This window comes from Periophthalmus magnuspinnatus, chromosome 9 (genome assembly GCF_009829125.3).
Source record: "Periophthalmus magnuspinnatus isolate fPerMag1 chromosome 9, fPerMag1.2.pri, whole genome shotgun sequence".
In the NCBI taxonomy this organism is placed as follows: domain Eukaryota; kingdom Metazoa; phylum Chordata; class Actinopteri; order Gobiiformes; family Gobiidae; genus Periophthalmus; species Periophthalmus magnuspinnatus.
In genome coordinates this window covers 26,195,636-26,339,814 of record NC_047134.1, presented here as the reverse complement: position 1 = coordinate 26,339,814, position 144,179 = coordinate 26,195,636, and the positions used below count along the sequence as shown (strand labels likewise).

General features: G+C 39.0%; 3 protein-coding genes across 3 annotated transcripts in view; 1 reads left to right on the top strand and 2 right to left on the bottom strand.

The window, feature by feature from the left end:
• Positions 1-29,525: 29,525 nt before the first annotated feature.
• On the bottom strand, positions 29,526-120,833 carry commd10 (COMM domain containing 10). The gene is made up of 7 exons (XM_033972813.2): positions 120,716-120,833; positions 120,232-120,322; positions 119,497-119,607; positions 118,743-118,898; positions 115,697-115,807; positions 32,168-32,227; positions 29,526-31,056 (listed from the first exon to the last, which is right to left on the bottom strand). The coding sequence occupies exons 1-7, from the start codon at positions 120,742-120,744 to the stop codon at positions 31,018-31,020; spliced, it is 597 nt and encodes a 198-aa protein (XP_033828704.1). The 5' UTR covers positions 120,745-120,833; the 3' UTR covers positions 29,526-31,017.
• Positions 120,834-122,019: 1,186 nt separating this feature from the next.
• ap3s1 (adaptor related protein complex 3 subunit sigma 1) lies at positions 122,020-137,492 on the bottom strand. The gene is made up of 6 exons (XM_033973053.2): positions 137,160-137,492; positions 132,933-133,024; positions 130,317-130,428; positions 129,597-129,668; positions 128,283-128,390; positions 122,020-123,829 (listed from the first exon to the last, which is right to left on the bottom strand). Exons 1-6 carry the CDS (start codon positions 137,226-137,228, stop codon positions 123,701-123,703), a joined length of 582 nt encoding a protein of 193 aa, XP_033828944.1. The 5' UTR covers positions 137,229-137,492; the 3' UTR covers positions 122,020-123,700.
• Positions 137,493-141,607: 4,115 nt separating this feature from the next.
• Positions 141,608-144,179, top strand: part of cdo1 (cysteine dioxygenase, type I) — a 4,076-nt gene continuing 1,504 nt past the window's right edge. Inside the window, exons 1-4 of the mRNA XM_033973011.2 lie at positions 141,608-141,856; positions 142,681-142,758; positions 142,981-143,135; positions 143,721-143,890. Coding sequence (XP_033828902.1) covers positions 141,687-141,856; positions 142,681-142,758; positions 142,981-143,135; positions 143,721-143,890 — 573 coding nt within the window. The 5' untranslated portion in view covers positions 141,608-141,686. The remainder of the gene's footprint in view (positions 141,857-142,680; positions 142,759-142,980; positions 143,136-143,720; positions 143,891-144,179) is intronic.

The window sequence follows — 144,179 nt, the reverse complement described above, 5'->3', positions numbered from 1 at the left end:
AAGGAGGGAGGAGGAGAACAGGAGAGAGATAGAGAGAGGAGGAGAGAGGGCGAGAAAGAGGAAGGAGGAGAGAGAGGGAGGGAGGAGGAAAGAGGTGAGAGGAGAGAGGGAGAGAGAGAGAAAAAGAGGAAGGAGAAGAGAGAGGGGAGAGAGAGAGAGAGAGAGAGAGAGGTGGAGAGGGAAGGAGGGAGGAGGAGAACAGGAGAGAGATAGAGAGAGGAGGAGAGAGGGCGAGAAAGAGGAAGGAGGAGAGAGAGGGAGGGAGGAGGAAAGAGGTGAGAGGAGAGAGGGAGAGAGGAGAGAGAAAAAGAGGAAGGAGAAGAGAGAGGGGGGAGAGAGAGAGAGGAAGGTGGAGAGGGAAGGAGGGAGGAGGAGAACAGGAGAGAGATAGAGGGAGGAGGAGAGAGGGCGAGAAAGAAGAAGGAGGAGAGAGAGGGAGGGAGGAGGAGAACAGGAGAGAGGGGGCGAGGGAGGGGGAGAGAGATAGAGGAGACAGGACAAGAGGAGAGAAGAGAGGGAGGGAGGAGGGGAAAGGGAGAGGGAGACGAGGAGACGAGGAGACAGTGAGAGGGAGAGAAGCAGTGAGAAAGAGAAGAGGAGGAGAAAGAGAGAGAGGAGCAGTGAAAAAGAGGAGAGGAGGAGACAGAGAGAGGAGGAGAAAGGGGGCAGAGAAGAGGTGGAGAACCTTTATTACCAGATCTCATGATTGTCTGTGTCTAAAAACTGGCCACACTAGAACTGAAATCATCAAAGTTGCAAACTGAAAATCATCAAAGTTGCAAGCTGGGGTAGGCAAAATTGATATAGTGTCTTGCTAGAGGACACAACAACACTACACAGATGGGCCAGGTTGTTTCAGTGACCAAAAGTGTGCTGACCCAATTACTAAATGCATTTATATATATAACACAAAATCTTTCAGTTTAAGTAATCCAGCCTACCTGCTCTTCCACCTTCTAACCTTCTTACTCTATCACTCATCTCATCCTCACTGTTAATCCTCTTTTCAAAATACCAGGATTTTCTTTACATCCACGGAGAAATAAATTGATTAAACGCGCTGCCCTCTAGAGTGTCTTTTGTTGTAAACGCAGTCGTCCATCGTGCGTGTTTTCTTCTGTAAATCCCTTTGCCTCTAACTGTTTCAAGTTACATGCACCATTGCCCCGAGTATCGTTTGGACACAAAAACATCCCGACAAAGGGGACATCCGAGCGCCAGATTCAGGTTGTAAGCAGTCGTGGTTTATTTAATTCTCTTTGTTCATTGCTGAAGTGGTGTGTTCAGGTGTGGGGGAAAAGCTCGGATTAAAGATGACCTTCTGTCTCATTCAAAGTGAAGGGCAAAGAAAAAGGGAAGTCAACCTTTTAATTTATTCTCACGGGGTTTGGTTCATATTCTGGACTTTGATGATGTCATAATTTCACATGGAGGTCAGGGGTTTAGAAATATTTGAATTTATCTTCAAATGTTTAACCTCAGTTTTTATTTGTAGAGATTAGCTACAAAATTTACCATGTTAATCTGTGCCGTGTTGCCATGTTAAAATGTTGTTACGTCTTCAAAAACCTACCTGGAGTTGTGTTTTGTTTCATTCACACATGTTTGAGTTACACTTTATTATTAGTCTGTCTACATCTCCAACGCTCAAAATGCTCCGTTCCACCTTGTGATGTCATGAAGTGGTAGTTTTCAAGTTAACAGCGACCTTTTACGTTTTGTTCAGTCGAGATTGGCAATTCCAGGGCTGAAATCATCCAAATGATTCTAGTGAAGGTGTGTGGAGTTTAAAAACACAGTGGAGCACTTCCTGTATCACCGCATGACATCACAAGGTGGAACAGAGTGTCCAGGTATGTTTGTGATGAGGAAACGACATTATAACGTAGATCAGAAAAGTGCATTAGTGGACCATTTTTAAGTCCATTTTTGGGAAGCAAAATAACCAAAAGCTTTTTTTCCCCGTTTCATGTCTAGCGCAGACAGTTTTTAGACATAGACAATCATGAGATGTTGTATTAAAAGCTCAGCAAATAAGTGAGATATTCAAGACAGTCTATGAAGTAGTCGCTTATAAATACATTTTCTGCAATGATGTTCTCTTCTGACAGATAGCGACGGCCGATCTGCTTTTTCAGACTGTACAGTGATGGGTTTTAAATTCATCTGCTGTTATGAAATGAAGGACTGAGTGAAAGAGTGAATCTAGTCTGGAGTCTGCATATGTTATTATAACTCCATTATCCAGTACAGAAAGAAACATTTTCTTTTCTGTAATTCAATGAGATATAAGATTTGTTCACAATTATGGCACAATTTACTGAAGCTATAGCAAAAAAGTAATTCCACTCTTTTCGTTTATTTCTTTTGTCTGAAAAAGATGTTTTGTGTCATTTTTGGGGTTGCAAAAAGATGCCCAAAATCTTAAACATTACTGGTTTATTTCTGCTTAAAGTCATTGTGTTCTTGGGCAAGACACTTCACACACTTTTCTTACATTCACCTTCGCCCTCGCATCAACGCGGTCCCACTTGCGCTCTATTGTCTTCTTCTGTCTGAGCTGTGTCACTGGGTGTTGTCTGGATCCCCCCCTTGCTCTCCGCTGCCCCCATTAGCCCACAGTCTGGAGGAGGCATTTCACCCGGTTACATGACACCTTTCTGCAATTAAGGCCCTGGCTCATTGTTCATCGCCGCTGTTCTCACTGAAGGCACAAACTCTCACACCTCACGGATTTATAGTGCAATATGTGGTTAGAAAACAGACACAAACAACACAATGCAGTACTTTTTTATAATGGGACGGAGCGTGACTTCTTGCCCGAGATCGTGATTGACAGGTGTGTCTGATTGGCGTCTCAACCGGGGTAGCCAATCTGTGCCAACATCAGCTTACCCATTCACAGAACACGTAATATAAACACAGCAGCTGAAGTGACTGGCTCAAGGGCACACCAGCAGAACGTACTCGCTGCAGCTGAGATTAAACCACCTCTCCAAGCATAAGCTGAGCACTCTACTACCTGAGCCACTGCTCCAATATCTTTCCAATATGTGCTCAGCCGCTGACATTTCATTCAAGTGGTATAAATTGGTATTGCACATCCTCGCCATAGGGATCTGAAGAAGTACTATGTCACTTTTCTGGTCTCCATGGAGATGTTGTAGCTTTACCTGCAATGTTATCTATCGCCATGGAGATAAGCTTGTTGAGTTACTGGCCAACTATATGGAGAGGCGTTTCTAGCAATAACACTCCAAGGAAACAACTGTAATGCAAGTTTAATGCCATTCTGTGGGATATTCTCTCTGGCGACAACCATGGGAGCATACCTCACTAGAAAAGTTGCATAATAAACCTTTAAAGGACTCAACGAAAATGGCTTCAAAGTCAGTTTAAAGGTTGTAAATAGATGGAATAATGAGTCTTGATACCTCTGGGGCAAGTTTGATTTTAGTCATTAGTGCTGTATTTGAATATGAGGGGGGCACTTCATGAAGCAAAATGAGCCAAAAACACTGAAGAAACAAGACAATTTTCAGAGTTCCGGTTTGACACACACCGAACGAATGATGAAGTTACTTATTAACAAATAATTACTTTGAGAGCCGCAGCCGTCGCTAATGGAAATGGTGCACGCTGTGAGGGGAAATGGTAATCAAAAATCTAGTGTAACTCGATATTGGAAAAACAAATTAAACTTTCATCAACATCATTAAGTGACAAAAATACTGATAGTGGCTCTAAGTGTCACCTTCAGATCAAATTAAAGGTGCACTATGGAACTTTTCGAGTTCCATAGTGCGAGTGAGGGATCGGCTACCGGTTTCGCCTTGAATGCTCCGCGGTATGGTATTCAGCAGGTGACTCAACGTGGACAAATTACAGGTCAGATCTGTGGACAGGCGAGCCCATTCAAGGTACCAAAGCATGTTTTCCAAGGCAATAAAACACCTATAATTTGATTCCGTTTTGTAGCAATGCCCAGATTATGGAACAGCGCCCTCTGCCTGTCAGATCCTCTCCGTCTTTAATGCCGTTTAAGACTAGACTGAAAACTCACCTCTTCTCCCTGGCATTTAATACTAGCTTGACAGAATATCTTGGTGTTTTATTGTTCTATTCCTGTGTATCGTGTTATGTTTATATTGTTTTTTGTTGATGCACTTTGGTTCAGCTGAAGTTGTTTTGAATGAACTTGGCTTGAAAGATACACTGCCCAGCCAAAAAAAAAAAAGAGTCGCCACCTGGATTTAACTAAGCAAACAGATACGGGCTTCCTGCAGTTGGTCAGGTTTAGGTTCAGCAACAGTCTGAGGTCAGCTGACACCTGAATATACTGAATGACCAGGATGTGCTGGAGAAGGCGTTGTGCAGCCGTCAGACTCGACCATCATCAATGCAACATCTCGGTGAAAAATTTATGCAACACTGGATGGAAATAAATCTTGTGACGTTGCAGAAGCGAAATCGAAACAAAGCCAGATGCGTAATCAAAGGTAAAGGCGGTCCAACGAAATATTAGCGTGTGTGACCTTTTTTTTTTTTTTTGGGTGGCAACTTTTTTTTTTTGGCCAGGCAGTTTTAATTTCATACCTCGGCACACTCCTGGTGAAACACTAACATCTTCATAGAGACACCAGGTGGCTCATCCTCCACAAGAAAAGTTACATACTGCGCCTTTCATATTCAAGACTTGTTCAGCATGATATAGTTTTCTTCTGACCTTTCCCCACACGTCCCTGTATATAATGGAACTACAGCACATGACTAGAATCATAATGCTGTCCTTTCGATCTTATTTACAGTTTGAGACCTGGTATATTAAAATGAGCCCCTTAGATGCTCCCGGCTCAGGCTTCTAGAAAACAACAATACAATATAGTTTTGACAAATAACTTCTTGGAGTGTGCCTATAGGAGTTGTCTTTTATTACTGTAGCGCTGGCTGTGTCGACCTGCTGTATATAGATCTGTTTTGACAGCTCAGGAAGTGCGACTCTGTGACCCGAGCCTCTGTGTCACCTCAGATTTCGAGCGAGTCCAGACCTGCCCCAGCTAGACACCTTTATATTAGAAACCCACAAATATGATCTATAGTTGTCATAGTAACGGTAATAAAGTTGACTCAAATTTCACATCGGTCCACGTACTGTAGCTTTGCATGCACAGTTAATATAAAGGATTTTCTAGGAGTTTTGCAACTTAAAAAATAAAAAATGGTACAATTAAGGGTGTAAATAGTTCCGATCTATGTTATAATGTTGTTTTCTCATCACAAACGTACCTGGAGTTGTGTTTTGTTCTTCTCTCAAACAGAAAACACTCTGTTCCACCTTGTGATGTCATGTGGTGATACAGGAAGTGCTCCACTGTGTTTTTAAACTCCACACACCTTCAATAGTATCATTTGGATTATTTCAGCCCTGGAGTTGCTGATCTCTATCAAACTAAAGGTAAAAGGAGCTGTTAACTTGAAAACTACCACTTCATGACATCACAAGGTGGAACGAAGCATTTTGAGCTTTTTAGATGTAGACAGACTAATAATAAAGTGTTACTCAAACATGTGTGAATGAAACAAAACATAACTCTGGGTCAATTTTGCACAATTTAGAACCTTTAAAGTCTCTCTAAGTTAGACCACAGTGTAACATTAAAAACTGAAACATTCTTTGTTGATCTAATGTGGATGAAGCTAGGTATGGGTTTCAACATCTTGAGTACTTTTTTCTGTTCAAAACATATGGAGCTAGTGTAAATTTAGCCTGGAAGACCTAACTGCGTTTCCATCTACCTCATTGCTTCGGTTTGTGCCGCGCCCCAGCTCCTTACGAGCGTCCCTTTGGCTTCTCGTGGACCCCTTTACTCCCCTGACCTCACCTCTACCACCTTCAGTGTCCCAACTCCAGACCCTAGCCCGTCCTCTATCACCTCCAGTGTCCAGACCCCGGGGTTGAGGGCATCTCCTAAACATCATCTAACTGACCACGCCCTTCATCGCAATGTCTTTATCCACAGTATGAGCTCCAATGATACTTTTCTTCTAATACTTTTTTCTTTGTGCCTGTCTGAGTGTCTCCAGGTTTAACTAATATTTCGTTTTTAAATTGTTAATCGCTATGGCAACACTTTTTATCATTGTGAAACCCATGGATAGTGTAACTAACCTATAATTCACTGGTGTCTAAGCAACACTCAGGAAACAAGGAGGTCTCAAAAAGGAGGATTTTCTAAGACCAATATTGTCATTTCCTGAACTATTGTAATTTGAATTTTTAGCTTAATCATTTGGGCTAAAGTATCTTTCAAATGACATAAATAAACTGAATTTTCGACCACTGGCCCAGCAGTTATCCCAATTTGAGTGTTTTTTGTATAACGACATTACACCAAGTGAGTAATCGCCTCATCATTTTCACTGATTTGTCACAACAAGATCTGGAGATTGACAGGAACTATGTGGCCGAGATTGTGCTATTTTAATTTCATTTTTATTTTGTAAAGAAATGCATCACAGAAAATAATAATTTCATTGGCTTCCAAACATTAGTCATCTGACCCCATGCCAGCTCTCCAGGCAATAATACTGAATATGAAATTTAGCCTGGTACAAATGAGGTAATTTATCTTTTAACAGCAGCTGAAAAATGCTAACACAAACATTTAGCGTGAATTAATTGCATAACCTGAGACAACATCCCCAATGGAAGTCAACAGCTCTCCAGTGGGGGCGGAGAGCTGTTGACCTCGACTGGGAACGTTGTCGGACAATGGAAGGAACATTTTGAGGATTTCTTGTCACCGTCAGCAGTGACTGAGGAGTCATTGAGGGGGTTGGCAATATTCTTAGGGGCAAGGATCCGGGGATGAGTATCTCAGGGGCTATTCTGAGGATCATAAGTCTCTGGATGTGTGGTGGTCCCTCTGTTTGGGAAGGGAGACCAGAGGATGTGTTCCAACTACAGGGGAATCACACTCCTCATCCTTCCCAGTACGGTCTATTCCAGGGACTGGAGAGGAGAATCCAACCGATAGTCGAACCTCGGATTCCCTGTGGCAGAAGACTGGACCTGCTCTGTACTCTCCATCAGGTGCTCAAGGGGTCATGGAAGGTTGCCCAACCAGTCCACCTGCACTTTGTGGATCTGGAAAAGGCATTCAACCGTGTCCGCCTCCTTAGGGGGCTGCTTCAGGAGTATGGGATCTAGGGCCCTTTGCTAAGGGCTGTCCGGTCCTGGTATGACTGGAGCAGGAGCTGTGCTCGTATTGGCGGCAGTAAGTCAGACCTGTTCCTGGTGCATGTTGGCCTCTGCCAGGGCTGCTCTTTGTTCATTGTTTTTATGGACAGAATTTCTAGGCGCAGCCAGGGGCTGGAGGGGGTCTGGTTCAGGGACCACAGGATTACAGCTCTACTGTTTGCAGATGATGTTGCCCCGATGGCGTCATCGAACCAAGACCTGCAACATGCACTAGGCCGGTTTGCTGGGTTGAAAATCAGTTCCTTCAAATCTGAGGCCAAGGTTCTCAACCAGAAAAAGGTGGCTTGCTCTCTCCAGGTGGGTGTAGAGTCCATGCCTCAAATGAAGGAGTTAAAGTATCTCAGGGTCCTGTTCGCAAGTGAGGGAAGGATGTAGCGTGGGATTGACAGGCAGTTGAAAGGCAAAACTCTCAATTTTTTTTTCCTCCACAGGTTGACTGGGCACTCCTCTACAGATAGGGTGAGGAGCTCAGTCAGACGGGAGGAGCTTGGAGTAGAGCCGCTTCTCCTCTATGTTGAGAGGAGTCAGCTGAGGTGTCTCAGGGGGAGACCCAGGAAACACTGGGGGGCCATGTATCTCATCTGGCCTGTGAACCTCTTGGCAGGAAGTCTGGGAGCCCCTGCTTAGCCTGATGCCCCCATGACCCGGCTCCAGATAAGCAGGAGAAAATATTATGGATGGATAATTACACACATTAAACACATTTGAAATCTCAGGCTAACTAAGCAAATGGAGATTGTAATCTGCTAAATGTTAAACTAACATTCACTCAAACATTATTCTGGCACTATGTAGTTTGCAAATGTTGCCAATAACTTAAAGTTCATTTTTTTGTTCAATCTTGATCTCTATAAAATTATGGCCTTAGTTCATCGTGTTTAATGCTCTGGTTGTATTGATCAGCAGAGGCACTAAAGGTTATGACTGTACAGCTCTTTATGGAAGAAAACTGAGCCCCATCCAAAGAAGACATCACTCTGACAGCATGATGTCACTGCTGGCAACTGGAGCGGAGAGATGTTTGGAGGTGTGGAGGGGTGGAGAGGGAGAGGAGAGGAAGAGATGGAGGAGAGAGACAGAGGGGGGGAGAGAGAGGGAGGGAGACAGAAAGGAGAAAGAGTAAAGAGAGAGAGAGAGAGAGAGGGAGGAAAGACAGAAAGGAGAGAGAGGAGAGAGAGGGAGGAAAGAGACAGAAAGGAAAGAGAGGAGAGAGAGGGGGAGGAAAGAGACAGAAAGGAAAGAGAGAGGAGAGAGAGAGGGAGGAAAGAGACAGAAAGGAAAGAGAGGGAGGAAAGAGACAGAGAAGGCAGAGAGAGGAGAGAGAGACAGAGAGGGGGGAGAGATGGAGGAAAGAGACAGAAAGGAGAGAGGAGAGAGAGAGGGAGGAAAGAGATAGAAAGGAGAGAGAGGAGTGAGAGGGAAGAATGAGACAGAAAAGAGAGAGAGGAGAGAGAGGGAGGAAAGAGACAGAGAGGGGAGAGAGAGGGGAGAGAGAGAGGGAGGAAAGAGACAGAAAGAGGAGAGAGAGGGAGGAAAGAGACAGAAAAGAGAGACAGGAGTGAGAGGGAGGAATGAAACAGAAAAGAGAGAGAGGAGAGAGAGGGAGGAAAGAGACAGAGAGGGGAGAGAGAGGGGAGAGAGAGGGAGGAAAGAGACAGAAAGAAGAGAGAGGAGAGAGAGGGAGGAAAGAGACAGAAAAGAGAGAGAGAGGGGGGGGAGAGAGAGGGAGGAAAGAGACAGAATGGAGAGAGAGGAGAAAGAGAGGGAGGAAAGAGACAAAAAAGAGAGAGAGAAAAAGGAGAGAGAGAGGGAGGAAAGAGACAGAAAGGAGAGAGAGGAGAGAAAGATAGAGGAGGAAAGGGATGGGAGGCATAGTGAGAGATAAAAGTAGAGAGAAAGAGAGGAAAGAGACAGAGAAAGGAGAGAGTGAAAAGAGATCGATAGAGATGGAGGATAGGGAATGAAAGACAGAGAGAGGGAGAGGAGATAGGGTGGGGAGAGAGAAGAGAGAGATGGGGGAAGAGAGACAGAAAGAAAAGAGAGAGATGGAGAGAGGGGAGAGAGATAGATCAAAAATCCTTCGACCACAAAAAGCTGAAATGTATTCCCTGTGCATATTCCTCTGCCAGTAGCACTGAACCTGCAGAAATTGCTTCCTTACCCACAATCCTTGGCAGTCAGTCATCTGCCTGTCTTTTCTCTCTTGTTATCCTCTCCATCTCAATCTCGCCCTTGTTTTAAAACACCATTACTGATAAATAAAAATTTGGCTGGATTTTGGACATTTACAGGCACGTTTTGGCTTTGACTGTTCACAAACACAGTGTTACATGCTGGTTATAAAAAAGAAATTAATTAATTCAAAAAAAAATTGTGAATTGGTGAAAAAAATATTGACGATTACTATTTTATTTTTGTGTTTGTCTAGAACGCAGACACCATGGGACAGATTTAGATCATGATGAAATCTGATCTAGCAAATGCTTTTTAATGAGACCAATTTGTCGTTTTGATTGTGTTCAAATTTGCATTGCACCACAGAGCTCACTACTACCTCTGTGAAAATCCAACGCACCGAAACCATAACCGAATTCAACTTTATAATCTAAATATATATCGCCAACTTGACTTTGTGTATTATTGAAATCGGTAATAAAACAGATGAGCACTTCCGCTACCAAACTGTTAATAAAAATGTGTTGTTATTATTACGAAACCAAAGCGTTCGACCATTTGACGCTGAAAATAAAACATCCCCAAGACTCGTTTTAACTTCCTGACTGGCGGCTTCATTTGGTTCAGTTTCTCTAATAGTCCTGAAGTGGCCCACGCTGCAGCCAAAACACCAGGATGTGCCGAATGAATGCCCATTCACACCCATTAAACCACAGGCCTTTGTTCATTAAGGCCATAGACAAACACAATGGGATTTCGAGTCTTTTTCCTGAGCAATTAATCCCATCTAGAATTAAACAGTATGAATAAAATCGGTTTGTTCAGTGGCACATTATGCGAGGCGTTAACTACACAAAAGAATAGAAAAACAAATTATTTTTAAAACAGGCTTGCGAAACATGTTCATTTTCTGCTAGTTTTCTTATGGTCTGTAATTTTGTGGGTTTTAGTAAAGATAACAATTTGGTTTTGAAAAGACAGACCCAAATAGATTTTTACCCTAATATTATGGTGCGTTCATGGCAACTGGTTATTGGGATATTTCTCACATCTGTCGTGAAAAAAGGCCCTGGAACGCCGCTTGGACTTTTAATCCCTGTTCTTGGGAAATGGGAGATGATCAGGTCAAATCAATATTAAACAAAACAATGTAATGTTACTTAGACGTTAGAAATGTTTGTATTAACTTTTAGCTCATCAGCACTGGTGGAAAGTAACAAAGTACAAGTAGTAAAGTACTGTACTTGTACTGCATTTGAGAGCAGTATCTGTACTTTCTACTCCACTACATTTTTAAACTGGACTGAAAAGTAAAAAGTACTTTTCATCTGATTTGAGGGGTTATTTTTACTGTTCGTGGTAACATCCTGACTAAAGCTTCATCTTTGAGAAAACAAAGATAAAAACCCAAAAGTCATAAGAAAAATTAAGAAATTGATTGGTTTTCTTATTGTTGACCAAAAAATTAATCATTTTAAAAAATCAATACATTTACACTTTAACAACTTAACAACACTTCTGTCAAATACTTTTACTTTTTACTCTTAAAGTACATTTTTAAACATGTGCATGAGTACATTCTTTCAAGTGACACTTTTACTTTTACTAACTGTGTGCCTCTGTATCTTTACTTTTACTTAAGTAACAAAATTGACTACTTCATCGACCCCTGCTCATCAGACCAGGCCAACAAATAGAAACTATAAACAATAGGTGTTTTTAGTTTCAGTGTAGTTCGCTCCTCCCTTTAGACAGATATAAGGCAGTGTCCAGCAGTAATCTGACCAGAACTGAAGAAGCAGTTTGGATGAGCAGCAAAACGTCTTCACTCCTACAACTTTTTGTCCAATTGACAGATTTGATTTTTCTTTTACCATTAGCCATGTAACTTACCTATGATTCAGCTAGAACACGCTGAGTGGGAGAAATACCTGCCCTCCGAGTTGCCTGGGACTATGCATTAAACAGTTACATTGACATTAAACCAGTGCTTCTCAATTATTTTCTATCATGCCCCCCCTATAAAGAAGAAAAAATTACAGTACTACAGTGTCATACGCGGAGTCATAAAGTTGCATATAAGAAAATGCTTGTATTTTAGACAGTGTTACAAGCCAACCTTTGAATGACAGACAGGAGAGACGGCGACTGAAACGAGGAGGTCGAGGGTGTAATTCCCAAGACTTGCTTGTGCTATGTGGAGTTACCATCTGTGCATAAGTCTGATTTGAGAAGAAGACACACCCCAGCACCTCCTCTCCACATCACCACCTCATAACACGGACATGCATCAGAGCCCGCGCTCGCCAAAACAGCAACCGACAAACAACCGGTCGGCACGGCAACCAAACACAATGAGACAGGCAGCATTGGACAACTGAGAAAGTAAACAATACGAGACACAATGGAGATGATGGGTGTATAATTAATCAACTCGAAATCATGATTACATTTACAGAACATTTACGTAAACAAAATTAATAAATCTAACTTATTCCCATAGACTGGATAAAGAAGTGGACTACGCGCTTCACTATCAATTTGGACACACCCTCTCATTCAATGTTTTTTTGTTTGTTTGGTTGGTTTTTAACCACTTTCTACATTTTATACATATGGAAGGCATCAAATATATGAAGTAAGATATATGGAATTATGTAGCAAAGAAAAATGTTAAATAAATTATTATTATTATTATTATTATTATTAATAATAATAATAATAATAATAATAATAATAATAATAATAATAATAATAATAATAATAATAATAAATAAATTTTTTTCAACAAAGCAAAGTGTGGCTACTTTTTTAATATAAGATACATATATACAAAATCTTACTTCATATATTTGATGTCTTCTGTATGTATATAAAATGTACAAAGTAGTTAAAATAAAGACAAAAATAAAAATGAGATTGAGTGTGTCCAAACTTTTGCTCCATAGTGCATGCCTTTTATAACTTGAATCACAAAACATCACAAACATAATTGCAGTTGTAATTCTTCAATTTTAAATTTTTTAGAGTAAAAAAATGACCCCAACTTGTCACGATTTTGATTTTGTCCAATTTCGAGCATCTCCAGTACAGATTTATTCAACAGGACGAGTCTAGAAGTAAACACAAAATAGAACAATCAGACGTTTAATGGCCAAACTTCAAGACATAGAAACTTCTTCCAAAATTCAGTACAATAGAAAGTATATACAAACATAAAAATAGCAGATGATGTCATGCGAGGACAGGGGAGAGACGGGGCTGTTGTGTCTTGGTGCCACTCTGGAGACGTCTTCTGCAGACACTGGCACAAAGTCAAGTCTCTGTTTGGGACAAATAAGGAAAAAGTGTCAAGATGATGTGGTCAGATGAGGTCGGATGGAGCCGGAGAGTACACATGATCTCAATGAGCCAGAGCCGGACAAGAACAGCCAATCAATCATTCTGATTTAAAGTCAAGTATTGGCAATAATAAGCCAATTTATTTATTTGTTTGTTTGTTTACTCATTCATGTTTTAGGGGCAGTGCATAAATATGAGAGAACAATATTGGGAAGGTGAGCTTCAGTAGCTCAGTCGGTGGAGTGGTTGGTTGTTTGAATCACGCTCTCAACATAAAAAACAAACAAACAAAAAACATCATCGGTAAAGCGTCAGATTCACCGATCCACAGGTTGGAAGTCAATTCCAGTTCCCACAGATGAATGTTGTCGTTGTGTTCTTGGGCAAGACACTTAACACTTAACCCGCCTCGTCTCTACTGTCTGCATACACTCGAGTATAAATGTGTGTGTGAATGGGTGAGTGGTTTCTTGATGTAAAGCGCTTTGAGTGCCTTGAAGGTGGAAAAGCGATATATAAAAATGCGACCGTTCACCATTTAACTGCTCAAAACTGTAGAGCTGATTCTTAACTGGTGGCCCCTTCTCTCTCTCTATATATATATTTTTTACCATTCCAAGCAGCGGATTTTCATCTGTGTTTTATTGTTGAAAAAAAAAGGCTTTGTAAAATGGTGAACGGTCACATTTTTATATAGCGTCTTTGCACCTTCTAGACACTCAAAGCACTTTACATCAAGGAACCACTCATCCATTCACAGATACATTCACACACCAGAGTACGCAGACACTGGGGTCAAGGTGGGTTAAGTGTCTTGCCCAAGGACACAATGACATTATTCAGTTATGGGAGTTGGAATTGCACCACCAACCTGTGGATCAGTGGATCTGACTGATCTACCAATGATTCGAACTGCCAACATTTGGATAGGAAGACAAACGCAGACATTTTTCAACCCTACATGTATAAACTGGTGTTTTGTTGTTGTTTTTTTAAATAACTACAAGGACAGAGCAGTGGGTGGACATAGGGGGTAGGTGAAAACAGCACTTTTCCGAGCTCTCAAACCTCAAACCTCAAACCTCACAAAAACAGGATTACTCAAACATGCATGAATCAAATGAAATACAACTTTGGGTAAGGTAATGATGAGGGAACATTGTGCTTAATATGGTCAAATAGTAAATGGTTGGGGAGGTGTGTTAAGTGTTTCGCCTAAGGACAAAACGACAGTATTCATTTGTGGGAGCTGGAATCGCACCGCCAACCTGTGGGTTAGTGTCTGACCGCTCAACCAATGATGTTTATGTTGAGAGCGGGATTCGAAATATCAACCTTCGGGTCAATGGACAAACACTTAACTGAGCTATAGTGCCCCCGTGATACGAGCACTTTAAACTGTTGCAAATCCAGACAAATAAATCTAATTGGATCTGTAATTTGTCACAAAACAGTTGAAAACCACTGATACAAACAGCTCCAAAATCCCCATGTTTTTGTGCATCGCGGTGGAGCATATGTTCTTCTTGTGGGACAGGAGCCACGAGCCAAACCCGGCTCTGTAATATCATCACTCCAGATCAAAACCACTACTTGTTTATTGGAAAAACTGCCCATCTGGCCCCACGTCTCTCCTGGCAGTGACATGAAAAGGTGACTCACAAAATGATTTCGGCGACGGAGGTGGAGACGAGCCAATCGTGACTCAGGTCTGCGGGCTAAAACCGAACCAAACCATTCGCCCGGGTGTAGAGCCAGCGAAGGCAGAGATAGACCAAAGGAAATAGACAATAGGGACGACCAGAAGACTTTAAAAGAGCGAGAGTTTACCAGATGAAAGCTGCGAAAACTTGGATAGAAAAATATAATGATGCTCCGGTTGTGGTAGAAACATCTGAACATGACCCAAGGAGTGGCGGCTAGCAATGACACAGTTTGTTAGAAAACTTTAGATTCTCGATTCTGCAGCTAATTGGTGCCAAAAATACTCAAGTATTTTTGTCATAAGTTGCGCTGCTATGCTAATAAGGTGCATCAGTGAAAGTGTGTGATCCGATTCTCGAAATAAAGCCAAAATGAGTCGTAGAAAGTCAGATTGAACCCAGTGCCAGCTGCAAAGTCATTGTAATAATTTATGAATGAAAGTTAATGGTGACTCCGAGGTACAAATTAGCGCAGGGAGAGAGGAACACAACATCTGGTCAACGGGTTACGTAATATACAAATAGTAAAAACTCCCTAAAGCTGCAGTATGTAACTTTTGAGCAAGAAAATAGACACTTTTTTGTTTGTTTATTGCACTAAAAACATATAAATGCTTTAAATGAGCATCATAGACTGTATAAAGAAGTGGATTAAGCTAAAGCAAAACTCTTCTTTGGTCTCTTTCTTCTGGTTTCCATAGAAATATTGTTCCTTTTGGTATAATATTCCAAGGTATGACATAAAACATGTTCCCATGATTTTTAAGTTGATTTCCATAGAATCATGCAGTTTGCTTTCCACCCACAGAAACACAGACGCCCCAGAAAATTACAGTTTTTCAGTATATAAATGATCGTGCTTTGGTGAAATAGTGATTATCTAACCCTTAGTTTGATTTGATTGACATTTGATTGAATAGAAGCTTAATTTTATGTCACCAAAGCCACACGTTTGTGTCAGTTCCAAGCCTGGATAAAAGACTATTTCTCCGTAGACCGACTATCTAACTTAAAACATGAAGGCAGCAGCTGAAGCAAAATGTGCTGAGAGCCAAACATATAAAATCTTGCGTAATTGTTCCCTTGTTTAGAGCGGTGCAGTTGTTTGTGTCCCTGAGCAAGACACTTCTGTAACCTTGACCAGTTCAGGAAGCGGTTGGTTCTGACAGGGGGGACGTCTGATGCAAACTTGTCAAATTAGAGTGTGACTAATTTGATGCAGTCTGTAAGTTGAGTGCCACCGGATTCAGTTCAGGGTTATTGCGCTAAAAAAACACAGGAAATGCATTTGACGCTCTGCTGAAGTCGAGGTAAATGCCAGCGTTATATAGTACTTATATAGCAGCTCTCTACAGGCTCTCGAGGCACTTATCTGCATTTGTTCCTCTCTTCACTTACAACACGACCGGCCACTTAAAACCCCGCTGTAAAGCACTGAGAGAGAAAGTGTTGCTATACAAAAAATGTTAATGGAATACAAAATTATCATCGAAAGCAATTAGGATGTTTTTTCTATAATGATATGCAAGTTACAAATCTTTATTGCTGAGATTTAGACATAGACTGTTTGTATAAATGGACGCAGCTAATCTGTTAGCCGTCGCGTTTCAAGTAGGAAGTGACCATGGAGATGCTTCCGGTTCCATCGAGAGGAGAGGAAGAGAGAGGAGAGGAAAAGAGGGGGAGGGAGGGTAGAGGAGGAGAGAGAGAAAGGGAGAGGAGCAGTGAGAAAGAGGAAAGGAGGAGAGAGAAAGAGGAGAGGAGGAGGCACAGAGAGAAGGAGAGGAGCAGTGAGAAAGAGGAAGAGAAAGGAAGAGGGAGAGGAGGAGACAGAGAGAGGGAGAGGAGCAGTGAGAAAGAGGAGAGGAAGAGACAGAGAGAAGGAGAGGAGGAGCGAGAAAGAGGAGAGGAAGAGACAGGAAGAGGGAGAGGAGGATGCAGAGAGAGTGAGAGGAGCAGCGAGAAAGAGGAGAGGAAGAGACAGGAAGAGGGAGAGGAGGACGCAGAGAGAGGGAGAGGAGCAGCGAGAAAGAGGAGAGGAAGAGACAGGAAGAGGGAGAGGAGGACGCAGAGAGAGGGAGAGGAGGAGACAGAGAGAGGGAGAGGAGCAGCGAGAAAGAGGAGAGGAAGAGACAGAGAGAAGGAGAGGAGCAGCGAGAAAGAGGAGAGGAAGAGACAGGAAGAGGGAGAGGAGGAGACAGAGAGAAGGAGAGGAGCAGAGAGAAAGAGGAGAGGAAGAGACAGAGAGAAGGAGAGGAGGATGCAGAGAGAGGGAGAGGAGGAGACAGAGAGAGGGAGAGGAGCAGTGAGAAAGAGGAGAGGAAGAGACAGAGAGAAGGAGAGGAGCAGCGAGAAAGAGGAGAGGAGGAGAGAGAAAGAGGAGAGGAGGAGGCACAGAGAGAAGGAGAGGAGCAGTGAGAAAGAGGAGAGGAGGAGACAGAGAGAAGGAGAGGAGCAGTGAGAAAGAGGAGAGGAAGAGACAGGAAGAGGGAGAGGAGGATGCAGAGAGAGGGAGAGGAAGAGACAGAGAGAAGGAGAGAAGCAGAGAGAAAGAGGAGAGGAAGAGACAGAGAGAAGGAGAGGAGGATGCAGAGAGAGAGGGAGAGGAGGAGACAGAGAGAGGGAGAGGAGCAGCGAGAAAGAGGAGAGGAAGAGACAGAGAGAAGGAGAGGAGGAGCGAGAAAGAGGAGAGGAAGAGACAGGAAGAGGGAGAGGAGGATGCAGAGAGAGGGAGAGGAAGAGACAGAGAGAAGGAGAGAAGCAGAGAGAAAGAGGAGAGGAAGAGACAGAGAGAAGGAGAGGAGGATGCAGAGAGAGAGGGAGAGGAGGAGACAGAGAGAGGGAGAGGAGCAGCGAGAAAGAGGAGAGGAAGAGACAGAGAGAAGGAGAGGAGGATGCAGAGAGAGGGAGAGGAGGAGACAGAGAGAGGGAGAGGAGCAGCGAGAAAGAGGAGAGGAGGAGAGTGGGGGAAGAGCAGAGGTGGATAACTTTTATTACCAGATCTCATGATTGTGTCAAGGACATGTACAACTGGACACACAGATGCCACTAATGCACTTTAATGATCTGGTGACAAACATTTATAATCACACCTGCTCCTGTTTTTAATGTTTTAAATGAACCTATGTGGGGGGTTTTTTCTTCTTTTGTTTGTTTTAGCTTGTATTGTTTTGTGTTTGAACGTGGCACTCATGAGTCTGAGTGCTCTCATTGGGCTCTCCCTGTAGAAGTAAAGATAAATTAATGAAATGAAAAGTCAAAGCTTTAAAGGTTTATGCAACACTTTTCTATAAATTAAAACAAATAAAAAAACTATGCAACAATCAGAGCTTAACCTGGGATACCATCCTGTTGAGAACACAGCTGCGCTCTGTGCCAATCTAAAGCAAGGAGCTCATTCTGCGTCCACTGATCTAAAGGTTGGCGGTTCAAATCCCGTTTTCGACATAAACATCATTGGTTAAGTGATCAGATCCACAGGTTGGCAGTGCAATTCCAAAAAGAGCCCAAACCTTTTGCAAAGTTCTGTAAATAGATCGACATCAGAGCTAATGCAAATATGGAATTACACTATAACTTTTCTATAACACCTGCTTGTTTCCATGGAGATGATATAGCTTTTCCTGGATTGTTCAAAAGTATGACGTTAAACCTTTATCTTTATCCATCCAAACAAGCAAGTGACAAGTTACAGGTCAGATCTGTGGAAAGGTGACCCCACTACAAGGTATTATTTAGCAGTAAAAACACCTGTAGTAGTGTAGTAGTATAAATGTCAGATATTAAATCTAATGGCATACTGTGAAACATTCCAGACAAGGCTGTGGTATCTCCATGGAGACCAGAAAAGTTACATAGTGCACATTTAAATGGAATGGGAAAAGTAAATACAAAATAAGAAGATAAAATAACATAACATAACATACTTTTTTAACTTTTAACTTTATATAATTTCTTAAGTGGAGACTGAGCACCGCGGGAGAACATCTTGTCCGTTGCCGTGGGTGCAGACGATACCAAAGAGAAAAGGAGCTTTATCTGCACACAGTCCACAGGCCCAGGGATCAAGTCCTGCCTCTGGTCAGTGCAGATAGGAACGAGTCTGGAAGTTTAGTACGAGCGAAGTGTCCGAAATGACCGCATACTATCGTTTGACTTCAGCCACAACGAAGACTCCGGGGTTTGGGTGCTATCAGTTTAAAAGCACCCGAGTCAGAAATGTGCTGCTCTAGTTAGGATTATACTGTATATGAAGAATGAGAACTTACAAAATCTACTCGCCAAGGAAAATGGTCACAATAACGAGGCTTCCATCTGCAATAAAACATTAGAACAGAGTAGACCAACTATAAACTCTATATAGTTTTTAATGATTGTGGTTGAAGTTGCACTAAGTAACTTTTCTGGTGGAGGATCGCCATCTTAATTTCTCATGTAGATATCATTGCTTTGCTTCGAGTGTTCCACAGCGATGCATTAATGTTATGGTAAATGGTAATTTGTCAGATTTTTATATAGGGCTTTTCACCTTCAAGACACTCAAAGCGCTTTACAACAAGGAACCGCTCACCCATTCACCCACACACATTCACACCGCCAACCTTCAGATCAGTGGGCAAACGCTCTACCAACTGAGCCGCTGTCGTCCAAACTTATTCATCTCCATGGAGACACACCAGTGATAAGATATTCTGTTTGTGGGATTTCACTCGAGGACCTCTCAACATTGAAAGATTTAGTATTTTGTTTTAAATTGTTAATTGTTATGGCAACATTCCTAATTTTTCCTCATTCTGAAACTAGGGAATCAACTCAAATTGAATAAATAAATAATAAACAAGTTTTATACGATACTGTGGAATCTTCTACGAAAAACATTTACATCTACGTGACACAAGCAGGTAATGGACCGAAAAGTTTAACCTCTGACAAAGATGCGTTTCTGTCTTTGTTGGGACCATAGACTGTACATATAAATGGACATAGCTAACCTGCTAGCTGTCATGTTTCAAATAGGAAGTGAGCAGGGACGCACTTCCGGCTCCATCAACTCTGAGTCCAATTCACTTTCTATTGAAAATCTGTCTCCCCTCTCTCTGTAACTGCTGCTGTCAGACTCGTCATTTTGATCTTAAAATGTTCATATTAACCTGCTCTACACGATCCTGGTGTTCTCCCTATAACTGGAGCCGAGTGCTATGGCTGACGTCACACTCACTTAGTCCACTTCTTTATACAGTCTATGTTTGGGATGGACAATACGAAATACAATATACCCTAACCAGCTCACGTTGCAAAGTGCTGAAATCCAGGTGAAATTTAGCTTAAGGATCAAAGGTTGAATTTGCAATGGCATTTGTACTGTTGAAACGTCGTCTATGTGCAGTGTGTGTAACCAGGAGTCAGAGGGGGGAGTGTGACACGGTAACACCGCGGCAGAGTTAACAAAGCACAAAGCAGTGACAGGAAGTTCAAAGAGAAATCTGAATATATGTCGTACCAGCATGCACCTCAACAGAACCAGTGTTTGAAGTCAAAACGCAGAGCTCTAATTACATTACCGTGCCATGGCAAAAGTAGGTTACATACATTGATAGTGTGTATAGTAAACAGCCTACAGTTACTACTATAGGTGTGGCATGGCAAGTTGTTGAATGCGACATGGACGAATTCAGAAAGTGTAAGTTCATAGATAAAAATATGATTATGATTTTGAGTTTTTACCATCAAGACTGAATTGCATTGAGCTGTAAGAAATAAATTTAATATAATCATGTTTTCTATGTAACTGCAACTGTTTATGAAAAGTATCTGCAGCAGTGGAAAAAGTCAAACATTCTCTAAATAAGTGCGAAGAGCTGCCTGAGATCCAGAACACACATTTCTCCAATACTAATAACGAAGATGTGAGTCTGATCACTGGTGAATCTCCTCGTTTTCAAATGGTCATGATTGACAGGTGGATTAGCGCAGGGACACGCATGGTTTGTCTGTATTGGAAAAAATAAAGGAAAAAAGTATCACAGAGGGCTGAAAAACATGGTGGATTTCTGCAGAATCTATGAGCGAAGCGTTGAAGTCTGTTAATCTGAGATGAGATAAATTTGATTTTATTTGTAAACCAGAGGTGACTCCTTCGTTTCACGTGCGTCACTGAAATAGATGGATCTGATTGGACGATCACGTTTGACTGGGCATGAAACACAACAGACTAATCCATCTGTATATTAAAATACAGAGAAATACTATTTTTGATTTACCAGGCAATGGAAAGAGGGGCAGAATTGTAAATGGCTTGGAATAGATGGCAGAGTAAGAGCATTTCGTATCATTTCCTTGGTAGTGGTGAAGAAGAGAAGTTGAAGAGGCTGATGGTTTGGCTGCTGTAGCGGAGTAGAAAAGGGATGTTGCTCTAAAGCCCAATTAGCATAAAGGAGAGAGTGTGTCTATATGAAGGACTTAAGATATGATTACCGGTAGTTGAGAGGCGAAGCGGCGCAAACTCTGATTGGGTGAGCTCCAATTCATTTTCATTTTGTTCCGTTTTTTTTGGATGTTCTTCTTAAACATTGATTAAAGTTTGTATGAAGTGGGTCACACCAACTACTTCTTCTCCTCTACTTTTAATCCCAGGACTTCTAAAAAGTTTATGTGTATTAATAATAAATGGCTTCAGAGCATTTGGCTTTTTTCCCCAAATGTGAAAAACATGAAAAGTAAGTCACAGGTGCAGAAGTTCCAAAGTAGAAGTATCCCAAACCCACAGACAGTAAAACTAACTCAAAACCCTATAGTGAAAGCTCCTGTAACAGCTGTTCATCTGTAATATCTCTTTAACATGGTATATGGACTTTTAAATTGATTTCTGTATAGTTTCAAAGCTAAATAGGCCACTCATAATTCATTAAAGTAAAACCCAATTACATTTTTGATTTCATAAACATATTTCAGTTCATTCATTCTCTTTTTAAATGACTCTCTTCAATGTGTTTATTTCTTTAGGCTAGGTTGAGGTTGTAAAAAAGTATGGACATTTGCAGTGTTTCTCAGAAGCTGTGACCACGGGTACCGTTTGTAGTTGCTCATCTGGAGATGGACAAACCCTTTTCTTTACTGGGATAGGTTAGCTTGCGCAGGGGTTGGCTGACCTCTTCTCGTAATATCCAGCTTTTCATGAAATGACGTCTTGAAAATGGCGTGGAAAGTAAATCTCCAGCTAGATCAATCTCTTCTCCTCCTTCAGCCATTATGGGTTAAAAATACAGCAATACCTGTTGGATCTCCGGGTTTAGTTTGACATTCTGCAAACTGTCGCCTTTCAGGCTGTAGCAAGTGCATATCCAATCACAGGACACGTACATGTCCAGTTCAGCGTAGGACCTTCTAGCTGGCCCTGGTATGCAGATTTGAGATCTGATTGGCTATTGAAACTGACTGTGTCTGTGTTTACTTACAGTGGACAGGGCCTGCTCTGTTTACTCTGAAGGCCCCAGGAAAATGAAATTTGCCTGACAACACAAGCCAGCTGAAATATAATTGGATAAAAACTCTACCACAATAAACAACATTGGAAGTCACTCAGCTAAGTGGATATAATATGACATAAAGAGAGAATAGAGAATAGTTTTGTTTACATATTTATGAAAATCAAATCAAATAAATTCACTTTTCTGAGCATGTTTAGACCAGCAGAGAAGGCCTCGCTGGCTCTGATGTCTAATTCTCTAATATCATGAGAATGAATCTTGCTGGAATGTTATTGAGTACTAAGACTCAACTAGCTCATGAGATACACATTAACACCACAAAGAAAAATATTTATTCTCATTAATCATTATTGCATTTATTCTACATAAACGAGTACAAAAAACATAATACTTTTTAATGCTTTATTTGCAATGCTTAAGTTCATCAGCCACAAAAAAATTAGCTCACAGCTGCACACAGCCGAGACAGTCCCTTCTTCTTTGGTCCAAACACAAAGTGGTTGAGATGATTGTTCAGGTGTTCATGGCCTCCTGGAAGGCCTCGTCCTCTGTGCTCAGCTGCGCCTCCTGGAGTTTAAGGTCATTCAGGAGGTCTTTGGCTGCAGCTTTGCCCATGGCCCTCATGTTTTTGATGGACATTGTGACGTCCAGGTTAAGAATCTTCTCTTTGGTCTCCTCCAGCAGTAACCTGACAACCCCTCCCTGGTCTTCTGGTTTGAAGATGGACTTTTGAACCAGTTTTCGGACCAGAACTCTGATGATTTACATGTTCAGCAATATAACTCAGTCAACAGCCGTCACAGTTCCTAGGTGACGTAATTTAAGCTACGTAATGTAAACGCACAGACAGCGGTTGAAGTACGCTCCATGGTGTAGGACTGTCCCATTTGTAACCTTCGTCGCACTGGTACTTTAAACAGTACTTCGTAGTGTGCAACTGCCGAATTGGGACATGGCCCCTGTGTTTTCTGTGCTGTCTCCCCCTCTCTTCTGTGTTGGGTGGAGATTCTGGCACCACCCACTACTCACCCACAGCTGATCAGCAATCAAGCCAGATCGTCAAGTGATCCTCCAATGTATCCCCCCAGTGGTATTTCACTGCTTGGCTTAGCCTGCTTCATTGTGCAAGTCATAGTACTTAGTTTGTTTTTCTTGTTTTCATCAGATCCCATTTTTGGACCCACCAATCATCCCAGCCTCTGACCCGGCTTCCTACGACCAGCTCTCGCAATTTTTGTTCATTAAAAGGAAAATTGCTTGTTAATGTTTTTGAATCCTGAGTCTGCATCTTTGATCCACCAGTCATTATGACACGACTACTCCAGTTTATACCCGTTACATGTACTTTTACTTAAGTAACAAAATCAATTACTTAGCTGTTAGCATTTATCCAGTAGTAGCCCAACTGAGCTGGACACTTTAAACCCAACCATCCCCTGCTCTTGCTACAATGTATTATAAATGAAAAAGTCCTCCACTCCTTTGCCAAATGTACCAAAACATCCCCAAAGCAGAACTGTGCCAAACAAAGTGTGCTCCGATTGCAACTCACTGAATAATTGATTGGACTAATTTAGAGGAAAAAGCATTGCAATCTCTGTCAGAAAAGGCCCGTTCATTTTTCTCCCCTAATGATGCATAAAAGTGGTGTCAAAATAAACGCGTTCTGTTATAAAGAGCAGAAGGAGCACTGGGCTGGGTGGCTAATGGCGGAGGCTGGTGTTTTGAAAAATAAATCGGCATGTCCAGAATGATGCTGAAAGGCAATGGCAGATTCTGGTCATTTCAGGGCGCCGGATTAAAAAAATGAATGACGGGTATATATTTGGAGAACTGCAAAAGCTCAGCTGTTTTAGTGAGACGCTGAAGTTACTCAAGAAGTTTGAAGAAAATAAACTTCAGAATAAAAATGAACATATACAAAATGATATATGGACCAGTCATAATAATAGCCTAGGTGGAGGTAGTGGCCAGACCTCACTTGTTAAAGCCTTGTCAGATCTCAGACTCTTATTAGGACAGTCCTGGTCAGCACTTGGTGGGAGGCTGCTGGGAATACCAGGTGCCACTGTGGGGCGCTAGTGGCAAAAGTCATTATGTCCTTTGGCAAAGCACTTCACTTGTATATGAACGTGCTGTGTGGGTGTGAGTGTTGGTGGTGGTAGGAGAGGCTGATAGTGCAGATTGGCAGCCTTGCTTCTGTCAAGCTGTCTCAGGGCGGCTGTGGCCATAATAGCATTTTTAAACTTCTGGAAAAGCACTGTTGTTGTTTGTTGTTGTTGTTGTTGGTTGTTGTTGTTGTTTGTTGTTGTTGTTGTTGGTTGTTGTTGTTGGTTGTTGTTGTTGTTGGTTGTTGTTGTTAAGATAAGATAAGATATGCCTTTATTAGTCCCACAGTGGGGAAATTCCAGTATTGCACCGCACAGTTAAAGAACAGAAGGAAAATGGTACATGCAATAAAACAAGATAATAGATACATAGCTTAAAATAATTTAAAAATAGACTTAAAAAAATAAACTAAAAATAGACTCTAATGTAACATCTCTGTAAAGTGACTTGAGTATTGCACATAGGTCTGGATGAATGACACATGTTCAGTGTTAACAGTGTTCATTGTACAGTCTGACAGCAGCAGGAAGGATGTTGTTGGTTGTTGTTATTGTTTGGTGTTGGCTGTTGTTGTTGGTTGTTGTTTAGTCAGGTGTTTGGGTTTTTTTTTTAAGTTTTGTCAAGTGAAACAAAATGGAGGGTATATTGATTGATCTTAGTGATTTTTATTTTTTTTATTTTTTATTTTTTTTCAATTTCAAAATAAGTTTTCAGACATTAGTGTGGGGTAAACCATCTGCTTATCACTTCTACAGCGAAAGTACAAAATCCTTAAGGCAAAATAAATGGTTCCATTTCCTCCTGTTTTTTCTACACCTTCTACTTTTTACATTCTCCTCAAATTTAACCAAAATCCTCTGGAGTAAAATTGACTTCAGAATAAACTGGTTAGCAGCTCTTAAATAGCCTGAAAGCACGTTCTGTTTGCATTCCCATATCCTCGCCAACAGCAACTGAACTGTCATGAAGTCATTCTCACTGGGAATATTGGCAAATTGGAATTCTGAAATCCTCTAAACCGTGAAAAAGCGAAATGGAAAGCTAAAATTGAACCTTAAGTCTGGCAACGCACAATAGAAAACGTAATGCTTGTGCTTAAACGGGGACATATTCTCATTCGGACAGTGCTATCCACATAAGTACACGATAATGAATATTTGAGAAGTAGCAGAGACCTTTACAGCAGAGGCATGAAAACCACACTGTCACTGATACAGAGCAGACCAGCGGTGACAGGACTTTATTTTTTATCGCATTTGCCATTTGGGGAGTTTTTCTTATGCTACGAGATAGATGCTAGCATTTGTGCGTTTATATAATAGAGCTGAACACGTTTCTTTCCATAGGTCATTTGATCCTTTTAAAGCAGATACACTGTGCTTGTGTCGGCTACATAGTTATAATCTATATACTTGGGAATCATTACATTATAATTTGCACATTTTAAATCGCAATATTCATCTAAAACGACTTAAGAAAAGAAACTGTAGCGGCTATAGCGGACCGCTGTACCAATGATGTTTATGTCGAGAGCGGGATTCGAACCGGCAACCTTCGGATCCACGGTTTGCAGTGTTTAAAAGTTATTCCTCACTTCCCTTATACTTTCCGAGCAAGCGCTTTTCACAACACTTTCACAAAACCAGAGCGCAGTGTAGCTGTCAAGTGTAAAGCTAACAACTACTAGCATGCTAACACATACTTCCTGATTAGCAGACAATAAACAGCTTTCTAATTAGACGCAGACAGCACACAGTGGACATATTTTGACATGGAAATAAAACGTGGTGCATGGCCTTTGAGTATGCCGTACATCATAAATAGTATCTGTCTGTTTGGAGCAAAAGTGGAATTTATGTTTGCAATATGCCCCAGCTCTAAAAATGAACACGTTTAAATGACACACTACAAACTGCAATTTAAAATGTACTAGTTTACGTTTCTTTACTATCTGTCAATAACTGGCCTCTCTCCTCTGGCTCTGCGTGTGGCCGGTTATTCTGGGCCTCTCTCAGTGTGTAGTGTCTCGAGACGCTGTGTGATCCCGGTGGGACCACAGCCGCACAGGGAGACCGCTCCATCACACACTTATCAAACCAGATCTACACACACACACACACACACACAGGCACACACACCCCCACACGCACACCCCCCCCACACACACACACACACAAACAGACACTACACTGACAAACCTGTTCTGCTCACACCACTTCAGGTTTTCACAGTGTGCGAGGACATCACACATCCCAGAGGTGAAGTGCATTGTAGAAAAAAGTCTAAAATGGGCTGTACTTTATTATTTTTTTATATAATTTGTCTTTCTTATTCTGTAAAGCACTTTGAATTACTTTGTATTGTATTTGTATTGTGCTAGATAAACTTGCCGTACCTTAATAAATGTATTTTTTCAACCATACATTTTCCTAATGTCAAGATGAAACCGCTGAGTGCTGTCTGCATCTAATTAGAACACATTTTTATCATCCACAAACCAAGAAGTAAGGCTGGTGTGCCATTAGCATGCTAGTTGTTATTAGCTTTACCGTGAGGCCAAAATTCTGCTCTAGTGTTTGGAAGTTGTGAAAAGTGCCTATTGTTTTTCCTAGAATGTTCCACACCATGACATTTAAATGATCTGTCTCCATAAAGGCAAGCAGGTCACATTACAGGTTAGATCTGTGGAGAGGCGAGCCAATCACGAGAGCATCTTTTTAAAGTGGTATTGAGCAAGCAATGGTAAGCTGTCACATTTTCATAAGGCAGTCAAATCGCTTTACATCAAGAAACCACTCACCCATTCATACACCAGTGTATGCAGACACTGGGGGTGAGGTGGGTCAAGTGTCTTGCCCAAGGACACAATGACAGCATTCATCTGTGGGAGCTGGAATCACACCATGGGGTTCAAACCTCCAACCTTCAGATCAGTGGACAAACAATCTACCAACAGAGCTATTGTTGTCCATGTAGTAAATTCAAGATAGAAAAGTTTAATGACGTAGTGTGGCACATTCCAGGCAAAGCAGTTTCCAAAAAATTTCCATGGAGACAAACCAATGGCAGACGCTCCACTAGAGACATTACACTAAATAAATAAATAAATCATAATTCATGGACAGTTACTTTTGCCTGAGCTGAAACACATAAAAACTCTGGAATATTTTGTGAGATTTTCCGTCGTAACCAAAGGCAGAGGCAGAGGCGCAGCCTTGGAGCTGGTCTCAGTGGGGTAGAGTGCTGCTGGTCCCAAACACTGGCTCCTCTTCCTCTTCTCCAAGTGGCCCGTGCGCTTCCACTTGGCCATCTGTTCTCCAGGCCCCTGTACGTGAGGCTCTCAAGCCTAAGGCAACTCCACAAACAGGCCAAAATACTCCATGGGTGTAAAAAGGTTTGGAGTGGTGGCACAGAGTGGATTTGAGCTGTGGCTGTGGCTGTGGGCTGATGGAGAACAGACACTGTATTCAGAAATAATAGGAGAAATGATGTTTAGCTAATGCAGGAAGATCTATTAAAATACCATAGTCCTTTAAATACTTTGATACCGCTGGGCCCCTCTTTTCATTACAGGAGATGGATTTGAACCCCATCACTGTGTTCTGTGTGGAAAAGAGGAATGGCCATCACTGTCCATTAGAAGAAAAAGTACTGTATGAAATGTATCTATAAAGGGACTACTTCAAAAACTGTACATTTAATATCAGATCATATGGCTGCATAAGACTAAGAACTAACCACAAAACTGAGACAGGAAAGAGGACTTTTAGCTCCTTCAAATACACTCCAAGGAAAACTAGATACATTAATATGTAATATACATATATATGTATATGTCTGTTGTTGTTGTTGTTGTTGTTATATATAAAAACTGATAAAAGTAATTTTTATGTGGTTGTGACATGAGTGTTGGTAAGTAGTACTGGTAGTACTGTACTTAAGTAAAAATTGTATGTATCTGTACTTTTTTTTTTACAGAGGACACTTTTTGCTTTTACTTCACTACATTTGAGAGCAGTATCTGTACTTTCTACTTCACTATATTTTTAAACAGGACTGAAAAGTAAAAGTATTTTTTATTATTGTTTTAGACCTGCTGAAAAGGCTGAGGGTTTATTTTTGTGAAGTTCATAATTTGAGCAAACAGTAATTTATAACTAAAACAAGCCAAAAAGATGTTTCTTTTGAACAAAATTCAGCACAAATCTTTATCAAAATCACTACATTTGAAGCTTTATTATAGATCTCAAAAACTGCAGGAAATACTTTTTACTCTTTAAATACATTTTCAAACAGGTACTTTTATGTTTTTATTCAAGTATATCTTGTTCATGTCATACTTTTACTTGAGTATTTGTTTTGCTCTGGTATCTATTTTTACTTAAGCAACAAAACCGATACTTGTTCCACCACTGTTCAAAAGCAAGTACACGTTTATTTTATGAAGAGCCGAACGTGTCTATTTACTTGATCCAATTGAGTACTTAGAGGTATTTATGGTCCCGGCTGAAGGCAGCGTTCTCATAGTAAAGTGAGTAATAAAATAAAACTTTTTACAAGATGGAAGTGGGTGTGATATCTGCCACCTGCCAATTACCCAATTAGAACAGCAGGCTGCTACCAAGGTTAAAAACACAACTTGGGAAAATAGTAGTAGAGAGACTGTAAACCGGCCCAGGCTAGAGTCATAAAAATAAGGTGGTGACAGAACTTAAGCTAAATAGTTTTTGACATCTTAAGGTGCACTGCGTAACTTTAATGCCACGCCGAGGAACATTCCCGGCCAAGCAATAACATCTCCATGGAGACAAGCAGGTGGCAGACACTAGAACAGAGTTACAGAGCGCGTCTGGACGTAGCTAACCTGCTAGCCGCCGCGCTCCAAATAGGAAGTGAGTAATGGTGTGTTTCCGGCTCCTTTGACTCTGGCTCCAATTGAATTTCTATTGAAAAATTGTCACCCCTCTCTCTGTAACTGCTGCTGTCAGGCTGTGTTGAACTGTGTTGTTTCGCCGATGTTGCCCCCGCTAACATTAGGAACAGGTTTGATTGACAGCGTTGCTAAGCACCCGCTCCCTGCTAAATCAAAAGGGTGAAAAGGGGCGTTAACTTCAACAGTGCTTTAGAGTCTAATGTAGCAGTGGTTATGTTTGTAGATTTCCCTTGTTTTTTTTCCAAATTGAAATGTACTTGTAACCTTTTTATATAAACAACTTAAAAACTAAAAAAAATTGGACACAATAAACATAAAAACTATAGTGAGGACAACACCTGGAAAAACTCAGAGTGGAGAGAAAATAAAGACAGATGCAGTTGGACATGTTACAGCCCAAATCCACACACAAACTCAGAGCCAATGACGGTCGCCATGCCTCCCAGGACTCCCATCTGTTAAAGCAGCAGTCCAGGTTGGTTATAATGAGAAATAATGAGCCTTCAACAAACAACAACAGATTGGGAGGATACTTCACTTATTCCAGTTTTATTGTTATTTTTATTTTTTCAATGCAATGAACTCAGCTGCATTGTTCATGTCTTCACTATATTGACATGGTTCAAGTTATTTTTAGCTACAAATGTACATATTCATAGAGCAATAGAAAGTGAAACTAAACATGGTAAAAAAAAAAAAAAAAAAGTTATCTAGTTAATATCTATTATTTTAAAAAACTACACCTAAATGAGCCTTATTAAAGCATGAACTAAGACTTCAGTCATAATGAAGAAATTCGGTATCAACAATCATTCAGGGTTAGCAACTAATAAAAGAGTTAGAGTCATAAACTGTATATATAAATGAACATAGCTAACCCGGTAGCTGCTTGTTCCACATAAGAAGTGAGTCTGCCTCCGCTCCATCGACTCCAATTCACTTTCTATTGAAAATCTGTCACCCCTCCCTCTGTAACTGCTGCTGTCAGGTTATTTTGGTCTTCAAATGTTCATATTAACCCACTCTACATGCTCCTGGTATTTTTATTTAGCTATTTTGTCCGTAAATCAAGATCTGAACATTAGCAACAGACAAATCAGGCGCCTTCTTTGCCCGAGGTCGCTCCCGCTAACCTTAGCAACTGGTTTGACTGCACCCGCTTCCTGCTAAACCAGTGGTGTGGGAAGGAAGGGGCGTTGCCTTCAACAGTCTCGCTCCGGATTGGCTCTTTGGTTGCTATGATACTCGCTGTCAGAACTCCTAATATACAACTCGGCTCCTGTAACTGCTAGTATCGACGAGCTTCATTTGACTGGAGCCTATGACGTTATGGGTGACGTCACACGGCCTTAATCCACTTCCTTATATAGTCTTTGGTTGGGGTATTAATTATGTAGCCTGAATCACTTTTTCATTAGGAATTAAGTCTTTGTTTATACTTTAATAAGGTTATTATAAGTGCAGTTATTGTGAAGTGTTACCTAACGTAAACTGCTGCTAAAAAGAATGATAATATGTAAAAGTAAATATGAAAATACAAAATCACTTGTACAGTATTGGAAGGCTTTGCTTTGCTGAAGAAAGTCTGACTGGGTTGTGGAGTAGTTGCATTTGCCTTGTTATCATAGTAGGCCTATATTATCCCCTACATGCTGGTACTGTTAAGGCAAAGGTTCAATCAATCAATCAATCAGTCAGTCATGTATGTAGCAGTTGGCATTTGCCATCATTGTTCAGGCAAAATCTCTTGTGATAATCCTTTTGAAACTAGATCGTTACAAAGTTTAGTTATGTATTAATGGGTTTACATCTTATAGACAGAAAAACACATTTAGCATTACTCACCATTTTGACAACATGGTGGAAATATACAATGAAAGACAAGTATTCACATTCGGTTACAATTTCTCTGTCCTGAATCTGAAATAGAATGGCATTGTTGGAGCAGCTGTTTCGACTTCCAGCTAAACAGCATTTATATGTGAGTGGTACAAAGATGATCCCACTTCATGTCAGAGAATCCAACTGGCCTTGGACAGTTTCAAGCTGGAACACAAAAGAGAAAAATATTATAGTTAGAAGTTTGTAAAGTGAATGAAATAGTGCACAGCAGGCACTATTGGGGGCAGAGTGAAATTTTAGGTGGACAAATATAGAGATATATGTCTATTTTTAATTACTGGCAGCAACAATGCAAAAATGTTGCAACATTTTTTAAAGAATTTAGAATGTTCAGAATATGTTTTTATTTATTATTTTTATTTTTTTGCAAAGGCGCATGTCTTCCTGCATCTCTTAGCAGCACTTCAAATGAGCCACATTGTTCACTCCACTCAGGACAAATATCGCTGCGTTGATTAAAACGTAAAACGAATGTCCTCATATGTGGACATAATTTTTCTAAGAAACTACATAATAAAAATAGATCATTCTTTGTTTTTACATTCATCAGGTCCCAATCAGCCCAAATAACAAAAATAAATTAATAAAGCATGTCATGCAAGAGCTCGGGTCTCAGGAGGTTAAGTAAGAAAAGTCTTAATTCATAATGAACAAATATTTTTTGTTAGCCTTTTGTAGTCAGACTTAGTAACTACTTCAGTATCCTGACCCCTAACTCCTAACACTCGCCTCTTAAAAGAGCCCATGTTCCACTATTTTCTGATCTATGTTATAATGTTGTTTCCTCATCAAAAACATTCCTGGAGTTTAGGCAGAGCTCTTCTGCCTAAAGAAAAATGTTCTGTTCCACCTTGTGACGTCATGTGGTAATATAGAAAGTATGTGTGTTTTTAAACTCCATACACCTTCACTAGAATCATTTGGAAGATTTCAGCCGTGGAATTGCCAATATCTACTGAACTAAAGGTAAAAGGTAGGTGTTAACTTGAAAACTACAACTATATGACATCACAAGGTGGAACGGAGCATTTTGAGAAACAGAAGGCAACTCCATGTATGTTTTAGATGAAGTAACAACATTATAACATGGCTTAAAGGTCAAAAGAATCAATTTTGTATAATACAGGACCTTTAATTAAGTAGTTACTGAAGTCCTTGTTCATGCTTCGTTAAATCTAATCAAGGTATAGTTGTTCTAAAGCGTTACCCAACACTGATGTTTATATGGAACACAAAACTCAGTGGGAGGACAGACCTTGTTATAGAACTCAAGTAGCTCCTGGTGGTTGAACTCTACAAAGACGTTTTCCTGAGCCTGGAGACAAGAAAAAAACAAACAAAGTCAGTGAAAACCAAAGCCAGGGAACAGTCTGAGAGCAGAGGGCTAGCCAGTGTTCGTCAGCAGCCCTGTGCTTTCTATAAAAACCTTCATTAATTATTGCAGCTCTCTGGCCAGCCTGTTCGCTCCTCTTATCCATCAGAGGGTTTAAAAATACACTGAGTCCACTGTCCACCTGCACATGGAGAGAAGGATAAAGCTTGTTTCCATTTTAAAAGAGCTAGTTATTAAGCGTTATTGTTACTATACATAGACGAGAAGATTAGAGACGGACCAATCCAGCCCTTTCAGTTTGGATTTTGAAACGCGAGCTTTAATATCTGCTAATATCGTGTATGATCTAATACCAGGGCAATGACAAGAGATTTTTATACAAGAAGGAGATAAAAATCCTCAGACAACTATAGAACAGCAATGTATAGATGAAAAAAAAACAAAACTAAAATTCTGGTGAAGGGTCTGCCACCTGCTCGTCTCCATGGAGATAGTACCACTTTGTCTGTAGGTTTCCACGATATATCCTTAATTTCAACTATTCCAACAGAGACAAGCAGGTCGTGCCACCAAGTTACAAGTCAGATCTGTAGAGAGGCGACCCCAGCCACGGTAAGAATTAAAGTTTTTCTAGCGTTTTTGAGCATTAAAAAACACGGATAAATCTAATGTCAGACTGTGGAACATTCTAGGCAATGCAAAAACACCTCTAAGGAGAAACGCAGATGAGAAACGCTCCACTGGTGCAAGTTTAATAAATGATGAGACTTTCTGTGGAACTATTGATCAGTGAATAGACTTTTCATGTTTGCTGAGAACCAACGTCTTAATGTTTAAAGCCAGGGACTACCATTTTCTCTTGGACCAACTAAGATTATAGGACAATACAAGAAGTATATGGAAAAAGGGCAAAACCAACATGGATTTTACCCTGGAACAACTATATTAAAGGACCCTTATTATGCAAAATTTCTAGTGAGATTTAAGTCATGTTATAATCTTGTTACCTCTTCAAAAACATACCTGGAGTTGTGTTTTGTTTCATTCAACATGTTTAAGTAACAGTTTATTATTAGTCTGTAACATCTCCAAAGCTTAAAATGCTCTGTTCCACCTTGTGATGTCATGAAGTGGTAGTTTTCAAGTTAACAACGACCTTTTGCCGTTTGTTCAGGAGAGATTGGCAATTCCAGAGCTGAAATCAACCAAATTACTCTAGAGAAGGTATATGGAGTTTAAAAACAAAGTAGAGCACTTCCTGTATCACCACATGACATCACAAGGTGGAACAAACTGTTTTATGTTTGACAAAAGAACTTAGTCTAAATATGCAAGGGTTTGTGTGTTAAACATGTGTGAATGAAAAAAATATAACATAGATCAGAACATGGCATAATATGGGCCCTTTAACACAAAAATCATCCTCAAAATTGACTGGGACAAATCAAATTTCAAGTGTTTCCAACAGCATTTCTTGTCTTGTACATGGAAGCGTTTTGTTCTCCTCCTCTGCCTCTCCTCCGAAGAAACTAGTAGTCTGCAAACTGGGGCAGATATTGCTAAAACACAAGAAACAAGGCTAACCATCGGGGGCCTGCTATCACCATCACTGTTATCATCCCTCCATCCAAACAATGGCACAACAATAATCTTTCCCCGGGAGCAGAATAGCACCCACTTTACCAGAAAACAGCTGTAATGTTGGACTGCCTTCTTGAACGAGAGAGAGACAGTGTAGTGAAGGAAAGTGCACTCAAAGCTGTAGCGATGTCCAAAGAAGTGACAAAAGATAGCAGTCATGGTGAAAATAGTAATAGTAAAGCAAACACAAGAGTGGTTTGATTGTCCACGCTTAGCTGTCTCCATGTAGAGTGAATGGGGCTTTAGGGGTTGGGTGGAAGCAGGGCATGTGTCACAGAACTGACAGAAATTATAATTACAAGTAACATAAAGTTCGTCTAGGCATGTTGATGTCATAGACTGTACCGTATATATAAATGGACATATCTACCCCGCTAGCCACCGCTGCATTCTAAATAGGAAGTGATCATGGACACGCTTCTGGCTTCATCGACTCTGGCTCCAATTCACTTTCTATTGAATCTCTCTGTAACTGCTGCTTTTGATCTTAAAATGTTCATATTAACCCGCTCTACGTGATTCTGGCATTTTTATTTCACTATTGTATCTCTAAATCAAGATATGAACATTAATAACCGACAAATCAGGCGCCTTCTTTTCCTGAGGTTGCTCCCGCTAGCGTTAGCAACAGGTTTGACTGAGAGTTTTGCTAAACGCCCATTCCGCGCTAAACCAGTGGTGTGGACAGAAAGGGGTGTTACCTTCAACAGCCTTGCTCTGGATTGGCTCTTTGGTTGCTATGATACTTGCAGTTGGAATTCTTAATACGCAACTTGGCTCAAATTCACCCCTATAACTTGATTGGAGCTAAACGCTATGGGTGATGTCACACTCTTAGTCCACTTCTTTATACAGTCTATGGTTGACGTGCTCTTTTTGTGATATATGGTTTCATTATTGGCCATTTGGCACAGTTACAATGGCTATACACGCACACTGTTTTCTCCATAGCTTCAGTCATTACATATAACGTATCTTTAAAGATTTGTACTTTTATAATTCAATTTAAGCACATAGTAGTATAGGCACTGTATGTATAAGTATTAGCACGTGTACTTTTAATGTCACCCTGCCCAGCAAATGGTAACTGGTCACATTTTTATATAGAGCTTTTCTACCTTTAAGACACTAAAAAGCGCTTTACAACAAGGAACCACTCACTCATTCACACACACATTCATACACCAGTGTGCGCAGACACTGCATTCATCTGTTGGAGCTGGAATCGCACCGCCAACCTGTGGGTCAGTCGATCTGAATCTCAACCAATGATATTTACGTTGAGAGTGGGAAAAGGTAGAAAAAAGTACATTTGTGAAAACCTGTCACAAATATGTATCTTTCTGGTTCATTTCTGAAAGTGCTGTACCCTGATAAATACAGTCAAAACAAAATTCAAATTAGATGTAGAGTCCATTTAACTTAGGCCCACAGTGAATCACACGCTGACGGCATAAGGCTGCAACTAACAATCATTTTGCTAACTAATGGGATATTGTTTATTTTTTTCCTCTCTTTTATTGTGTTATTGTTTTTGCCATTCATTTTCAAAAGGCCACTGAGTATGAGATGTATTCTAAAACTGCCTGCGTTGAACTGGTGCTGCTTGAGTGCATGGTTATATACAGACAATTTGGTTTTCCGGTGTCACTTTGACGCATTTACAGCTCTGACTGATAAACCTTGTTTTTCAACGCTTGTATGTCTGGGAGTCTGTATGTAGTCCAGATTATTCCGTTGCTAAATTAGTTAAAAATTGCTCCAATAATCCAAATAGTTGCATAAGCCTGATAGGTTCTCATTCATTCATTGTAAATAGTCCAGTTCAGAGTGACCATGTTCAAAGCCAGACTTCTAACTGTGTCCACTCACTCCACTCTAATGTCATGTTTAATTAGCATAAAGTCCCAGGCCTCTACATTCTTTCACTGGGGTCAGAAGGAGGGCACAAGCTGACAGTGGATCTGAAATGCAACATCACTCAAACGCAAACTCAACAAACGCAAACCAACTCGGGGCTACACGTCTGCTCGTCCTCGATTACATCAGAGTCAGACGGTCTTATTTTGTGCAAAAACGTGAGGATTTAGTAATGTCATAATGCTGTTACCTCACCATAAACATACCTGGAGTTGTGTTTTGCTTCATTCACACATGTTTGAGTTATCCTGCATTATTAAGCTTGTCCACATCTTTAAAGCTCAAAATGCTCTGTTCCACCTTGTGATGTCATAAATAGGTTTTAAGTTAACTATACTTAGCTATTTTAGCCTCAATTGACTTGTTGTACTCTATAATACGGTAGAATAACCATAAGTTGCTGTCTTCAAAAAATATTTTCATTTAACCTTTTGTTCACAACCATAGACTGTATAAAGAAGTGGATGTCACCCGTAGCGTTCGGCTCCAGTCAAATGAAGTTAATCGAGGCTCGCAGTTATAGTTAGAGTCGATGGGGCCGGAAGCACGCCCATGAACACTTTCTATCTGGAACATGACAGCTAGCAGGTTAGCAAAGTCCATTTATATAAACAGTCTGTGCTCACGAGATGACAACAAAGACGTTTCAACGAAGCTAAAACAATAGCTGTAGCTTCAAAGTTTGATAGCAAATTATTCTCAACATTCTAGTGAAGGTGTATGCAGTTTAAAAACATAGTGGAGCACTTCCTGTATAATCACTCAATGATATCACAAGGTGGAACAGAGCGTTTTCTGTTTGAGAAAAGAACTCAGCCTAAATATGCAGGATTTGGATGTTAAAACATGTGAAAAATAACCCAAAAAACTCCAGATATGTTTGTGAGGAGGAAAAAACATTATAACATGGATCCAAAGTTTGTGTAATACAGGCTCTTTAAGAGGCTGCGACTGCTCAACCCACTTCACTGTTCCTCCAGGCCCAGTTTTTACCAAGCACGAACCCAACGCAGCACTGACAGATCTGGGCTAACACTAATGGGGATAGGAGGCACCATTATCTTCATCATCACCGTCATCTTCTTCCTCACACGCCTATAGCACACAGGGCAGACGCAGAACACAGGGTTAACACAGAAAGCTAATTATTAATCTGAATCACAGCTGCTACTTCCATATGCATCTTGTTTTGTGTCAAAATATGTTACGAGCTATGGGGAAGCAGACATATGAAAGAGAATATGTGTTATATGTGGAACCAATCAGGAAGTGTTTTGGTTTGAGGATTTTGAAATATTTTTGCAGTACTAAGACTAAACTGGGCAGATGGAAAATTCTATTTGTACTATTTGTATACTGTGCGATATACTATACACTATATACTACTATCATATGAATACAGTGTTTGATACATTAAAATAGAAAGGATTTATCTTGTACTAGCAACCACAAAAAATGGCAGATGTATTTTTTTCTAAAACTATATCTTGATATGTGTAAAATAAAAGAAAAAGAAGAAAAAAACCCCAATATCATATTAAATTAAACAGAACAATTGTCAAAAATGCAAAAAATAGTGTCATAATGTTAATATTATGCAGTGGTGGAAGTAAAAAGTACTTTTCATATGATTTGAGGTTATTTTTACCATGTTCGTGGAAACACCCTGACTAAAGTTTTTGAGTTCAAGCTTCGGCTTTAAGCAAACAAAAATAAACACACAGTACATTTTAAAGTAGATCAATAAGTAGATTTTTTCATGTGATACTTTTACTTTTACTTGAGTAACTATCTCTGTATCTGTACTTGTACTTAAGTGATAAAACTGAGTGCCTCATACATTTTGAATTTGAGATCTCCAGAAATGATTATCAGTTATATTTGGTTTTGGTGATCATAATCGTACATTTTTTTTAAGCAATATACTGAATTTCCAAAATATTATATAAACTCTACACAGAAATGGTTGCAGAAAGTGATCAATTTGTATAGAGCATGATTGATTTGTAGTTGTGCTTGAGGCCAGATCGACATTGGATGCATGTGTACACAATGAGGTAATTAGTCTATAAATTTACTGAGCCTTTAGCTACTGAATGAGATCACCACCCACTAACCGTCTATATGCATTACATCCCGATAAAGTGCATATGTTTTTGTGTTTTTGTAATTATGACCTGGTTTTCAGTTCAGTCCAATTCAAGTTTATTTCTATAGCACATTTAAAACCAACTGTAGCTGCTCAAAGTGCTTCACATAAAAGTCAACAAAAAACTAATATAGAGTTCAGCCGATACATAGGAAAAGTACAATAAAACACCAAGATATCCTGTCTAGCTAGTGTTAAATGCCAGGGAGAAGAGGTGGGTTTTCAGTCTAGTCTTAAACAAACAGGCAGAGGGCGCTGTTCCATAGTCTGGGCGCTGCCACATTAAAGGCCTCACCTCTGGTCTTGAGCCTGGCTTTGGGCACAGGTTGGTTTGGATAGTGCCTGTGGTAAATTTGTATCATAGCTGTGAGTTTTCTAAAACAGATTACATCTATCTTTGGCATCAACATGAAAAAGTCTATCCAAAATTCCAGGGGGAGTTTATGCACAAGGAACACACTTTTCTGACAGATTAAGCATTCATTAATCTAAATGTATTAATCTAAGTATTTGACAAGTTTTGGCCCTGGTTAACATTATGGTCGCTACAGTTGAAACCAGAAATTTACATACACTTTATAAAAAGGGGGTTTAATATGCACATTACGGACAAAAACATGTTCATCTCTGGGACACAGAACCCGTCTCCTTCCTGCGGTGTGATGGTTAGACATTCCATGGTGTTTATTCTTGCATATAATTGTTTGAACAGATGAATGTGGCACCTTCAGGCATCTGGAAATTGTGCCCGAGGATGAACCAGACTTGTGCAGGTCCACAAGTCTATTCCTGATATTTTGGCTGATTTCTTTTGACTTTCCCATGATGTTACACAAAGAAGCAGTGTGTTTCAGGCGTGTCTTCACAGGTGTGTCTCTAATTAACTCAAATGTTGTCACCTCATCAGAAGCTTCCAAAGACATGACATCATCATCTGGGTTTTACCAAATTGTTAAAATGTATAATAATGTTACTGTATGTAAACTTCTGACTTTGAAGAAAGTCATGAAAAATTGTCTAAAAAAAATATTCTCTCATTATTCTGGCATTTAGCAAATAGAAATAATTTTGGTAATCCTAATTGTCCCAAAACAGGAAACGTTTATTCTGATTTTATGTCAGACAGTGAGAAAAAAAAAAAAAAAAGTATTATTTGTGTATTGTTATATAGTATATGTACATTTCTGATTTTATCCTAAACTAGAAAAAATGAAGCAAGATTTTTAGTAAAACTCCAAATATAATGATCTAACCTGCAACGTCCAACTTTAATGCAACGTCCAGCCGCTTATGTTAAACCCATCCAACACGAGACCAGCTCTTCACTTTCCCATATCTCCTTTTACATAGCTGTGGTCATTATTCCCATGGCTCAATATAGATTGGATTGTAATTTCCATTTGAATTGTAAAACAGCATAATAAATCCAGTGGAGTATGTGGTAGCAATAGCTAAATAGTAAGAGCACTTGGAAAGTAAGTTAATAGGATATTGAATGCATTATTATAACTGCACTGAGACCACACAATGGAGACGTTAGCCAGTCCCAAGCTCCACTGTACTGGACATAATAATGAGCATGAATGATATGGATGTATTTCTGTTTTTAATGGGCTATTACCTGAATGAAATGAACTGTTTTGTATTAAAATCGCATGTCATACAGCGTTATGGCAATACACAGGGGCCTTGCTAATGTTACTAATTTGTCTTAATGTTATTTTTACTACTTTTATTATTGCATTTGTTGACATATGCAACAAAGTGCTCGTTTTCCTGCTTTTACCAAATCAATGAGTATTCACTTTCACTTAAAGGCTCAATATGTAACTCGATTTGCCTGGAATGTTTCACAGTACGGCATTAAACTTATCTATGTTGCATTTATTTATCTCATAAAAACATACCTGGAGTTGTGTTTTATTTCATTCACACATGTTCATTCACACTTCAAAATGTTCTGTTCCACCTTGTGATGTCATAAAGTGTGTAGTTTTCAAGTTAGCACCTTTTACCTTCAATTCAGTGGAGATCTCAGCGCTGAAATCATCCAAATGCAAGGTTTGTGTGTTAAACAAAACACAGCTCCACATTATAAACATTATAACATAGATCAGAAAATACAGTAATATGGGCTCTTTAATTACAGGGATTTTTATTGCTCAAAAACACCTGTGAGCGGGCACACTTCTCCACAGATCTGACCCGTAACTTGACTCCATAGAAAATGATAAGTTAGATGCCTTACTGTGGAACATTCTCGGCAAAGAAATATCCATGGATACAAGTAAGTGAGTAAGCAGATCCTTCTCCGGAAAATGTACATAATGCACCTGTAATATTATGTCTAACCCATAGACTGTATATATAAATGGACATAGCTAACATGCTAACCGTTGCTTTCCAGATAGGAAGTGATCATGGGCATGCGTCTGGCTCCATCGACTCTGGCTCCAATTCACTTTCTATTGAAAAACTGTCACCCCTCTCTCTGTAACTGCTGCAGTGAGACTCGTCATTTTGGTCTTAAAATGTTTGTATAACCCGCTCTTTATGATCCTGCTGTTTTTATGTCGCTATTGTGTCTGTAAATCAAGACATGAACATTAATAATAATTTAAAAAACACTTTAACCTAAACCTTCAATTTATAACACTCATCTTAAAGTTACATTTCATAAGCTGGACTGTTAACCTACTTTCAGTTTCTTTAGTTTTTCAGAGTTTGGGTGCAGTCAAATGAGACATATCCCACTGTGTCAGAGACTTGATATTTCCAAATTAGACTAATTAAAACCACATCATCTGATTTATTTAGTGCTGAAGTCATTCATATTTTACACAGCCTGAAGATCATAAATATATTTCCCCTAAACCGAGACTTTTGCTTTTTGAAGTTGTAGTACTGAGAGTGCATTAAGATAAACAAGACCAAGTCCTTCTACTTCTGATTGTAGCATGTCATCTCCAAGAACATTCTGTACCTGGGCTGTCCGTCCACCATTTTCCACTTGATTTGAAAATAATTTGCAGTCTTCTGAGATTTACAGAGACTTCCAGAGCGGGCCAATCAAAGCGCCTCTTTTTCTCTCAAAACGACACAGTACGAAGGCGCTTTTATCCTGTCGTGTGCCCAGTGCTGTCAGTAATGTCACTTTCACAAAAACAGAATGAATGGGGACTATGCAGACAAAAATGAGCTAGTCATCAATAATTACTACCAGCAGTACAAGGAACATACTGACAAAAAAATACGTTTCATAGACTGTATAAAGAAGTGGACTGAATGAGTGTGACGTCACCCATGGCGTTCAGAATCAGTCAAATGAAGCTCAGCGACGCTAGCACTAATAGGGGCTAATTTGGAGCCGAGTTCCACATTTGACATTCTGAGTGTCATAGCAACTAAAGAGCCAATCCGGAGCGAGGCTGATTTAGCAGGGAGCGGGCACTTACAACACTGTCAATCAAACCTGTGGCTAACACTGGCAGGAGTGACCTCGTTGAAAGAAGGTGCCTGATTTGTCTGTTATTTATGTTAAAATCTTGATTTACAGACACAACAGCAAAATAACATCAGGATCATGTAGGGCAGGTTAATACGAACATTTCAAGACCAAAATGACGAGTTTCACTGCAGTAGTTACAGAGAGAGGAACGACAATTTTTCAATGTAAAGTGAATTGGAGCCAGAGTCAATGTTGCCCCTTGATCACTTCCTATTTGGTACGTGGCGGCTAGTGCGTTAGCTATGTCCATTTATATATACAGTCTATGATGTGTTCATAATGAAAATGTGAATGGAACATATGGGTTGATACATTTTGGGAAAAGTGGGAATGCAGTGTCTTTCCCACAGATGACCTTATATGGTTTGGTGCATAGGAATAGAAGACATGGATATAGTAGTAGTTTTTTTTATAACTTGTTAAATATAAATTGTTTTCATTATATGCAGTGGGGGAAGGTAATGAAGTAAAAGTAGTAAAGTCATAGTAGTAGTGAGTAAGTAGTAATTTTTAGGTATGTGTACTTTGCTTAAGTTAATTTTACAGTGGATACTTTTTACTTTTACTTCACTACATTTGAGAGCAGTATCTGTACTTTCTACTCCACTACATGTTTTTTTACTTAACTTAACTTTAACTTAAGATTTTTTTTTTTTCATGTGGTACTGTGGTAAGTAACAAAATTGAGTACTTCATCCACCACTGATTATATACACTATTAAATATGTTCATATCTCCAAAACTACAATTATATGTATTTAAATATATCTTCCATTTCTAGTTGGAAGTAAATTGAACCAATATTCATATGGTTGCCAGTCAAAAGCTTGAACCACTGCACCACTGAAAATCTAAATCAGGATCTCACAAATCTAAAAAAAAAACCTTGTCTGTTCAAATTTTGGTATTTATGTTGTAACTTTAATGTTACGGGGACAAAAGAAAGTCACAAGCCCTTCTCATGTTAAAATCTCCCTATGAAATTTTAATAGTCGTTCTGACAGAAGACAAAATCACACCTAAACTGCTTTGCACTTAGGCGTCATCAGGGTGGTGTTTAAATGCACTCAGGAATGGGACGTCAGCCAGAAGTCTTCCTCAAATATGCATGTCTACACTTACCAAACTCAACTGAAGCAGATGTGGCTACGGTGTCAACAACTGCCAATCAACTCACAGCAGAATGACAGAAACATGAGCTTTTCTGACAAGGCATTATGGGACAAGACGGGACAGAGACAGGTGGACTTAGGTAGACGGTTTTACTTCAACACTGAACTATACTTAAGACACTCATGATCCTAAATTGCCTCTTGTCACTGTCATCGCTAGTGCTGTTGAGTTTACGTTTGAGTCGCCTCCATTTTGAATCGTCTTGAGTTTGACGGGACGGCTTCATGACAGGCGGGCGGTGTCAGAATGTCCCCGCTATGGTAAATGGTCACAGTTTTTATAAAGCGCTTTTCCACCTTCAAGACACTCAAAACGCTTTACATCAAGGTGTGAAAATGTTTGTGCAGCATTCATCCAACCTGTGGGTCAGTGGATCCGCTCAACCAATGATATTTTTATGTCAAGAGCGGGATTCGAACCGGCAACCTCTACAAACTGAGATATCGTTGCCTACATCTCCTACTTAGGGCACTATTTACGGGTCACGCCATTTTTAGTGGTGTTCAAATGTCCAGATGCAATCAAAATTTCCCACAATGCACCTTGACAAGTAGTGTCCAGCAGTGGTCACTAGACTGGTCAATATAGACCACAATGCATTGCGAAAGTCGGAAAAACAACAGCAGACAATACAGTGGAGCTTTTACCAAATCATTGAGTATAAAACGAATTCACGAATAGACTGGGGAAGATGGATTCTTCTGATTAGTTAAGAACTCTAAAAGACAAAACTGGATCTTTTAAAAGTATAAGAAAAGTGTGAAGTTTCGATATGCACACATAATATTCCATTAAAAGTTTTAAGCAGCATTATAGTACCATAATTTTTACTTAAAGGTCCCATATTACGCTATTTTCTAGTCTATTTTAGAACCTTCCTCATCAAAAACATACCTGGAGTTGTGTTTTGTTTCATTCACACATGTTTAACACACAATCCCTGCATATTTAGGATGAGTTCTTCTCTCAAACAGAAAACACTCTATGCCACCTTGTGATGTCATGTGGTAATACAGGAAGCGGTTAGTGCGTCTAGTGCGTTTTTTAGAATCAGATGGACAATTTCAACCTTGGAATTACCAATCTCTATAGAACTAAAGGTAAAAGGTAGCTGTTAATTTGAAAACAACCACTACATGACATCACAAAGTGGAACAGAGCATTTTGAGGTTCGGAGATGGAGACCGACTAATAATAATAGGTCACTCAAATATTAGTGAATGAAACAAAACACAACTCCAGGTTTGTTTTTGAGGAGGTAACAAGATTATAACATAGATCAGAAAGTAGCATAACATGGGCCCTTTAAGTCAAAATTATGGTACTTTAAGGCAAGGCAAGGCAAGTTTATTTGTATAGCACAATTTGTACACAGGTAATTCAAAGTGCTTTTCAGAACAAGAAAGACATTAAAATCACACAAATAAAAACATAAATAATCACCCAATCTGCAACTCTCTCACCCACTCGTTTGCACCCTTTAAAAACTCTCTCTCGCACTCTAAGGCTGCTTAAAACTTTAAATTGTAGCATATCGCATTTTGCGTAATATAGGACCTAAATAAATACAAAATCTTTCTGCTATTCCTCACACCTAAACTTTTATCTTGCCACTTTTGACAGGTTCGTTGTTTTATTCTTTACCCCACTTGACCCGAGAATTCCAGCTACATCTAATGGCTGACAGGCTTATCGTATCTGGTCCGTGCCTTGTCAATTGATAAGAAACATCATACTGCTGCACTGTCCATACTGACAAATTTACTGTGATAGACGGCACAACTGGAAGCTAGCCCTGTCAAATCAAAATAGTTTTAGTCCATCACAATGAGTCATCCTGAGCAGAAATACCCAAAAATCCTCAATGTAGTCCATCTGCAATGCATACATACAGAGCCCTTGCCAAAACTGTCATCTAAAACCTTAAAATTCACAACTCTCCTGCACTTATTGAGATATAGTTACCATGACAACTCCAACAATGTTTTGATGAGGCAATAGTAGCGAGGGCGACAGTAGCTCGGTTTGGAGAGTGTTTGATCCACTGATCCGATGGTTGGCGGTTGGAATCCCACTCTCAACATAAACGTCACTGGATGAGCGGTCAGATCCACTTACACACAGGTTGGCGGTGTGATTCCAGCTCCCAAAGATGGATGTTGTCGTTGTGTCCTTGGGCAAGACATTAACCCCCCTCACCCCCAGTGTCTGTGTGCACTGGTGTATGAATGTGTGTGTGAATGGGTGAGTGGTTCCTTGACGTAAAGTGCTTTGAGTGCTTATATAAAAATGTGACCTTTTACCATTTACCAATAACTTAACATGGTAAAAAAAAAAAAATAATAGTTTAGCACAATACAGGCACATTCCTATTAAAGGTGCACATACTTTTTTGTCTCCATGGCGGTGTTATCACTTCACCAAGAATATTCCACAGCATGAAGGGCATTAAACATATCTTCCTGCTATGAAGACAAGCAATAGGCACAACAAGGCCAAGTTACAGGTTGATCTGTGGAGATGCGAGCTTGATCACACAATAACATGCATGTTTTTGTTTTTGAATGAATGCAAGAAAGATTAGTTTCATATGTTCCAGGAAAAGCAATAACATCTCCATGGAGACAACTCTCAACCAGAAAAATTACATATCTTTAAGGAAAAAAAATTCAAACTAAAGATTTGGAATAAACAGCTATTGAGCATTTTCACCAATCAATAATTCATCCACAGTTTCAGCCGCACACTCCACTCCAACAGCTACATTAACCTGGTCATTCCTAAAGCCTGCACAGCATTCGGCCGCTCCTCATTTCACTTCTCTGCAGCAAGTGACTGGAACTATCTACAGCAGACTTTAAAACTTAGTTCGTTTTTATCTCTATCTTCTCCTAAAAACTCACTCCAGAATATTTTACAGGATCAGTGTACAAGCTTCTAACACTTTTATATCTGTAATCTGCAAATGTTTCACAGTCTCATGTTCTGATTCGCTGTTTCACATTATGATTGATGTGTGAGTGTTAGTAATGCTGCCTCTTCACCATAGACTGTATAAAGAAGTGGACAAAGGGACTTTCATATAAGGAATTCTGATTGGGAGTATCATAATAACCAACGGAAGTGTGTCTTATTAATGTTCATATCTTGATTTACGAACACGATAGCAAAATAAAAGCACCAGGATCACGTAGAGAGGGTTAATCCGAAAATTTTAAGACCAAAATGGCTCTCTGCAGCAGTTACAGAGAGAAGGGTGACAGTTTTCCAATGTAAAGTGAATTGGAGCCAGAGTCGATAGAGCCAGAAGTGCGCCCATGATCATACCCTATTTAGAACGAGGTGGCTAGCAGGTTAGCGATGTCCATTTATACATACAGTCTATGCTCTTAGCCAGGTCGTTATTGCAAATGAGAAAGTGTTCTTAATGGACTTACTTATTAAATTAAAATATTGAATAAATACAAATAAAATAAATAAAAAACACAAATAATATCTATCAATAACAGCTTGATAACAGTATTTTTTATAAGCAAAACAAACAGAGCGTAGGCTGAGCTGAACTGTGTTGGTAAATGGCATTTCGGAGCTCCCTGACAGTTGGTCCAATTGCCTGGGCGCAGGCTTGAGAAGTTGACGTGCGAGACAAAGACAAAATGTGAGAGAGAAAGCACAGGAGGCTGAACTGTAGGATTTTGGCAAGCCCTTATCCTCCTCCAAACACTGCCTCCCCTTCCCTGACAGGAACAAGCACACACACAGACCCGTCGATGCACCTCTAGTCCAGTTTTAATTATACATAGCACCGTCCCCCGGCTCGTCGCTAACCCCCCCTGCTGTATTAACTTACAGTGTCCATCGACCTGTCCACATGCTTGAGTGCCTCCATGTATGTGTCATCACTGTTTGGCAGTTTTAGCTAAGCGCACACTACCCACCTGTCTGACTGTCTATATATGCGGCTGCCACTGCCAACCTGCAAATACAAGCCTCCTGCCATGAGAACTGCAGGAGGCCATCTTGGAACTGATTATCTACTTCAGAGTGAGTTCAGGAGGGAGCCACCGGTAATGTTTTTGCGATTAGCAGGGGAGTGTGTCATTAGAGATTAAATGACATTTGAGGGCGCAAAGGACATGCTGAAATAACAAACTTTTCAACAGCGCTCTACCTGATTTTTACTGTCTTAAAAATGAAACAAGCTCATTGCTGTTTGCAGTGGTCCAAAGTTATTCCTCACTTATTCCAAACAACCTAATTATTCACCATGATGAGTTTATAAGGGCTTTCACAACTCTTAGAGACCTGTGGATTTTGCTATAATCATAAAGCTAACACCACTTCACATGCTTACACACACTTCCTGAGTGGACAGTAAAAACGCTTTATAATTAGATGCAGACAGCACGCATCTAGCTTAAGTCTTGCCCCAGAAGAGATATATTGAATAAGCTGCTCTTGAGGCCAAAATATTTAGCTCAAACATACGGGGGAAAAACGTGCACAGGGTCCTTAACTCATCAAGTTCAGTAATAGTTCAACAGGACCAGTTTTAGGGATGGAGAAATTTTGGTGCTAATAAAAATATTAACAATTTTTTTCTTCAAGTAATAGTTTTGGAAAGACAAAATGGCAGTATATCACATATGTAATTTCTGACGAGGTTAATGAGGTGGCTGTATATTTACAATTAAGACTTCTTTTAAGTGGAAAGGTAGAAAAACTTCCTATACACAGCTGTTGTGTTGTTGGAGCATCAGCTTAAGTAGAAAGGCCCAGACCAGCTCCTCCAGGGAAATCCCAAGACATTCCCAGGCCACCCAAGGGACAAAAACACCTCCTCCCAGTGGGACATGCCCAGAACACCTTCAGAGAGATATCAAGGGGAATAAAACACAAAAGTCATCTCACCTGGCCTCAATAGTGCCACAGTGCAAAGGAAACTCAATTTTGCCTCTTCTATCCATGATCCAGTCTCCAGTCAAGTGAATAAGACTGACTGGTAAACAAGAAATTTGTCACATGGTCCGTCTCCCTATTTATTGCAATAAATTCATACAACTGCATTACCTTACAACAGCAGACAAAACAAACTGAAGACAGAACATAATAGTCTCAGAATAGCTCAATAAAACCCACAATACTTCCACTGACAAAAACCTTGTGTACATGCTGGTGCTGGATTTTAATTGCTACTATTCCTGTAGCACCAAAACCTGACACAACAAATAACACTTTAATTAGGGTCTATGCAGTTTAATATTTCAACTCACAACTGAATCAGATCAAGTCTGAATCAAGTCAAAGATCAGACCCGGTTTAGTCTGTTTGGACCTGGTTTAGTTCTGGTTTAGACCTGGTTAGGGCCTGGTTTAATCCTGCTTTAGTCCTGGTTTATTTCTGGTTTAGTTCTGGATTAGTTTTGCTTTACTCTCTGTCTAGTTCTAGTTGAGTCCTGGTTATTTAGGCCTGGTTTAGGCCTGGTTTAGTTGTGAATAAATCCCAGTGTAAAACATTTTAAATCTTGTCCCAAAGAAAATGGGTCCATTGTTGAATTTGAGGAGCGTGCATGGCGTGAGCAGAGGCCCAGTGTTTATGCGTTCCAATGAGTTGAGCTACAAATCTGTCAGTAGTTTACACAGACACTCTGTCAAAGTCCGCAGAGCTGTCAAACCTGTGCACTTTAATGTCTCTATAAAGACTGTGGAGTTAGCGTCAGTGCTACAGGTGAGCCCCTTTAAACCCTCCATCTGCCTGGACTTCATCACCTCCTTCCAAAATAAACTGAGCGGACTGCAGCTGAGACACAGATGGGGAGGGACACAGCTGCACCAAAGTGGACAGACTGAGGACACATACTGCGAAAGATGGAAGAAGACACTAAACACAATACAAGACACACTTGGGAAAACACCACTTTCAAATTGAGACAAAGCTCGGAACCAAGGTTAAGGTTTAGGTGAACTTTATCCTCCTCTGCATTTGACCCATCCTTCAATGCCATTGGGGCACCTCATCAGGAGCAATGAGCACCGGAGTACAGTGTTTGGGGACCCATCTCTGTGATCTTGTTGCTAGGCTTGGTCTGGACTAGACCTGTTACAATAACAAATTTTGAAGCACGATATATTGCTACAGACAAATAATGCGATAATATATTGCCACTGATTAAGATTTAAATAATGAAAGATAATCCCAGTAAACATTTTTAAATAGACTGCTTCATTAAAATGCATGAGCTGCAAAAAATAAACAGCAGAAAGTACCAAAAATTTGCCATAAAAGGGACTAATTCACACTTTTATCGCTAACTAACTTTGCTGGAGAATTTGACCTATTGTGCATGTTTTGAGTTGATGGTGAAAGCCGGAGTGAACCCAGACAGACACAGACACAGACTAGACCAGAACTAAACCAGCGCTACAACAGCACCAAACCGGGACTACAGCAGGACGGGACCAAGTTTACATCAAGACTAAACTGTGCTCAAACCAGGACTAAAGATTAGATTAGCAACTCAGTGAATTTTAGAACTCTGTCCTTAAGAACTTTTCCTAATTATTAACCTAAAAGGGCTACACTAACATAATTTGACAGTGCTGGGCATGCATGTCTCATGGGTTTTCTTCATGCAATTTGGTTTACCCCAGCAAAGAAAAACATGACAATAGGTCAAATCCTCCAGCTCGATAATTGTGACCAAGATATGGAGATGAATACCCACTGCTCCAGACAGGTTTCCCCTAAGGTACTGGTTGAAGAGGATGGAGAAGAGGATAAACTTAGAGGTCAAGTTTGTCTACTCAACTAAAAACGAGACAAAGTTGAATAGTAACCGCCAAGCCGATGGTTTTCCAAACTTTGTATGTTGCTAAACTGAACCCCAGTATTTCATAAAAACCAGAGGCACCACCTTTTTCTCCAATCAAGATCAAGCCTTTCAAAACACTACAGCTCATCATATTCTCTCTCCTCCAGTCTCTTTCGATATGTGACTTCACTGTCCATTTAAGAAAGTTTTACCAAGTGATCCAGGAGAAAAAAAATCCTTCTGCATTCGCTCAGATCAGGAGCATGTTTTAGGTTGATGGGGGAAACTCTGATATGGGAAGCACATAGCAAAACTTGGGATCAAATACGATACTTTCTCGCCGCAAGCTAACAGTGCTTAACCATCATGCTGGTTTTGAATTTGTTTCAGATAAGCATTCTGTTCCAGCACCACATTCCTTTAACAACCAGCAAAGTGGATTTTTCATTCTTATCCCACAAACAGCCTTGCGTATTGGTCAACAACAGGAAAAAGTGGAGTTCCTATCCCAACATGTTTAATCTTCCCATGACCCTTTGAGCCCTCAGCAACAAACAGCCAACAGGAGCTGCATTTATCACACACACACACACAGAACTACACAGACAACAAGGGCCCTTAGCCATCCAGCAGTGACATACATAGAGCCTCAAAACGTCAAGCATTCACAAAAAGCCTGCCTCCAACAACAAATAGGAGCTGTCAGGGCCCCAACACTGGAAGCTGCCAATCACCAACGGTATTTAGAACAGAAACGAGTGCGAGCCGAAATATGTGTGTACAGAAAAGAGGAAATATTCAAAAGAAAACATGATTGCCAACACCATCACATATACAGTACGGCGCAATTCCCTCTAATTTTCCTCAACGCGGGAATGCGCCGGCCTAGAATTCATGATCAGTCGGAATATCAACCCTGAAAACATCCTCCTATATTTCGACAGCGCATTTTGATTCTGTTCCCATTCCATCTCAACTCTAAATAGGAGGCATGCCGAGAACAGTGAAGCGCCAAGGGACGACGCGGGGAAACTCTTGACAACAATCAAACCAAAACAACAAGACAGGCAAAACAATAAACAAAAAGATTTGGAGAAGGTGGGAGGGTGCATGTTTCCTCAAAAGCCCAAAAATAACTTACAGTGAGGTAAATGTAAGAGGTAAACACATTGGTACATTGATAGGCGTCTGTTATAAGCTCCTCACTAAGCAGAGCCCTAAGGCACTTTTCACAAGCTGCCAAGGTGATTCTCTCTCTTTATCACTTCACACGTTAAATGTAAAATATAATTCTTATTCCACATGTTGGCATACTTTTTTCTGGTTGTTCTTTTTTAGCACTTGACTAAAACACCTAAGGCAACTCATTAGGAGCAACGCGCAACTTGCAATGTCATCCAGGAATCCGTATCTTGGGCCGGGGTCTTTGTCAGGAGGGTTTTCAGATCCTACAATGTGATGATGTCATAATTCCAGATGGGGAACAACACACAAGACCCAGATTTCCCTATTGATTGCATTGTACTTTTCCATGAAATATCCAAGAGGTAAATTCACAAATGTCGAACCTGATCATTGCTATTAATGACTAGACCCAAGAACTCACTGTGTTACAACAAAAACTGCATATTAACTATATTCATTTTAGTTTCCTCCATAGACTGTATATATAAATGGACATAGCTAACCTCCAAGCTGCGCGTTCCAAATAGGAAGTGACTCAATTTCACTTTACATAGAGAAACTGTCACTACTCTACGTAACTGCTACAGTGAGCCTCATCATTTTGGTCTTAAAATGTTCGTATTAACACTGTCTACATGATCCTGGTATTGTTATTTCGCCATTGTGTCCGTAAATCAATATATAAATATTAATAACAGACAAATCAGGCACCTTCTTTCCCCGAGGTTGCTGCCGCTGGCATTAGCAACAGGTTTGACAGTGGTAAGTAAGTGCTAAGCGTCTGCTCCCTGCTAAACCAGTGATGTGTGCGGGAAGGGGCATTACCTTCAACAGCCTCACTCCCGATTGGCTCTCTTAACTTGCTCTCTCCTAGCTGGTATTTAAATATTGATTTATTTCAGCGCAACTTGGCTAATTTCCAATGCACAATGAATGGAGAGGGAAGTGCGGCTTTGACTGAACTGGAACTAGCCAGGCAGCTGCGTGAAAAGGGTCTATTCAGTTCATTCTTGTCAAATAAAAAGTTTAAATTGAATATACAAGATGGTTATCAGCAAGTAGACAGCGAAAAGCATTTTGTTGATAAGAGACAGAACTGCCAAATGTTGCATACAGGTAATTGTCACATGTAGAAACACAATATAAAACCACGGAACTATTAGTTGTTGTGAGGCTTGAATAGTGGGCAGTCCATTGGTACTGCAGTGACAAATTCAGTCCAGAATGCATTATCCCAAAAGAACGCAATTTAAACACAATTTAAACACAATTTAAACACAATTTAAACGCAAACTGCTTTTGTTCGGCACCTACAGCTTTCAGCTCCAGGTTTTGTTGCGATTTTCAGATCATAAACTTTTCCTTCAGTTGTCTTAAAAACTGCTTTTTAATATTAGCTTCAGGTAAAATCACTACTATATGTTTGGTTTTATTTAACTTATTTTGTAAAAAGACAGTGACAATGACAATCACACATTTTTATACAGCGTTTTTCCACTTTCAAGCCACTCGAAGCGCTTTACATCTTTCACACACATTCATTCAGTCATTTATACACCAACGATGTGTAAGGGCGAGGTGGGTCAAGTGTCTTGCCCAAAGACACAACGACAGCATTCATCTATGGGAGTTGGAATCAAACCAACTTGTGGATCAACTCAATGATGTTGAGAGTGAGATTCCAACCACCTATGTTCAGATCAGTGGTTGTCAGATCAGTCTCGAGCACAATACCCAAAAGATGTTTTTCATGCATGTATGTGGTATACCTCCACACTTTTCAGACAGACCTGCTCAGATACAGAATACGTTGGTGAAATAACAGTATTTATGGTGACGTATTGATCAGAATTTCTGTTTTGACATTGACAATAATAATGATCACAACTATATCGTCAAAATATTTCTCTTTTGTCCATTCCCTACAATTCTGTTCTGGGTCCAAATAATAAAAGAGTGTTTCCAGCAACCAAACAGTACATTTTTCATCGGTGGATACAGGTGGTCGAGACGCAGTTACAAAATGGGAGACACAGCTGCGACGTGAGCTGGGTCTTTTGATTGCATTGCTCGTTATCTGTGATTTCACTATGTACTCTCATGTAGTGTGATGTTATAATACTGAGTTGCATATAAACATCAATCTGTCGCTTGTTCAAGTATTTTTATCAGTGTTTCTCATTAATACAGGAGACTATAGCTGAAAATTCTACCCCAGAGTCTAAAAACAACCTGTATACTGGCATAACTGAATTAGACTTTGTTGTTCATTGGATTATCATAAATTTATAAAAGAGACTACACTGGTTGAAATGATTATCTAAAGATTATTAAGTGTTAGTGACATACAGTGCCAACATAATCTTAATCTATGGGAAACCCTGCTTGTAAAATACTACCCTAAATTAGGAAATGGAATCACATTGTTCACGATACAATATCACAATATGGAGATACCTGTGATAATGAATATAGCACCTGATATTCTGTTTTAAAAGGAACACATCCACATTTACAACTGTATTTCTTTGTTAAATGGCCACACGCACATGCCACTTATGAAATCTAATTTAATAAATAATCAGAACTGCAACTACATAACAATAATGCACTGGATTTATGCAGTGCCTTTCAGGAGACCCAGAGTACATTAAAATGCATTATTCATTCACTCCACACTTGGAGATGGTGAGGTACTACTGTAGATACTAAGCTACTGTAGGCAGACCATAGACTGTATAAAGATGTGGACTAAGTGAGTCTGACGTCACCCATAGCTTTCGGCTCCAGTCAAATTAATCTCATCGAAGCTAGGAGTTATAGGGGCAAATTTGGAGCCGAGTTCCACATTTGGAATTCCGATGGTGAGTATCATAGCAACCAAAGAGCCAATCCAGAGTGAGGCTGTTAAAAGTAGCACTCCTTCACAGCTTTCCCTATGGGAAAGAAGAAAATGACGAGCCTGACAGCAGCAATTACAGAGGGACAGGTAACAGCTAGTGTGTTAGCCATGTCCATTTATACATACAGTCTATGGGGCAGACTGAAATGAGGCTGCCAATCTGCACCATCAATGTCCTCTGACCACCACCACCAACACACACACACACACACACCACTTTCATACTAGCCCAGGTGAGTATGAGTCTTGCGTAGGACATAATTCTCCGATCTTCAGGTTGGGGGACCACTTCTCTAACCACTGAACTGCTTTCAATCCATATAATTTTTTTGGCAGATCCATACTGTTAATTAAGCAATTAATCATTTTGCACGACAGCAAAAGAAAACATATATTTTTGCTTCTACTTTTTTGTTTTTTATAGCAAACATGCAAAGGGACTTATTTTTATGTTAGATGCCCTTTCAGTCACAACCAGACATCCAGGGAAACTAGTTGAGCACTGTGAGTGAAGTGTCTTGCCAGTGTGTACAAGAGTTGTATGTACTGGAGCAAAGATTGAACCAATGACCTGTTTGGTGTAGAAATGAGCTGCAAAACAAATTAGATACTGTTTGAGTCCCTTTTGAAAATACTCTTAAGCAGTGCAAGATGGTAACCTAGATTTCACCAGCATTCTGTTAACTCTGAAGATTCTATATAAAAGAATACTGCAGTAAACTTTCAATGAAAAGGGAACACAACCCGCTGTGCCACATCAACCGGCGCCAACAGGCCTATTGTTAAAAGTAGAGACATCACCAAGCCGCTAAATAAACACATTAAACAAACTGGGTGCTCTGACAGTGAAAAGATGGTCGCGTTCTGTTGTTGAACTGTGATAAAGTGTGACATTTATGACCAGCAGGGGGCAGCCAGCTAAACAAATAACCATGTAGCCCAAAGGTTGACAGGCATGACAGCTATTTTGCCTACTGGGTCTTTGCAAATAAAGCGGTTCACCTATGTCCCATTCCCTTCCATTGTTTGGATTTGTTTGCGCGTTCCTCCCCAATTAGAATCCGCCGCATCCTGTGTTGTGGTCTCGGACAATAGGGACATGACTAGACTTCCAACCATAGCACACACTGGCCATATCCTGCCCCCTGGAGTTTTACATGCTACAAAGGACAAAGCTATGACAGATTCTCCATCGTCTAGAAGAGCTAATGAACTACTTTGAATAAGTGAATACTACAGGCATCTGTTGAAGTCATATCGGCTTTTGCTTTCATGCAAAGGTTGGGAGTTTGGAGGTTTTCCAAGTTTATAAAGATGAAGCAATTGTTAAAAAGCACTTTAGTGGTAAGTTACATAAGGCATAGCACGCTCCACTCTGGACAGTATAGGAGTTCATTCACTGGAAACACACTACAAGAAATATGGAACCTGACCGCACGTCCACATGTAAGTATATGGAAACGTTTGGGAACTACTAACGTTTAAGTGTTATTTCGAATGGTAAATGTATGTGATGCAAGTGCCGTATGGATAAGAAATGAAAATGAATGGTAACTGTACATAAACTACAAGACAAAAGTTTGGACACACCCACTTTTAATGTTACAAACTTTACTAAATAACTCCATATACCTTCTGTATGCATGTAAAATGTACACTCACCTAAAGGATTATTAGGAATTATCTAGGAATTATCTATTATCTAATTATCTAATCAACCAATCACATGGCAGTTGCTTCAATGCATTTAGGGGTGTGGTCCTGGTCAAGACAAACTCCTGAACTCCAAACTGAATGTCAGAATGGGAAAGAAAGGTGATTTAAGCAATTTTGAGCGTGGCATGGTTGTTGGTGCCAGACGGGCCGGTCTGAGTATTTCACAATCTGCTTAGTTACTGGGATTTTCACACAACCATTCGCACAACCATTTATAGGGTTTACAAAGAATGGTGTGAAAAGGGAAAAACATCCAGTATGCGGCAGTCCTGTGGGCGAAAATGCCTTGTTGATGCTAGAGATCAGAGGAGAATGGGCCGAGTGATTCAAGCTGATAGAAGAGCAACATTGACTGAAATAACCTCATTACAACCGAGGAATGCAGCAAAGCATTTCTGAAGCCACAACACGCACAACCTTGAGGCGGATGGGCTACAACAGCAGAAGATCCCACCGGGTACCACTCATCTCCACTACAAATAGGAAAAAGAGGCTAGAATTTGCATGAGCTCACCAAAATTGGACAGTTGAAGACTGGAAAAATGTTGCCTGGTCTGATGAGTCTCGATTTCTGTTGAGACATTCAAATGGTAGAGTCAGAATTTGGCGTAAACAGAATGAGAACATGGATCCATCATGCCTTGTTACCACTGTGCAGGCTGGTGGTGTAATGGTGTGGGGGATGTTTTCTTGGCACACTTTAGGTCCCTTAGTGCCAATTGGGCATTGTTTAAATACCATGGGCTACCTGAACATTGTTTCTGACCATGTCCATCCCTTCATGACCACCATGTACCCGTCCTCTGATGGCTACTTCCAGCAGGATAATGCACCATGTCATAAAGCTTGAATCATTTCATATTGGTTTCTTGAACATGACAATGAGTTCACTGTACTACAATGGCCCCCACAGTCACCAGATCTCAACCCGATAGAGCATCTTTGGGATGTGGTGGAACGGGAGCTTCGTGCCCTGGATGTGCATCCCACAAATCTCCATCAACTGCAAGATGCTCCTATCAATATGGGCCAACATTTTCTAAAGAATGCTTTCAGCACCTTGTTGAATCAATGCCACGTAGAATTAAGGCAGTTCTGAAGGCGAAAGGGGGTCAAACACCGTATTAGTATGGTGTTCCTAATAATCCTTCAGGTGAGTGTAGAAAGTAGTAAAAAAAAAATGAATGAGAGGGTGTGCCTGGTGTTGTTTAAACATACACTGCACCTCAAAGTATGGACATAGCCTCTTGTTCGTAACTCTACTAAATATTTTTCGACAAAGCAAAGGGTGGCTACTTTGACGATTTGAGTATAATAGAGTTTTTCAACTTTTTTCTTTGTTATATGATTCCATATTTCTTAGTTCATATATCTGATGTCTTCTGTATGTGGATAAAACGTAGAAAGTAGTAAAAATAAAAAAAAACACATTGAATGAGTCCAAACTTTTGACTGTTGGCAGTGCAGGTTTAACTTCCATTTTATTTCCAAATCCCACGTTTCACCTACTGTTTATTTTCATTTTACAGTTACTATCTTCACTAGCATGAATAATTTACAGATGCACATGCTTTAATATATTTATTTGGGCTTGGTACCAGCAAAAATTGTGGGTTTCTACTGCAGTATGGATGGATCACTTCAGTCTGGATGTTACTCATTACACTTCCCAAAGAAAACCAAAGTATTCCAACTACTTTAACTAGTATTGGTATTGTCCTGGATTTCGTAAGGAACTGTTGCATCTTGATGGAGAACGGGGAATACATGGGGCTAAAAAGACTCAAAAATAGGAAATGCTAAGCTGCAATCAATTAACTTTCTATTTACTGCAAGTTTCATCCATTTTCCTGCTCACAACTCACATCGCACGGGCCGGTCTGGAGTTGAGAGCTTGCAGTGTCTTAGCATCATCTAATTATCGCATTTAGCTTTACATTTGGACAGAGACAAACTGTGCTAATGTTGCTGAGTCAGTGAAAGCGCTGTGGCCTCTGTCAGGGTCAGCCGCAGGGGTCAATGAGATGCTGAATATGTAGAAGAAGAAGAATGCAGTTAATTCAGATGTGGTGTGCACTCACGTTCCCATGGTTTAACCCACTCACACCACCAGTATCTGCAGGTATTCACAGGGCTGTACTTATATAAAGGTCCTGTATTACACAAAACTGACTCTTGTGAGCTTTAATGTGCGACCAAATCGTGCAATCAGATTTGTTTTTTTCAGTGGTCACCCATCATTTACAAGCAAAATGACATTTCTCTCTCCTCAGATTAACAGTTTAGTTTAGTTCTTAGCTCATTGATTCTGCACAAATCCACAATGTTTATCAGTTCCTTGTAATATTTTATCTCTTTTCCTCATAAACAGCCATATTTATTTTGATACGGCCAACCATGCGTGTCCCTGATTGGCTAATCTACCTGTCAATCACACTCATCTAAAAAAAAACAGGAAGATTCACCGGTGACCAGACCCACATCTTGATAAAGTCTTGAATTTTGGATCCCAGGGAATTAGTTTAGGCCTCTATAAAAAAAATCACATTTAAATATTTGTTCCGATATTATCCACACTGCAGTGCTATATTTCCCCTTGTTATAAGCAGCCAAGAAGCAATTGCGTCGATAAAGTCACTAAATAACTTTTTAACTAAGCCTGCTGTCAAGAAAAGCGTTACACAGACTTAAATGGGCGATAACTCTGCACTTCACTTTAATGAGGACTACTTAGAGCTGCGGCGTCAACACATTGGGTTTAAATGCTCGTTGTATTAGAATGCAATCAAGACTGTGTGTGTTAAAAGCAGCTCCAATGTTCTGTCTGATGGCGTCCCGTGGCGTCATAAAGGGATTTGTGGCATTTTGATCAGTTGATTCATAAAAGCCACAGAAGAAACGTGAGGCCTGATTGCCTGACTGCCAGCTACTGTTTGCTTAAGAAAAGATTGTGTCACGCTGTATTAAGCCCTGGTAAATGACAGCACTGAAGACAATGGGCTCACTGTGCCGGGGAGGAAGAGCTGACACTTTTCTATTTCAATTTAGTCCAATCATGTGTGAGCTTTCTTCTTCTTTGTCCATTTCTGTATCTTTCAGAAAGGTGCCTAGTAAAAGTCATTATTTTTATCATTAGGATACATAAAAGAAAGACTATTTACAAGCCTTCATTTTGCATTTTGTTAGTGAATCGTCTATGTATGAATCTATTGAGGATGTAAAGCAGTAAAAAAGAAACATGAAACGCTCACTGTATCTTTTCTGGAGGGAGGGGTCCGCCACCTGCTTGACTCCATGGAGATGTTATTGCTTTGCCTGGATTGTTTGAAAGTATGGTGCTAACATTACTATCTCTACGGGGACAAGCAAATGATGCCACCAGGGATCACCAGGTGATCCCACAAGAGTGCATGTCTTTAAAGTATTTTTTAGCAATACAAACATTTGAAATTTAATAAATACATGATTGTAAATGCTCTTTAGGTCAAGGAACCACTCACCCATTCACACACACATTCATACACCAGTGGGTTCAAGGTGGGTTACATGTCTTGCCCAAGGAAACAACAACAGCATTCATCTGTGAAAGCTGGACCGCTCTACTAATGATGTTTTTGTCAAGAGCGGGATTCAAACCACCAACGTTCACATCAGAGGACGAACACTCTACCAACTGCACTACTGATAGATGTTTAATGCCATACTGCGGAACATTGCCGGCGAAGCACTAACATTTTGATGTAGACAAATGCCACCATAAAAGTTTTAGAGTGCACCCTTAAAAAAGACCTATTCTGTGTCTGCTCTATAGTTATAATCTATGACACATCAGAGCAAAGAGCCGTGCAGCTGTCAGCCCCTCCTATGGAGAGCTACAGATCACACTAGTGAGCAACACATTTTTTTCTCATTTGTACCAAAATGAGGAATCCAATGCGCATCATTGATTAAAAAAATAAAGTTGAAGAACGGAGTAAGTACGTCACAGACGAAAACATGAATTGATCAAAATGGCATCTTGAAAATAAGCGATTAAAGATTGCTCAAACATGCACAAATCACTCCAAAAACAACTTCAAGATGTTAAATGAGAAGAGGAAACAACTAGAGCATGGTTAAACATGTTTTTTTTAAGCTCTGAAAAATAGATTTTGCGTAATAGGTCTGCCTTAACATAAAGTGTAAGAACTGCGAGAACATGATTTACATTAAACTATGTTCTTTGCCTGATAATTACATTCATTGACTTCATGTTAATCAACAGTAGAAAACTAACTTCCTGTCACAGCCTTGGTGACATACTGTTATTCTAGCTGAGCATCGGGGCTATAATTTGGGCAAGAACTGGCACACATTTGGAGTCTGCGTGCTCTGGGCCTCCTGAAGCAGCGTGCTAACATCTGTGCTGGTCTGACTGGGACTAGCACCAGCACCACTCTGCCCCCAAATCCTCCAGCCTTTCTGTGGTCGATGTGACACTTCGCATGACAAATGACCTATGAGCACGTTTCTCCACTTCACCACATCATTACTATTATTAAACCACACAGAATCCGCCCTGTGCAGAACTATATGACAGCTCCTTCGTGTTTGGGCTTTAAACTGTGGTCAGAGTTGAGGAATAGAGTGAGAGAAGGCAAAGGCGGAGTCATCTCACATGTGTTGTGGTCTCCCTGTTCTCAGAGATACATAGGGCTCAATGACAGTCCATAAGGAGTTCACTTTGAGTTTATAATGGTCCATATACAGCACTGAATCCACATGCTAATAATGCTTGTGTGAATAATTTGAGTTTTGCTCCTAGTAAACATTTGTAGGAATTTCCGTAGTATTTGTGTGGATTTCCTTCTTTATTTAATTTTTCCCAATATTTCTCAATGTAGATATGAGGCTAAACCATAGACTGTATAAAGAAGTGGACTGAGCGAGAGTGACTTCACCCATAGACTTCGGCTCCAGTCAAATGAAGCTCATCAAGGCTAGCAGTTATAGGAGCGAATTTGGCGCCGCGTTGCACATTTAGAATTCTGACCACGAGTATCATAGCAACCAAAGAGTCAATCCAGAGCAAGGCTGTTGAAGGTAACGGCCCTTCCTGCCTGAACCGCTGAATTAGCAGAGAGCGGGTGCTTAGCAACGCTGTCAAACAAACCGGTTGTTTAGACTAGCGGGAGTGACCACGTGGAAAGAAGGCAACTGATTTGTCTGTTATTGATGTTCATATCTTGAATCATGGACAAAATAGTGAAATAAAAATACCATGATCATGTAGAGAGGGTTAATACAAACATTTTAAGACCAAAATGATGAGCCTGACAGCAGCAGTTAGAGAGATGGGTGACAATTTTTCAGTGTAAAGTGACTTGGAACGGATGAAGCCGGACGCGTGCCCTTGATCACTTCCTATGTGGAAAATGGCTAGTGCGTTAGCTATGTCCATTTATATACACACCTAATGCCTGTCTGTCACCATGTAATATCTTAAGGAAAAAAATATATAATTGTAATGAAATTACTGATTGAAAAGCTGGTTTGAACAGTACTTCTGAACAGCACTTTTCAAACCTAAAAATAATAAATGAGACTTGTTTGTTTGTCACATTCAGAACTGACTTCACAAGATTTCATGAAAGAACAAGTGTTTTTACACATCAGTGTAGCCGTGTGGCTCTTGGTAATTGCACTGCAATTACTCGATAGTGGTTTGTGAGTTACCTCACACACCTCCCATGTTCTCTCACAGTTCACATTCAGGGATTACTTTGAAAATTTCTCAACAAATAAACAAAACAAGTGATTGAAATTGTAACATTCTTGATGGACGCATTAATTGAGAAAGGACTTCCAAATCAAATAAGCAGACAGAGTATGGTTGCACAATACTGGAAATTATTGCGATGGTTATTAAGTGCTGCGATAATGATATTTTAACATACTTACACAGTCATTTCAGTTTTATGCAAGCTTGGTTAAAAAAAAAAAAGAAAAAAAAATGAACAGAGGGAAAAAACAAGACTAAATCAAGGCCAATTACAAACTTGTAAGTGTTTTATAACCTTTTTATTTTAACTACAGTAAGTCAATATTGCGATATCAATACTTTTACAGCCTTATAAAACAGCCTTGCCTTTTACTATACACTAAGATTCAAATATCTGTCAGCCATTATGTTTACATTAGAAATACTACATTTGAATGAGAGAATATTTAGTTTATACAGTGAGATGCCCCTCAAGGTCTTGTTTTAGATCGTATTACACAGCATCTAAAAATGCCCAAGGCTGAGCCACTGGCAGAAATAAGAGAGTGACACCCCATCACGTACAAAACAGCTCATTTTTAATAAGTGAAGCTGTCATTGTTTGGAGGACATAGGGAACAACTTAAAGAGGAGAAATGAGACTTGAAAATTAATTAACAGTAGTGACGTTTAGACAAAAAAACAAAGCAAATGTAATCACTTGTTTTTGCTCAATATGGTTTAGACAATTTAAGAAAAAAACCTGAACATAAAAAAGGGTGAGGTTCTTAGGCTTATATTTGTTTAAGAGACTTTGCTCCTAACCATTGTCGCTTTGATGCATCACAGCCAAACCTCCGTGTCAAAGCCAGATCTTGTCTGATCTCTGAAGCTAAGCAGGGCTGGGGCTGGTTAGTACTTGGATGGGAGACCACTGTGAATTCCCTGACTCTAATGCAGAACTGTTGTTGTGTCCTTACGCAAGACGGTTCACCTACACTGCCTAAATGAAAGTGGTGTGTGCATTAGTGTTGGTGGTGATTGGAGGGGGGTGATGGTGCAGATTAGCAGCCTTGCTTATATTAGTATGCCTCAGGGCAGCTGTGGCTGTAGTAGTAGTTTACCAAAAGTGAGTGAATGAAATCAGAAAGTGTTGAGTGTCTGGAAAAGGGCTATATCAGACTCATGCATCATCACTATTAGTAGTAGTAGTAGTAGTAGTAGTAGCAGTAGTAGTATCATTAGTATTATCATTATTATATCATCACATTATGCTCTAGCACACATTTCCACTGCGTCACGGTTACATCATTACTTTGACAGATTGGTTTGATCCCAACAGAAGTCAGTGCGCTTTAGTGTTGTTTTGGTGAACAAACTGTTTTACGGGGTGAAATTACGCAGCTCAAAATCCATTAAGCCTTGCCTCCAAACAGCTCCCCGCTTCCATTTAATCCTGATGATCTGAAACTGACAAAATGGTGAACTTTGAACTACGAACTCTGAAAAACTTGTACCCGAAGACCCCGGAGAGCTTTTAAAGACAAACGGAAGACATCTTTTCATCAAGGTCTGCACCCTGGAGTGAAAGAGGCTAATGTTGGCTGGGAGAAACTGCACATCGCTGCCTCCTCCTGCTAAAGCTCATTCCATCTTTCACAGTTATCCGTCGTTCTTGTATCTCGGCAACAGCCCCAACAGATCCTCCTGCTGTTTTAATGCTACTGTGTGATTTGCAAAGTCATTCCAAATAAAAATTGACTGACTAGACTTATGTAATCTCTTTGGGAGTGAAGAACAGAAAAGGCAGTTTCAACCTTTTGAAAGTGACATTCATCTAGATTTGTGGCCATGACACATTATTATGAGTGATTACATGACTACGCAGCTGAAACTGAAGAACATTCAGTGCATTAATTTTATTTAGCCAAGTTTAACAAGGACTGTGTGACTCAAGTGCAGAATTCTGCTTCCAGTAAAAGTATATGAAAACAATTAGGATTCTAAGATACTCAAAGAATAACTCCACGCATATTGTTGGGAGACAGGCAATGTGAAGGACTGGATGTAAACCATATAAATGTTGGTCATATTGTTCCATTTTGGATGGAAATTCACAAATAACCACCATATTGACCATAGACTCTCTATATAAATGGACATATCTAACCTGCCAAGCTGCCAAATAGTAAGTGATCATGGGTGCGCTTCTGGCTCCATCAGTTCCAGTTCCCTTTACATTGGAAAACGGTCCTCCCTCTGTCTGTAACTGCGGCTGTCAGGCTCGTCATTTTGGTCTTAAAATGTTCGTATTAACCCGCTTTACATGATCCTGGTAATTTTATTGTACTATTGTGTCCGTAAATCAAGGTATGAACATTAATAACAGATAAATCAGGTGGCTTCTTTCCCTGAGGTCACTCCCGCTAGCGTTAGCAACAGGTTTGATTGAGAGCGTTTCTAAGAGTCCGCTCCTTGCTAAACCAGCGATGCAGGCAACGTTTAACAACCTCGCTCCTGATTGACTCTTTGGCTCCAAATTCGCCCCTATAAATTCTAGCCTCAATGAGCTTCATTTGACTGGAGCTGAACACTGTGGGTGACGTCACACACCCCCGGTCCATTTCTTTATACAGTCTATGGTATTGACGTACCATTTCAGCTTAAAAGATGTATCTGGGTTTTCTGGTAAAAATGTGACATCCAAAATTAAGTACCTGTTCCAGATTTTAAGTGTTGCTGCTGGGAACGTTAGAAAATGGCTTAACCCCCAAAAGACCAACATCGGATGATTATTTGACACCGTCTGTGATACTGTTAAGACGGACAGAATTACTTTGGTATCAGATGCAACGAGACAAATTTAAGAACAAATGGGTACGGTGGAGTGAATTTATCAAAAATTAAAGATCAGACTGTGTTTCACTTTTCATTTTACTTATTGCTTTGCTTGCAACTGGTAGAAGTAACTATGGTAGAAGTACATGCATCAAAGGGACACCCCTCACATTATATCCTAATTGTCTTTTTCATATTAGAAAAAAAACAACAACAAATAAATAAATAAATCACCAACCTTTGAGGAAAAGCTCTACCACTGTGCTATTTCATGTCCAAATTTGTCTTGTGATTTCATTCCACGAGTACTTCAAAATAGAGCTGCGCCATGAATTTTAATGGTTAAACGGTCAGTTATCAGCTTGAGTCTTTTTAATTGAGAGGTCAGTCAATTCTCTGTTAGTAAAATCATGGGGCTTGGAGCGGAATTCATGGGAATAAATCAGACTTTTTCAGTTCAAGAAGCTGAGTGGTTTTTACTATAAACTCCAAAATGATTCTCCACTGTCCAAGCATGCGAATGATTCACCACAACGAGTTTATAAGGATTTTTTTTTACAAATTTCCAAGTCCAGAAATGAGTTCTGTAAACACATCTAGCATGCTAGCAACACAATTCTTGGTTAGCAGAGATAAAAAAAAACAAAACAAAACATTTAAATAGATGGAGATAGCACAGTGTTGCCTAATTTTGATCATCAGACCTGCTTTTACAAATACATCTGTATACTGGAACAAAACTAATTTTACTTTCTTACTGTGCATCTTATTTTGCATTAAAGGTCCGATATTACGTAAAATAGACTCTTGCAAGCTTTAAGTCCTGTTATAATATTGTTACCTCCTCAAAAACATACCTAGAGTTGTGTTTTGTTTCATTCACACATCTCCAAAGCTCAAAATGCTCTGTTCTACCTTGTGATGTCATGAAGTGGTAGTTTTCACGTTAACAGTTACCTTGGAAAAACACATGATAGTTACTCACAATGTAAACATTAAAGACTCTCCTTATGATGAACTATTACTTAAAGGCCAAACGCTAAGCTCTCCTCACATGGCATTACACCAAAATGAGATAAAGTATGGGCTAAATGAGGGGAGGGTCGTCGTGAGCATTTGAAGATGGGTAATTCCATTTGAGAGTAAAGTGAGAGAGTTAATCCCCATCACTCGCCTCGTACTGTATGTGGTCTGTGGGCGTGGCTGGGTTGGGCTGCCCTAGATACATGCTAAACGAATAAAACCAGAATATCCTTTGATAGAGTCTTTGAAAACAGAACAGCTCCGAGCGGCATCTGTTCCCACTTTTAATCTGGTTAGCGTGTTTTTTTTCTAGCCATGCATTACCGTCACTGGCAGCCATTATGGATCCAGAAATACCACATTATCAATACGGGAGCTTCTATATAACAGGGAATAATTATTAATTCACTCACTAAGATGCGTGTCCAATTGTTAAGCTTAATATGGAGAGAGCTGATAATATATAGATTTATGGCCTAAAGCTATAGTGAGGATTAATAATGGGATCTTTGTTCTATTTAATGCAGTTTATTGTTCTCATTTTGACACTTTAGCATTAGCAGCTGAACATTTTCAATGTATGGCCAAAATACACATGGTATATTATAAATTGTGTCTTTATTTACTATTTATTTATGCAGTACATGAAACATATTTTTATGATATACTTGATATTTTAATTCTGGATAAAGAAAATTGGTCTTGCAGATGTAGTGGTTTAAAGCATTGCAAATATATGAAGGAATATCAACGTTTTTTCAATAAAAAGTGAATTGGAGCCAGAGTCGATGGACCCGGACGCACGCCCACGATTACTTCCTATTTGTAACGCAGCGGCTAGTAGGTTAGCAATGCCCATTTATATATATACAGTCTATGGTTGTTTCTACATCTGTGTCATGGGTTTGTGTCACGACCACAACAGTAGAAAAGTCTTCGTCTCAGAAAATCAAATCTATATTATCTTACAAACTCTTATAGACGAGATGTTGACCGTTTCTAGTTTCTAAATGAACTTTTCTGTAAACTTTTTGTAATAGCATTTACTAGTTAGCATTTACCAGTTACTTACGTATTCACACAAAGTTATTCCAAAACAACATGTCTCAGTTTGTTAGATTTTAGCCATCTGCTGCAAAACCAAAACCAACACCACTACAACTATTTATCTGCAATCAACATCCTTACTGAATCTCAGCTCACCACTTATCTAACTTTGAACTACGGAGTACACGGGATGCCACCGGAGACCAGATCTGAAGCTAATCAATTATAAATACTGACACAAAGTTGATGGTTTGATTCCCAGCCAGCTCCTCACTTCCTCCATCCAACGCCGTGTCCTGTGTGGCCCATTTAGCCTGACCGACATCCACATGCTCAAAGTGCGTCTGCCTCTCCCCACTCTAGTCATTACTCTGTTTGTTTATCTACTGCTCAGAGCCTCAGAGGACCCTTGTTATAGAGAGGAAGACGAGAGGGCGAGGAGGAAGCTTTAAAAGTGGAAATACGCTGTACATTTTTGAGGCTGGTCCCCGGACACGGCGCGGCGAACCGAGAGATTTCCATAATGGTTAGCTGATCGGGAGCGGTATAGCTAGCGCGCCGCCCTCGTTAAGGCAGTCACTCAGGAGCAGATTAGCGGCTCATTAGCATACAGAGGGGAGCGGGGGAAATTAGCGCTCTCCATTTCACAGTCTGAGAGGCAGAGTTACAGATAAGTGCCGCGGAAAAAGATGGACTCAATTTGGGTGTAGATAAAAATCAGTGTAGGGTTTAAAAACTGGCATTTAACAGAAGCAGGTGATTTTATAGTTACAAATGGAAACTTAAAACTTGTACAGGAAAGGTCCTATATTACGCAAAACTGACTCTTGTGAAGCCATGTTATAATGTTACCTGATTAAAAACATACCTGGAGTTGTGTTTTGTTTTATGTTTTATAGAGTGTTTTCTTTTTGAGAGAAGAAATCAGCCTAAATATGCAGGGTTTGTGCGTTAAACATGTGTGAATGAAACAAAACACAACTCCAGGTCTGTTGTGATGAGAAAACATTATAACATATATCAGAAAGTAAAAAGTAATATGGGCCCTTTAAGGATGTGACATCGTTAAAGGGCCCATATTACTATATATTATAGATTACTATTATATATTGACTGATGTTTGTTTGTTTTTCTAACTTGCTGTTGGTTAAATTAACGATCTTGTTAAACCCAGTGAGGTGACCGCTGTTGTTGTGACTTTGAACTTGAAGAAAATAAACTGAAGTGAATTGTCTACATCAAATTTCATGTTCCAAAAAATATCAGTTTCATTCTACACTGTTGACACATTTACCCATCAAAACTGACCTATATTCAAAGTGTCTAGTATGTGGACTGCCTGGTATCCAGAATACACACTTTTTCAGCACTTTATGAAGATGAGAGTCTGGTCACACATGAATCCTCCCTGTTTTTCAAATGGGTGATTGACAGGCGGATTAGCCAATCAGGGACACGCATGTTCCGCTGTATCAGACAAAATAAAGGAAAAATATATCACAGATGAGCAAAGAACTAAACTGTTAATCTGAGGTGAGATAAATGTGATTTTATTTGTAAATCAGAGGTGACCAATGAGCTCTTTCGTTTCACATGTGTCACTGAAATAAACAGATCTGATTGGACGATCACGGGCTTGAGATGCAACGGAGGATGCGGGGGAGGACTGATATCAATATGTTTAAAAAATACAGACAGATATAATTCTGGATTTTCCAGGCAAGAAAGTGCCAGACTCTTGACCAGAAAAGTTACATAATGCTGCTTTAAATGTTCAATCTTAAAACCAGTGGTGGAAGAAGTCCTCGATTTTGTTAAATACAAAAAAAATAGTCAAGTAAAAGTAAAAACTATCACATGAAAGGTAAAACTATTAAAACCTGTTTGAAAATGTACTTAAAGAGTAAAAAGTAAAAGTATTTCGTGCCGATTTTGAGCTCGAATAAAGCTTCAAATGTAGTGATTTTGATTAAGATTTGTGCTGAATTTTGTTCAGAACAGAAACAACTGAATCAATTGTTTTTTTCTAGCCATTTTATTTGTATATTTTTGTACTTACATTTTAGTCCAGTTCAAAATATAATGGAGTAAAGTACAGCTATCTGCTCTCAAATGTAGTAAAGTAAAAAGTATCCACTGTACAATCTAGTTAAGTAAAATACAGACACCTCAAATTTGCACTCAAGTACATTATTTACTACTTTTACTTTCTATTTCTTTGGTGGAATGTAACAATGTGGGATTCATACTGGTCACTATGAGGTGTTCAAAACCTAAGTAAGCCAATTTTTTTATGAATCAGTTGCCATGAAGAAACTTTATAATTTTGATTATCAAGAGCACACAGAGGCACTTAATATGAATCCCCATAGCAACCAAGCAGTAAGTCTACATCTATTTCACTGCCAATTATTATTTGCGTGATATTCTCGGGATGAGATCAGCTGATTTGATTCGCACTGAGATGAAGCGTTTTTGCTATAAGTTTTTCATCCATAATAACCCAGATGCAAAGAGAAAGCAGACGCAGCAGGGAGAGTGGTGAGCTCCAGCCTCTAAAGACCTCCCGCTGGTGGGGCAGGGCAGAACACTTCTAACCCCGAACAATATCCATTTCAATTAGCACTGATTCATCGAAAACTGGGCTTTGGCGAGGGATGATATTATCCCCCTCAATCTATCCAAACTTTGATGTGAAATGTCAAAAAGAAAGTTTTGAACAAATGATAAAAAAGCCAACGGAAAAATCCAGTTGGAGACGGCGCTAAGTGGGTCTTAAGTGATTATTTGAATATATATATGAATAAAATGCGCACCCCTGTATTTGAGTGGCCTTTACCTCTCCTGACCTCCCCACATTTCAGGTACACCAATTAGTGGAAATACCAGTCTGACCAAGAAACAGATTTGAACTTCATGTTTGAGTGACCCTTCATTATTAGTCTGTCTGCATCTCCAAAGCTCAAAATGCTCTGTTCCACCGTGTGATGTCATGAAGTGGTAGTTTTCAAGTGAACCGCTACCTTTTACCTTTAGTTCAGTAGAGATTGGCAATTCCAGGAGAACATAGATCAGAAACTAGTGTAATATGGGCCCTTTAAACTTGACACGGTTAAACTAGAGATCATTAAAAACAATACAAAACACTAACGAGCTATTTTTTTCCGTTTTCTCTTATTTAAACCACTGCACCAGAAATGGTTAAATACTGACTTTCATAAGGATATCATATAGATCTGAATATTGCGATAATTGAATCAAAGTAGAACTCTTTTCACACCCTTCTGTAGACACTTCTCTTTCTCTCTCCTGGCCTTTGCATTTGGAGCCGATAATAAAAAGGTAGAGTTATTATTACCCGCAGAGTTGACTTTAGCCTGCAGTCACTCAAACAATATGCTCAAGGAAAATTAACTACGGGTCACTCCATTTTCAACCTCATGTGGGTCACAGTAGCGGTAAAGTGTCCACTGATCCGAAGGTTGGCGGTTCGAATCTCGCTCTTGACGTAAAAATCTTGGTCTTTGATGTAAAGCGCTTTGAGTCCCTAGAAGGTGGAAAAGCGCTATATAAAATTGTGACCGTGACCGTTTTACCATTTATATTAACACTATAGAAGTCATTTTTGATCAAAGAAATATATTTTTGTTACTAAGACACCATCATACTTTAAAAAAATCTTCTTTAATCAAATGACCAACGTCCAAAACCTACTCATTCATACAATAAAGCTACAACAGACTAAATAAATGTAATATGATATTCAAATAGCATTCAAACAGCAACCAGGGAATCTATTGAGTAAAAGTCATTGTACTGAAAATTATCATATTAGAGTCCTAGTTCGTCTTTATAAATGATTTCAATGGGAGTCGCTCCAGATTTGTAAAACAGCGCTAACAATGCTAGCACCGCATCAACCTGGCTTTTGAATGGTGCGTTCATTTAGCAATAGCAATGTTAGCCTGCTTTCAGACTGATCTTCAAATCCAATCAGTGCCACATTTTGGGATGCGACCTGAATATTAAGAAGTTCATTTGCAAACCAGAATTCACATCAATTTTCCCACCAATCCTCAGCTGTTTAAAAATTTAATTTGCTCGTAACAGCTTGGCTCTCTGGTGTTTTAAATTATTTGTTGGAATTCTGCGCTGGGTGATTTCTGGGCTTAATGGTGTCAATCTAATGTACAAAGCAATGAATGTAGGCATCACTTTCCACTGTAAAATCAAAGTTTTCTCCGCCATAAAATCTGGATTTTAACTACATTTTCATGGGTTCATTTTGCAGCGCTATTAGTGCTCGGTTGGCATATGCATTGATTAGTCAGCTAAATGGGGCATGGAATTAGCAAAAAGTCTAAAAACTATAAATCTAGGATTTGACAATGCATTTAGTGAATGGTCATATTTTTATATAGCGCTTTTCACCCTTCAAGGGATTCAAAACGCTTTACATCAAGGAACTACTCACCCATTCACACACACATTCACACACCAGTGTACACAGACACTGGGAGCGAGGTGGTAGTGTTTTGCCCAAGGACACAACGACAGTATTCATCTGTGGGAACATCAACCAGTGATGTTTATATCAAGAATGGGATTTGAACATCCAACAGACACTCTACGGAATGAGCAACTGCCTTAGATTTAAAGTATTCTGACCAGACAAGAAAAGCAGTTAATTGTATATTTGTAAAAAAAAAAAAAAAAAAAAAACAACAACTCATGATTCATTCACAAATATCCAACTAACTAATCTCATGCTTTCTTCTTTCTACTGTCGTCCATAGAAATCCATTCAATGCTAACAATCTTTGGCTCCTGTTGGTAATACTGACTGCGCTCTCCTTGTGTGTGTGTGTGTGTATCTGTAAACGCCGCACACACACACACACACATATTATTCAAGCCTTAAAATACTTGAATACTTGAAATGACTCCCCAATTCACCTACGTCTCTCTTGAGTGAATACTAGAACGCTCTATGCCCTGGTCTAATGGTAAAATACCTGTAGTTTGAATAATAGACGAAGCGGGCTGACAGGTCCACTGCTCTGACCATAATGAGTCTACTCCGAGCTGGGGGCCGGACTCCCAATCCGCTCTCACATTAGCCCGCGTGAGTTCACAGGTGGAGGAGCGACACTGAGCTGCAAATTGAACCGGGAGGGGGAAAAAAAAAAAACACGTCTAACAATGGAGTAAGATTAGCAAGTCGTGTATTCATAGTCCCATAATGCATTGCAACGTCAAGGGTATTAATTACGGCAATGAGACGATCCATCAACCACTTGTACAGTCAGTTGGACAAGTGGCTCACCTGGGAGTAAGATACGTGCAATTTATGACACTACAGGTTGGACGATGGTGAATTTGAGGATTCTGTTAAAACAAAACAAAAAATTGGGGGTTAAACTTTATTGGTTCGGGATTAGCAAGGATTTAATTATGGGGTTAAGGTTAGGAGATTAGGGTATTAAGTATTTATTCGGGTTGTTCCGATACTGATACTGGTACTGGCTCTGATACCAAACTTTTCTTTTCACAAGGTATCGTCGAGTACTCAGACCAAATCACTGATCTGATGCCTTTCTGTGTTTTCCAGAATGAAGACCCATAGATGTGAGCACTGCCGCTGTTAATGTCTGTGGCTAATGCTAATGCTAACACCTAGAGCAGGTTAAATACAGATGGTGGAGGGTCTGCAGACACTTAAACACACTAATAATGACAAAAAACACATTTGTGTTATCTCATTTAGCCTTTGGTGTGAACACTGAACTTAGTAAAATAACTACATCCCGACGACAGCGCCAACGTGATGATAATGCCAACGCGATGACAACACTGATGCAACGACAGGGCTAACGCAACGACAGGGCTAACACGACATCAGGGCTAACATGATAACAGGGCTAACGCAACGAAAGGGCTAACACGACAACAGGGCTAACACAACGAAAGGGCTAACACGACAACAGGGCTAACGCAACGGCAGGGCTAAAACAACGAAAGGGATAAAACGACAACATTGCTAACGCAAAAACAGGGCTAACACGACAACAGGGCTAACGCAACGAAAGGGATAACGCAACAACAGGGCTAAAATAACAGGGCTAAAGCAATGACAGGGCTAACGCAACGACAGGGCTAACACGACAACAGGGCTAATGCAATGAAAGGGCTAACACAACAACAGGGCTAACGCAACAACAGGGCTAATGCAACGACAGGGCTAACGCAACGACAGGGCTAACGCAACAACATGGCTAACACAACAACAGGGCTAACATAACAGGGCTAAAGCAATGACAGGGCTAACGCAACGACAGGGCTAACGCAATGACAGAGCTAACACAACAACAGGGCTAACGCAACGAAAGGGCTAACATGACAACAGGGCTAACACAATGACAGTTACTGAGCATGGGCGCACTTCCAGCTCCATAGCCTCTGGCTCCAATTCACTTTACATGGAAAAATTGTCTCCCCTCTCTCTGTAACTGCTGCATTGAGCCTCGTCGTTTTGGTCTTAAAATGCTCGTATTAACCTGCTCTAAATGATCCTGGTCTTGTGTCTGTATATCAAGATATGAACATTAATAACAGACAAATCAAGCTCCTTCTTTTCCCAAGGCCGCTCCCGCTACTGTTGGCAACAGGTTTGATTGACAGCGTTGGTGAGCGCCTGCTCCGTTCTAAACCAGCCTCGTTCTGGATTGGCTCTGTGGTTGATGTGATACTCACGATCCGAATTCCAGATATGGAACTTGGCTCCAAATTCTCCCTATAACTGTGATCCTCGATGAGCTTCATTTGACTGGAGCTGAACACTATGGGTCACATCACACTCACTTAATCCATTTCTTTATACAGTCTATGTTGACAGCTGGCTCTGGTGATGCATTGCGATCTAGTACTTTTCCAATTCAAATACAAAACAAAAGCTTAATGTAACCTGAACTAAAAGCATTCATGAGCCTAAACACTGGGCCACAAATTTAAAACATAATTACACAGTGTAGTGCCATACAGTGACAGATTATTACCACATCCATCGAACTGCTTGATGTGGCTATAATTATGTCATCAGAGTTTAGTTATATAAGCCTGTGTTGAAATATATTGTCATAAACCTTCTCAAACTATATTTTAACAATTGTATAGAACTAAAGGCTAAAGGTAAGTAAAAAGTTAAGAGCATGAAAAACAAGATGACATATTTTTTTACATAATGGAGAGAACTTGACACTACAATGTTTTGGAACTAGGTTTGTTTTTTTTGGAGTATCAAAATAAGTAAACAAATATCAAGGAGACCATAAATATTTGCAATAGAGAACGGGATTGGGTCGTCACATCTCACACATCCGATGGAATTTTAAACAGGCTAAAAACTAAACATACATTGCCTGGCAGTTAATATATCTGTTCAAATACAAGTCTTTATTATTGCTACATAAAAACATACACTGAAAAACATGCATTCATACTGTAAGCAGGATCACGTCTCCACAGATCTAACCTGTAACTTTGCCTGGTCACATCATCTGCTTGTCACCTGCATTGACAGGTTTAATGCCATACTGTGTTACATTTTAGGAAAAGCAATGACTTATATAGAGAGAGAAGTAGGTCAGAAAAAGTTACATAATCCACATTCAAAGCTGTAAAAAGTTCACTGTGTTAGCATTGTGCCTCTATTTAAAAACAGAAAAATTGACTAAAACATTGCAACGGAGCATTACCGACACCTGTATATGCAACTGGATCTTTCCTCTCTTTCTCGTTCACACTGTAAGAAAGAATCTTAAATGAAAGGTTGGTTTGTATTCTCTCCTTCAAGTGTGAAACGCCAACAGTGAAGTGTGGAAAAGATGTGCAGGTGTCACCCAGACTGCACAGCCCAGCTCCACTATTTCACAACCGAATCAAAACAAAACCTGGTCTTATACTCATTTTCAACCCCTCCACTCTCTCCTCCTTTACCCTGACTACTTCACTCATATCAGTTAGATTTTTTTTTTTTTTTTTACCCAAAACACATAAACTACCCACTTTCGCTCATATAGCATCTAGTTACCACCGTTTATCCTCATGGCCCCAGTATATTTCTGTTGCAAACTGGTGAGGTCAGATGTGTTGATGGAAGCTCGTCATTTCTAAACTTCAGACAGGTCTTGCAAAAGAGAGTTTCAAAGTCGGACTAGCATGTTTCAGCTGTCTGCAAAATGGATAGCCGCGCTAAGTGCCGTGTTGAAAATTGTGAGGCTCCATTTATTTCGGGTTTGGTGCTATTCAACTTTTTAAGCTTCAAAAGTGCCTTTGGTAATGCACAGTTGCAGGTGAGAGAGTTTTTTGTGTATTGGATGAAACCATGTTATAACACTGTTGCATTCAGCCATACATTTGCTGTTTAAAATCAAGCAGTTAATTAAAGATGCACTGTGTAACTTTTCTAGTAGAGGGTCTGCCACCTGCTGTTCCCTATAAAGATCCTATTCCTTTGCATAGATTGTTTCACAGTACGGCTTTACTTTTTTGATAAACACACCTGCAACTGTAAGATAGATATGCAAAATAGGTATGTTTAATGCCAAACTGTGGAACATTCAAGGCAAAGCAATATTAAGTGTCTAGTGACCAGCACCCCCCACCCAACAGAAATGTTATATAGTGCACCTTTATACATATTTACCTTACCTTATTTACTTTAGTATAGCATACGGTTGCTTTGTATCATTTGTAAATTCTTTTGATTTATTTATTTTAATTTAATTTACATTTATTTTATTTATTTTTTTATTGAATTGAATTTTATTTATATTACATGCCTCAATAGGATCTATATTATGCAAAACTGACTCTTCTGAGCTTCAAGTCAGGTTATAATATGGCTAAAGTAACCCTTTATTATTACTCTGCCTACATCTCCCAAACTCAAAAATACTCTGTTCTACCTCGTGATGTCATGAAGTAGTAGTTCTCAAGTTAACAGCCATCTTTTACCTTTAGGCAAGGCAAGGGAGGTTTATTTGTATAGCACAATTCGTACACAAAGTAAGTCAAAGTGCTTTACAGAATAAGAAAGACATCAACATCACAATACAACAAACCAAAACATAAATAATCACAAATAATCATTATAAAATTAACATGTTTAGTTTAGTAGAGATTGGCAATTCCAGGGCTGAAATCATCCAATTGATTCTAGTGAAAGTGTGAAGTTTAAAAACATAGTGGAGCACTTCCTGTATTACCACATGATGACATCACAAGGTGGAACACTGTCTGTTTGAGAGAAGAAATCAGTGTAAATATGCAGGGGTTTTATGTTAAACATGTGAATGAAACAAAACACAACTCCAGGTCTGTTTGCGATGAGGACACCACATTATAACATAGATAAGAAAAACATCGCAGCATGGGCTATTTAACATTTCACCGACTTCAAAATGTTGTTATGTTGGTCCTTTTTAACATTTAAAAAAAATCTTTAAATGTAATGCCAAGGGGCTGCACACAAAAATGGATACGGTGCTTTTACCTTAACACGAATAAACCTCAATTTCTTTAAGCATTACAACTATTTATGTATGTGGTTGTAACTGACACTCACTTTTGAATCCTTCAGACGTCTTGCTTTGAAAAGTATATTAGTGACGCGGCCTAAATCACGCCTATAGATAGAATTAACCAAATTTAACAGAGACGAACTCCAAAGTGCTGTGTTGTGTACGTGTTTATGGGTAACTGCGTCCCTCCGAGGCCCAACCCATCCTCTCTGTGACTAAGAGGATTGTTGGATTCCCACTCAATGGCTGATGGGTAAAAACTGCTACACGGGGTGAAAGTGCCAACAGGGCAATAGGGAATTTTAAATATACCAGACCCTGCGTTGTCCCGTCTCCTCCTCCTTCCCGGCTCTCCTCCAATGATGCTGTCTGAGGCTCTGGAGGGCTGGGTGTCTTATCGCGGGTTGCCAGGTTATGCAAGCAAAACTAAGTAGACGCAGCAGTACTGACAGACAGGAAGAAATCTCAAGAGCCAACAAAATATTAGATGTCAGGGATGGAAATGAAACGAGGGAACGAATAGGGACAGTTGAGCGTCACTACTTCATGTATTTTTTCTATAGGATAAACGACAAGTCCTTTTAGACCACAGTTCAGATTTGTATAACACTTATCTACCTCGCACTCCCCTACTCACGCTAACATTCATACTAACTGAAGTGTACGCAGATACGAATACCTGTCTTGCCCAAGGACACAAAAACAGCATGCACCTGTAGCAGCCAGCAGACACTTTCCATCCATCTCACCGCCTGCTTTCGCTCTCGCTCTCACCCTCAGGCAGGAGATATAGAAGCATACAGCCTCCAGAACCAGTCGCCCCAAACCGATTTTTCCGTCTGTGATCAGAATGTTAAAACACAACACGAGAACTGGCACTTTTATGCTCCAAATTAGGAAGTAAGCGCTTTAGTGTGTGTGCTATTTATTGATATATTGATTGAACATTTTAAACTGTTTTTCAGTGCAAAATGGAAGCTTGTTTTTTGTTTTTGTTTTTTTGTCTTGTATTTGCGGAAAACAAACCACCAACCTGAACTACTGAACTTGAGTGACAGCTTTGCCAATTTATAATCTATGTTATAATGTTGTTTCCTCATCACAAACAGACATGCAAACATGTTTAAACACAAAAACACTGCATATTTAAGTCAAGTTCCACCTTGTGATGTCATTTGGTAATACAGGAAGTGCTCAACTGTGTTTTTAAACCCCAACAACTTACAACTTAACTTGAAAATTTGGATTATTTCAGCCCTGGAATTGCCAATCTCTACTAAACAAAAAGTAGCCATTAACTAGAAAACTATCGCTTCATGACATCACAAGGTGGAACAGAGCATTTTGAGCTTTGGGGATGTAGACAGACTAATAATAAAGGGTATAAACATATGTATAATGAAACAAAACCCAACTCCAGGTATGTTTTGATCAGAAAACAACATTATAACACGTCTTAAAGCTCACAAGTTTTCCGCAATATAGGCCCTTTAACGTCTCACTTATGTATTAAATTATTACTTGAAGTATCATGTGAGGAATGAGATTACAACCCTTTCTCCACAATCTACTTCATCCTGGACAAAAACAGCTACGTTAAAAGAAGTCCAGGCGGGGTGCATTTCAGCGCTATGGAGAAGCTCATTATAATTACAGCTGTCCAATGAACTGCACAGAGTCTGTTTATAAGACACTTACGGGCAAAACGAAGAGCCAGGGTCATTTATCCACATCTACTGACACCACTTAAGAGTTTGCGCCGAACACCCCTTGAATAATGCGGGTAATTACATGTAAATATATCATAGTTCACAGTCAAAGTTTACGCTTAAAAGAAATCATTTATCCATGGAGAGGTTTACCCTTTCATTTGAGGAAGCTAATTGGGAGCAGCAGGTATGTGGAGTCCAGTGTAGAGGTGTGAACATAAAGTACAACGTAGAAAATTAAAAGGTTTGCTCCGCTTAAAAAAAACAGTCTATACTTTTGTTCTATATCGAGGCAAAGCTGGAGTTTGGCTGGGTCCTATCCCGTTTAGACGCAGTATAACTATCTATAGCCGAGTAGAACGGTTAGAACTTTAAGCACGCAGGGTAGGATTAAAACTCCTGCTCTAATCTCATCAGATCTCAGAAGCTAAGCAAGACTGGGCCTGGTTAGGACTTGGATGGGAGACCGCTGGGAAAATCGGGTGACACAGCGGGGCGCCAGTGACAAAACTGTTGTTGTGTCCTTTAGGCTAGACACTTCACCGACATTGCCTGGAATGAATGTGTTGTTGGTGGTCAAAGGGGCCGACGGAGCGGATTGGCAGCATCGCTTTCGCCGGGATCGTAGCTTAACACCACTGAGTCTGGAGTGAATGAATAATGCAATGTAAAGCGCTTTGGGTGTCTTGAAAGGTGTTGTATAAATCCAACCCATTATTATTATAAAAAATACAAAAAAAATCCTGGTGTGTGGGTAATTCTACAGTCCATTCACACGTGTTTACTCAAATATTTAAAGACACATTTTAGCAGAAATTGGATCACAAAAATGCTGTCTAAATTTAACATTTTTTTCCTAAATAGATTCTCCAAGCCGGGGTAAGATGGATCCAACGCGCCCGACATCCGTTTGGCCCCTGTATCAAGTAACTGTGAAAGAATAAAACACCGCAATGCAAATCCAACGTCTATCTTTGGATATTTGAACAGTCAAATCTGCAGTGAATGGCTAGTGTCAACCAGTTGTCGAAAAAGAGTGATTTGGGTTCTTATAGGTTAGTAATGGTTTTCTCCTTTGACACTCCCTGCGCTGTACACTGGGACCAAAGTCTGCAGTGGGAATACAGCAGCAGAGGACGCCTACATAAACAAGTGGGTTCTGACACTTGTACTTGTCTGTGAACAATCTGAATTATTCCTGTACTCCCACCACCACTGGCATGTTCTGGCCTATCTGACAGCCCGTCATCTCCGCCATTGTTTTCTCCCTGATACAACGCTGTAGCAAATAGAACTAACAAAAAAAAAAACAGAGGAAGAACAAAATGTCTCACAGTGCAAGCTAACTTCAGTCTCGGGTCGTCAAAAGTGTGGAAAATCAGATGCTAATCGATGTTCAAATTAGTTTCGATATAGTTTTAGCAAGTATAGTTCACATAAGGACGAAATTTGACTTTTTCTGAACATTTTAAGAATGACCCTTGGTGTATAAGAATTGTTAAGTGTTGAAAATAATCATTGAGTCATCATCGAGTATCAGGTCTATTTCGTAGTATCGAAATTTTGATTTGGGCGACATTAGCTCAGTTGGTAGAGGTTGGCGGTTCACATCCCACTCTCGACATAAACATCATTGGTAGAATGGTCAGACCCACTACACACAGGTTGGCGTGCAAATCCAGCTCCCACAGATGAATCCTGTTATTGTATCCTTGGGCAAGACACTTACACCCGACCTTACCCCCAGTGTCTACGAATGGGTGAGTGATTCTTTGATGCTTTGAGTGCCTTGAAGGTGGAAAAGCACTATATAAAAATGAGACCAAATGTGAAATTTTAGCATCATAAGAGCACTGCTTCAGTCCATCTATTGATCAGCTGCATAGCCATTTAAAAAAGGTCTAAAAGTGCAATATGGAACTTTTCTGGTGAGGGGTTTGGAGCGATCTGCTTGTCTCTACGGAGATGTTATTGCTTTGCCTGGAATGTTCGAGTATGGCAAACTGTATCTAGATCGGTGGAAAGTTGCCTCTGATCACAAAAAACAATGTATAAGCTGGTCTACTTTAGCATTGGAACTATAAAACATTCAAATTTGATATTCATTTCATTGAATCAGTTCTATAGCATAACTTACGTGTGTCAAGAAACCCTCTTTTTTTCAGGTCTGGTCGAGTTTGCGATGTCAGTTATTTAGCCCTGTATCCCTGATGTACTGTGAGTTGCTGGTTTTTCCTCAAATTGGTTTTGATAGCTATAAATGGTGCACTATAACAGCTCCCGACAGGCCATTTTAGACAGCTAAAATCAATTTGAGCCACTGCCACCATTTGCAGCAGTAGATTGGCCTTTGTGCTTCTCTATATTGGAGATGTGACAACCTCTATCCTTTGTAGATAATACACTTGACTACAAATACCTCAAGTAACCCCCCTTTACTTTGCATGGGGATAATGCCGATTCACTGTCAACCATTCCAGAGCTAGCTTAACATTGCATTACGTAACTTTTCTGGTGGATGGCGTGCTACCTGCTCGTCTCCATGGAAATGTTATTGCATTGCCTGGAATGCTCTTCAGTTTGGCATTAAACGCATGTATCTCACATTTTTTTCATTGAGAGTTATAATCCTCAAAAATACATAGAAAAACATGTATTCTGCTTGTTAGCATGCTCGCCTCTCCACAGATCTGACCTGTAAATTGGCCTGGTGCTGACACCTGTTCATCTCCATGGACACAAGATGGTTGCAGAGTCATCAAAAAAAAGTTAAAGGGTGCACATTTAAAGGTCCCATGTTATGCTATTTTCTAGTCTATGTTATAATGTTTTTCCTCATCACAAACTGACCTGGAGTTGTGTTTTGTTTCATTCACACTTCTTCTTTCAAGCAGAAAACACTCTATTCCACCTTGTGATGTCATGTGGTAATACAGAACGTGCTCCACTGTGTTTTTAAAACTCTATACACCTTCACCAGAATCATTTAGATGATTTCAGCCCTGGAATTGCCAAGCTCTACTGAACTAAGGTAAAACATCTGTCAACTTGATAATTACCACTGCATGACATCACAAGGTGGTACAGAGCATTTTTAGCTTTGGTAATGTAGACAGCCTAATAATGCAGCATTATTAAAACATGCAACCGAAACAAAACACAACCCCAGGTATGTTTTTGACAAGGTAGCAACATGATAACATGTCTTAAAGCTCACAAGAGCCTATTTTGCTCAACATAGGACCTTTAACTTTGCTTGGATATTAAGGGAGTTTATGTTTACAGCAGGCAGTTACACAAGTTGTAACTGGGACCAAATTGGACCAAAAGGAGTTTAAAAATTGGGGAAAATATTGAGCTCACCAAAGGGATTGTAGTGTGCTCCCCACATCTGCCAGCACAATGCTAGCCCACATGGCATCATTAGAAGAAGGTCAGTGCGACTCCAAAGCGCTTCTTCATAAATAATGTAAACCGAAACACAAATTAGAATTGGTAATTAAAGCTCTCTGTGGCCCGGGCCGGCCCTCCTGCACATGTGTACAGTTGTGCATGGTAAGCACGTGTGACTATGAGCGCATTTGTACAGTCTTTAATTAGTTTCCAGAGAATAACCCAGGCTACTACATGAGTGAGAGAGAGAGAGGTAGGGCAAACCCGGCTTCATTAGAGTTGGGAGTCAGGATGTTTTTGTGGGTGAAAAAAATAGAAAATCAAACTTGAGAATACAGGATGAAGCAATAATGTAGGCATGGTGTCTTATTTTAAAAAATGTACCAGTTTTGGGTATCGTTGAGCAAGACGAAGGAAGGTCCAGTGAAGTTCATCTGTGTTGTGTTCATTTATTTTAAGAGATTAGAACAACTGGAATCAAAAAGGGCACGTTTCCGCAAACATCTCAGATTCAATCAAGGAATGCCGGGATGAGGGAATTACACCATCCAGCCTGGACCTACAGAATCCCAGCCCTACCCAAAATGCGGAGAAAATTGTGAACAGAGCATGCCTCGCGTTAGGAGAGGATACGAGGAATGAAAACAAACTAAAGTATGGTCTGAAAAATAATCTATTAAAATAAACAAGACAAAGGAAGAAAAGATGAAAAGAATACAACAGATTGTTAATTGGGAAGAACATTTGAAAACTGCCGATCAGACGAAAGTAAAATTGTAAGAATGTGGTTGGAATGGTGAGAATGGAACTAAAAATGTAGATAACTAAAAGAACATTAATGGTCATATATTACACAAAATGGATTACTGTGAGGTAATGTTGTTACCTCCTCAAAAACATACCTGGAGTTATGTTTTGTTTCATTCACACATTTGAATAATCCTGGTTCATTGCTCAAAACGCTCTGTTCCACTTTGTGATGTCATGTAGTGGTAGTTTTCAAGTTAACAGCTATGTTTTACCTTTTGTTCAGTAGAGACTGGCAATTCCAGGGCTGAAATTATCCAAATGATTCTAGTGTTGAAGGTGTATGCAGATTAAAAACACAGTGGAGCACTTCCTGTATCACCACATGACATCACAAGGTGGTACAGAGTGTTTTATTTTTCCGTTTGAAAGCCTCTACTTTAGTCTACTCCACTATAGTCTCTCCTTACAGTGGTATTCTACTTCCCCCCTAATGACATTTAGCCCTGACCGATGGGACTGTGTGTCGTTCCAATTAGAAGAACCGCTCTGTAGAACTGCGCGCTGAAACAAAACCTCGGCTCCTCCCTGCAAATTTGGGCATGAATTATTGAAAAGGCCAAAGTCGGGCACCTTGATGAGCTTGGCACATTTGCCGGCTAAATCTGACACAGCTGGAGGGATCAGAAGAAAGGCCAGTGCTATCTCAGCAACTCACTGCTACACCGCGGCGCTGTCTTTGTGCGCGAGATGGCTCTTATCTGGCAACCCACAGCCTGCTCCACCTGCTATACCACAAAGATTAAACATGACAAGGTGGAAAAGTTAGAATATTTAATAACGCTAACATTGAAATTTTAAGATTCGGGAGTTCACATTTCAGGGGGATTAGCTATCTCATTACTGAAGCGTTTTCTGTTTAATAATCTATGGGCGCGCAACCTTGATTACATAACAACATCAACATAAACATCAGAATGCATTTACTGTATGTCCCTGAGGTGAAGCTTGTTTTGTTAATTTCAATAAACCCCTTTAATTCAATCCAGGCCTTTCTATGCAGAGTTTGGATCTATTTTCTCGTGTCATCAACCTAAAACAAGCACAACAGGTCAAATTCTCCAGCTGGGGTATTCCTGATCGAGCTTAGTCCAAGGTCTGGAGATGGGTCCCTGCGGTATTGAAGGATGGGTCAAATGCAGATGACAAATTTCCACAAAGGGACAATAAACCTGTGTACCTCAAAGGACATATATTGCCCAAAATTGACTAATGTGAATGTGAAGTTGTGTTATATGTTGTTACATCCTGAAAAACATACCTGGAGTTGTGTTTTGTTTCATTCACACATATTTGACTAATTCTTAATTTTATCTACATCTCCAAAGCTCAAAATGCTCCGTTCCAGCTTGTGATGTCATGAAACGATAGTCTTCAAGTTAACAACTAACTTTTTCCTTTAGTTCAGTAGAGATTGGGCTGAAATCACACAAATGATTCTAGTGAAGGTGTATGGAGTTTAAAAACACAGTGGAGCACTTCCTGTATCACCTCATGACATCACGAGGTGGGTTCTGGGTGAGTGACAGGTGGATTTCACCAATTACAGCGAGGTATTCCCTTTCAGAAACAAATCGCTTTAGTTTCCTCTGTAAAGCTAAAAAATTGCCCAACTGGTCATGTGTGTTATGTCAATGTGACTGAAGTGTCTTGCCCAGCGACACAACAGCTGCGAACAAAGCAACACTGTCATTAATCAGTTTTGTTTTCTATTGAACAAAAGCCAACTGGAACACAAGGGCTGTTTTTGTTCTCAGTAAAATATTGCTCGATCATGTTCTTGGCTTATTTCTTGTCATTTCATTTACAACTCAACCAAGCTGAGTGAAATCCAATTAGCATTTTCTTTTTCAACCATTTGCTGACGACTCATTTGACAACTTAATGGAGACACGTATACAGAGGCAGGAAGATAACTGAAGTGTTCAAATTTTGACAAAAATGTGTGTATTTGAGATGCTTTTGGTTTTTGAGAGAGTTCCTATATACTAAAGGCTGACAGCTAAGTCATGGCCCCGAGCCTCTGACCCATCTAATTGGTTTTTCAGTGTTAAAGAAAGACACATATAAAGTCACGCTGTCACTCTGACTTCTGCTACTTTCATATTCACATTACTCTGTTTCTTATAAGTAATTAATAACATATTCTTAGATATAGGGAGAAGTGATGCAGTGGTTGAAGTATTTGTACTCGATTTGAATGTTTGCTAGTTTGATTCCCGCTTGAGTACGTACAGTTTTTGTGTCAGTGGGAATGCCATTCCTAAGGCCGCAGGTCATGAGGTTCACTGTGGCAACTTTTGATGGAAAAAGGAAGTAGATGACCGGAGATATCTGCATACAAACTAAACCTTCTTGCTGGATTTGCACGGAATTTAATTGCCAGACTCACCTAGCATGATGCATCTTAACTCTGCAGCTAGCAGCTATACTTTTTAGCCTTATTTAAAATGCCCTATTATACATGAAACTGACTTGTGCGAGGTTTAAGCCTTGTTATAATGTTACCTCCTCAAAAACATACCTGCATAGATCAGAAAATAGTGTAATATGGGTCATTTTAGTAGCTTGTGCTGGCAACTGTGATGTTATTGGTATCAGAACATTTTCACACTAAATATTGTTTTTGAATAACGGACGCTTATATTTGGAAAAAAGGTAAGATTAGCTGAAATATCAAGTGTTAAACAAATGTAAGAGGTCTAAACTACACTGTCAGTACATTTTATAGGCTATATGTAGTTTGCAGAGGAAATATGATTTAATTTCAGTGATGTAATATCCATTTGGATTTGTGATTCGGTTACAATTAATCTTGCAGCCCTATGAAATAGAAAGTTGTTAAAAAGCTTAAATAATGCAAATTACTAGTGTTGTCACGATATTTTGAGGAACTGGCACAACACCAATTTCGATACCGCAATGATAATAAAAAGGCTGTATTTTTAGATGATGGAACATAGTTTTCCACACAAAATAATAATTTGCATTTAGTCTTACTCTAGTTTTGATAAATCTAGTATAAGACTGGTTGCCCTGTTTGAGTAGTTCTTTTTAGTATCAACACTTGTTCATAAGAGTATCTAGTCTCAATACTAGCTTCGGTATCTATAACATCTGATTTTCACTACTCTTGACAACCCTACTGCTGGACGTTTATAAGTTGCGTTATTTTGCTTGATGTTAAAGTTGCAAGGTAGAGCATACTAAAATTGAGTTAGGCTAGCTGTTAAAAGTGCATATAGGCAGATGAGCTCCCAAACACACACACAGCATAGCAGCGGCGTATTCAAAAGAAAGTGAGTGAGTCAGCAGAGTGGCTCACAGCAAAGAGAATATGTAACCAAAAGAGATCAGAATTTCAATGTGTGCTTGTGGATCTGTATGTTTGGCAAAGGAAAACTGGAGATGGACAGGGAGCGCTTGTGCATTCCAGAAAAGTTTGAAAGATACATTTTCAGAGAGGATATTTGCATGTTCTAAGCCCTGGTGTCTTGAGTTCTGACAGTGCTGAAGTTGAAAAATTGATACAACTTCGCTGGGAGTTTTAAGCTTCCAAAAACAAGTGAAAACAGGCTCATGTTAGGGATCAAAGTGTGCCAGCGACCCAAGCACGCATCACAGCATAATCCCAACCATTAAAAATAGATTGGCCAATACTTGTTAAACTGCTTTCTGCACGCAAAACAATTGCCAGACACAAGCAAGCATTTCAAAAGACGACAACAAACAAAAGATGTTTACTCAAAAATGCATTCCCAAAAAGTTCAAATACTTTAACACGAGCTCCTAATATTTTCACTTGAAGAAAAAACTGCTGTGATAACTATTCATGGCTTTGAGCTTCTTGTGTATCGGCGTCATTTTAAGGACTTTTGACCATTATTGCAAAACGATATAATATTTTTTCTTTTTAATGTCTAGTTGCTAATGATGCAAATTTTTGTATTACTTATTCACGAGTAATGTTTTTTGTTCATTTTTTAAAAGCCACTGTTGATGAAAACCATAGATTTGTCTGTTATTAATGTCCATATAGTCATTTAAGGTCAAAATAGCGTAATAAAAACACCAGGATCATGTAATACAAACATTTTAAGACCAAAATGACAACACTCACTGCACAATACATACAGAGGGAGGGGTGACAATGTTTCAATGTAAAGTCAATTGGAGCCAATGGAGTCGGAAGCGTTTCCATGAACACTTCCTATTTGGACCGCGGCAGCTAGTACGTAGCTATGTCCATTTATATAGTCCATGGCAGGGGTGTCCAAACTATGGCCTAGGGGCAAAATGCGGCCCTCAGACTAATTTTATTGGCCCTCAAGCCTTCAGGTGAATCATAATCAGTACTTTTTATGTCAAATTTGAGTAATACTACCACTATAACCTAAATAACATCACATTGCTTTGTCATATAGACCTAATATTATATTTCAAGCCTTATTTAAAGTATGAAGTCAAAACTATGTTAAATGCACCCTCTGAATTATCCACTGTATTGACACTGGTCTGTGGCCCTCGGTGTAAAAAGTTTGGGCACCCCTGGTCTATGATTTGTGCTCATTCAGGTCAGAATTAAATAATTAAATAAATAGTTTTCAATTACACCGTTTTGATACATTTGATTGATGCACTGCCTTAAGTACAGTGCTATCTACCAGAACCCTCTACACCATCTGCTATAAGTAATACTATGAACAAAAAGAGTTACGTTTTAAAACTCCCACACACACCAAGTCAACTTTACAAAATGCTACCTGCTCCTGTTTCATCAAAGCCCCCCGCTCTTTTAAAATGCCAATCAAACATTTACAACTACGGTTTTTGAACAATAACATCTTTGTCTACCCGTCTCTCCATATTTCTTACATTTTACTTGCAGTTTTTTAACCAAGAATCAATACAGGGGAAAAAAAAATCACATAAATAGACCAGATTTGGATGTTTCCTGAATAGTTTTAGAATAGGTCAAAATAAGTCAGCTGTGTACTGTCTGCATCCAATTATCAAGCATTTTATTGTCAATCAAGAAGTGCAAGGTTAGCATGGTAGTAGTTGTTTGCTTTGCTGGTCAAACTCGACTCTGGTCTCTGAAAGTTGTGATAACTTGCTTATAAACTCATCATGGTGAATATTACGGATGCTCAGAATTCACAAGGTAAGTGAGGAATAACTTTGAACCAATGTAAATACTTTAAAATGATTGAGTTCTGTTTTTCACATTTTAAAGTAACATAAGTTCATAAACTCACGAGAGTCCATTTTGAGATACTCCAGCTGTAGGGTTAAGCGACCGGGCGGACCAATCACAGAGCAGCATTGAGGTTTGTGCAGAAACCAAAGGCGAATCGCTCAAACAAACCAAAACAAACATGGCGGCGCTGGCAGACGTGCTTCAGCCTATTTCAGCGACATGATGTACTGCGTTTTCTGATCATTTTCGACGTTCCAGATTGATAATGTGTAGAACTTAATTCAAAGTGCTACATACATAAATCAAATACACCTTTACCATGATATCCTTCTTATTGCCTTGCTTTGAATATGGCAGAGGGAGAGATCTGAGAGATGACGTTTTGTTTTTTGCAGCGTAACAGAGAGGTTGTGATAAAGAGGAAGATGAGAACAAAACTGCTTACTCCCACACACTCTTCTTATATCATTTACCAAACACGAGCCGCAGTGGATCACATCTAATGGCCTTTGTGAATTAGCTCTGCCACAGTAAGGACCACACGCCATTACTCAATTTGTGCACATTAAATAGAACATCATTACATTTAAAACCCATGTGAGCTCTAGTCTTTCGAGTGGATAAAGTATAGGCAAATTTACTGGAGGGAAGAAACGGCAGTCTAATTGATAACCCCGATAAGTGTTGCAAAACATACAAATATCATGTTATGTGGTTCTCAATGAGTGATCGGGAGTGCAAATAACATCAGGCTATGCCCACTGCTATAACATGTATCTATGAAGTGTATGAAGTGCACAAGGAAGATCATAAGAGGAAGTAGGACAGTCTGCACTTCAACCACACATGTGTATTTCATTGTGAGAGTCGCACTGAATGGTTCCATGTTATATAGAGTAATGCATCTCTAATGAAAAAGGTACAGTAACACATTATTACTATTAGAAAAGCAAATAAAAAGCAGTGGAGCACTAAGGACAAAGGGTTTGGTCATGGCACACATGCAAGGCTCTATTTTTTTTTTTCAAGTAAAATCTTGTGGGCCCAATTAATATTTTCTTTTCAATAAACAGATAAGTAACACAGATTCCCACTTAGCTGCAATTATATGAACTAAAATCGGGTTAAACTCATAGACCGTATAAAGAAGTGGATTGAGTGTGACGTCACCCACAGCGTTCAGTCAAATGAAGCTCATCGAGGCTAACAGTTATAGGGGCCAATTTGGAGCAAAGTTTCATATTAGGAACTCCGACCATGAGTATCATAGCAACCAAAGAGTCGATCTGGAATAAAGCTGTTGAAGGTAACGCTCCTTTCTGCCCACACCGCTGGTTTGGCAGGGATCAGGCACCTAGCAAACCTGTCAATCCCTGTCTCTGTCAGTCAGCTGATGTTCATATCTTGAGTTATGGACACAATAGCGAAACACCAGGATCATGTAGAGCAGATCAATACGAACATTTTAAGACCAAAATGACGAGCCTGACAGCAGCAGAGTCGATGGTGCCAGAAGTGCGCCCTTGATCACTTCCTATTTGGAATGTGGCGGCTAGCAGGTTAGCTATGTCCATTTATATATATATGGTCTATGGTTATGGTAAGTGTATGTGGATAGTAATTAATATCACCAATAGTAAATGGCAACAAATTCCAAAGCACCTGATTCTATTTAAGTTGCCTGCACAACTTGGGGAAAGTAGACACAACAAAGCATCATTTATTCAAACAATTACACCATTTTATTTAATTCAGTACTACCCACCTCTGCTCATTGGGTGAAAATACCAACCAGCCAGACAGTAAAGACCAAAGTCTCAAAAGCGCAGACAGATTGTGCTTGGAGGTTGCATTGTATTCTGTAGCTGGAGCTGTGGTTTCTGTCATTCTCAAGCTACGAAACATGTTCATGGAAAAGACGCCTCTGGGTCTTTCCACAGACACATTAATCATCTTTCTCCTGTTTTTTTGTTGTTTTTTATTTTTTTCTCCTGAGCTCACACCTGGTGACATCATGTTGTGCTGGAGTCTCGCAGTTCCGTGTTCAGACACCGGGTGTAATTTAGGCATCTGTGTTTCTAAATTTACACCTGATTGGCCCGAGGTGGGACAAGCACACACAGGACTGTTTGAGTGGATGCATTCAGGAGTCTGTGAAATGATGGAAGAAATGATGAAGTGAAGGTATTTTTAGATCTTACAGTGCACAATATATCAAACGAGCAAATGCTACGATTATACAGTTTTTGGGATTGCAATTTTTAGTAAGTATTGAAGTGGGATTAGATTTGCGATGTGGGCTATAAACTATGTAAATCGTCTATGGTGTCTTGAAAAGCACTATACAAGAGTTATGTATTATATTTATTATTCAAATTAGGATTCTGTTCACTCGAAAAGTTGAGGAAGTATGGGTCCCAAAATCTGGTACAGACAAAATGTTTCTTTTGATAAAAAAAAAGTTTTGAGGCTTGATGCGACAGAAAGTTCCCAGCGTCAATGAATCTTTTAAAGTCCCATTTCTGCCCCTTATTCCCTTATTCGTCCTGACTCAGAAATCCTCAGAAATTTTGACAGTGGTTCAGTTGGTAGAGCGTTTGCTCACTGATCTGAAGGTTGGTGGTTCGAATCCCGTTCTTGATGTAAACATCATCGGTAAAGCGGTCAGATCCACTTACCCACAGGTTGGCGGTGCAAATCCAGCTCCCACAAATGAATACTGTCTGTGTACACTGGTGTATGAATGTGTGTGTGAATGGTTGATGTAAAGTGTTTTGAAGGTGGAAAAGCGCTATATAAAAATGTGACCGTTTACCTACAACCATGTACTATTTTGATTTGTAAGAAATGCATGAAAATGGTTTATATTCAAATAAATACTATAATAAGTTTTAAAAGTATTATTTAGCGATCGACAAATATGCTTTTTTTCATGGGCTGATACCGATTTTGATACCGATTGTTTAGAATACAGAGTAAACAATGGGTGATAATGTCTGCTGATATTTTTGGACCGTTTTTTTGCTTATTTTCCCCAGATTATGTGGTTTAAATTTAGGCAAGTCTCTCGGCTGGCTTGGAGCCGCCTTGGGGTCCCACCGAAGGAGCTAGAGGAAGTGTCTGGGTTGAGGGAAATCTGGGAGTCTCTGCTTAGACTGCTGCCCCTGCAACCCGGCCCCGGAAAAGTGTTAAAAAAATGGATAGATGGAAACTTAGGCAAGGTAAGTTATTTTGTGTAGCACAATTGGTACACAAAATAATTCAAAGACCTTTATAGAACAAGAAAGATATTAAAATCACTATACAAACAAAGCAAAACATGAATAATCATCATTTCAGACATATGTACAGCTAAACAGAACCGGAGATTTAAAGCTGATAGCTGATACACTAAAAAGTCCAAATATCAGCCCAACATATTGACCGATATATAAATCTATCTCTAGTATTGAAGTGGCAGATTACAAGCAGTAGTAACTATGCAATCTGAGAGTCAAGCTGATAATATAAAGTACACTTCAACAATTCTTATTCAAAATATCATAATCAAATCCTCAGAGGTAAAATAAGACGGAACTATTGAGGCTTTAAAAACTGTTAGAAAGGTAGGCACTATAGAGCTCGATTTTCTCAAATGAACTAAGAGCAACAATTTGAAAAGCTTTCATTATGACGACCCAATAGTTTCCCTGGGACATTGAGTGGTACTTTAAAACTTTTTCTAACAATCTGAAAGAATCGGAAATGTTATTATTCCCGTTTTGAGACCCAGGTCTAAAATGAAAAATATGTGTATGAGTAGAGCTGCGTTGAGAAGACTGACAAGACATTCAAAAGCCTATTCTACAGCGTACTGCCCAGTGTGTTCTTGTCAGCCATGTTCTGCTTTGTTCCAGTGCATTTCTTTACAAGTACATGAAAATATAGGTACGCTTCTTGCTCGCGCGTGATAGCATTGTGTCCCTTTCACTGCAGTGGGGGCACCAGACCTTAAAACAGCATCAAATCACTGTGGATTCCAGTATCTATAATTCATTGCACAGGCCCTGAACAAAGAGAGACTGCTCCCAAGAGGCACGCTTTTGGGGATGCAACATGGAGGCTAAACAAGTTGGATGGATAGGGCTTGGAGCTCATAAAAGGTATTACAGGGAATGACTGACACACATTGAAGTATAGGCTATTTACTCTGGTCTATTACGTTTTTCTCTGACACATTACACATGAAACAGACAGGTGAACATGAAAACATTCCCGGTATGAATCACACAGCCGTCTGCACGGAAACAAAGCCGCTTTCAAAACCAGAATGCGTTTATTTTGTCGTAGTAAGCACCTGTAATCAAGAGACGCCAATAACAAAGGTATTTATGTAAAATCCAAAAAAAGGAGCAGAGATTATCCCTCAAGAAAAACTACAGAGACTTACATGTGAACAGAGGAATGGTGACCTACTAGCATACCACTGGTTATTTAGTTCATGCAAAATGTTTATTGTGGATTGGAGAAAATATAAAACTTGATTATAATGGAGGTCAGTGAAGGAAAATGCGGGTAACTACAAAAATTACGACCAAGACTGCAATAAAATCCAGTTTAAATTCATATTTTAGTTGAAAATGGGACGTAGTATGTACTAGCTTTCTAAATAACTTTGTAACAGATTTTTGCTATAGTACTTTTTCCAGTTGAGTATTTTAGTCATAACTGTGGTGGATTAAATTTAAAAAAAAAATTGAAATATAAATGATCAACTATACTTTTACAGACGGCAAAAAGAGTGGAGTAAAAGTGCACACATACAGGTTACCTAGACTGTATAAAGACGTGAACTAAGTGTGTGTGACTTCACCCGTAGCGTTCAGCTCAAATGAAGCTCATCGAGGCTAGAGGTTATAGTTATATGAATTTGGAGCCAAGTTCCATATTTAAAATTCCGACTGTGAATATCATAGCAACCAAACAACCAATCTGAAGAAAGCCGTTAAAGGTAACGCCCCTTCCTGCCCGCACAGCTGGTTTAGCAGGGAACAGGCCCTTAGCAACACTGTCAGTCAAACCTGTTGCTAACGCTACCGAGAGCAACCTCGGTTAAAGAAGGCAGCATTTGTCTGTTGTTATTGTTCATATCTTGAGTTACAGACACAATAGCGAAATAAAAATACCAGGATCATGTAGAGCGGGTTAATATGACCAAAATGACGAGTCTGACAGTAGCAGTTACAGAGAGAGGGTCCACGGTTTTCTAATGTAAAGTGAATTGGAGACAGTCGATGGAGCTGGAAGTGCACCCATGATCATTTTCTATTTGGAATGTGGCGGCTAGCAGGTTAGCTATGTCCAGTTATATGTACAGCCTATGGTCATATATTTGTAAAGCCTCTAATGTCCAATACAACATTTCAAATATATTTTTATAAAATGTCTTACTAAGATTTGGAACCAAAGAGTCATCCAAGTAAATCTGTCACGAAAATTGCTATATCGACAGTCAATATATGAAACTTGGAACAGTACATTTTGGGGCTCAATATTTATCTTATATTGATTATATTTTTGTTGGAATAGTGGGAAGGTTTTTGCAATTTTTGTTATGTAATACAGTAAGATTTAAGCTGTAGAGGGATGAAAAAGTCACCTCCAGGACTAGTTATTGGTTCATTCTGCTATATATTTGCTGCAGCTCAAACTTTTTAACAGCAAAACAGGTAAAATATGTATTGGGATTATCCTGCTTTTTATTTTCAATATTATCGTTCATAGTGACATTCCACTGTAGCAATATGTCATGTTTCATTTTTTTTAATTATTGTGACAGGCCTACATCCAAATATCTCTAACAGCTGACAAAATGGCCAATATTCTCATGAAAAAGATAAAAAGAGTAAAAGGACGCAACAAGACACACAGGTTTATAAACTATTTGCTCATTACGAATCAAAGCTACCATCTGTAATTAGACTGGCTGACCTGCCCCTGTTGTATTCTCACACTTCACCACTAGACACTATTTACATTACTGTAAATGTATAGATTATATTTTCATGTCTTTGTTCATGCTATATCAAGTCTAATTAAAGTGTTGTCATTTTTATTGAAGAAAGTTGGTAGATTGCATTATTCTTCTATTCTAAACATACAAATTGTTTATGTTTGTTTTTCAAGGCAATAGCACAGCGGATATACTTTTAACACGGGAATATGCACAAAGAAATTCCAGATGATCCGACATAAGGAGTGTTGTGATGGGATCGTTGAATGTGGTGTTTTGTAAGTGAGGCAGGGTTTGTGTCTAATCCATTCATATGTCGCTGTGACTCATCTACACAAGCCAGAAATAGATTTTCCCACCAACAGCTCCGATGACAGTGTTCCTGTTCAGATGCACTCACAATCAGACACTTAGCAATGCACCCCATAAGGAACACACCCCCACAAAATGTACACAAATAAAGACTCAGAGAATCCATCCATCCAACATCTACAAAGTTTTGATCCAGTCTGTTTGAACCTCGGGCTGTAAGTATCACCTCAACTGTTTATTGTTTTTATATTATGTCATTACTTCTTTCAATAGCTGTGCAAACAAATACTGGAATACTGTTATTTTATTAGCCTGTACACTTTAAAAAATTTTCGAGTTTGATGTCAAGTTTTCCTTGTCAAAAGTCCAAATAATTTGAAATACAGTAGTAAGAAACGGTCTACTCAAATCTCAATGTTCAGGTGAGATGACATATGACATATATTTATTTTATTTTCATACCTGACAGTTTGGACTGCTCACTAGCGCTCTTCCTCAAGTGATGTTGAAGTGATGTGTCCGGTACGGGACGAGGGGGCTTTTTTACTTTCACACACCTGGGATACTGTCCTGAAGAAGTCTGACTGCAGATGGCGCCGTTGTCCTGCTTCCACTGGTAGGAAAACAGCGCCAAAACCTATTTAAATTAGCCCACTGGACACAACAAGTTTATTATCAAGTAATCTCACCTAAATGTTGCTATTTGAGTTGAGTAAACCTTTTGTTACTATTGTATTTAAAAATTATTATTATTATTATTACATCAAACTCTATAATTTTGTAACAGAATATTTAGGCCTAGAAAAAGAATCTATTCAAATAAACAAATAAAAGACCAGATGAACCTGACCATTGTTTGTGTATGATTTATCATTTTTAAACCCCTAACTCTTCTTTTATGTATATGTAGACCTGGGTATATTTTGTATGTAATAAATCTGACCCTTTGGAGACCAACTAGGTCTACAGCAGCACTGCAGACACCTCAGCACTTATGGTCCCTGAGGATATGGGTCCCACACCACTGGGCCAGCAGATTCTCTTATGTTGAATAATGTTAAGGCCTTAAAGAGCAAAACGAGCAAAAACACCACAGAGTTACACTTTATGAACTAGTACTGGAATAAACCCCTGGAAAGTAGATTCAAGGTGTGTTCACACTCGTCATGATTTGGTCCAGTTTGAGCCTATTAGTTCTGGTTTGGTCCGGTTCTAGTCTTGATTTAGTTCTTGTCTAGTCCAGGTTTACTTCCAAGTTTAGTCCAAAGCTATGTCTCTTTAGCGGACTCACAGAGCGATCCGGACACGCAGCTCATTACTTTCAGGTGACGTGAAAACTTGATTTCTGTCATAAATAATGATCAAATTGGACTGGCACACAAACATTTATTCACTAATAAAAACCATACAAGTTTTTGTCAAGCTGGATCTCATATAAACGGACTGAGATGTGGAAATAATCAAATTTTTAACAGCTCAAGCTCATGTAAGTGGCTAACGCTAGCAGCTTTACACAGGAACGGTTTATTTAAGGGCGTTTTATTCATAATCAGGACCAACAGTGTGATAAACCAGCGCTTCTATCTGCTTCATTCAGTCGTGTTGTGTCCAGTTGCTGGTGTTTTTCCGACTCTCACAATGCATTGTGGTTTATATTGGCCAGTCTAGTCACGACCGACGCCCACTACTTTTCAAGGTGCTTTGTGGGAAATTTTGTGTGCACTACTTTTTCACTCACTGGACATTTGGACAACAGTAAAATTGGCCTTACCCCTAAACAGTGCCCCCTGTAGGAAATAGTTTTTATGTGGTTTATATACAAGTGTGAACACGCTTTATCTGTATTGGATTAGTCTGTTTAATCCCTCGTTCGTTCGGGGGTCATACATGGAAGAATGTTTCAAAACTAGCCATCTTGGAAAAAAAAAATGCAAAAATGCCATACCACACAATCTCAAATTGACAGAATTCAGATAGAAATTTTGATTTGATTGTGAATTTGCAATGAATGTGTCAGGACTGAATGCCACCGACCTGAATGGAGAGTAAACATCAAACAGTGACAAAATGAATCAACTCAACGCGTCTACTCTAAACTGCACTGACTGGAGCTGGCAGCGTGAGGGAGGGCAGCTCTGAGCCAGATCAGCCTCAGAGGACCATCCATCCAGAGCCCAGTGTTTACGAGACTTTTAACTCCCTGAATTTAGGACAGAGCCGCGTGCATAAATCTGCGTTATGCTGTAAAGATGTCAAACAGGGATACACACTTTATAACCAACTGACTGTCAAATTAACAGCAAGATGTGATGCTAAGGAGTCCGGTGGCTCAAGCGGCCTTTAATCACTTACAACGTGAAACAAAGACTGAATCCCACCACTTTATACCCCTCAGTGTTAATCTGAAATTACAATTCTCTACCGTAATTTCATCGGTGCAGTTTTACGACAGTTAAGAGCATAGAAGAAACTATAAAACCCGTCAGCCTGAGATAAACTACTTCCTGGTTTTAGTAAATGTTGGATATTACAGCTGCATTAAATTATTATGAGGTTCAAACAGGGTAAACTTTTTCAGAAGATCAAATCCAAATTACTTACCTAACTCAGTTTGTATAGTGGTGGAACGTCGGGGTACCAATTAAATCTCCCTTGGACTCCACTGAAAACGAGTCTTCTCAATGGGACTTTCCTGGTTTAAAGTTCAGTGTGTAACTTTCTGGAGCTTGATTCTTTTGAAAAATAATGTTAAAGTTAAAGACAAACTTTGGAACATTCTCTTTAGGGATAATTTGCCATATGCTATACTGTACTGTGAAAGATTATTGACAAAACATTTCCATTGAAACACTTCAGACTATATAGGAGTCAGGTTTGTGGAGACGCAAGCCCGCACAGAACGAAGAGGCTGTGTTTTTCTGTTTTTCATTGCAAAAACACAACCAAAATGAAAAAAAAAACATGCTATGTTCTAGTCTATTTTTTGGTTAAAGAGATTTTTTAAAAGATTTTAAACTTCAGTGTTTTTGAATGTATGAATGTTCTGATCTGAACTCAACTCAGTCTGATCTACACTTCCAAAGAATATTACTTAAGTGTAAGTAAAAGTTGATTATACTATTACATCAAGTCAATTTGCATAATGGCCCCCAAATATTAATATTATTTTTAAATTTATCAAAGCCACAGGCACAGCATAGTCCATAATTTAATGTGCCAACTGTCTGTTTGGGTATGTGTAGTTTTTAGAAGAGTATTTGAACAATATGACCCCAAGTAATATTTGTTTTAATTAATTTGTGGTCAATTTATCCATATACATTGAATCCGTATTTTCAGTATTTCCACCAACCTGCTCGGGGACTACAGGTGTACATGAGGATTCATGGTATAAACTGGGACCACTGTGTCTATGTCTTGTCTTGGTTAATGTATTGTTGTGCACTGCCCCTGGTCAAATTAAAATGATGCCATGCCAGACCAATTATTCTATCCATTTTTTATTATTTCAACTAAAATGGTGTACAATTCTAACACATTTGACAAATATGTAAAGCACAACTGTTTTTCAGCTCACCTGCATCTGTGAAACTTGTGCGATCTGCTTACGCCAACAGAAAACCCTTTAAAAAGCTGTGTCAAGGCGTTTTCATCTTAATCTACTAAATGTGCGAAGCGTGGCGTAAATACGAGCTGACGTTAGCCAAGCACTTGTTACTGAGAGCCCAACCAGACCAAGCAGGACTGTGCCAGGCTATAAGAGGCACTCAACCCCTGCAGCCCCATCGAAACACTGCATTTTAATGTATTAGGCTGGCACTAGACTGGCACTAGACTGGCACCCAAGTCATGGCAACTAAATAACAAAGTAAGCAATGTGTTTTATGTGAAAGAAACAAACTACTAGCTTACCATGGTGAGACACAGTTAGCCCATTGCCCTGGTAGCCGGCTAGTGTCTATGTGGTATGTAGACACTGTGGCACAGAGAAGAGGGACAGTGAAATGTGCTTAGGACAGAATTATGGCGAGAAAGAAGAAGATGGAGTTTACAGTTCTGCTTTAAAACACTGTTCCCAGGGATTCATTTGATCCGTGCACTGGTTTCTCTCAATTTTCAGCCGCCACGGATCCAGGGAATGTAATTAATTGATCCGGTATTTTTTTATTTTTTTGCATGGAGCAGTGAACAAAAGTGTCATTCATTTTCCAGTGTGTTTATAGGCCACACTTCACACATTTTAACAGATACAATTTGAGGAAGAAGTCAAATGAAGTGAACTCAGATATGGCTCTATTAACAGAAATATATTTTTGTTTTGGTTTCAACAGCTTTTATACATTAATATTTTATAATCAGCTGTTCAGCAGATGGCCCATTCTGAGCGTATGACTGGTCACATGATGCGGCACATCATTTCCCCATGACAGACACAGACACGCCCGTTTTCCCGTGACCGCGCACAGAGACCAAAAGCTCAAACTTGGACTTTACAAATTCTGTCTGTACTCGGCTTCATGACTCTCATTATCTCTGAGCTGAGGTCCAGGCTTGGAGAACCAGCTCATCAGCCTCATAGTACACTCCTCAGCTGCTAAGGGATTTTGTAAACTTTTAGTGGCCTTTTAGTGAACTTTTAGTGAACTTTTAGCGCATATTTAGTGGTGTTTTATTTGTAGAATTGGTTTTGTTTGTAGATAAAGCAAATAGATGTTGGGTGTTTTATATCAGATTTATGATGCCTTTTATGAAGTAGAGGCACCATTTCGCCTCAGTTTTTGGTCTTTTTGCTGTCATTAATCTTCAGACAAAGCTGCAGTTTTACCTAAAAAACTGCACATTGTACTTAATGGTACAATGAGGGAGAGAAGACCCCAGGGAGACATGTGGATGAGGATGCACAGGAGGAGACCCCCCATCCATAGTAAGTAAAAGGCTACAGTTTACAGACTGATCCTGTCAGTCTTATAGCTGTGTATGCCATATGCCTTTTTCAAAACGTATTTTTTACAATTATGCTTTGAAAAAAAGTTATGTAATTATACTATTTTGTTGTTTATTACTATTCAAAATACACTTTTCTGTGGCTCTACTTCCTAAGTCTACGCTTATAACTACTCTATATAAAGAACAATATACTTTTATTATTTGCAAATACCATAACTTGAAAAACTTTATTCAAACTTGTGTTTATATTTGCAGATTCTTCTGAAAATCTTCTCTAGAAGCAGCAGAAGTACAGTTGGGGAGTTGAATTGAAGACAGGTTTGCTACAGATGCTGTTTGTGATGCCCTCATAGCTGGTCCTGTCATCATCACATGCCCTGGTCAGACCTCAGCACCAACAACTCCAACCACCTAGACCAGGGGTGGGCAAACATTTTGACCAACGGGCCACATTGGGTTATAAATTTGACAGAGGACCCGGGCCAGGAGATATATATAAATTACATTAGCGATTTGGCCTGTAACATGTAGCAAAGCATGAATATGCAAGGCTCATTGTACAAATTGTTTTTCAAATGCAGTTAAATAAACACAGCAGAAAAAAAAAAAAATCACATTCAGTTTCATCAAGTGCCAAAAGATCAACAACTTGCTGAAAAGGTAAATTGATCTAGGTTTAGCCTTATCTATTTGAATATTATTTGGTCACGTTTTGCGGGCCAGATTAATAAGCCCAAAGGGCCATGTGTGGCCCCTGGGCTATAGTTTGCCCATGTCTGGTCTAGACTATCGTAGTGGAACTACTGTGCCCAGCTCCTGTCCTCAGTCACACACAAGCCCCAGGGACATGTCTGACCTGCAGCTCTTTCATGAGGAGCTGTGAGGAGGTCTCCTGGATGTCCCTCAGGCTGGTCCCCCCTGAGCACCACAGTCACAGCTCCTCTCAAACCCACTTTATCTCATAACTCAAGACCCCAATGGGACACTTTGTACAGAAGAAGTACATCTTACATTGTGACAGCCTTGGCCCTGTCGTCAGACCGACAAAACAAATGGACATAAATAGCCCTTTAACAACCTGTAACATGAGCACTGCAGGCGCAAGGACAACACAGTTATTTGAGTTGATTTAAAATGGGTGAAGTTTGATTTTTATCATCTCCAAATGTTGCTATGCATTTTAGATCTACATAAAAGAAAATGAGACAAGATAAAATCAATTGTTCTGGTCATTTCTACTGCTTTAAACAAACACTGCTAGCCTGATTTCTAGCTAGTACGTTTGTGTGTTCCTGTAACTGTTTTGGCCTGATCCGTCCGCCTGTTCACCCAGCCCATTGTTCACCCATCCAGTGTTCATGCAAATATAAATTCACTGTGGCTATAGTATAATTTAAAGTGACTGGGGTGCTGTGAGAAGAATTCTTATCATTATAGTAATAATGTTAAGGACGCATGACAAAACTGCTACTGTAATAAAATGAAACCAAAACAGGATTCATTTTGTGTGCATGGTAAAACAACACATGTGGTTCAAGTATCCATCTACAATAGAACAGATTATAATACCCCATGTCCAAATGGACTTAGTATCTATAGATAAAAAAATAAAAAACAATATTCTCAGCATATATCAAAACCATAATATTAATAATAAGGCCTTGAATTTATATAGCACCTTTCAAGATATAGTCAAAGCACTTAACAATGCACTATTCATTCACCACACTTTACCACTACCTCTAAAAGCCACAACTGCCCTAAGGCCTATTGAAGGAAACATGGCTGCCAATCTGCCCCACCAACAAAACGAATAATTCACAAGCCACATTCAAACACAAGAAAGGTAGGTCATCTTGCTCATAGACACAACAAGTTTACAGGTTGGCGCTGGAATCAAACGATCAGCCTTTGTGTTTCAGGCCAATTACTCACTTATATTGATAATAACGGGTTTATAGCTCTCCAGATTAACTATTTGATTAATTAAACTATAATATTTCAATAATGACTATAGTTTTTTCTATTCAAAGTTTTTTATTTGATAAAACAATTGACCTTTTAAGTTAAAACCAAATGAGTTAGTATCTTATTTGAGTTTAATTAATAAAAAGCCTGAATGAAACAGAAACTGACTTCAAAAACTAGTCTGAGTGAGAGGTCTGTGCTTTTAAGGAGTTTTACAGTTCACTATAGCATGTGCAGAGTGAGACCTCTTACTTTCACTTTCAATAGCTGATCTTTGACATTTTTTCAGGTTATTTTCTTTTTCACCTCATGGAACAGCAACCTCATAAGATTTAAGTAGCTATACACCGTGTGGAGGATCTGCAGGTTTGTAGATCAGGGTTTCATTTCAAATAAATGAAAAAAGTCAAACTTATGAGCTCTGCCGTTTAAGAGTGTGACCTGAGCACATCGGCCTCAGCGTCTCAGACCGGTTTAGCGATCTGGTCAGAGGTGGAGGGAGAGTGAATGAATAAAGCGAAGGGATATGATGCTAGGTTCACCGATGTGCCCATGGAACATTTTTTTATCGGGCAAATTTTTAGACAAGTTGATCACACTCTAGAGCCCCGGTTTATATAACATTACATTTACATACTAAAAGTTACACAAAAATGCAAATCTCTGAACTCTTCCTGTAGCGTTCCCTCAGAGAAACCTTGCGACAAAATACTTAGCACCAGACGGTTTTCATCTGCTCCACTTAACCTCTCTGAAAATACTCCTTAAAATAGCTTTCAGCTGAACATCAAAGGCTCTGTGGGTCTGATATGGGCTTGTGTTTGTTGGTGCGGGCGGAGGAAGTGCGTTTGGCCTATCATTGCACTGAGGATGACAACAGCGCCAAGCTCCAACCCACTCATTAGAGACACTATTCCAAGAAAAGAGCAACCTATAAACACTCAAGCCTCCCTCACAGGCTGCCAGATCGAGACAATGTCCGCTACGGCTGTCAAAAATAAAATCGATACAGAGATAATTCTATAGTATCTAAAGTTGATGCTAATTGGTAAAAAAAACAAAACAAATAGAACAAATTAGAGCCATTCCTCTACAGCTGCATGGTCTTGTTGAGTGATGGGACTTCCGGCTCTTTTACAGGATCTGAATCTTTTGGATCCGTTCATTTCAAAGAGCCATTCAAAAGACTGGTTCTTTTGCTATTTATTTATATAACAGAAGCCAATGTGAGAACTCATTTTAACAACAGGCTAATGAGAGAGAGCAACAAACAAGTCTTAAATGTGTTTAAAATGGTTCAAACTGTGGGAGTGAGTTTACCCTTTGGAATTATTCAAAATCTAAAGAAAATGTGCTCTCACTTGTGTCACCTGCTCTGCTTCCGTGTTGATTATCGTGTCAGTTCAGTGTTAATCAGTGTAAAATTGTAGATAAATTAGAAAGAAAAAGACTCAGCTCTTTTAAAAAATGAAATTCGGATCCAACCTTTCACATAAAGGAACTCTCGATGTTAGCGTCATTGTTTGAGCAGTCAGATCTACTGACCCACAAGTTGGTGGTACATTCCAGCTCCCAAAGATAAATGCTGTGGTTGTGTCATTGGGCAAGACACTGAACCCACCTCACTGAACCCCCCAGTGTCTATGTACACTGGTGTATGAGTGTGTACGTGTGAATGAGTGAGTGGTTCCTTGATGTAAAGTGCTTTGGGTGCGTTGAAGGTGGAAAAGCGCTACAGTTGAAGTTTACATACGCTATATAAAAATACACATATACTTTTTTTTTTCACTGTCTGACATAAAATCAGACTAAACTTTTGCTGTTTGAGGTCAATTAGAATTACCTAAATTATTTCTATTTGCTAAATGCCAGAATAATGAGAAGATTTTTTTTAAGACAATTTTTAATTTCTATCTTCAAACTTAGAAGTTTACATACATTTCATTAGTATTTGGTACCATTTCCTTTAAACTGTATGATTTGGGTCAAATGTTTTGAATATCCGTCCACAAGCTTCTCACAATAGTTGACTGGAATTTTCGGCCCATTCCTCCTGACAGAACTGCTGTAACTGAGCCAAGTTTGTAGGCCGCCATTTGTGAAGTGCACCAGTCCCTCCTGCTGCAAAACAACCCCACAAAATGAAGCTGCCAAATATTATGATATTATGAAATATTATGGCCAAACAGTTCAATTTTAGTTTTGTCAGACCACAGGACATGTCTCTAAAAATGAAGGTATTTGTCCCTCTGTGCATTTGCAAACTGTAATCTGGCTTTTTTATGTTTCTTCTTGAGTAATGGCTCCTTCCTGCAGAGTCATGTCGGTACAGTCCTCATTTCACTGTGGATAATGACACTCTCTTACTTGCTTCAGTCAGCATCTTCACAAGGTCTTGTGCTTTTGTTCTTCGGTTGATAGGCACATTTCAGACCAAAGCACGTTCATCTCTGTGACACCGAACCATCTCCTTCCTGAGCAGTATGATGGCTGGACATTCCCATGGTTTTTATACTTGTGTAAAATTGTTTGAACAGATGAATATGGCACCTACGGGCATCTGGAAATTGCACCCAAGGAAGAAACAGACTTGTGCAAGTCCACAATTCTCTTCCTGATATTTTGGCTGATTTCTTTTGACTTTCCCTTGATGTTACACAAAGATGAAGTGTGTTTCAGGTGTGTCTCTAATTAACTCAAATGTTGTCAATATCATCATCATCATCTAGGTTTCCTCAAATTGTTTAAATTCATATTAATCTTAGTGTATGTAAACTTTTGACTTTGAAGAAAGTCATGAAATATTTTTATTTTTATACTTTTATTATTCTGACATTTGGCAAATAGAAATAATTTTGGTAATCCTAATTGACCTAAAACAGGAAATGTTTAGTCTGATTTAATGTCAGACAGTGAGGAAAAAAAAGCATACGCATATTTTTATATAATGTATGCAAGTTTCTGGTTTCAACTGTATATAACAAATAAAAGGAGACTGGAGTTTAAAATAGGACCATGTCAATGTACCTCATGGCAAATATTTATTATAGTGAGGTGTCAAAATCATATTGTGTAGTGAGACTTTGAAATTGAGAAAGTCAATAACAATTATAAGTCAGTCAGTGATCTTAAAATACATCTCATAAATCTCATATTACTCATATCTGCAATGAACAAAAAGCACAACACTTTCCCGCATATTTTGTAAATGAATAGAAATAATTTAGCTCAGTGCTTCTGCAATCAGAGCTTCTTGTTTAACCCAAAAAGATTTCTCACCCTGCCGAGATCCAGAACAGCCTCTTTAACCAGAGAAGCATTTGAGAGTCTCACTGTTTTGTACCATCCCTGCGGCTATGGCAAATCGACACTGCATTATCAGGGGATTAATGATCACTGAAAAACAAAAAGAAGTCCGTGTGGACGGGGTGCCATATTAAAGGCGCTGTACCTGATTTTTACCACTTTAAAAAAGGTGAAAAACACAAGTTGGTCACTTTAAACAGTTTGCAGTGGTCTAAAGTTACACCGCACTGATCTAATGCATTTCGAGGATCCTGATTATTCACGGCAATGAGTTTAAAAGGGTTTTTCACAACTTTTAGAGGCCAGAGTGGAGTTTAGTCATCATGGTAATGATAACTAATGGTGGAAGAAGTCAATGTTTGTTACTGTTAAAGTACAGACACTGGAGGAAAAAAATACTCAAGTAAAAGCATCACATGAAAAAAAATCTACTTAAGTTTTTAAGTACGTGTTTAAAAATGTACTTTAAGAGCAAAAAGTAAAAGTATTTCACATAAGTGTTGTTACAAAACAAATCAATTTCTAAATCTCTCTTATGAATTTTGTTTGCTCAAAGCCGAAGCTTGAACTCGAAAAACTTCATGTTACAACGTTAAAAAATAACCCCTCAAATCATATAAAAAGTACTTTCTACTTTTCAGTCTAGTTAAAAAATGTAGTGGAGTCGAAAGTACAGATATCTGCTCTCAAATGTAGTGAGGTAAAAAGTGCCCAATTTAAAATTTACTGAAGTAAAATACAGATACCAAAAAAAAAAAAAAAATCTACTTAAGTACAGTACTTTACTACTTTTACTTCATCACCTTCCAACACTGATGCTAACTAAGACTAGCAAGCGAACCACAAACTTCCTGCTTCTTGGACAACAAAATGCTTTATAATTAGATGCAGACAGTACACAGCAGACATATTTTGAACTCAAGAACTTACAATACAATATATCTTACCTTTATTTATACTGAGAGAGCCCAATGAGAATACAGGACTCTCATTTTCATGGCCGCCCTGTCATTTAAAACATCAAAAAACAGGAGCAGATGTGATTATAAATGTTTATCACCAGATTATTAAAGTGCATTAGTGGCACCAATCTATACAGTTGTGCATGTCCTTGAAATGTATTCCATTTTTGGGAAGTAAAAATAACCAAAGGCCTTTTTCTTCCATTTTAGCGACCAGTTTTTAGACATATACAATCGATCTTGTAATAAAAGTTCATTTATCAAAGTTCAACAAACAAGTGAGATACTGAGTCGGTCCATCGTCGTAGTCCTTTATAAATATATTTTATACAGTGTTGTTCTCTTCTGACAGAGAGCGACAGCCAATCTGCTTTTCCATAGAGTGAACAGTGATAGGTTATAAATTCATCACCTGTTAAGAAACGAAGGGCTGAGTGAAAGAGTGGAACTATATATGGAAATGCTTGGGAAAAATTTAGTCCAGGCTCTTTAAAAAGAAGCCAAAATAAGGTGGGTTTGTGGGGATGAACACTCTCCTATAGGGTGTCTAGCATGTATCGTGGGTGTGCTAAACAACAACCAAACAGCTACAAATCCCTTAGGCGCATTTTGAGAAGCCAAAGGATCTGGGAAAACTGGCAGAGCAAAAAACACAAGTGGAGGTTGGTGGGTGGATATAGCGTATGTAATGGGGTGAGGGGGGTGTCGGTGGGTGCCCCCTCTTGGTGCTAAAACAAAAAAAAATGCCATGACATCATCGTATGGCAAGCAGCAAGACACCCCCGGAGAGCATAGGAGCGCGCCCCATCCTCTTCCAACGGATAAAACTTGGGACAATGAGCTACTTACTGAATGCGATCCCCAAATCCCACCGAAAACAAATGAGGGCAGCAGTGTGAAGAGAAAGAGGAAAAGATGGAGGGAGAGAGGAGGAATGAAAGACTCTCTAAAAGGGCTCAAAGCAACAAAGCATCCGGAGGACATGTAGAGCAAGGCAAGTAGAGCTTTAGACAAAACTGGCTTTGTCCGATGGCGCTGGTGGGTGGTTTGGGTGGTAGCGCAGACACAAGGCTTTCCAAATATATTGATCAGCGATGTAATCCCCGCAAGGGAAAGATGAAAAGATTGAGTCGGAAGTGTTGCTTGTAGCGTAGGGCCGACTTGACAAGAAAATGTGGGAGGAAGTTGTTTTTAGCTTTGAGTGGAAGACCGGGGAGATGTGCGATCATAGCATAGAGTCAAAAAATGTGTTGGATAATTGTGTTTCTCCTCACAGCGGGTTAATACGTGGAGTCTGAGGCGTCATGAGAGATGGGATGTAATGGGATGTTTGCAAATAAAAGGCGTCCTATTGGCAAATCAAAGACAAAAAAAAAGGTGGCAGTGGACTAAAGAAATTCTTGGTTGACTAAAGATAAAAGCTCTCAAAACACTTATGTCTATGTATCTGACACAAACTCACAAGAGACGCAGAGTTGCGTTTCCATGCTCCGAGCATGGCTCCGGGACTAAGGGCAGAGCTCAGCTACATGAGACACTGACATCACACAATCATAACTTGTGTTTTATTGATAAAGCAAATCTAAATCAAATCTGAATTATACTTTTATACTTTTATGTAATGCACTGGGTTTAGCTCATGCTGGATGCATTTTGCACTCGAAATATAATATGTTCAATCTTTATGCGCAAGTGATACGTGAGCGGCGTACATCCATAAACAGAAAACAGCTGTTGCGTTTGTGCAGCTTTGTTTTGAGGAGCAAAAGGCTCTACAGAGGCTCTACATTTAAGTTGTCATAAGCAGCTTATCACAAGATCAAGTGAGTGTTTAGTGAGAAATTATTATTTTATGTTTATAGCTGCTTTTAGTCTCATTTTTGCTGGACTCTTATCCAGTCTTGTTTGGTTGTTAACTACGCCTGGAGATGTACCAGCCCTAGATCCTTCTGGGAGCAAGAACCCTCCAGGGTCAGACCCTCAGACTGGGCAGTACAGTTCACTTTAGACAGTAGAGACACTTGCGGCCCAATCAACTCCAAAGTGAACCAGTGGAAACAAAGCTTATATTTACAGAAAAGAGAAGTAGGAAGCAATGTATTTATATAAAGACAGATTAAACTTGTTAATCTGCTTTTTACATATAAATACCAAAAAATATGAACTCTTCGGCTCACTTAATCACTCACCATCTTCTCCTTTCTACTGTTACTTCTGCATATAAATCATTATAATAAGAACATAGACACAATGATTAGTTGAGTAAGACAAATTTTAGTTGACGTAGACACCACTGACCGATTAATCGACTAAACAACTAAAGGACTTTAACCCTAAAAAATGCAAGTCGAGGTCACAAGTCTCTCTCCTGTCTGCTGCTTTGATAATGACGCAAACAGTATAACAACCCGGCTTTGAATTTTGTTTGTATTCGGCACAAAATGTACATAGGAAATAACAAATAAGTGTTTTCCTGGCAGTGTAAAAGGTAGAATTATGTAACCATTGGCAATAGCTAGCTGCGATCACAAACATGATTTTCGTAACAACTCAGACTCTAGGAAGTGGAAAATGAACAGCAGGGCCACTATGACGCTCACAGACACTTGAATCGTATGAAATGGAACACAGCTGGAGCCATTACCAAAGACTCAAAGAGACCATGATAATTTGTCAAAGATAAAATTCATGCATTATTCAATTTTATCAAAAATATAAAATCTGGCATTTTAAAGGTGCAGCTGTGGTGTTCCATCTTTGAACAGAGCTTTAGGACACCTGCTTGACTCCATGAGATTTTATTGCTTTAATTAGAATGTTTCATAGTATGGCATTAAACTTATCTACTCTGCATTTATTCAGTTGTTTTTTGGGGGGTTTTTTTATTGTTAAAAAAAACACCAGGCCCCAACTTATCGCCATGGAGATGCAAAAGTTATAAGCTTATGCCATACTGTGGATCATTCTAGGTAAAGCAATAACATCTTCATGGAGACCAGAAGGTGATGCCAATAGGGCAAGTTGCAGGTCTGATCTGTGGAGCAGTGACCCCCACTCACATTAAACACATAACGGGGCTTGGTCCACTTACAACAGATTCAACAGTGTATTTCAAATTTTTGATTATTTATGCAGAAAGTTCAGTGAGCAAAAGTAGCACATACATCTGGGTTAGATTTATGACTCGGTCCACTTGAGTAATATTTCAAATCCGACAGGAGTCAAACTCAGTACATTTGCTTTTACAGGTTTGAAACTTGGAAACTGGGTGGAAACTTTATCAATTTCAATCGCGTACGTGTGAAGCTGTAAGTTAAAGATAGTCTTAGAGTGTGAAGTGGCGCATGAGGAGAAGCATTAGCTCACTGGCTCAGACTGAGAGCCTTTAGCGGCTTGGCATGTCCACAATAAATATTAAAACGAGTGGTGGCTGTGGCAGAATGTTCTGTATTATAAATGTCATCCTACCCTCCGCTGTGGCTCTGCAGCTCTGAAGAATACCACGCAACTGAAATAAAATACAGAAGGGCTTTCAAATGCACAAAAACCTGTAGAAAATCGACATGCATAACGGCAACTAAATAAATTAACAGAAAAACCATGGTTATCAATATTGTATTCAAACGAGTAAACAAGTGTGTGTGTAGAGCTAATCTGTATTTCTCTCGTACAGTATAGTATGCACTACCAGTCAAAAGTTGGGACACACCCTTTTTATTCAATTTAATACTTTCTACTTCTTATTTACAGTAAAGAAAAAAGTGAAACAACCACGAAATATATTTTGGCAAAGTAAAGAGTGGCTACTTTGAGGATCTGAATACAAAATATAAACAAATTAGTAGTTATTTACTTTTTGTCTTTGCTACATAATTGTCTATATCTTACATCATATACTTGATGTCTTCTGTGTGTATATAAAATGTAGAAAGTAGTAAAAATAAAGAAAAAACATTGCAAGAAGGGGTGTGTGCAAACTTTTGACTGGTAGTTTATGTAGTTTCTTAATTGTCCATACAGAACTTTCTGATGGTCCAATGGTTCTTCTGAATTTGTTACTTATTTTATTAATTCATAAAATTTAAAAGGTATATATTACGTTAAACACCATTAAAAAAAAAAAAAAAAAAGACATTGGTCTCTCATATGGAGTTTGCGACCACTTAGAAGAGGTCTTGGAAATATCTAGGGGTCCCTAAAGCTCATCTGGCCTGAGGATGAGGTCACCTAAAATGGAGAAATTGCATAGAAAAAACACTCTAGTTTGATGTAACTATATTCTACCCAATTACAAAATGGCGGTTTGGAACTGTGGACCCAGACGATGTATCAAAGTCAAAAAATTGGTTCATTTTAAAGCCACAAAAACACACTGGTTCAATTAGAAAGCATGTTGCAATTAAACTTCCAGGAATGTAATCCCAAACTATTTCCCTTTGGAAGCACAAGATCTGCAGCCAGTGCTCGTTTTTTCTCATTTTTATTCAAACTCTTCATCAGTGACAGCCCTGTATCAGATTCGCAAAGCAGAGTAGCTCCTAAATGGCTCCGTTCAGAGTTCTTCAAAAGTGGGCCGTGACATTACTCTGAGAGCCAGACTAAATGATTTGTCAATACAGCATTTTCAGACAACAAAGGCAGATTGAGTTAGCTTCCTAAACGGCTGCTCGGAATATGATCCCGCTCGATGTGAACCGTTTTATTCTCCGAGCGCCCGACACTCAAACCACCACATCCTTCAGCTATAATGGCCTATTGCACGAGCAGTGTGGGTACGGAGCAGTCCCCTCATACAGTATATACCACGAAGTACTCAGCTGATGACATATGCATCTATATATAAACCTCATATTTTTCCATAGAGCCACAAAAGTTGTCGGTTCACCATTTGAAACAGAAAGATTGCACTGGACGTGTATATATATATTAGGCAAAATGGACTCTTTAGCTTTAATCCATGTTATAATGTTGTTACCTCATCAAAAACATACCTGGAGTTGTGGTTTGTTTCATTCACACATGTTTGAGCAATCCCTTATTATTAGTCTGTCCACATCTCCAAATCTCAAAATGCTCTGTTCCACCTTGTGATGTCATTAAGTGGTAGTTTAAGTCAACCTTTTACCTTTAGTAGAGACTGGGAATTGCAGGGTTTAAATCATCCAAATGATTTTAGTGACGATGTACGGCATTTTAAAACACAGCGGAGCACTTCCTGTATTATCACATGACATCACAAGGTGGAACAGAGTGATTTCATTTTGAGAGAAGAACTCAGCCTAAATATGCAGGGCTTGTGTTAAATGTGGTCTGTTTGTGATGAGGAAGCAACATTATAACATAGATCAGAAAATAGTGTGATACCTTTAATTAGTGGTCCCAATCTATCCAATTAGCAATTTTCGTCTTCATCACTGAATGTATAATATATTGAAAATTAATTGTCTTACCAAAGAACATATGGTTAGATTAGGAGGTGAGATCGTGCCCACAACTTTTGAGTTCTGAGGTGAGAGCTCTTACCACACAGCCACTATCTGCCTTCACTTTTATTCAGTTCAGTTTGTTCAAGTACATTTTGTATTCTCGTGTACTCTGTCTTCTCACCTCGCTTTCATCACCTTGCCTAGTATCACTGACTGCTACTTTTATTTTTACCCTCAAATCTGACTATCCTTTTGGTCTAACAGTAGATGTGGCTTTTCCTTGGTCTCTCTGTGTGTCAAATTAGATATTCCGAGTTGTAAGTGCGCACATTTGGACCAAGACAGCGTTTATGTACAGTACCAGTCAAGAGTTTGGACGCACCTTCTCGTTCAATAGCGCTTTTCCATCTTCAAGACACTCAAAGCGCTTTACATCAAGGACACACTCACCCATTCACACACACAATCATACACAGTGTACACAGACACTGGGAGCGAGGAGGTGTCTTGCCCGAGGACACAACGACAGCATTCATCTGGTCAGTGGATATAACAGCTCATTCCAATGATGTTTACGTTGAGACTGAGAACTGAACCATCAACCTTGGGACTGCCACCCGCGATTTTACCCGCAAAGGAAATGGTCACAAGGATGGGATCACGATTAGATTTTTATTACCATATCGCCCTGCCCTACCTGGTACATGTTTATTTAATATTTTAAAACACACGAGAGCCGATGTCACCTCTCATTTACAGTATCGGGCCTCATGAACAGCACATTCAGGCTGTCACATAGTGTTTACTGGACATGTGGCTTCTTCGTCTCCTCCTCTTCATCCTCAGGGAGCGTGCTAACGAAGCCGGGGCCTGGGCACATGGGATATCTATATTCAGCTTTCAGCCAATCAATAACACACGGCGATTTCTATGTTGGCGTCCTCTTCCTTATTTCTATTCCAGTAGCATTACCTATTACTTCCTGTATTGTTTTTTAGCAGCTAATCTTGCTAATTTGATGTACAGATCGATACAAATTTTACTTTTATGCTTATTTTGAAAAAATATATATATACATGAGGAAAGATTTGGATAACATGAGCAAAACCCTTCATTCACAATCTTGCCCACTGATCCAAAGGTTGGCAGATCGAATCCCGCTCTCGACGTAAACATCATTGGTTGAGCCGTCACATCCACTGATCCACAGGTTGGAGGTGCAATTCCATCTCCCACAAATGAATGGTGTCGTTGTGTCCTTGGGCAGGTGTCCCAGTGGGAAATGTGAACCGCTTTAACTGCCTTGAAAGTGGAAAAGTGCTATATAAAAATGCCAGACCATTACATCAAGTCAGTGAATGTCTCATAAACAGCTAGATCAAACGCACTTTTAAGTATAGGTTGATTTAAATGGATTCTAATCATTACTATCATTATTTTTTGTTCACGATTAAATTGTAACCTGTATCATCAAGATTAGCAATTACCCGATTCATCTTGACATCTCTGTTTGGACACATAAAACAACAAGAGGGGTCATATATAGACATATTATATATATGGCACAATTTTTTTTTTATGATTTTAATGGCCAAAATAATAGCAATTAATGATAAAACTGCTGATGGAAACACCCGCCATGATAATTACTAAATAGACTTGTCTTTTAATTTGTTTGTACTGTGATTTTAATGTATTTTTTATTCTGTAAAGCATTTTGAATTACTTGTACCAATTGTGCTATACAAATAAACTTGCCTATAATTTTTCAGGGTCATGGGGGCTTTTTCTTTGTACCAGCAGAAAAATTTAGTTTGTTTTTTCTGTACTGCTTTTGAGTTAAATTATGAATAATTACTTTGGTATTATTTATTTATTGTAGCTCAGTTTTGTACATTTAGAATACTTTTTGAGGGATATTTCCATTTTAAAAATCTCACTTCAAAACTTGTTATCGTGACAGGCCTATTGATGGATTGGAAATGCATTCAAATGACTATAAGCGTGTTGCACTTACATTAAAAATACCAGAGTACGTTCAATGTTTATACAATTACTATAAAATTATACTTTCTTTTAAGTCAAAACTACACCAAAAAACTCAGTGAACGCCCCTGATCCTGTCAGAACCAAGGTTGCCAGGTTTCCAGGTATGCAATTATACAAATTACTGTCTTCTTTCTATCACTTTTTTTTATTACAATAAAAATACCCTGCCCATTGTCCCGTTTCTAGTTAGAATAGAGAGCCTTATAATTCTGTGTCAAAATTCGCATGACACTTGGAGCTGAAATAAAAATTCAAGGGATAATCAATGCAGTGCTTTGACACACATTAAATTAGGTTGTTTTGAGAAAGTTTCAGACATAATAGTGTCAAAAAAGCCTACGGCCATTTTAAAAGTAAAGTTTATGCATAAAGTAGAGCCTTTAAACTCCATCTCTATTCAACATTTATAGATCAACAGTGCCACCTGCTGGTAAAGACAAGAACATGCACAGATGAAGAAATCCCGTTGCACTTTTAACCAGAGTCTTTGTAGCCTCCTGCAAGATATCTCCTTCCACAAGGGAAAAAGGATGAGTGGATTTAAATAAATTAATATCAGTATACCAAGCCTCAGGGAAAAAAAAAAATATCTGGAATGGTTAAGAACAAAACCCTCCACCGCTGTCTCCCAAGTCAAAATATATAAATACAGATCTTCCCTGGAGTGTGACTAAGGGCGGGTATTTAAGAAGGGAGAAATTTAAATATGTCAGCTCTAATTCCTCATTCAGAGCATCTTGTCTTGAGGGAGTAGAATATAAACCAGTCTGAACGGAAGAGACACCTGACTAGTCATTTGGAACATCACCATTCAAGCAACAAGGAATAATCAGACTCACAAACAAGAGGAAATCAGCTTTGGAGTGGAAAAAACTGATGAAATGGATATATATTTTTAATTAAAATATACAGCGCGAGCACATGTGTTTATATGGAGACCAGGAGAAGCATTACCACCTATACCTAATTATTAATCCTAATTGACCTAAAACAGGAAAAGTTTTGTCTGATTAATGTCAGATGGTGAGGAAAAAAAAGCCTTTGTGTTTGTCTTTTTATATAGTGTATGTAAACTTCTGGTTTCAACTGTATATCCTTAATATATGATGGCAATTTGTTAAGTTAGGAAACGCATTTTTGTTTTGACAGTTCTCCAAATAATCTGCAGACCACATCAACACAAGTATTTCAAAGCATCAAATATAATCAAGTTATACTAGAGTTTGTAGATGATAATAAAACTAATGTAAACAAAATGCAAGCTGAACCATAATACAAATGCCATACTGCTGTATTGTTCAGTATGTAACAGCTGGAACAATATTGGAATAATATAGTCAACATTTTCTTTGCACTGCTGGGAAATGTTTTGTTATTTTTTGGCAATATGATAAGACTTAAGCTGTAAAAGGTTGAATTAATAACTTCTATGACTCATTACAGATAAAAACTAAGTACTAAAGTGTTTCATTCTGCTGTTTATTTATTGCAGCTCATGATTTTTTGAACAATATTGTAGATTTACAACAGTTTTTATGGTTTAAATCTGCGCTTGGGTTATTGTGTCAGAAGCATAGATTAGTTTCAATTATCGTTTATCGTCTATATTTACTTCAGCGATATATCAAACTTCTAATTTTGTTATCGTGACAGGCCGAGTTTGTCTGTAGCATCATTTGTTTCACAGATACATCGATGTGTGCGCTGTACTTGGGTTACAGCAGTGAGAGAGTGAAAGTGAGGTTGGCTCCGGTGCTTGTGCTGATTTTGGCTCTTACCTCCTTACATTAACCACACCATAAATAACTTTATTAGATCATCTTTTTAGCATTCATAAATAAGTAAAAAATTATGAAGGCTTTAATATGACATTAAACAAACTATAAGCTTGTTTCATTAAAATGCCCAAAATTCTGAAAGTGTTTATAAGGTGTTTATCTGCTATGTAAGTGTTTTAAACTATATTCAAAACAAGGAAATGTGAATATAACAGTAAGAAAAATGAGAGTTAACTATAAATCTCTATAATATACAGGTCACAAAATGAGGCATGATTAGAGAGAGCAGGCCAATCACTGTATCGTTGTATGACTTCATGAGTGTACAAAGTTTAATGTAACCACCAGTACTTTTAAATCTGCAAAGAAATACAATATTGAAAACAAATCATCCATCCATTATACCATTTGCTTGCGTAGATAACCTATAGATACATTGATTCCTGCTACTGCAAAAGTCAACAGGTAGTTTATGATGACAGGTTTGACAACACACGAGTTTAAAACATAGTAAACATGATTATATTCAGCTATTCGTGTCCCCAGTCGACTAAAAACATGCCCTTCCAGACGATTACTAGTCTACTAAAAAGGGGGCGTGGCAAAAGCACTCAAAACTATTAAGTACGTCTATGTAACTGAGCGAAACGGTACTCACAATGCTACACCTGCAGTGGGAGTTCATGCAAAAACAACTATTTATACATAAAAAAGGTACTAGAAACCAATAGACTTAAAATAGATTTAATAGACATAAAAACAGAACTTGTGAATCATGAGTTTAATCAGATTTTTGCATATAAATACCAAAAAATGCTACCTCTTCATCTAACTCACTTACTTCTTCTGTTTTCCCATATAAATCCTTAAAATATAAATACAATATGACACTGATTAATCGACTAACTGACTTAAGGACGACAGCCCTCGTGATAAAACATGTGAACCCGTCACAAGCACTTTAGTTTGAAGAATGCAACCCCCAATTACGCTTCCTTAAAAGTATCTTAAACCCTGTTCCGTTTGACACTGTTCTTCTTGGATGAAAGCCCACTAACAAAAGCCAAATTCAGTCCAATCCTGGCAGCGGACTGAGTCTCTCCAGAGAGCAGCGCCGCCCTGGAGGATGCAGATAACAAGCTCCCTGATACACTACACTTACTGCAGCGCCAGATGCCTGTCTACCTCTGGGTCAAGGCACACACCAGTGGGATTAGCATCTATTAGCAAAGAAACTGGACCAGATTGGACGAGCCACCCATTTACCACTAAGCCCCCAATCTGACATCTAGTGAAAATTAATGACTTAGAAGCAAAGTGTCATATCAGTGGATGTGTTCAAACTTGTCCTGGTTTGATCCCAGTTTAGTCCTGATGTAGCCTAGACCTGTCCTGTCCTAGTCCTGGTTAAGGTCTGTTAGAATTCAAATCACATCAAACGCAGCCATTTGTAGTTAAAAACCACACTGGATGGGCGTTATGGCAATACAAATGTGATAGTCATGTGATCCCTGTGACAATAAAATATTTTGATTATATCGTCATATTGTGATTCACTGCTTCTTTTGTTTAATGCACCTTTAACCGCATCACACCATCACAATGAAGAGTGAACCCCCAGAAGAACTAAATGGCTTTAATTACTTCTTAATAATGTTTATAAAAGCTACTAACCACTAGAATTGTTATCAAAATCATCTTGGCTCTAGATAATCTGACCCATCCCTACCTGCTGGACTAGATCAGGACTAAACCACGCACTAAAACAGGACTAAACCAAGTCTAGACTGGGACTAAACTAGGCTCAAAACATGACAAAACTTGCCTGGGATCCAAAATACACACTTCTTCAATACTTTACAAAGATGTGAGTCTGGTCACCTGTGAATCTCCCCATTTTCAGATGGGAGTAATTGACAGGTGGATTAGCCAGTTGGGAACTTGTATGGCCCATCCATATTGGAGAAAATAGGAAGGAAAAAAATATATCACAGGTGACTGAAAAACATGACGGATTCAGCAGAAGCGAGGTGAACACAAAGGTGAGATGAATTTGATTTTATTTGTAAATCATAAGTGACCAATGAGCTCCTTTGTTTCACATGCGTCACTGAAAAAACAGCTCTGATGGGACGATCATGTTTGACCGAGCTTGAGACGCTATGGAGGACATGGGGACCAGACTGATATCAATCTGTATAAAGATACAGAGAGAGATCATACATAGAGATTTCCCGGGCAAGGATCGAACCAAGACAAGTGTGAACGCGCCTTTACTCATGGTTTAGCTCAGGTTTAGTCCCAGTCTAGTCTCAGTTTTAATGTGGCGTGTGCAGCGTCACAGTGAAGAAGAACAGCGCACATGTACCTCTGAGTCTTCACTGCGGAGCCCGAGCTGGAGTACTGCACTGGGGGACTTCATCTTGGACTGGCTGGACTGGGCCATGAGCAAATTCAACTGCCACCCCACGTATTCCAGCTGTAACACACAGGGAAGTTTATTTATAAAGAGCTTTGTGAGAAATACACAGAGCAGGTAGATGAAATTAAAAAATAACATTGGAGGTAGATATTTTTAATTTGATGAAACAAGACAAAATTAATTAGAACTGTACATGCTTAAAAGAGGCACTGGTGGTTCAGGGCTGCATCATTAACTGCAATCTAATTAAAATCACAATTTGGGCTGAGTTGTTTCAGTTCAGTTAAAGTTTTTTTAATATAACGCATTTAAAACAACTTCAGCTGACCAAAGTGCTTCATATAATAGTCAACAAAAAGCAAATATACAGATAATACGATACATAGGAAAAGAACAATAAAACACCAAGATATCCTGTTTAGCTAGTGTTAAATGCCAGGGAGAAGAGGTGGAAAGACCGACAGGATCTTACAGGCAGAGGGCGCTGTTCCATAGTCTGGTTTGTTGCCATTATCAAAATGCAAACACTGCAGTAAAGTAGGCTATAGAATTCCTCGTCATACAACAAAATCACTCTTTAGGTAAGACCTTTCCAAACATGTTCTGAAAAGCATGAGATTCATGTATCATCTTTGGTTGTTCATATTTTAATCTCTGAAATGTTAGAACTTCAGTGTTTGAACAGGTACTGAATGTATTAAAAAGTGTCTTATACTAGTTGTGATATGCCTTCTGAATGTCTCGGAACTGATAATTCATGTAAGGTGAAATATTTTGTGATTTTTTTCCCTGTATCAATACTTAAAACTTAATTTAGTTTTATAGCACTTATTGACCTTATTGGGCACCACTTTTCCCATAAACGTGACTAAATAGAGCTTTCTTTGTGGTGGCACTTCTGGTTAAGTGGGAATCTCATTCATTTCATTAGAGAATTTCAGAAAAGTTTTGCCACTAAAATATGATGTAAAGTTTTGTGTAAAACGTTCTATGTTCATGTGACAAACAAGTCAACACTGCACCGATTTTCTGGTGGCTTAAAAACGGCTCTGTAGTCCATAAAGAACTTATCTGCTATCTAGACTGGCAACACCATGCAAAATAATACAACTCAAATGGCAATAGCAGCTATGCCTGTCACGATAATTACTATATTGACTTATCGTTCAATATAAGAAAGTTGGAACAATATTTTTTTTAGGTCAATATGAGGGCAAAATTAGGTAGTTATTTTTTGTCTATATGATAAGACTTAAGTTGTAAAAGGCTACATTAATAACTTCAGCGCATTACAGATACAAACTAAGTACTAAAGTGTTTCATTCTGTTGTTTATTTATTGCAGCTCATGATTTTTTTTAACTATACAGCAGATTTAGAATTGTTTTTGTGGTTTATATGTGCTCTTGGGTTATTGTGTCAGTGGCATGAATTAGTTTCAATGTTATCGTTTATCGTCTATATTTACGTCAAATTTTGTTATCGCGACCGTGGCAACTTCAGAATAAGGTGAGTAACATCTGGCTTTTCGCAGTCATCGTCCCTCTGTGTGAATGGTGGTTTGAAATAAAGGTCTGACAGCCCATCAACGCACAGTAACCTCTGATATATGTGAGACACTGAGTAGAGGCAGAGCTGTAAGTGTTTTATGATGGAGAGAGAAGCGGTTATAACTCAGATACAGTTTTATAGGGTCGCAGGCCTGTACAGCATCTGCAGACAGGTGTGGTGTCAACAAGGCAGGCCAATGTTGTTTATGCCCACAGCCAAATGAGAAATATTTCACAAGGGGGATGCAAATGAAAAACATTATATTACCAACTGAGAAAAACAGAGCGACTAAACGCGCTCAGGTGTGGACAATTCAATTTAAATATTTTGATAAATGCTTTATTGCTATGTGCTAGCTCCCATAGCATTGGGGCCATAACTTATAAGAAAAATCCATGGTGTCTATTGACGTTCTACATTCAGATAGAGTTGCAGAATATATTGATATAACAAATATCTTGATTTAATAAAATAATGGCTGATTATTAGAGGTGTAGCTGACTAAACACATGCTCTGTGAAGCGGATAGGTGATTAAAAAGGGTGCAGTGTGACATTAGCAAAAACTCTTAAAACTAAATCCACAAGTATACATAAGCAGGCTTGTCACAATAACACATTTTTAAGCATGATATATTGCTACAGAGATATACCGCAATAAACAATAACACTGGAACTACTTCATGCCACTTACACAAAACCAATAAGGCAGGACAATCCCAGTGAACCATTTTTTATATAAACAGCATCATTTAAAGGCAACAAATAAACAGAAGCATGTCATTTATTCAACCCTCTACATCTCAAATCTTTTTGTATTACAACTAAAATAACTCAAATCTTCCCACTATTGCAAAGAAATTGTACACATGATAAATACTGAGCCCCAAAATATATTGTTCCAGCTTTCATATATTGAATAATAAGTTGATACAGTAATTATCGTGACAGGGCTATAAACAGCCTCAAGAGAATCAATGAAAAAAGTACCATACTTAACAGCATTTTTTAAAAATATATATAAACTCTGGTACTATGTAAAATCCTTTTGTTTTTTAATCTTATCTATAATGTCACACTGTACATGTTCTAATTATAAAACAGAAAACTTTTTAAAATCCAGTAAAAAAAACTACAGATTAACTACATTTTTATTACTGATTTTGCAGATATATTGTTGAAATATAATTATGGTTTTAAGGCAAAGTTCTTATTCTTATTGGTAGGAATTGGGCATCTGGCAGATTCTCAAAACCCAAGTATTGTTACTGATCAGTATCAATATCCTTATTATGGATAGTGTAGTTACTGCTAAACTTTAACACTCTATATATTTATGTATTTGTTTTGAGACAGCTGTAAAATTATTCAACTATCTCACACTTTTTGCTTGTTAAGATATTAATAAAAGTTCCAATTATGGTCCATAATCAAACCCTTTACCTTCTTGGGTGCAAAGATGTTTTGCTTTAGTTTTTCCACCAGCTCAGGTCCAGCACTGGCCCAGGTCTGAGCGAAGACTTCAGCTTTGTCCTGGTTTAAATTAACTGATTCCAACTGCTGCTGTAGAGATGATGGCTTCACATTATGGTACACAGACTATAAATGAGAGAAAACAAGTTAAAACCAGCGTTCATTTTGTTGACTTTTTCACTATTTTTCCTCATTGTCATATTTTTGTTGATTATAAATGAATAAAAATAAATAAGAAATAAGAGGGAAACACATCATACTTATTTCAAAATACAACAGTGACACCAACTGGACAAACAAGGAAAATCATGTGGAACTAAGTGTTATTGGGTCATATACACTTCCAGTCAAAAGTTTGGACACACCCTCTCATTCAATGTGTTGTTTTGTTGTTTTTTTTATTTTAACTACTTTCTACATTTCATATAAATACAGAAGGCATCAAATATAGAAGTAAGATATATGTAATTATGTAGCAAAGAAACAAAGGTAAATATTCACATCCTCAAAGTATTGTATTGTATTGTATATTGTATATTAAATATTAAATATTTAGTTTCACATTTTTTTTCATTTACTACATGATGCCATATATCATGTTTCATATATTTGATGACTCCTGTGTGTATCTAAATGTTGACTGTAGTAAAAATAAAGAAAAACTTTGAATGAGATGGCGTGTCCAAACTTTTAACTGGTAATGTATTTAAATTAGCAAGATTACCTGTTCCAAAATGAAGGCAGAGGTTTCCAAAACAAGGCTCAGGGCTTGTTTATCGAGAGACAAAGCCGATTCTAGCTTCTGCTCCTCTTCTTCACTGAAGGTCCTCTCTCCCTGTGGAACATTGCTTATTAAGTTCAAGTCTTGTAAATACAAAATACATAGCAATAAACTGTTCCAAAATGAATTACAGAAATGTAAAGGCCTGTCACAATAACAAATTTATAAGTATGATATATTGCTATAAAAATATACTGTGATAAACAATAATACTGAAACTATTTTATGCCACTGATACAATAACAATGCAAGATAATCTCATCATTTTTACTGAAAAGACAGTATACTAAAAAGGTATTCACTGCAAGACATAAACCAAAAAATGGCCATAAAAAACACTTTTTTAACCTTTCACAGCTTAAATGTTTTTGTATTAAAATAAAAATACCCCAAATCTCCACATTTTCACAAAGAAGGTGTACACACAATACATTTTGAGCCAAAAATATGTTCTGATCTAGTTAACAGATTTAACTTCATTTTTCATTATCGATCAGACCTGGACGACTGAGGGAATTACAAAGACAGCTAACCTAACTCTTACTTCTAAACATAAAATTTAGGCTGTTTTCATTCATGTCCAGTTTCTGTCCTGATTTGAACCCAGTTTAGTTCTGATATAGACTCAGTTTGGTCTTGGTCTAGTTCAGGACACTGTGAAGCTGGACAGTGCAGTACCTTCAGGTGGAGTCTCTGGATGATGCGTGAGATCAGCCTGGAGAACTTATTCACGTCAATAGAGTTCATGAATCCCACAGCGTCCTTTATGCTTTAGGGGAGAAATCAGAATTACACAATACATCAGTTTAATTATTCAGTCAGTTAGATCGCATACACATAATTATACTTATGACTTAAATTAGGCTATATCAAAATTTGAACTGTACGGAATCTGAGATAGAAAAGACACAATTTGAGGAAAGCGACCAACTGAAACACACTGGGGCAGTTGGGCTATATTTAACCACAGCAGTAAAGACAACTTAAGAGAAATGCAAAAAGATGATGCTGCTTGGGCTGATGAAACACACGGACCAGTTCATAAAACCACAGTTGTAATGTGCCAAATTAGTATTATGTAGTATAAAACATGCAGCACAGCTATTTCAGGCTAAACGTTAGAAAAAGAGATGTTGACTACGAGAAAGAAAACAGCACAAACCTCTGTGTTTCTTTGATAATCGAGGCCATATTTATGAACAGAGAGACGTTTTATTTGTCAGAATGAACGCTGTAGCATCTTCAACATGCTCCTCCACTGAGTTTACTTCCGGGTAGTCACATGACCACGATCACGAGACCTCTGTGCACTGCCACGAGACCAACGTCAACAGGAGCGCCTTCAAATCATGGGTCAGTCATGGATCTATTAAAATAACCATTTCACTTATGTTCTATTTATAATATTATTACACATCTGATGTGGCCAAAACCTGTGTCTAACACTGGCAAATCAAGGCAAGTTTATTTGTATAGCACAATTCGTACACAAAGTAATTCAAAGTGCTTTACAGAATAAGAAAGACAATACCAACAAATCAAAACATAAATAGTCACAAATAGTCCAAATAAAATGAACATTAAAAGAAAAGAGTGCAGAATAAAAACCTTTCAGTCGTATGCACAGCTAAACAGAACCATTTGAGTCTGGATTTAAACATTGTCAAAGTAGAGGTCTGTCCCACATCTTCAGGAAGACTGTTCCAGGTTTTAGCTGCACAAAACTGAAAGGCTGAGTCCCCTTGTTTAGTCCTGACTCTGGGTACCAGCAGGAGGCCGGTCCCTAAAGTTCTCAGAGTGTGAGATGGTTCATATGGCACTAACATGTCAGAGATGTACTTTGTGCTAGGCCATGGAGAGACTTTTACACAAGCAGAGCTGCTTTAAAGTCTGCTTTCAGAGCCACAGGAAACAGTGCAGAGACCTGAGCACAGGACTTATGTGCTCATACTTCCTGGTTCTAGTCAGCACCCGAGCAGCAGTGTTCTGGATGTACTGCATTTGTCTTAAGACTCGTTTGTAGAGGCCAGTGAGCAGGACATTACAGTAGTCTAACCTACTGGAGACAAATGCATGGACAAGTCTCTCCAAGTTTGGTTTTGACAGTATACATTAGACTGTATTTTTTAGGTGGGAAAAAGCTGCAGATTATTGATTTGTTGTGGCTGTTAAAGTTCAAGTCTGAGTCCATTATTATCCCTAGATTTCTGGCCTGATTTGAAGGTTTTAGAGAGAGACTGGAGGTGACTGCTGACACTTTCTCTGTTTCTGTGGCCAAAGATGATGACTTCAGTCTGGTCTGAGTGAAGCTAGAGAAAGTTGTTTTGCATCTACACATATTCACCTGCTGCACTGAGACATAGATCTGAGTGTCATCTGCAGAGTTGTGGTAGGACACATTATTGCTGCGTATTGACTGGCCTAACAGCATTGATTAGCAGTAATATAGAAATATGGGCTATTGTTCGTTGAATTCAATTTTATTTTTGAAGAAAAAGTAAATAATACAAACTCATGCTCATATCCAAAGTAAGATAAAAATAATAAAAACAAGATAATAAAAGATTTAAAAATATCTTGCATACAATAAACAAAAGTAAATAATTGTTCTTGTACATCCATCACACAACACTTCTTATTCAATAGAATTTATTTTCTTGTAATATATATATATATTTATATTTGATGATACAGTAAGATTTGAATTATTCAAGCTGTCTTTTTCTACAATAGATATAACTTCTTCATTTGATTGATTATTTGGTCTGAAAAAGCAAACCAATATAAAACTGCCCCCGTGTTTTCACCATCAGCACATTAGTTTAATGTATACAACACAAACAAAACAATTCAGGTCACAAACTATCACAGATCGGTAGCAGGCGCAGCTCCACATTAAAGGTACACTATGTGACTTTTCTAGTGGAGGCGCCACCATTTCCATGGAGATGTAATGACTTTGCCTGAAATGTTTCACAGTATGATGGCAGTTGGTGCAGGTGGGATTGCATTTTAAACCATTTTAATTTTCATATTTGCATTTCTGTGTTTTTAGCCCTGCATGCTTTGACTTTTTATGCATGAGCTAAAGCTCCTCCTCTATCACCAGAATGATCCACATGACCTTTTAGCCTTTTAGCCCATCCCTGCTGGTAGGTAATTGGTGCGCCTGTCCTTGGCGCAAGATTTGAACATTAAATGAAGAAGGAACCAGCACAAGGGCAGGACTGATCGGAGGAGAGACACGGGGAGTGTGTGGGCCTAGACTGGTACAAGGCACAAGTCCCGAGAACGCAGCAGAGCGGAGAGCTCTGCTGGGCAATAAGTGACAATGCAAAATAAGCAGTGTTTTGTATTTAACTTGCTTCGTACCTCGTCGCTGGCTTCTGCTTTGTGTTCTAGGTAGCCCCAAAGATTCAGCTGTCAACTCTGCACCTTTCCACAGCACCAGTTTTAGATATTTTTATCTTATTCTATTTCAGTTTAGTTTGGCTTTATTCAGTTTTAGTACAGCTTTCATTTCCTACGTGCTTATTTTACAGTTTGATGTTATTATTTCTGTTGTTAAAATTATCATTTTCAGTTAAAATTATAATTTTACCTATGTTTTTGGGTTTCATTGTCTCTACCATTTTAGCTCCCACTTCTATTTTATTTTATCCATAATTTATTTTAGTTTGGTCAGTTCACTCTTACGATAACCCCATTTTAACCTGTGAAAAGACGTGAAACCTGTTTTAACCATCAGGCCAAGTTACAGGTCAGATCGGTGGAGAGGCATTCTTTGAGCAACTAAACAAGATATAATTGAATTGTATTGACATTTGATATCTAATGTCATACTGTGGAACATTTCAGGCAACATCTCCATGGAGACAAGCAGGTGCCCCCCCGCCAGGAAAGTTACACAGTGAACCTTTAATCACCAACCTCCAGAGAGGCAGCAGGAATGTACCATTAAGAAATAAATACTTCACTTTTGTTGAAACAGAAAAATAAAGCTAAACAAAAACACCAGCAAAAGTTTCAAATCACTCAGTACCTTCTACAAGTATACTGTCATAAGGTAAGTCGTTTGAGGTTTTGGTAAACAGATTGCATCTTGGTAAACACTCGCGGACATCTGCAGGCTGTGGTCAAGATGCCACTATTTGAAGGAGGGCAGATTTGGCACTTTTATACTGATGTCACCTATGTTGATGTTTCGGGGCATTTCTGGGAGGTTCATGTTCTTTACAGCAGATACAGCACGAGCGGGAGCCCCTGCGATACCGGCCTAAACACAGAGAGGGGAAAAAAGGTTATGAGTTTTAAAATAAATGTTTATGTACAAGACAAAAACAGTGAACGAGACGTAACGGCACAGCAGGGATGTCAAGACATCAACTTTTAGTGTTACAATCATTTTAAGTAGCATAACTAACACGGTCAAGTCCTTAATGTTCTTTCCTTCGCTTTTGTATTCAAATCAGTGAACAGCTTTGTGAATGAAAATGTCAATTTAATGTGACATAACCAGCCAGGTAAAAAGTGCAGCAACACTTTATTATGACTACACTTTTCATAGCGTTAATAAAACCTCAACAATTACATAATTCATAATGAACAAATACTTTATTAAGAATTACGGATCCAGCTTTTCCAGTCCCAATACTTCCATACTTTCGATACAATTGCTTTAATTAGAGATCAACTAATGTTTTTGTTTTTCATGGCCGATGCCAATACCAATTGTTTAGAACACATATCAACCGACGGCCAATAAGCTCTGCCAATATTTTGAGCCGATATGTGGGGTCGATTTTGATTATTTTCCAAACACATAAAAGAGCTGTGGAGTCATGTTTTGTGCACATCTCTTTTGTATTAAAGTGCTAATATGAAGCCTTGTGTGTATTTTTAGGCAGCAGATCAATCAACACAAAATATCGTCCTGTGCTGGAGATTTAAGGCTGAAACAAAAAAAAAAAGAATAAAAGAAAAAGTCCAAACAGAGGCCTCATAGTCTAGTTTTAATTATGTGCCGATACCCGATACCAAACGATACTAGTGCAGAGACTGAAAATAGCTTTTCCTTTAAACAAAAATAAAATAAGACAGAAATGATCCAAATGTGTTATGTAGCTGTTATTTATCTCTAAAGAAACTACAGAGCAACTTTGTTTAAATAAAAGTTCGAACATTATGAGACTTTCTGTACTAGTAAATTGTCTTATTACAACAATTTATAATCGGCTAAACCTGTATCCGGAAGCCGATATCTGATCCAGCTAATTCTTCAGTATCGGTGCAAATATCAGTATCATTTCAGAGCAATCATGTTGAGAATGATTCAGGTTTCATAACTATTTAATACTCTAACCCGAACTCCTAACTCTTAGTAAGGGGTTTGCAAACCTAAATCCATAACTATTAATAAACTATTTGTTCATTATAAATCTTTAAGCCTCTACACTAAAATAGCCTTAATAAATCATGGAAAGACTCAAAGTGGAAGCAAAGGAGCTTTACATCAACTTTAGATTGAATTGAAAAGATTAATTTTTGCTCCTAAAAAATAGTAACAATATATATTTTTAATTTTTATAATGATTCCATTGCAACCGGAGTAATTATGATCATGAGTTAACCAGATGATCTTGACATCCCTTCAGCACAGCGCTAAAACAGAACAGACAAAATGCAAATGCACTGACAGCTACCAAAATACAAACAACATATGCAACAAATGTACATCCAGATGCCTTCAGAGCCTCATATGCACATGCACAATTATGTTTATTATGACTCACATCACAACCAGAGCCAATTATGAATCAAATATGAGAATGTATTCAACTTGACCACTCAATTTTAGTATTTGGTATTTGTTTACATTTATCAAAAGTATAGGCAGCAATGCTTAAAGAGTGGACCCACCGGACAGTTGAGGGCCAAGGGTTAAACAAAATAAAAAGCAGGGAGATAATTGGGTAAAGCAGAAAATGGGTTTGGAATACAGTACATGAAGACATACAAATCTGTCTGGGGAGATTCTGAATGACTGAAATTATAGAACATTTAGCTCTTATACTGTACCTGATTGGGAACACAGGTATGAAAACGGCAAGACGGGGGCTACGGATAAAGATGACGAACACAAACTAACCTAAAATGACTATATAAAACACAAAACTAGAGATGACATCGATACTAAACATACTAATTCTAATGCTAATGTTGTTGCTGCTGACGGTATGAGGGGGTTTAAGTCTGTCACTAGGGCTGCAACAAACTATTATTTTAGCAGTTGAATAGTCAGTGATTTTATTTTTCAGTCAGTCGCGGAGTACAACTGTAATGTTTTTTTTTTAGAAGTGTATGTGAGATAAAGGGGAAATCATTATTGGAGAAAAAATAAATAAAAATCACATTTGTCAGTGGTGGAAGAAGTACTCCACTTGTCACATAAATAAAAGTAGAGATACCGGAGCAAAAATATTCAAGTAAAAGTGAAAGTGTGATATGAAAAAAAAAAATCTACTTAAGTAAAAGTACTAAAGTAACCATTTTTAAATTAAAGTATTAAAGTATTTCTTGTAGATTTTGAGATCTAATAATAAATAAATAAAGCTTCAAATGTACTGACTTTGATAAAGATTTTGTACAATAGAATTAATCATTTTTATTTATATATTTTTGTTTTCTCAAATTATGAACGTGTTAAAAATAAATCCTCAGACTTTTTAGCAGGTCTCAAACAATAACAAAAAATACTTTTACTTTTCAGTCCTATTCAAAAATGTAGTGGAGCAGAAAGTAACAGATACCTGCTCTAAAATGTAGTGAAGTAAAAATAAAAAGTGTCCACTTTAAAATGCACTTAAGTAAAAGCACTTAAGTAAAGTTCAATTATCTAAAAATTCTACTTAAGTTTACTTTTACTTCGTAACCTTCCACCACTGCAAATTGTGTATTCTGAGTGTGTAGACATTTTGAATTAATAATCCTGCCATTTTTGTTTTGTTTTTTGTTAAGTAAAGTCTGTTGCTATGTGCTTTAGAGTCTGTAGTTAATCCAATTAACTATCAAAATGTGATTATGATCATCTTATTAGTCATCTACTTAGGGTTATTCCACATACTCGTTGCAGCCCTACCCGTCACTACACTGTTTTGAACTAAAAAACAAGGGGAGCTTACAAATGACTCTTTTTAGTTGTCTTTATAAATGTATAATCTAAATATTATTGTGGTTAGAGATCTCCCCAAGGAATCTTCAGTGAACAAACCCAAAAATTACTACACTATCCAGAAGCAGTTTGTTTTTGCCGAGTAGAAAGTGTTAAACCAACTTGGTCCATATCTGACTGGACACTGGGTTAGCGTCTAGGTTAAGAATGTAGACGCTCGTGATAAGCTGAATGGACTACTTGTTCATAAGTCGTTTCTCTCTAGCCCTCGTTAAGGCAAGCTTTTGGTAAGTACACGCCAAAATACTGGGGAATGTACCACAATATTCAAAATGTAGGTGAACGAAAACTCACCGTACAACCAAATTTGAATATTTCCCATTCAAAGATATTGATCATTTTTGGGTTTGTTGTGACAAATTCCAGCTACATGTGTTTTGTTAGTGCTATCAGTTAATTAAATGGAGGGCCACGAGGAGAGACTGCGGGAAATAGACTTAAGTTCGGGTTACAGTACTTGTTGTAAATTTAGCAGTACCTGTGTCTACCTGTCCTGTCTGGTGGACTGAAAGATAAACGTCTGTAAAGAGAAAGAAGAATGAAAAGAACTAGACAGAGTCAGAAAAAGAGGAGTGAGGAATGTTAAAGCAGATTAAAGTAATTACAGTTCATCTCCACAAAAATGACCTATCATAGACCGCATTTAGGGGTAGAAACAATAGCAGCTGTGCAGGTGATGCAAAGGATACAAATGTTTAAACCAATACGTTTTCAGATTTCAAATGATCTCTCTTTTCTGCAGTTCACTAAACACACGCGGTCTAAGATACGTCTATAAGGGAAAAGTCAAAGCAGCCCTGATCTGAGTACAACAATCACAGGTTACTACGACTACAGCCACAAATCACCTTCAATAAAAAACTACTTTAGCAGCTAACGGCTAAAAGAGAAGGAAGCACAGTGCTGTTTCTATGAGTCAACATTGGTCCTGATCAGCTCCAGGGAAGACTGATTCACATAGAGGAAATTCATCATCGTGATTTCATGAAATTGTCTCTGGCTGTCTGTCAAAATGGTTTACGTTTGCTATAAATAAAGATCTGTTTGCGGAAGCTGCGTGGGAAGCCAAGCGGTGTCCTTGCAAAGAGAGGTATCTAGGCAAGGACACAAGAGGTGTTAGGAGCACATTAAGAAGACATTAGCAACACTTAGAGCAGGTAAAACTATTGATAATCAATTGATAACCCTACAGTATTGTGATTAAACACTTGACAACTGTCTGCTATGTTGAGTTGAGTGATTCTTGAAATGTGTCTTGACAATGGAACGGTTCAGTCTCTGTGTAATGACAAATGATGACGTCGTATTTTAGAGTTTTGTGTTGGGAGCGGTGCAGCAGAAGTTTGAGGAGCACAAACACTGTTCATTGGAAGCATCCACAGAGTCACTGGAGGAGCATGCAGGGTGCAGCATACACACATGCCTGCATACGGTGTACAAAACCCCGAGAACAGAGTGAATGTGCAGCTGTGCGGTGGCCAGGAGGGCGCGCACTCACCTCAGACTTCTCCATCTTGTTCTGAGCATCCACCTGTGTGATGATCTCGTTCATGTTCGTCTCTAGAACCATCCCCCCCATCACCATCTCGGCTAGAATGTTGTGCACCTGCCAAAGGAGGCATCAGGTTAGGAAAGAATAAAAACATATATTCAGATATTCTTCTTACACTGATCATAAATGCATCACTTATTTCCATCAGGCAAAATCATAAACTGTATAAAGAAGTGATGTCACCCATAGCGTTTGGCTCCAGTCAAATAGAGCTCATCGAGGCAAGCACAGCGAATTTGGAGCCAAGTTTCATACTTTTATTTTATAATCACTTCCTGTTTGTATATAAAAAACTGACATAGCTAACCAGCTAGCCAGTCCATGGGCAAAATACAAAAACTGTTTAAAGGGACGCTATGCAACTTCTTTGCAGGAGCGTCCAGTACCTATTTTTCTCAGTGGAGATGTTCTTACTTTGTCTGAATGTACCATAGTATGGCATTAAACCTATCTAGCATACTGCGGCATTTGTTTAATTATAGGTGTTTTTTAAATTATTAGAAAAAATGTGCATTCTTTCTGCCTCTCCACAGATCTCATAGTAACTTGATCTAGTGCTGTCACACATTTGTCTCCATGGAGACAGACAAGTTTGATGCCATAGTGTGGAACATTCTAGGCAAAGCAGAACATATCCTGGAAGAGAAGCAGATGGCAGACCCTCTAGCATAACTGTTAAAAGCGTACCTTTAAAAATAACAATGCATTCGATTTCTAAAGAGCTTTTCTGGACACTGGAAGACACTTGACATTGCATTATTCATCCACTCTACGCTCGGTGATGGGAAGTTCACTTGTCTAGTCGCAGTTGCCTTGGGGTAGACTAACAGAAGTGAGGTGGTCAAACTGCACCATCAGCCGTTCTGACTCTTTGCCCAGTGACACAAAGGTTAATGATAAATGGAGTTTTATATAGCGCTTTTCCACCTTGAACTCAAAGCGCTTTACATCAAGGAACCACTCACCCATTCACACACCAGACACTGGGGCGAGGTGGGTTAAGTGTCTTGCCCAAGGACAAACCCCCTACCAACTGCGCTACTGTCACCCCCCCACTGGTAATGACAGAACTACCAAACTGTCTAACCACCCTCATTCTTAAAATCAGTGTAATGCATATCTAAAACGCAAACATCTTATACTGCGAATTGTTTACATAATATCAAGCTTGCAAACAAGGTGAGGCTAATCTTTGTGTGTCAGTGATAAAAATGTGACTTGACAGAGAGGAAAAACAAAAGATATCTTATGCAAAGTTACCTTATCTACGTGGAAGATTAAGTCAAGCTCACAAACATTCTCAAAGCACTTGTCCAAAGTCTCCACAAAGACCTAAGGAAAATAAAAACAATTCAAAGGCAAAATCAACTGGTTTGTATTGCATCATTAAAGAAGAAACGCTTTTGTCTATGTATTATACTATATATGTTTTAATCTATTTTAAATCACAATATTGTTCAGAAAAGGGAATAATATGGGCCCTTTAAATTGTTTCAGACGTATGTTATAATGTTGTTTCCTCATCACAAACATACCTGGAGTTGTGTTTTATTTCATTCACACATGTTTAACACACAAATTCTGCAACATACTCACTCTCAAATGATTCTAGTGAAGGTGGAGCACTTCCTGTATTACCACATGACATCACAAGGTGGAACAGAGTGTTATCAGTTTGAGAGAAGCCTAAATATGCAGGGTTTGTGCGTTAAACATGTGTAAAGGAAACAAAACAAGTCCGGGGTGAGGGAAGTCTGGGAGTCCCTGCTTAGACTGCTGCCCCCGCGACCCGGCCCCGGATAAGCGGAAGAAAATGGATGGATGGATGGAACAAAACACCACTCTCGGCATTTTTGTGATGAGGAAACAACAATAATAATCCTTAAAAGACGAGTGTAAGTTCTTAAAAGCCTATTTTTGCATTACATGTCCAACCATCCATCTTCTGCCTCCTTTAACATTTTTAATTACTTAAATTACCTGGATTAAGTCTAAGATTCCTAGTTCACTCTCTGATGAGTCCACACAGAAGACAAAGTAGAGAGTGGCATAGTGTCTGTAGATGAGTTTGTAGTCTGATCCTCCAATCAACCTAAAATACAACCAAAAACATGGCAACACAATCAAATAGTTATAAAAAAACACTTCATTACATATTGTAACATCCCAATAGACTGTGTAAAGAAGTGGACGGAGTGAGTGTGACGTCGAGTGAGCCGAGATCCATATTTGGAATTCCGACCATGCGTATCATAGCAACCAAAGAGCCAATCAGGAGCAAGGCTATTGAAGGTAAGCGGGTGCTGTCAATCAAATCTATCTTGATTCACGGATAAAATTGCGAAATAAAAACACCAGAATCATGTAGAGAGTAGAGGCAACAATTTTTCAATGTAAAGTGAATTGGAGCCACAGATTTGGAGCGCGGCGGCTAGCGGTTTGGCTATGTCCATTTATATATACAGTCTATTGACATCGCCTAAATCTACCCTCCTCACATTGGACTTATCAACTTATAGACTTGCTTAAAGGTTAAATTCATGAGGTGTTTTGGGTGTGTCCCTTTAGATGGCCTGACTTCACACGCTACGTAAATGTTATATCACATGTTGTGGTACAGATTACGAGATAAAGATAGGAAATGATAACAGATAAGATAACGCACTCAAAGCATCAGACTCTGTAAAACAATACTACTAATATTGTTTTACAGAGTCTGATATAAATGGTTCAAGATAACACATAATATACCCGGGAAATTAATCAAACTTTTATCATGATTACAGTTACTTCACCAACCAATTATAAAGATGCTGTAAATGTATAAACAAAGTACTGTTGTTATGAATGGCACTGTTCAGTCTCACTCCGGCCTACTCGTCTAATCTGCTGGGGTTTGATTAATCACAAAACATTACACATCTGCAGGTTAACTTTGTCAGTACATACACAGTGGTGGAATGTAATGAAGTAAAAGTAGTACATATACCTTAAAATGTACTTAAGTTAATGTTTAAGTCGATATCTTTTACTTTTATCTTACAACATTTGAGAGCAGGTATCTGTACTTTCTTCTCCACTACATATTTTACCACGACTGAAAACCTGCCGAGACCCGCTGAAAAGGCCGAGGGGTTTGAGCAAACAAAAATATACAAATAAAAACTCAAATCTTTATCAAAATCACTACATCTGAACCTTTATAAGACCTCAAATATGTGCAAAATACTTTAGCTTTTTACTCTTTAAGCACATTTTTAAATAGATACTTTAATACTTATCCTCAAGTACAAGTCACATGAAAAAATTTACTTGAGTATTTTTTTGTTCCGGTGTTTTACTTTTAATTAAGTAACAAAATTGAGTATTTCTTCTACCACTAAACAAATAAAAGTTTCAGTTTCAATTATGACCCCAGTAATCTTGATTATGACATTTCCCTGTATTAGGCAGCTCTAATAAGGGAACGTAGAAACTTAATTGTGATCTAAGCTCTATGTAATTGAATTAGATGTATGGCGGATCGGTTTGCAAAGTAAAGAGATGTGCACTGATGTAAAACAACACCAGCTCCTCGTTCATGAAAGATAGATGAGCTCTGGAGAAACAGTTACAATTACCTGTCACACACTATATGTGTGTGGAACAGGGTGGACACAATGTTAACATTTCAAACTCAATTTCAGTACTAAAGGAATTGACTCAATACACATAGACTCTGGAACAAGGCTGTAGAAAGTAAAGACTCTTCCCAGCTGCAACGCTGATTTAGCAGGGAGCCGGTGCTTAGCAACGCTGTCATCCAAACCTGTTGCTAACGCTAGCAGGTGCATCTGATTTGTCCGTTATTATTCATGTTATGTATGAGTTATGGACACAATAGCAAAATAAAAATATCATGATCATGTATAACGGGTTAATATGAACACTTTCAGATCAAAATGACGAGCCTCACAGCAGCAGTTACAGAGAGAGGGGTGAAGGTTTTTGAATAGAAAGTGAATTGGAGTTAATAGAGCCAGAAGCGCACCCACGCTCACCTTCCATTAGGAACGCGGGGACTAGCACGTTGATAAAACACGCTTTTTTAAGTATTAAAATGTAATTTTTATACACAAAATAATGGTACTTTCTATAGCATGAACCTCAAAATTTACTAAAACTGTTCAAGAAAGCTTACATTTTGTACTGTTAATGTGATTTTTTTTTCAGTATCGATACCTGCTCAAATGAGTATCTAGTTTTCATATTAGTTTTAGTATTGACTAGTATCTTATTTTCGATACTTTGTGGACTCTAGTGTGGACACATTGTTTTACTTACTTTTTGGTTATATTGGAAAAAATGAAAATCACAATTATTTTAAACCTGGATCTACGTACTATGAAAAGTTTACCTTCGGCATACACTCATTCATTAGTAATATTTAAAGACCCGCTATGTAACTTTCCTGCAGATCTTATGGCTTTGAGACCTTTCCGGTATTGCATTAAACGTATTCATCTTTATGGAGATAAGCAGGCAGTTTCACCAGGTCAAGTGGGGATCCAAATAAATAAACAATAAACAAAGAAAAGTATTGAATTTTAAACTTACATTCCACCTTCAAGGAAATTACACACGTTCTCATCTCTTTTCGAGACCAAGTGGAAGGTTTCCCTGATGATCTGCTGTTCTGTGTCTTCTGTCTGTAGGAGAAAAAAATACAAGATTATGACGCCAAACATGATTTACTTTAGTTTATTATACACAGACATTAAAAGGTCTTATATTACGGATTTGATGTTACCCCATCAAAAACAAACCTGGCACAAAGTACAACTCCAGGTCTGTTTGTGATGAGGAAACAACAATATAACATAGATCAGAAAATAGCGTAATATATGGGCCCTTTAAGAGTGGACTGAGTTTCCTCGCAGTATCCTTTGCCGATGAAATACTTAAACCTTATGCAAACTTAAATATTGATATGGGCTTATATACTATTGAGACAAGGTCCTCTTCACACAATCTCTGCTAAGTTCAATTTTCATAAGATTAAAATTAATAACCAAAAGTAAAGCATTGATTTAGAAGCCCTTTTTTCTTTCCCATTGCAGGGGTTCTTAAACTGTAGACCCATTACATGTTTAATTATTGTAATCATAGTCCTATTTTAGACCTGGTTTAGTTCTGGTTCAGGTCTGATATAGCTCTGTGTAAAAGGAGAGGCAATATGTTGAATGAATGATAAGACTGTAAAAGTTGTATTGAAGGTATGCAAAATTTTAATATCTGGTATAGTGTTTCTTATATAAAAAAGCAGATACATTTTTAAATTGTTGGTGAAAACTGGAGTTGAAAGGCAATATGGCGTCTTCATAAGCCATTAAAGATCAAGCTCAAACATGCACAGGGGAAACTACTATACCATGGTTAAAAGCTCTGAGAAGTTGATTTTTCAAAACAGGTCTGCTTTAAAAGAGACATTTCAGCCCATTATGTTTGACTGACAAAATTATTGTATCAGTAGTACTATTGGTAGTACTACAGAAAAAAAGGACACATTTAAAAACATTAATATTTCTCAATCCCTAGTCCTGTCATAGACCTGGTTTAGATTTGGTCCCTGAAAGGCCAAATATTTTCTTAGGTGTTACACGGTGAGCCAAGTTTGAGAACCACTGCGTTACATTTATGAAAACATTGGCCCCAACTGTGATTAAACGTCTGACTATAGGTTATGCTATTCGTCTAGAAACACGAGTATTATACAGCAGTGAATTCAAAATGTAAATGCACTAGTTTAGAGGTCAGTTAGTACAAGGAGAGAAGAGGGTCGTCACGCTGCAGCTGGCTGGGAGGCTGTGAGTCATGTGACCAGAGCCATGGGACAAATGCTACTGTTACCCAAGCAAGTCTCTCTCACATTAAAAAGCTTGAAAAAATACGTTCATGTGTCACTGTAGGGCTGACAGACTGACTGAATTAAAAACATAACTGTAATTTGAATCTTGATTCTCCCTGTGTGTGTGTCAAATGTCTCCCCTCCCTGTGGGTGTGTGTGTGTGTGTGTGTGGGGGGGGGGGGGTCAGATGCCCTCCCTGTGTGTGTGTGTGTCAAATGTCTCCCCTCCCTGTGTGTGTGCGTGGGTGTGTGTGTGTGTGTCAGATGCCCTCCCTGTGTGTCAAATGCCCCCCTCCCTGTGTGTCAAATGCCCCCCTCCCTGTGTGTGTGTGTGTGTGTGTGTGTGTGTGTGTCAGATGCCCTCCCTTGTGTCAAATGCCCTCCGTCCCTATGTGTGTGTGTGGGGGTGTGTGTGTGTGTGTGTCAGATGCCCTCTGTGTGCCAGATGCCCTCCCTTGTGTCAAATGCCCTCTGTCCCTATGTGTGTGTGTGTGTGTGTGTGTGTGTCAGATGCCCTCTGTGTGCCAGATGCCCTCCCTTGTGTCAAATGCCCTCTGTCCCTATGTGTGTGTGTGTGTGTGTGTGTGTGTCAGATGCCCTCTGTGTGTCAGATGCCCTCCCTGTGTGTCAAATGTCCCCCCTCCCTGTGTGTGTGTATCAGATGCCCTCCCTGTATGTCAAATGCCCTCTCTGTGTGTCAGATGCCCTCCTTCTGTCTCCCCGGGGTCTTATTCTGCATAAAAACTGCTAACCCTGTAGTTTAGATACAAACATGTTCTAAAATTGGATTCTAATAATAGTTTGTCAGTTCATATGTCAATCAAAATGTGAACTCTGAACACAAATCTATTCAAAAACATGAATCTGACTGCAACACTGGCCAGAAATTGCGCAGCCCTGGATAAGACAACTGTGAGCTAACTGTCACTAATTCTAGCTATCTACTTTACCCAGACTTATAATTTAGCCAACGTTGTGCGCTCCAGTGTATAAATAGAATGGATGTAATAGCTTCTCTCCGGTGCCATCTGCAGTGTGTCTGAATTATGTGATATAGATTTAAGATGGCACTCCCTCGCCTTCGATTAACTGGATAGATGCAGAAGACAGGCTGTGGAATAATCGTTTTTACTTTGCAACTCATTACACCTACGCTTTATTTTTACTATTTTCTACATTTTGCATACATACAGAAGACATCAAATATATGAAGAAAGATATATGGAATTACGTAGCAAAGAAAAAAGTTAATGGTACCAGACTACAGTTGCTCAAAATTAGTATTCAGAATATGTTTTTCACTTTCCAACACTGACTATAGCCTATTTAACCCTCTAAATGACAAGCATCTTTTGAAAAACAGTGGCCAGTGAGATATATCTGATACAGGCCTATACCAAGACGGTAACTTGACACCCACGCTTTCCCTGCAACAGATGGCTAAGCCCCCCAGAGCAATATTTAATTTAAATGGTTTATTGTCCTCAACTCAAATGTGAAATCCAATCCGATGTACTGGCTTAGGAAACAATATCTTTTCCTATGCGTCCTGTGTGTCCTGCACCTACACAAACCTTAGTTCACATAATAAACTAAATTTAAAGGTCCTACATTAGGCATAATTGACTCTTGTGAGCTTTAAGCCATGTTATAAAGTCATTATCGCATCAAAAATGTAAATTGGAGTTTGTGGAGTTGCGTTTTGTTTCATTCGTACATAGTAAAAGCTGAAGTTAAATCTGTATGGACAAAACGTAGGAGTGAAGACGTTTTGCTATCTGTCTGAAGGAAGGAACGAACTACAATGCCTTACTATGGATCAGAAATGGACAACTGAGGGATTACACAGACTTCATTCATACATGTTTAAGCAACCCTGTATTATTAGTATTATCAGTCTGTCTACATCTCCAAAGCTCAAAATGCTCTGTCCCACCTTGTGATGTCATGAAGTGGCAGTTTAAGTTAAGTTAACAGCTACATTTTATCTTTACTTCAGCAGAGATTGGCAACTCCAGAGCTGAAATCATCCAAATAATACTAGTGAAGATGTATGGAGTTTAAAAACACAGTGGAGCACTTCCTGTCCTGTATTACCGCATGACATCACAAGGTGGAACAGAGCGTCTCCAGTCTGAGAGAAGAACTCATCTTAAATATGCATGTGTGCGATGAAGAAACAACATTATAACATAGATGAGAAAATAGTGTAATATGGGCCCTTTAAATCCGTCATTATGAATCTATTCTGTTAGGGCACAGGAGGAAAAGGGCACTGCTTGCGTCACTAGGCTATTGTCCTTTTAATAAAGCAGAGGACAGACGAGCCCTTGACAAACAAATCCACTTAAGAATATGCCAACGTGGCTTATCCCCCTTAAAGATATTACGTAAGCTTGTCAGTTGCAACCTGTAGTAATTATTTCGAGATTTATTGAGTATTGCACGGGGCCTTGTCTTTTGAGTCAGTCTGCAAATGTGTAATATGCGGCCAATTACGTCGCGCGAGGTAATAGAGGAGGCACGAGACGCTCACGAGGGCGTTATTGAAGTCACGTGACACAAACAGTCAACTCGGAGCAGCAGCAGCGGCGGCGATACACAGCTGGATGCATATATATCGCCATAGCGGGCAAAACCGGTCGCTTTCCCTACTCCAGCGAAAGCAGATAGCCTCGCCTCAGCTTGCACGTGTTTAATAATTCATGTTTTAAAGGGACCGTGGGGTAATTCAGTGATATTTTATAGTTTCTGAAACAATATCTCCGTGCGTATCAGGAGTACGCACACATGCCCATCCTGCTCAAATCTCATATTTCCTCTTTACAGAATAACACGAGGAAAGGTTTTTAATAAGATGATTAGTTTTGCCATTGGCTGCTACAAATACACCACAAAATAAAGCTGAAATAAAAGCGTGATGTCAGTAAAACTTACGTAGTGCTCGTAGAATTTGGAGAGCCGTGGTTTCCCGTGGTTGTTGAAAATGAGAATGGCTTTAATCATGATGGAAGCGGGGCGCAGGGAGACGGGAGCACAAAGAGACCAGCCTGTGAGAGACTGTAGTGTGCCGACCCCCGTGGATCCAGCTCTGACCGGGATTCAGGGCAGATCCAGGCTCAAATCGAGACTAATTCAGATGAACCGCGAGCCGCACACTCTGCTCGCCCATCGTCTCCACACGGAAATGGTCCACGTCAAACGCAGTCATGCCTTCTCCCTCCTCCAGGAGCTACAGCAGCCGCGAGGGCTCAAACAACAGCTGAGACCAATGGACCAGGCTGGTACCTCCCTTTATGTCGAGATGGTGAGGTGATTAAGCTTGGATTAATGGTTCAATAGCCCAGGCCTAGAAACGCAAGGTAAGTTTATTTGTATAGCACAATTTGTACACAAAGTAATTCAAAGTGCTTTATAGAATAAGAAAGACCTTACAATCACAATACAGATAAATCTAAATCATAAATAATCATTATAGCATTAACATTAAAAGAGAAGAGTGCAGAATAAAAATCTTCCAGTCATGTGCACAGCTAAACAGAACAGTTTGAGCCTGAATTTAAACATTGTCAAAGTAGAGGCCTGTCTCACATCTTCAGCAAGACTGTTCCAGGTTTTAGCTGCATAAAAGTGAAACACTGATTCCCCATGTTTAGTCCTGGTTTAGTCCTGGTTTAGTCCTGGTTTAGTCCTGGTTTAGTCCTGGTTTAGTCCTGGTTTAGTCCTGGTTTAGTCCTGGTTTAGTCCTGACTCTGGGCACCAGCAGGAGGCCAGTCAAGTCCTCAGAGTGTGAGATGGTTCATATGGCACAACTTACCATGCACATTTTTTGATTATTTCCTTAGTCTTTTTTTTGTTTTTGTTTTTTTTAAAGCCTCCCAAGGTCCACTAAAATAATTGACCTAGATATTAATACAGTTTTATTTATATCTATAAGAGTATGGACATTAAATTAACAAAACTTAAATACATTACTAATCCACAGTTTCCATAGATTTGGGCTGTGCAGATCCTTCTGTTCAGTGTCTGTCTGTGGTTTTCTGTAACACTAAACACTTATCAAGTGTCTTGCAGTGCGGCGGTTGTATTTCAGCCCTGAGCTGGGCACATATAAGACCCATTACTTATAACCAGCATGGAAGAAGTATTCAATTCAGTTGCTCAAGTAAAAGTGCAGATACTGGAGTGAAAAAATACCCAAGTAAAAATATCACATGAAAAAATCTACTTAAGTAAAAGCATTAAAGTACCAGTTTAAAAATGTAATTAAAGAGTAAAAAGTAAAAAGTAAAACTGTTTCAGACAGGTTTTGAGGTTTTATAATGATTCAAATGTAGTGATTTTGATAAAGATTTGTGATTAATTTTGTTCAGTAAATTGATCTTTTTTTCCCCCTACCTTTTTATTTGTTTGTTTTTGCTCAAACAAATATAAAAAATAAACTCTCAGCCTTTTTAGCAGGTCTCAGATAATAATAAAAAAATTATTTTGCTTTTCAGTCCTGTTCAAAAAAAGTAGTGCAGTAGAAAGTACAGATACCTGCTCCCAAATGTAGTGAAGTAAAAGTAAAAAGTATCCACTTTGAAATGTACTTAAGTAAAGCACAGATACCTACAGATTTGTACTTAAGTACAGTACTTTACTACTTTTACTTTGTTACATTTCACCACTGCTTATAACTTAAATAATGACAATGATCACTAAAGTTTAAGTTTAGTTTTTTAAGGTGAATTTCATATGACTGTAAACGGCTATAGGCCATATTGCGTTATACTTGCACTCTCGTTACAGCCTGTTACCGTCTGTTATTCCCAACAAATCAGCGGGCTTGAGTTTTTACTTTTTTTTTTTGTTTCTTGCATTTATTAGAAGCATCAAATTTCTGGGTAAAAGAAAAAATCTAATTTTTCAACTGGAAAAAAGTGAAGACATTTCGCTGCTCATTCAAGCCTTCACTCCCACAACTTTCTGTCCAGTGGACAGATTTGAAGTTTTCTTTTATTATGGATCATACTTGGACGGCTGAGGGATTACACAGACATCAGATTGCTGGGTTTCAGATGAGAGGACCAAGGCAAGACAAGGTTATTTGTACTGCACAATTCGTACATAAAGTAATTCAAAGTGCTTTACAAAATAAGAAAGACATTAAAATCACACAAATCAAACATAAATAATCACAAATAATCATCATAAAATTAACATTAAAACAGAAGAGTGCAGAATAAAAACTTTTCAGTCATATACACAGCTAAACACAACTGTTTTGAGCCTGGATTTAAACATTGTCAAAGTAGAGGCCTGCCTCACATCTTCAGGAAGACTGTTCCAGGTTTTAGCTGCATAAAACTGAAACACTGATTATCCATGTTTAGTCCTGACTCTGGCAGGAGGCCGGTCCCTGAAGTCCTCAGAGTGTGAGATGGTTCATATGGCACTAACATTTGGGAGATGTACTTTGGTGCTGGTCCATGGAGAGACTTGTTCACAAACAGAGCTGCTTTAAAGTCTATTCCCTGAGCCACAGGAGCCAGTGCAGAGACCTGAGCACAGGACTTATGTGCTTGTACTTCTTGGTTCTAGTCAGGACCTGAGCAGCAGCGTTCTGGATGTACTGCATCTGTCTTACTGCTCATTTGGAGAGGCCAGTGAACAGGACGTTACAGTAGTCTAACCTACTGGAGACAAACACATGGATAAGTCTCTCCAAGTCTGGCTTTGACAGTAAACCTTTGATTTTTGCAATGTTTTTTAGGTGGCAAAAAGCTGCATTTGTTACTTGTTAAAATTCAAGTCTATGTCCATTATTACCAGGACCAAGAGTCTGAAATATAAAGTCAGACAGGTTTAATGAGTTTCACACAGGTAAAGTGAACAATGAAGCAATGGACTCTGCGGAAAGGATCAGGGTCCTGAGATATGCATGTTTACAGTTTTTATAGTCTCTCGTGTGTATGTGTGTGTGTGTGTGGGTGGGGGGGGGTTTGAAGGAGGATTGTCTTCTTGTCAGCAGAGCGTTATCATGGTGAGCTCCCGCGCAACACCAGGGCCACAGGAACTCACAGTTCTGTCCTTGACTGTGAGCAACAGTGTCTCCTGTTGTATTTTATGTGTCTGCATTTTACCGGTATTCACGTGCTATTAACTTTAGCATCAGTACATGAAGATACAAGTTTAAAGTAGTGCGCACTGCTAAATGTAGATACTTTACAATACAGATGCTAAAACGTATATTGTTCAAATGCAGATTTTTGTGTTAAAACAATGAGAGCTCAGGGCTAGTCTGTAATGATCAAGTCCAACCTTTATGTGTTCAGCTTTTGGATATATCTTGGCAAAGTCCAATGTAAAAAATGAGAAATCTGACTCTGACCCCATCTGACAGTATGACATCATCACATACTAGAATCTGAAAAACACCCACACGAGCCAAAACATCACTTCGAAACAGCCCATGAGCCTCTTTACATTTTACTTCGACTACTTAATTGTGTTCTAAAGAAACAATATTCTTACTTGAGTACAGTTTGTGCTTTTTTATTCTCATCCCCAAAGCGTTTGTTGCAAGTTTTAGGGTTTTCACTTTGTCCACAAGGTGTCGCACTTGCACTTATGACGTGGCAGCTGGAGGAAAACTTGGCATGTGCAGATGTACTAAAATAATTCCTCCTATAGGATTCCTGGATAGTTTTTTTAGCCAGGGAAGACATGTTTCCATTTGCCCACGCCACAGAAATGCAGCTAAATGTAGCCTGTATATGAAGTGCTATTAACACTATTTACATTGTTGGTAAAATAATGAATCAAGTTAATCAAAATTCTGCAGAACTTTTGCTTTTTCAATACAGGCATACGTGAACATTTTGACTATCTTTTGTTATTTATGATTCATAAGATCTGTGTCATCTCATTGAAACACATTTAATGTTGTTTCATCATCACTTGCTATTGGTATTTTTTTCTTTTCTTTTTTTAGGCTGCTTTTTTTTTTCTTTTTTTTTTTTTTTTAAAGGGGGAGACAGAACAAAACGCCTGAGCAGCTATTGTTGCAGCTAGGCCTTGGGAGAAACTATGAAAGGAAAAAGAGCTTGTGTTTGTGACAACGTGTAGGGTAGAACCTGGCCTGAAAATGGCCTGTTCCACGTTTTTCGAGGAGTGAATTACAGGCAATTTCGTTATGTGAAAGTAAATAAAACTCCCAATTCGCGTTATTTTTGAACAAGCTAAGACAACGCGTCTAAATTTAACAGAGAGGTAATTAAATAAGCGCACCAGCTAGTTTCAGTATGAGTTGATGTTGGGGCTTGCTGTGGGCGTTCCCCCTTCTCCAAAGTGGTACGGTCCATCCCTGTCTCGCGCAGCGTTAGCCTATAAAACGGGGACTGGGCAAAGTTGAATGCCAAAATCTGGTGAGCAACAACAAACTGCAAAGAAGCGACAAGCCTAGAAAAACTGCACCCCGAAATGGAACAAACCGAAGTGGTGGTGCCCAAGAATCTGGATGAGTTAATTGCAATTTTGCACAAGATTTTTGAGAGTGACTGCATCAATGTTGAAGAGGTGCAACAAATAATGGAATCATATGAGAGCAACCCCCAGGACTGGAAAAAATTCGCCAAGTTTGATCAGTTCAGGTAAAATACTTTTTTTTATATATATATTTGTGTCATTCATCCACTTTAGTTATCCATTTATCACACAAACTATCACGTCTTATGGATTTCGTTTAAAATGCAAAACGCGTATGGGGTTTAATTCAAATAATCACAATGAGAAATGTTGTTTCTTTGTTTAAAAAAAGCCCGATGGCGCGTTTGAAGGAGCGCCACTGCCACTCACACTGATCACTGCGCTGTATCACTGAAATTTACAGTGGGATATTTCAGCATCTTATTTGGGTATTACAGTTTTATAAACCAACCAATAATTGAACGAAACTGAGCGGTTCCCACAGCAATAACACACGCTGCTGTCGTCACATCTCATTTGAATAAAAAACAGTGCACTTGTTTGCGCTCATGAGCTGCACACAGATTTACGCACGCGCCTTGGATTCCTGCTGAACTATTTAGGCTATTCCAAACATGTTTTAAAGGTAATCTGCGCTTCTTCCTGTATAAAAATGCTTGTTTGATTAAAGAAACCCGGCGCCTTGGTGTTTGATGAGAAAGGGTCAATAGAGGGAGTGTGGTGGGATGTCCAATGAACGCGGAGGACGCAAACACACCCGCTTTTTTTTTTTTTTTTTTTTTTTTTTTTTTTGCTGTGATTTAGCGCCTGTGGCATGTCCCGGAGATACAGCTGCCAGGGAAATTTCTCGGGTCTATAGTCCGTGTACACAAGTGCTGTGTTAGACTATAAGATGAGCGTCAAAAGCCCCATGTGAAACTGCAACGCCTCTAGGCCCATGTCTAAGCCTCTGACACATCACTAAATATGTTTTGGTTGTTTTTTTTAGATACACACGAAACTTGGTGGATGAAGGGAATGGCAAGTTTAACCTCATCATCTTATGTTGGGGAGAAGGCCATGGCAGGTAAAATATTACTCTTCACATAAATACAGTTCTGTTAGCCTATGAAGTGTTTTTGAAGTAATCCCTCAGTCATCCAGGCATGAAAAATTCAAATCTGTCAACTTTTTGTCCAGTTGACAGATTTGAATTTTTCTTTTTATTATATGTTTGTTGTAATTTATGAATATTTAAAGTATTTCTATGTGTACTAATCCGTGACTGTTGTTTGTGTGCACATTGCAGTAGTATCCACGACCACACAGACTCACACTGCTTCATGAAGCTGCTCCAGGGTCAGCTCAAAGAGACGCTCTTCGACTGGCCTGAGAGCAGACAGGGAGAGATGGTCCAAAAATCACAGAGAATCCTGATGGAAAACAAAGTGGCTTACATAAATGGTGAGAAGTCACACATTTGTACTATCGTAGCAGCTTGGCACGACTGCATGTTAAGGGAATGAATAAGGCACTGTGTCAAAAAATCTATATTTAAATCAAATGCATTATTATTATTAGTAGTAGCAGTAGTAGTACTAGTATTTGGGAATATGACAAATGCTTAAAATTGTGTTCGCCAAAAGCTTTTAGCCTGGTACTAGGGTACAGTTTGTTCCATATGACGTTTTACATTAAGTACATCCAGCTGTTCACAGGCCACTTAAACTTAGCGCCTGCAGCTCTCGTGTTTTTATGTTTTCAATGGACTTGTATACTTTTCTGTTTTGTTTGTTTTTCTGCTTGTATTGTATTTTAAGTTAGTGCCCAAGTGCTCTATATAAATATAGATAAAGAAAGACAGAAACGGAAAGAAAAAAAGACCCCATGTACTTTTTCCCCTTAATGTCTGCAGCTCTCGTGTAAACCCCATGTACTTTTAGGTGTCCTGAGCTATAAAACTGCTCGTATCCGTTCATGAAGCTAACCCTCATTTTATAGCATTCCTGCGGTTGTACATAGCGCCCTAAACATGCTGTATGTTTGCAGACTCCATCGGCCTGCACCGCGTGGAGAACGGGAGCCACACAGAGCCTGCAGTCAGCCTGCACCTGTACAGCCCGCCCTTCCAAGCCTGCCAGACGTTTGACCAGAGGACCGGCCACAAAAACACCGTCAAGATGACCTTCTGGAGCAAGTTTGGAGAGAGGACTCCATTTGTAAGGAAACTCTTTTATTTTAGCCATTTGAAATTATATGGGGGAAATGTATTGTGTCAACATATTGGTCTAAGTAATTCAGATTAATGAAACAAAAAGTAAAAGAACACACTTATGTATTCAAAAGTATAATTAAGTGATTAAGTGAGTTAATAATGTTTGAAGAGGACCCTTGTCTGACCTTAACATCAGGAAGTCATGTTATTTTTATTGCACTTATTACTTTGGATAGAACCCTTGTGTAATGATTAGCTATAAAGGTGCAAGGGCAAGACATGATAGCATGCAA

Excerpts from the sequence above, each read along its gene's own strand:
- commd10 (XM_033972813.2), bottom strand. The coding sequence starts at position 120,744 with ATGGCCTCGATTATCAAAGAAACACAGAG. Across the intron at positions 120,323-120,715 it reads ATTATCAAAGAAACACAGAG|CATAAAGGACGCTGTGGGAT; the intron begins GTTTGTGCTGTT and ends TCTCCCCTAAAG. Across the intron at positions 119,608-120,231 it reads TCCAGAGACTCCACCTGAAG|GGAGAGAGGACCTTCAGTGA; the intron begins GTACTGCACTGT and ends AATGTTCCACAG.
- ap3s1 (XM_033973053.2), bottom strand. The coding sequence starts at position 137,228 with ATGATTAAAGCCATTCTCATTTTCAACAACCACGGGAAACCACGGCTC. Across the intron at positions 133,025-137,159 it reads CCAAATTCTACGAGCACTAC|ACAGAAGACACAGAACAGCA; the intron begins GTAAGTTTTACT and ends TTTCTCCTACAG. Across the intron at positions 123,830-128,282 it reads ACAAGATGGAGAAGTCTGAG|GCCGGTATCGCAGGGGCTCC; the intron begins GTGAGTGCGCGC and ends CTCTGTGTTTAG.